Source organism: Mustela erminea, chromosome 19 (genome assembly GCF_009829155.1).
Source record: "Mustela erminea isolate mMusErm1 chromosome 19, mMusErm1.Pri, whole genome shotgun sequence".
In the NCBI taxonomy this organism is placed as follows: domain Eukaryota; kingdom Metazoa; phylum Chordata; class Mammalia; order Carnivora; family Mustelidae; genus Mustela; species Mustela erminea.
In genome coordinates this window covers 18,441,198-18,579,801 of record NC_045632.1, presented here as the reverse complement: position 1 = coordinate 18,579,801, position 138,604 = coordinate 18,441,198, and the positions used below count along the sequence as shown (strand labels likewise).

General features: G+C 49.9%; 7 protein-coding genes across 27 annotated transcripts; 3 read left to right on the top strand and 4 right to left on the bottom strand.

The window, feature by feature from the left end:
• Positions 1 to 25,542: 25,542 nt before the first annotated feature.
• FFAR2 (free fatty acid receptor 2) lies at positions 25,543 to 29,026 on the top strand. Of its 5 annotated transcripts, none has more exons than XM_032323719.1 (2): positions 25,543 to 25,641; positions 27,289 to 29,026. In XM_032323719.1, the coding sequence occupies exon 2, from the start codon at positions 27,296 to 27,298 to the stop codon at positions 28,283 to 28,285; it is 990 nt and encodes a 329-aa protein (XP_032179610.1). In that variant the 5' UTR covers positions 25,543 to 25,641; positions 27,289 to 27,295; the 3' UTR covers positions 28,286 to 29,026. The 5 variants fall into 5 exon arrangements, with proteins under 5 accessions (XP_032179610.1, XP_032179607.1, XP_032179606.1 ...); XM_032323716.1 differs by lacking the exon at positions 25,543 to 25,641 and adding an exon at positions 26,186 to 26,319; XM_032323715.1 differs by lacking the exon at positions 25,543 to 25,641 and adding an exon at positions 26,187 to 26,324.
• A 29,005-nt stretch (positions 29,027 to 58,031) lies between these two features.
• On the bottom strand, positions 58,032 to 61,107 carry KRTDAP (keratinocyte differentiation associated protein). The gene is made up of 6 exons (XM_032323782.1): positions 60,991 to 61,107; positions 59,512 to 59,550; positions 59,378 to 59,419; positions 59,160 to 59,204; positions 58,465 to 58,512; positions 58,032 to 58,197 (listed from the first exon to the last, which is right to left on the bottom strand). The coding sequence occupies exons 1-6, from the start codon at positions 61,075 to 61,077 to the stop codon at positions 58,159 to 58,161; spliced, it is 300 nt and encodes a 99-aa protein (XP_032179673.1). The 5' UTR covers positions 61,078 to 61,107; the 3' UTR covers positions 58,032 to 58,158.
• An 8,864-nt stretch (positions 61,108 to 69,971) lies between these two features.
• DMKN (dermokine) lies at positions 69,972 to 84,168 on the bottom strand. 4 transcript variants are annotated; one of them, XM_032323659.1, is made up of 21 exons: positions 83,540 to 84,166; positions 83,062 to 83,277; positions 82,890 to 82,946; positions 82,549 to 82,599; positions 82,155 to 82,388; positions 81,509 to 81,562; positions 81,060 to 81,125; positions 80,757 to 80,807; positions 79,128 to 79,172; positions 78,456 to 78,509; positions 77,462 to 77,512; positions 77,267 to 77,314; positions 77,009 to 77,056; positions 74,764 to 74,820; positions 74,440 to 74,487; positions 72,775 to 72,819; positions 72,614 to 72,655; positions 72,228 to 72,296; positions 71,170 to 71,193; positions 70,773 to 70,820; positions 69,972 to 70,289 (listed from the first exon to the last, which is right to left on the bottom strand). In XM_032323659.1, exons 1-20 carry the CDS (start codon positions 83,915 to 83,917, stop codon positions 70,773 to 70,775), a joined length of 1,686 nt encoding a protein of 561 aa, XP_032179550.1. In that variant the 5' UTR covers positions 83,918 to 84,166; the 3' UTR covers positions 69,972 to 70,289. The 4 variants fall into 4 exon arrangements, with proteins under 4 accessions (XP_032179550.1, XP_032179551.1, XP_032179552.1 ...); XM_032323660.1 differs by lacking the exon at positions 77,462 to 77,512; XM_032323661.1 differs by lacking the exons at positions 77,462 to 77,512; positions 78,456 to 78,509 and having other exon boundaries at positions 83,540 to 84,168.
• A 5,864-nt stretch (positions 84,169 to 90,032) lies between these two features.
• On the bottom strand, positions 90,033 to 94,662 carry SBSN (suprabasin). Of its 14 annotated transcripts, none has more exons than XM_032323633.1 (5): positions 93,704 to 94,662; positions 92,756 to 93,649; positions 91,195 to 91,260; positions 91,047 to 91,091; positions 90,033 to 90,226 (listed from the first exon to the last, which is right to left on the bottom strand). In XM_032323633.1, exons 1-5 carry the CDS (start codon positions 94,616 to 94,618, stop codon positions 90,203 to 90,205), a joined length of 1,944 nt encoding a protein of 647 aa, XP_032179524.1. In that variant the 5' UTR covers positions 94,619 to 94,662; the 3' UTR covers positions 90,033 to 90,202. The 14 variants fall into 14 exon arrangements, with proteins under 14 accessions (XP_032179524.1, XP_032179525.1, XP_032179526.1 ...); XM_032323634.1 differs by having other exon boundaries at positions 92,756 to 93,745; positions 93,800 to 94,662; XM_032323635.1 differs by having other exon boundaries at positions 92,756 to 93,703; positions 93,812 to 94,662.
• Positions 94,663 to 98,622: 3,960 nt separating this feature from the next.
• GAPDHS (glyceraldehyde-3-phosphate dehydrogenase, spermatogenic) lies at positions 98,623 to 108,357 on the top strand. Its single transcript, XM_032323700.1, has 11 exons — positions 98,623 to 98,779; positions 101,183 to 101,381; positions 102,090 to 102,186; positions 102,360 to 102,466; positions 105,191 to 105,281; positions 105,377 to 105,495; positions 105,833 to 105,914; positions 106,442 to 106,593; positions 106,754 to 106,916; positions 107,952 to 108,049; positions 108,133 to 108,357. Exons 1-11 carry the CDS (start codon positions 98,713 to 98,715, stop codon positions 108,203 to 108,205), a joined length of 1,248 nt encoding a protein of 415 aa, XP_032179591.1. The 5' UTR covers positions 98,623 to 98,712; the 3' UTR covers positions 108,206 to 108,357.
• A 158-nt stretch (positions 108,358 to 108,515) lies between these two features.
• On the top strand, positions 108,516 to 110,300 carry TMEM147 (transmembrane protein 147). Its single transcript, XM_032323767.1, has 7 exons — positions 108,516 to 108,716; positions 108,785 to 108,854; positions 109,299 to 109,358; positions 109,444 to 109,580; positions 109,727 to 109,811; positions 109,899 to 110,020; positions 110,101 to 110,300. Exons 1-7 carry the CDS (start codon positions 108,640 to 108,642, stop codon positions 110,222 to 110,224), a joined length of 675 nt encoding a protein of 224 aa, XP_032179658.1. The 5' UTR covers positions 108,516 to 108,639; the 3' UTR covers positions 110,225 to 110,300.
• Positions 110,301 to 112,362: 2,062 nt separating this feature from the next.
• On the bottom strand, positions 112,363 to 124,929 carry ATP4A (ATPase H+/K+ transporting subunit alpha). Its single transcript, XM_032323605.1, has 22 exons — positions 124,906 to 124,929; positions 124,674 to 124,811; positions 124,529 to 124,588; positions 123,914 to 124,117; positions 122,525 to 122,638; positions 122,033 to 122,285; positions 121,578 to 121,846; positions 120,757 to 120,955; positions 120,296 to 120,405; positions 120,082 to 120,216; positions 119,435 to 119,627; positions 118,500 to 118,675; positions 117,252 to 117,388; positions 117,021 to 117,171; positions 116,767 to 116,935; positions 116,503 to 116,657; positions 115,323 to 115,446; positions 114,810 to 114,955; positions 113,421 to 113,554; positions 113,068 to 113,169; positions 112,885 to 112,976; positions 112,363 to 112,713 (listed from the first exon to the last, which is right to left on the bottom strand). The coding sequence occupies exons 1-22, from the start codon at positions 124,915 to 124,917 to the stop codon at positions 112,685 to 112,687; spliced, it is 3,102 nt and encodes a 1,033-aa protein (XP_032179496.1). The 5' UTR covers positions 124,918 to 124,929; the 3' UTR covers positions 112,363 to 112,684.
• Positions 124,930 to 138,604: the final 13,675 nt, after the last annotated feature.

The window sequence follows — 138,604 nt, the reverse complement described above, 5'->3', positions numbered from 1 at the left end:
TCCTTTTTGTTTCACAGAGGAGGATTCCTTCATCTACATCTGTGTGGTGGTGTGTTGATCCCAAATATAGGTAGGACTTGGGATCTACGAAGTTGTATGAACCAGAAGCCTCAATGCTAATTATATTTACCCTATGGCATCCTTGGTGGGGGGGACAGCACATTTGATTCTCGTCCGCAAAGAGAAAAGAAAACTAGTCAGGACAAAAGTTATGAGCATGCTTAGTGTGCTTTATTTTGGAATGAGGGGAGGCTTCACAAAGCCCTAGTAAAAGCCCCAGTTTTGTGGCTAGAGTACTTGATCACCTCTAGTTCATATATTCTAGCTCAACACAACTCCTGTTGCCCCTCCTGGGAAATATATGGTTCCTGGAGCACAGTGTTAAGAAGGGAGACGAAAGGTCTGAAGATACCATTAGCAAAGTCTCCTCAGCCCTCTCTGGTTTTCAGGTTCATGGTGGTGAAGGTGAGCTTCCACTGGAAAGGGACTCGATGTGAAGTCAGGTCCCTTGGTTTATGTAAACTTCAGTGAGAGTGTTCTCTTTAAGCTGGGCTCAAGAAACTGCACCCCCAGTGAGCACTTCACAAATCTTTGAAGATATGACTTTTTGATAATAACAATAAATTGCTCATTATAGTTTATGTTACATCAGAGAAGTTATTATTTGGCAGAGAGAAAATTCTATCAAACATGCCCTGTCAGGGGTACCTGGGTGGCTCAGTGGGTTAAGCTCTGCCTTCAGCTCAGGTCATGATCTCAGGGTCCTGGGATCAAGCCCCACATCCGGCTCTCTGCTCAGTAGGGAGCCTGCTTCCCCGCCCCCTCTCTGCCTGCCTCTCTGCCTACTTGTGATCTTTCTCTCTGTGTCAAATAAATAAATAAAATCTTTAAGAAAAAAAAAACATGCACTTTCAATCCTTCTACTCCATCCTGCCTACAAAACACCTGAGATGCGACCGCTCTCTTGGCAGAGGCTAGGCCCCCACCCCGACTTGGGTGGGGAGTTTATGGCTTACTGGAAGTCTACCGAGAGTCTCACTCTGCCATTTACAGCATCACTTCCATGAGGAAGCCCCACTAACGGGGCAGGGTGCAGGGTGGTGAGAGGCGGGCAGGGGAAAGCAAATCGCTTGGTGGACTTAAAGACTACAGTTTTCTCACAACGTGCTTCGCGATGCCTTTTTGAAACTGACCCAGCGATCTGAGGCAGGCACTTGTTGCTTTGGCCTCTTCGGCAGTCCCCCTTCACTGGTGAGAGCACCTCACTGCCCCCCTTCAACTGTGACGTCCAGCAGAGCTAACATCACTCTTGACTTCATGTTGTGGGGCAGAGGTATGACCCAGGATGAGAGCCATCAGCCTAGCTCCCCTCTGGCGGCAGTGATGCTTCACATCTGAGCACGTGACTCAACCTAGACCAAGCGAAGCCAGCCCAGTCCTTCTCTTTTAACCATTTAGGAGAAAGAATCCCTCTTCTAACTGGACTGACTCTGGACGTGAGTTTAAATTCTGGGGACCACTTTGAGGAGAGACACTGAAGTCAACTTGAAGGCAGGCAGAACATCAAGAAACCAAGTCCATGTCTCCGAAATCCCAAAGCAAACATACTCTGGAGCCAAAATATTCTCCCTTTTTAGCTTAAGCCAGTTGGAATTGGGCTTTCAGTCACTTGCAACCGTAAGATGTATTATTTCTCAAGTGCTCACAGTGACAGCCAGTCTCTGCAATTATTTTAAAATTTTTAGTCAAAAGTTTAAGTATAGAGAATTAAAACCCAACAAATATGCATACACCCCTCTTGCAGAGGGACTGCTCGTCAATGGTCATATTTCTTTGGATGTTTTTAACTTTTATTTTTAAGTGATCTCTATACCCAACTTGGGGCTCAAACCCACAACCCCAATCTCAAGAGTCACGTGCTCCACTGACTGAGCCAATTAGGTGCTCCAATATTTGTATAGGTTTTTTAAGTTGATGTCCCCATTAATAATGTTTCTCCCTCACTGAATTTCCTCGCTTCTTCGCCAGAAGCAACATTATTTTGGAAATTCAGTGTACCTTTCTGGTCCATGAAATGTACTTTGTAGCTGAATCTACAAGCATGGTTTAGTATTCTCTTGGTTTAGTTTTTTTTTTTTTTAAGATTTTATTTATTTATTTGACACAGAGAGATCACAAGTAGGCAGAGAGAGAGAGAGAGAGAGAGAGGAGAAAGCAGGCTCCCTGCCGAGCAGAGAGCCCGATGCGGTACTTGATCCCAGGACTCTGGGATCATGACCTGAGCTGAGGGCAGAGGCTTAACCCACTGAGCCACCCAGGCACCCAGTTTTGTTTTGTTTTGTTTTGTTAATGCCCATAAACACCACATAGTACAAGTCATCCTGGAACTCGCTGTTTTCCATCCAAATCATGTCTTTGATATCCATGCCTTTGACATTCATCACTAAAGGTAATGGCTCTCATTCATTTCTTTTGTCTGATGAGTAATATGATGAGTAATAAAAGCTGTCTTATACTTTCCATCCTACTAGTTATAACCATTTAGATCATCTCCTATGTTTCAATGGCATAACAATGTGGCTTTGGACATCCTGCACATGTCTCTTTGTACACATGTGGGAAGATTCCTTGAAGGAGAGATCTACTAGGTGACATGGAAGGTGCCTTTTCCATTCCAGCAGAAGCTGCCAAGCTACTCTCCAAAGCGATAGTGTAAATTCAACTTTCCCCGAAAAACAGCTTGCAATATAGGAGCTCCTGAGTCTAGTCCTCCAGTGGACCCAGGGTGACAAATGGGAGGGAACAGGCCAGGCATGCACTACCTGCCAACAGGAAAAGGGGTTCAAATGATACCAGAGACCCAAAAACTAACCCAGTGGACATATGCATGGGCCATGTTGGGGTGCCAGGGGGCAGACAGCCTCTCCAAGGACTCTAGGGGTAAGGAGTGACCCATCTCCCCCATTCTTCACCTTTCTTAACCAAATCCAGGCTATCATGAGCATTCAACAAAAGTATGAAGGTAAAAATGATACAATGAAATGCAGCTGAGAAGGGTTTCTGCCCCCCACCATGTAGTTTGTATAGAAAGTGCATGTGGGCCAAGGAGAAATGGTGCCTAGAAGCTAGAAAACCTTGGACCCGGAAGTGAGCACCAATTGACAAAGGAATGAAAGGAAAATAAGATGCTGGGGTCCTAAGGATGACAATGTGGCCTCTGTTGGCCCTGGGCCATGTAACAGGGGCCAAGACCAGACACAGTTCCTGCAGAAAGGCAAAGCTTAATCTGTCATGTGTTCATGTGTCTGTGTCAAATGGCTTCCAAGGCAACTGGGACCACCTTGGATCTATATGGTTGAAGCAGAGAAGAGATAAGAAGGCAGAGGGTGTGCAGAGGCAGAGATACTGGAGCAGAGGAGCTGCCTGCAGACGTGATGGGCAGTATGAGGCCCCACTTTCTTCTGGATCTCCACTCGGGAAAACGGACCAAACAAGGTGCGTGGCCAGGGGCGGGGATGGGAGTATGTGGGACAACTGGCCATGGGCAAGCCTATCTGGACTAATCAGGGACAGACATAAAATGGGATTCCTGAATTATGAAAGCAGAACAAAATTGGAAAGAATGATCACAGCTTAATTAGGTTAATTAGATTTGTGTGAACAGAATTTGGGGGGAAAACAGAGAGGGCTGAGTGGCCTGACAGAGAGCTCCACTCTTGACCTTCCTCTTCCTGACCCACAGCAAGTTCAAGTTCAAATGCTCTTGGCTCCTTGGAGACCCCGAGAACGCAGAGGTACCTGCCTCTGCACCTTATCCCACAAATTGGTAAAAGTTCGTCTTCAGCTGATCTCCAAGAGCAGTCTGCGTGGGAATGGGGCTGAGGTTAGTTACCCATAATACTGAGCAAGTCCAGGGAGAGGGCACCCTGAAGTCTGACCCAGAAAAGGAAGGGCAGGACAAGCCTAAGTGACCACACAGTCATAGCTGGGCAACAAGATAAAGAGTTCATTTCCAGTGCAGGGGCAAACCCAGAATGGTAGGAGATCAAGAAAACTGAATGGAGACTCAAGAGGTAAAGCTGTGGAGGGATTATACACATTGGCATGGGAGGTACCAAGCAGAACTGGTCTCCCTCTTCAGACTAGCAAAATGCCCATATTCACCTGGCCTGGGATGTAAGAGACCTCACCTCACCTCTGTGCTGGCCCCATTTCTTGGGTGGCGACCCGGGGTCTTGCCTGCCAGCATCCATTCGTCCTCCTCCTGGTAACAACATCCCAATCCAATTCTCCACTAGTCAGCCACTCCTCCACCACTGTTAGTCCATGTGGCATCGTGTAAGGGGCAAAAGGTTAGCCCCAACCCAGCTGCAGGGGTGGACATGTTATCCAGACTTAGCTCCAGGTCCAAATCAGTCCATCCAGAGTCACCATTTCTAGACTCTTCTAGAATGATTTGGAGAGAAGCATACTCTTTCCATGGGATGGTTAGGCTGGTAAAATGTAATCCTGGAGCTTGTGGGAGCCATTTTTGCTACCACTTGGAGAGGGCCTGCCTAAGAAGGAAGCTGGCATAAGAAAACAGAGCTGAGACATAGAGATAAAAGGACCGACAGCTTCATTGAAGCACCTGATCTGACCACTCCCAAAGCCACTTTACCCTTTAACTACAAGACTCTTTAATTGCATAACAAATAAGTTCCCTTCTTTGCTTAATCAGCTGGGACAACTTTCTATCACCTAGAATCAAGATATTAGTATAAACAGTTGTTAAATAATTTGTCATTCCTAATAAACAATCAATGTTTCTGAATTCTTTTACAAATATTTTAAAAAAATAGAAAAGATTTGAGTGACCTGTATAATAATTTCACCAATTCATCTGCACTGACATGCAAGGGTCAGAGTCATTGCCCCTGGGCTGGGAATGGCACGCTCTGGGCATGCCAGGGACCGCCTTTCCTGCTCTCATAAATCAGATGCCTAGTTAATGATAATAACTTCTATCAAAGAAGGCTGTTCTGCAGTTGTAACAGTATTTCCACACATATCATCACACTTGAATCATAAAACAATCCTAGGACGTTGGTTTCTTATCCTTCTTCAGAAGGAGGGACTCTAAGAGAGCCCAGAGAGGCTAAATGCCTTCCTCAGATACACAGCCAGGAAGCGGCCATACCTCGACCAGAATCTAGGTTGGTCTTCTGGGGCCAGTGCTCCTTCTCTTCCACCAACTTCCTCAAAATTCAGTGTCCAGTGTGTGGGACTCAGAGACAGTGGTTCCGAAGGAAGTCCAGGCTCACTGGGTGAGGCACTCACAAGGGATTTGAGGAAAACAGAGAACAGAATAGCACGGCTGAGGCTGGAAAGACTCTGGCTGCCTGGGAGATTCCAAGAGCTACAGCATATCCTTTCAAAGGAAAACTCCTGGGGCACCTGGGTGGCTCAGTTGTTTAAGCATCTGCCTTTAGCTCAGGTCATGATTTCAGGGTCTTGGACTCCCTGCTCAGAAGGGAGCCTGTTTCTCCTTCTGCCCTTTCCCCATGCTTGTGTTTTCTCTCTCTCTAATAAATAAAATCTTTTTTAAAAAATTCCTTTCTGGGGGCGCCTGGGTGGCTCAGTGGGTTAAAGCCTCTGCCTTCAGCTCGGGTCATGATCCCAGGGGTCTTGGGATCAAGCCCCGCATCAGGCTCTCTGCTCTGCAGGGAGCCTGCTTCCTCCTCTCTCTTTCTCTGCCTGCCTCTCTGCCTACTTGTGGTCTCTGTCTGTCAAATAAATAAATAAAATCTTTAAAAAAAAAATTCCTTTCTGTTTAAACTAGAGAGAGAGGTCCACTGTCTGCCCCAAGAAGGCTGACCGTTCTCTTCATCTATATCTTATCCATGCCATGTGTCCCTCTGGCACTGTCCTGGCCGTAGGTGACCTCACGGGAAGACTGGAGCCCTGTCCTGCTCCACGCATGACTTCCTGCAGTGGCAACCGCCACTACCCAAAACAGTCAGGCTGTGGCCAGTGGTCTGCGCCATTGATGGTTCTGGCTTCTCCTGTGGTGCATGGCTACTGCCTTGGAATCTGACGCAGGAACGGGGCTTTCCCCGAGGGAGAGGAGATGCTCCGCTCACCCACATCTTGCCCCTACCACCAGGCAGCACTGTGGTCCTAGATCCTCGACAAATGGATCCGACAGCCCCCGTTTCTCTGTGAGAATTGTGTCCAACAGCAGCTGGGTGTGGTGCAGGGAACACTGCAGGACTAATGGCCAGGATCCTGGGAGGAGAGCTGAATCTGTGGGTGCATCTACCTGTGTCCCTTGGGAACAGGAAGCATTACAGAGTACTTCCTGCTCTAAATGTTTCCTACGTTCTAACCCACTACTCTAACTCTCCCAAAAGGCTCTCACTGCAGGCCTTCCAGTAGTCTTGCCAGTGACACAGACACGTGCCCGCACCCTTTGTCGTTCATTCCTTCATTCAACTTATGCTTGTGAGGTAGCTGCTCCATGTCAGGCCTTGCTCAAGCGGTGGAAAATGCGGTGCTGAGCAAGACAGAGGCACTCCCAGCTCTCACGAAGGGCAGCTTCCGGAAGGCACTCAGGTTGAGGGCCTAGTATTCAGGCTCCCCAGAAACAAGACGGTACTTTCAATGATTACTTGTGACCCAGCTAATAAAAGACCTGAGACAGTTACCAATATTGTTTTGATGAGCTAAGTGGGGCTTCCTCCTCCCTGTTTCTGGGCCAAGCTGTGGTAAGAGGTAGCCCAAAAAAAAAAAAAATAATATATATATATATATACACACACACACACGTATATGTGTATATATATAATTAATAAAAAATTTTAAAAATAACTGTTTGTTTTTAAAAATAACTGTTTGAAAGTCTGCCTAATTATCAGGCACAACAAGAAGTTTTTACTGGAACAATGTAAAATCAAGCCTGTGACCTGAGTGGCACCTCCCGGTCACCAAGAACTGGTGATAAACAAAAGGTAAATAAACATTTTCCAGTTTTGGTAAAGTATAGCTACAGCGAAGGCAACAGAACAGCACTGTGATGAGGAGGAGAGGGGCCTTCTGTAGGCGGGGTTGCCAAGGTAGGACTCTCGGGGGCAGAAAGACATGTTTGGCCACCGACTTTCTGCTGATGACATGGCCCATCTTGGTGAAAGCGGACGGAGGAGCAGAACCAGACAAGGCAGGGGCAGCTCTGGTCCTGCCTCTTCATTAAGGAGCCCGAAGACTTCCTTTTGGAGGCTGCCAGTCCCTTGCCCGATAAATAATCAGAATAAGGCAAGGTCCCCAGGTGGCTGCACGTGCTCTGGGAAAAGATGTTGGTGGCATGGAGCAGAAGCAATCAGGGCAGTACCACACTGTTAGGGGACAAGACAAGCACTTCACTTCCAGGGGACAGACAGAAGTAGGGAAGGGAAAGCTCACAGAGAGAGAGAGACAGCAGGGGTGGAGAGACAGCAATGTAGAGACTGTGCCACACTGAACTGGGCTAGAGTGGGGGTGGAGGGGACAGAGCAGATCAGGTCATAGCCACAAGGCAGGGACACGTCTCTTCTGCCCACTAGAACTTCTGACTCAGATGCTGCTGACGTGAGAGAGAGAGAGTGAGTGCGCGAGAGTGAGAGCAGGAGAGAGGTGGGAGAAGTCATAGCTGGAATGCTTTGGGAGTCTGCTCAGCATGTTAGCAGAATCAGTCCCAGGCATGATCCCTGGAAGAAAGCAGAGAATTGCTCCTGTGGAGAGTTTAGTTGTCTGGTGACAACTGACAGCAGAGAGGTATCTGCAGTTTTGCAAAATGATTTCACCTAAGTTACCTCATTTATTCCCTAAGCCATCCTGCTCTATTCCCAGAAGGCTGCAACCTACAGTGAATCCCAGAGAGGTTACATGACCTCCCCAAACCACACAGCTGATCAGGACACCAAACTTGTGGGAATGCAGGCTGTCTTCTCAACTGCCCAGCCAACCTCCCTGAGCTCTGCCTTTGGGAGGTTTGGGAGGGAGCCAGGCCAGAAGACATCCAGAGTGGCCAGCTGTCTCCCCTTCTGCCACTGGCCCCTGTCTGCACAACTGAGCCTTAGAGTTTCATGTGAGCACCAGCTCTCCAGAACAGGACTGTGAAACTGAGCAACCCCCAAACAGCCACTGGACCCATTCTTCCTGTGGGATGGCAACCCTCAAACCCTGGCATGCACCAAAGCCTCCCGATGGACTGGTCAGAATGCAGATCACTGGGCCCCATCCCCAGAGCCTCTGATTCAGCAGGTCCAGGCAAGGCTGGCAAGCTCATGCGTTTCTAACAAGCTCCAAAGTGATGCTGATGTTGCCGGTCCAGGGCCACACTTTGAGGACCATGGAGCAGGAATGTGAAAGGCATCTTCCTCTCCTGGAGGGGAGAGGGGTTATGGGACTCTGGAGTCCGCATGGGGTGATTCTTCCTCAGGTGGAGAAGTAGAATGATGAGAGGGTCAGGTAGACGATTCAACAGAGATCTAGGGAGCTGGTCGGCCGTGAGGCACAGGATAGAAAACTCAGTGAATAGAGCAAATAACAAATTAGATCAGAGGAAGTCAGGAGGAGCCTGTAAGATACAGAGCAGAGGACAGAACGCCGGGGACCAGGTTAGCATTCACTGAAATTATCAAAGAGCTCTACAGCAACATCCACACTGGCCACAGACCACCTGTGGTAGGATTTACTGACGGGTTTTCTACAAATCAACATGGTTCTCACATATTTAGCCTTATCCTAAAAAAGGTAAAAAAATAATAGTAACAGCAGCCAACACACGTGCTTGCGAGGTACCAGATGTGCATGTACATACGTGCAGTATGTTTACACACAGATGCACACACGCACACATACTTAAGTGCATACATGCGCACAGTCCTTTCAATCCTCACGGCAAGACTCCGAGGTCAGCCCTGTATCATTAGCCCCGTTCTACAAGTAAAGAAACTGATGTCTGGGAAAGCAACCCTACCCAAGGTTACACACACAACAAGCACGTGGCTGGGTCCAGAGTCCATGCTCTTAGCCCCCGAAATTAGGGCTTTAGTGGCCTAACTGTGGGTTAGGTAGTTCACCAAAGAACACAGAGCTAGCAACAGGACGGGAACAAGATGTGAGTGTGAATACGACTAAACACCACAGTGTTAACCGCTGACACATCCCCACATGGGCTGTGGCTGGCGATGGTAATGAGGGGGTGCTGGGCTGGGCTGGCATCGTGGACCTTGGCTGGAATAAATCCTAGAGACGGCTCCCTCCTTTGAGTTGGGCTTGAGAGGCCCACCCGTTTCCTCAGTACCTCTCAACCTTTAGTAGAAATAACCCCAAAGCTGACTTTCACTCGTCTGTAGCATGAATCAACTTTTTCAATTTTGTTTTTCAAACCTGGAAGTATACGCGATATGTTTTTTCAAAGTACTTAATCCAGTACTTAATCCAGCCCAACCCACACTCTCTCTCCCCAAACACCCACCCCCAAAAACCTATGCTCTTCTAAGTCTAAGGGGGAAGTTCAGCCTCCCACACAGTGTCAGATGGACAGCTGGAACCGGCAGAAGGGAGACCAGCTGGGGGAAAGCAGGGCATACTCAGCTTTGCCCCATTTGGTTCCTTCCAGACCACAAACTCTCCCTCCTCTTCCGGCTTAACAAGACTTAACACCCCTCCCCATCCCCAACCCTGGGGCTGCAAGGAGGTCTCAGCAGGGGGGTCTGAGGCTCATGGGAATCGCTGTGGCTTGACGTTTGTTCCAGAATGGAGATTCCTCAGTGACACTCAGAGGCTGCTGCCTCTGCTGTGGGGGCCAGGGCGGGCAGGAATGAAGGTGAGACAAGACTCAGGAGAAAAAAGCGGGGCTCTCCCTTCCCAATGCTTCCGATGAGTTTGTGTCATTCACTCAAATCCAGAACATCATGAATATCTATGTAAAATGATGCAAAGGACGCTGGGCAAGAGACAACCGTAAGTGGTCTTGTCCCTTCTGCTTCTGCTAGTCTGGAAAGTGGGCTAGTATGGGAGAACAGCAAAGCCTGGACAGAGAGAATGGAGGGTTAAGAGGCAGATGCTAGGTCCCTGCAGAGACTCCTGAATCAAGAGACCTCCCTCACCTCCCCAAAAACCTGGGGAAGAAGGAAGCTCTGCCAGACAGAAACAAGACTCCCTTGTCCTCCAATAGGTAACCAGAGGGGTCCTCACATACCATAAATCAGATTTCACTTCTCTGTCCAAAGTGTCCTATTACTTTGAACATAAAATCTGAATCTGCCCTTTGGGCTGCAGAGCCCTACATCAGGAGCTTTCCCTACTCAGTCACCTCTCTGACCTCATTTCCCATTACTCTCCCTCACACTCATTCTACCCCAGCCACACTGGCCTCCTTTCAGTTCTCCCACCACACCATGCTCTGTGCAGCCCCTGGGCCTTTGCACAAACTGCCTTGCCTGCCCAAGTGCTCTTCCCCCAGCTCTTCACAGGGAGAGCTCCTTCAGGGCTCTGCTCCATGTCACCCCTCCAGGGAACCCTTCCCTGTCACTCAGAGTACCTCCCTCACACCCCAGGTGACTGTTACAGCATCCTATTTTGTTTCCTTAAAGGAATGTGCTATGACAATAAATTATCTTCTATATTCATGTAGATACTGTTCTATTCTCCTAGCATGTAAATTCCATGAAGGCAAAAGCCCTGTCTGTCTTTGATGCTCTGTCCCCATTCATTCTCAGAGAGATGAAATGCATGATCTGGTTGTCACTCTGCCCTCAGCTGCCTCATCCAAGAGACTTCCAGGAGTACCCGAGGAGCCTACAGCTGTCCTGGGCCTGGAGAGCTCAGAGAGAGGTCACTGGAGAGGAGAGAGGAGGTTGCAGAGAACTCGGGGAAGAGAGATGTGTGGGAGCAACAGTGGAGCCTGATTCCTCAAGCGGCCATGGACTTGTGAGGCCACGTGCCCTCAGACACACTTCCGGGCAACCTTGGGACCCCTGGAACTGAAAGCCAGGAGTGCCCCATTTCTACAAAATGTGCTCGCTGGCCAGGGAATGCCAAATGATGCAAAACCGGAGATGAATCTGCTTTGGCTGGACTCTGCCAGGAAGGGAACAGGAACTTGACACACTTGACATTGTCCAGGGTGGGGGTGGAGAGGAAGAAAATGAAGACAGACAAGAAAGAAAGAGTGAAAAGCAGCTAACAACCGAAAGAAGCCTCCAAAAGAGAAAGTGTGGGCTGTATGATTGTGATTGGAAAGAGAGGCCTGGGAGAGCAGTCAGAACTTGAATTTGGAGACAGATGAATTAGATTTGCAGGGACAGAGACATGGGGAGAAGCAGAGAGGACCTGACTGACTCAGCAGCATTCAGTGAGGGCACTTCCCCTCTTGGATGTGACTCCTTGGACAGGAGAACTCTGTGGCCCTAGGAGAGAACAGCCACGAAGGTGGCTTACAGGCCTGCGTCCTCTCCCCGAAGACCTGAAACCTTCTCGGGGAGCACCGTGGGAGCCATTCCCCCACCACTATTTGTGTCTGGGGAGGAGGGTGCTGGAGCACATGCCACAGGAGCCCTGGGACTGTTGGAGGGCTAAGCTGAGGGTGCCACTCTTGGAAACAATGTGATACTGTCAGGGGTGAAGAGGTCCGAAGGTGAACAAGGGCAGGTGTTTACCTGCACCGCTGCCCCGCCTTACTTCAGGAGCCCAGGTGTGCTGGTTCATCGCCAGCCAGGCCTGGAGCATCTCAGCTCATCTGGTTCTCTAACTCAACAGTTCTCCAAAGATGTGTTGAGACACACTGGTGTGTGGCAACCAGAGGCAAGAAATGCAGGTCAGTGGTTCATGGTAATACTGAAAGGACCAGAGTTTGTGAAGTTAAGTAAACAAAGAAATGATCAGATACAAGGGAAGCCCTTCAAATGTCGCTGTCAGTTGTGAGCGTTCCATCATCCTTTCTAGAGCGAACAGAAAAGGGGAACATCCCAGTGCAGACCAGAAATTGCTCTGGACATGGGCACAGCAGATCCTGACGCAGAACTGCTTCCCCGGGGGGCTTTGAGAATGTGCCTTTCCCCCCTCGCTTTCTGAGGTTCGAGCAGGGAGGACCTGAACCCTGGGACCTCTGGATGAGAGACGCTATCCATGCTGCCTGGTACCCTACGCGGGGCAGAATCATCTCACTGAGAAAGAGTCTCCAAGCTCCTCCCTTCCCTTAAGCCACGTCCGCCCTTCTCAGAAGAGTTCGAGGGGCCTCTGGGGGAGTGAGACAGAACAGGACACAGTTCGAAGGCGGTGATGCCTGTCACCTCTGCGTGTTCATGTGACAGGAGGGCACTTCTGAAACTTCAAACTCCTGTAAGAACACATCTTGTCCAGTGAGGGTAGAGGAGAAAAGTCTGAGGTGTCGAGGAGAGAAAGTGAAGAGTCAGCCCTTCCTGAGACACAGGATGGGGAATCTTTACCCATCCAGGACTCCCAGAACACTTCTATTAAGGGAGCGTGAATGGAGGCACCAACAGACGTTCCAAAAAAGCCAATGGCAGACAAATAAGCAAACAAAAAGCAGAAAGAGATGCATAAATACAGGGAACTAACAAACAAATGGCTGCCAGAGGGCAGGGGGAGGGGGAGGTACAGGTTTCCAGTTCTGGGACGAATGAGTCATGGGGATAAAAGGTACAGCCTGGGGAATCCGGTCAACAGTACTGTAACAGCGCTGTGTGGTGACAGAAGGGAGCCGCATTTGTGGGGAGCGGAGCATAACATACAGACTTGCCCAATCACTACACTGTATACCCAAAACTACTGTAACATTGTGTGTCAACCACCTTTCCATTATAAATAAATCGATAAGCACATGGTAGAAGCTCAGTCAGTTAAGCATGGGGAAAAGGAAAACAAAATCTGGAGGTGATGTATCCTAATTTTTCTTAACTCACTAAGAACATCCCAGACAGCCTCACCTGATTCCACACTTCTCTTCATCTGTGACAAGTCTAGCAACTTCCTTCCTGTCGCTGCCAGACAGCCGCTTCCACCCTTTCAAGGCAGCTGAGGCCATGGCCCCTGGCCCCTTTCAGCTGCCTCTGCACAAAGGAGAGCTTTGCCATCCGCTAGTCTCGCCTCTGCTTCCACAGCAGACTCTCTGGGACCCACAGCTCACAGCTGCTCAGGCACTGAGGGTTATGGCAGTACAGCTTTCCTGGCCAGCGGGTGCTCCCCCTCTGTCCTCCATGTGGGTGGCTGGGCTCCTGGCTCCTACCCCACAGCGCTGTGGCTGATTCTTTCACTGGGAGACAAATGGCGCTTGTGTCAAAGGAAACACAAATACAAGTAATCTAAAGCTGGCCCAGCAACAGCTGGCTGGGATGTTCATAGAATGCTCACGTCTGATTTTGTGTTCCTAACACAAAACTGACCTCCGCAACCAGGCTGAATTCTATTCATCCAACCCCAGGGCCCACAGAACCAGACAAGTATGGCTGATGGCAACACTCCCCATGGTACCTTCTCCCCCACGTGCTGAGGTTTTCCCTAAGATGTGCTCTTCCCTGGGCATATGCCAGGCCTTTGGGGACTGGAGGACAGAGGGCTCATCCATACAAATTGTACAAGTGCAATTTGGAAAAGACTACCAGTTTCTTCATTGAGTAAAAAAGTCTGTTTTTCGGGGCTCTTTAGAGAGACAGAGTGTGTGTGCGAGCAGGGAGGAGTAGAAGGGAGGAGGAAAGAGAGAATTTCGAGCAGGCTCCATGCCCAGCACGGAGCCTGACACAGGACCTAATCCAACAATCCTGAGATCAAGACCCGAGCCAAAACCAAGAGCCAGACACTCAACTGATTGAGCCACCTGGTAGTCCCTCCAAAGTCTGATTTTTAATAATACACTGAACCCAGCTAAAAGGCTGTTTCCCAGCCTTCTTTACAGTTAGGTGTGGTCCTTTGACTAAGTTCTTGCCAGTGAGTTATTAGAAGTGTTGTGTGGAACTTCTAAGAAGTCTATTAAATTGAGAAGGGGTGAGCACTTCTTTTTCCTTTACTCTTATTCTGCTGACAGGAACACAGATGTGATGGCTGGTGCTTCAGCTTTTATACTGGGCCACGAGGACAAGGGCTACTCTAGGATTGGTACTAGAAGAGGACGGGTCTCTTAAGTCTTTCTGCAGCTGACAAAGACAATCCTGGCTACCTTGGACTACAAACCTTCAGGCTGCTCTTAGGCGACAGAGAAAGAGAATTCTGTCCTATTTATACAACTACTACCTAGAGTTGTTCTATTACACACAGTAGAATCCAGTCCTGACTAACTGGAGTTTCAGCTTGTATCAACTTTATAGCAAACTAAAATTTCTATTTTCAGTTTTTGATGACATTTTAAGAGGAAGTTTTTCAAACTGTAATTAGAGTAATTTAAGAGGCAAAGGAGAACAGCAATATTACAAAAGCAACCATTAATTTGGCCTTCTTCTTCCCTTTTGTTCCTCTCTACCCATCATGTTCTCCTTCCAAGATTTATGATGGTCAATATCCCTCTTCTAGTGGTAGAAGTTGGAATAGTGGTTATCTCAGAGGTGAAAAGTTTGCTCTCTGAGCAGGGGCATAGACAGTTCTTGCAGGACATTGAAAATGGTCTATATCTTGACCCATATGGTGGTTACACAAATACACATGTTAATAGTCATTAAGTTGTACCTCTAAGATTAGTATTCTTTATTGTATGTAAGTTACACTTCAATAAAAACAATTTATAAAAAAAATACTTTCTAAAGTCCCACACCTTTTTTTGGAGTTTTTAAAAAATATTTATTTTTTATAAGTATTAACACAGTTGACAAACAGTGTCATATTAGTTTCAGGAGTATAACATAGTGATCTGACAATTCTATATATATTACTTAGTACTCACCACGGTAAGGATAGTCACCATCTGTCACCGTACAACATTATTACAATATTAACTATATTCCCTGTGCTGTACTTTTCATCTCTATGACTTGTTTATTTTATAACTGGAAGTTTGTACCTCTTAATCCATTTTACCTATTTTGCCCATTGGCCCCCACCCACCCACCTCCCCTCTGGCAACAATCAGTTTGTTCTCTGCATCTGAGTCTGTTTCTGTTTGCTTTTGTTTTTTAGATTCCACATATAAATGAAATCATATAATATTTTTCTCTGTCTGACTTATTTCACTTAGCATAATGCTTTCTAGGTTCATTCTTTTTAATGCCTGAGTAACATTTCATTGTACACATATACCACACCTTTATCCATTCATCTATCAGTGACACTTGGGTTGCCTCCATATCTTGACTAGGGTAAATAATGCCTCAGTAAACATCAGCGTGCATGTATCTTTTTCAATCAGTGTTTTCAATTTTGGGGGGTAAATACCCAGAAAGGGAAATGCTGGATCATATGGTATTTCTATTCTTCATTTTTTTGAGGAAACTCCGTACTGTTTTCCATAGTGGTGGCTCCAATTTACACTCCCACCGATAGTGCATAAGGGCTCCCTTTTCTCCATATCCTTGCAGTGCTTGTGCTTTTAATACCAGCCATTCTGACTGGTGTGAGGTGATATTTCATTGTGGTTTTGACTTGAATTTCTCTAATGATGAGTGATGTTGAGCATCTTTTCTTGTACCTCCTGGCCAGCTATATATCTTCTTTGGAAACCTGTCTGATCAGGTCTCTGCCCATTTTTTAATTGGATTCTTTGTTTTGTTTCTTTATGTATTTTGAAAATTAACCTTTTACCAAATATATCACTGCAAATATCTTCACCCATGCACTAAGTTGCCTTTTTTGTTTTGTTGATGGTTTCCTTTGTTGTACAAAAGTTTTTTATTTTGGTGTGGTCCCCACAGTTTATTTTTTTATTTTATTTATTTGACAGAGACAGAGATCACAAGTAGGCAGAGAGGCAGGCAGAGAGAGAGGGGGAAGAAGGCTCCCTGCCAAGCAGAAAGTGGCTTGATCCCAGGACCCTAAGATCATGACCTGAGCCAAAGGCAGAGGCTTAACCCACTGAGCCACCCAGGTGCCCCTCTAATAGTTAATTTTTTTTTCTCTCTTCCCTGGCCCGGAGGGACATATCCACAAATGCTGTGAAGCGTCATGTCTAAGAGATTACTGCCTATGTTTTATTTTAGGAGTTTTATGGTTTCAGGTCTCACAGTCAAGTCTTTCAACCCATTTTGAATTTATTTTTGTGTATGGTGTAAGAAAGTGGTCCAGTTTCATTCTTCTGCATGTAGCTATCTGTTTTCCCAGAACCATTTGTTGAAGAGACTGTCTTTTCCCCTTTGTATATTCTTGCCTCCTTTGTTCTAGGTTAACGAAGCATGTAAGTATGGATTTCTTTCTGGACTCTCCTGTTCCATTGATCCATTTGTCTTTTTTTGTGCCAGTGTCATACTATTCTGATTAGTACACCTTTGTAGCAGTCATGAAATATGGGATTGTGATACCTCCAACTTTTTCTTTTCTCAAGGTTACCTTAGTTATTCAGAGTCTTTTGCGGTTCCATACAAATTTTAGGATTATTTATTCTGTTCTGTGAAAAAATACTGTTGGTATTTTGATAGGGATTGCACTGAATCTGTAGATTGCTTTGTAAAATCTTACCCCTTTTTGTGGTCATCATAGATATTTTAGTTTTAGAATTACTTTTCCTCCATATGTGCTATTCAAGATTTCTATAATTTTGGCATTCTCCCCTCCCTCCTTACCCAATTTTGTCAGGTTGGGAAAATGCCTGGTTAATAATCACTTTCCCAGACAGCTTTGCAGCCAGAAGTTGTCATGAGATACAAGACTAGTCAATAAGAAATGAGAAGTCTGCTGAGTAGGGCTTCTAGAAAAGCTGTCATTATCTTGATTTATAAAGGGATAGATGTGGCTGATAATGATGTGTCAACTTCAGTTCATCGATAGTAACGAACGTATCATTCTGGATGATGCAGGAGGCTATGTGTGCATGGGGTGTAAGAGAAATCTCTGTGCCTTCTGTGTAATCTTGCTGTGAACCTAAACCTGCTCTAAAAGCCTCTCAAGGTTTAGATTCAGCTCACATGCCGCTTTGCTCTTTTCACTCTCCACCCCCTATTTTTCTGCTCAGAATGTAAATGCTTTGTAAGATCATGAAGCAGCAAGTCAAATCTAGGGATGGTGGAAAAGAAAGCTAAAAGCCAGGGCTGCTGAGAGCTCCTTCTGAGAAGCTGCCCCGGCTCTGTCTCCTTCATGTGACGGACGAAAAGAAACCCGTGTATGTTTAAGCCCCTGTGGTTTGGGATTCTAAGCTCAGGTGAGATACAAGGCTTTTAGTTTTATATATGACAAAGACTTCTTGAGACACAAGGGGAGGCTAAGGTGTTAATTCACTGTGGCTTCCTATCACAGCAGAGCAAGGGTCCAGGGGAGAAGAGGGAAACCCCGAAAACCAAGACCCCATCTGCATGCTCCCAACCCGTTCTCTTCCCAACAGCCTCACTGCTTACTGAGGGACCTGAATTCCTCTGGAGAGGAATGGAAGGAGCTTAGGGTGGGTAGAAGGAGGGTGCTCCACATGCAGAAGATCTCAGTTCAAATAAACTTCTCTGAGAGCTAATAGTAAAGGATTACATCAACTGCATCACTGTTTCTCAATCTATTTTTAACCAATTTCCTCTTTTGATAAACAGAAATTCCACTTTCTACAGTCTGCATTAACAAAACCAGGGCTTTCCCTTCTCCTGGGAAATTCCAACTATTAAACCACATGTACTACCGCTTTCCCCACCCAAGAGTTTCTGACACTTTCCCCCAAGCCTCTGGAGGATCAGTGGTGTAATCAGAGTTTTCCCGAGATTCTTCAAACTGGACGGAAACCCGGGCAGCTCCTGTGATGCCACATCTAGCGGGGGAAAGAGGAGTGGCCTATGTGACAGAGGCAGGCAAAGGGGAGGAAAGCAGAGGGAAGGCTGGGCTGGGAAAAGGAACATGGAGCATCAGTTTGGCCCCGAGTCAGCATAGCTTCTGCAAGATCAGCTACCACCAGATTGCAACCACATCCAGTTTTACAGAGGAAATCTGTACGACTTTCATTTCTGAAGACTCTCTGCTCTTCCTCCTTTGCTCAGGGCTAACACTGAAAGGCAGTCCGAGCCAGCTGCCTTCTGCTGTTTCGAAGGAGGCCTGTGCCCCTGAATGCTACCTGGTGTCTTGGCTAGAAGCTGTGTGGAGCCAAGGGGACAGAGGGTGGGGGGACTTTCAGTCCTGCTCTGGGTCTGAAGGTCAGTTTTGTAGGGACAGAGGATAGAGAAGGGGGCAGGGGGTCAGACCACCTCGTCAAGATTCCAGGAATAAAGGAACAGTCTCTTCCCAAGTTCTGAGTCCTATTTCACCATCAAATCCAGATCTTTATTAGTATTCATGCTCATAAGTGCTAGATGACACAGAAAATTAAGTAGAGAGCAACAGAAGATGCTCCCTCCCCTGTATTCTCCTGCGTTTCCAAAGTGGTTAAAGGCAGGGAAGGAGGAATGGATGAAAGACGACCACATCTGACAGGGGCGCCTGGGTGGCTCAGTTGCTTGAGCATCTGACTTGCGACTTCCGCTCAGGTATGATCTCAGGGTCCTGGGACAGAGCCCCACATCAGGTTCTGTGCTCAGCAGGGGAATCTGACCCTCTATCCTGCTTATGCTTTCTCTCTCTCAAATAAACAAATTAAAATCTTGGGGGAAAAAAAAGAGAGAGAGATGACAGCATCCAGGATCTGGGGTGAGAGCATGAACTAGATCATGTGACAGGTTGAGAGTTGCCAGTATCCTAGGAAACTGGTGTGGAAGGTCATTTCCTCATGGGTTCAGGCAAAGAGTGAAGGCCAAAAGCAAGAAGCCTGGAAACCATGCAGACATTCCTTGCGGGAAGCAGATGACATGATCTTACACCCTTGCCTATGTCCTTGTATCCTCCTGTGTGGGATCTATAGGACTTTCAGAGGTTGTTGGGGGAGCCAGTTCTCACCTGGAACTCCCTCCCCTGGCACAAGGCAGAGCAGAGTCCAGTGGTGAAGACGGTCTGGCTCCCAATTTCATATTTCAGCTCTTCCATTTACCAGCTGACTTTGGGCAAATTATTTAACTCCACCACACCTCAGTTTTCTCATCTACAGAATGGGGATGAGTGTGCCAAACTCACAGAATTCTCTTTATTACCTATATTCCCTATGCTGCACCCTTCATCCCCGTGACTTATTTATTTTATAACTGCATGCTCCTCCCCCTTAATCCCCTTCACCCATTTCATCCATCCCCACACATCCTCTCCCCTCCGGCAACCACTAGTTTGTTGTCTGTGTTCATGAGTCTGTTTCACAGAACGTCTTCAGGATTAAATGAGTTCATCTTTGTAAACCTCTTAGCACAGTACCTGATACACAGACTCACAGAATGAGCAGAAAATGTTGGCTGGTGTGCCCATTTCCTATGTCCATTATAACACTTTATCACCAATGCAGTGGCTCAGCACAACATAAACTGAGCCTCTCACCGTTCTGGAGGCCAGATGTCCAAAACCAGTATCACTGGTCTGAGGAAGACTCATTCCTTGCCTCGTCCAACTCCTGGTGGCTGCTGACATTCCTTGGCTTGTGGCCACCTCATTCCAGTCTCTGTCTGTTGATCATACCATCTTCTCCTCTGCTGTCCGAAATCCCCCTCTGCCTCCTTCTGGCAGAATATCTGTGATCACCTTTAAGGCCCCCACAGATTATCCAGGAAAACCTCCCCATCAAAAGCTTCTTCATCACACCCAACGGATCTTTTTCATCATAAAGAGTGACAGTCACAGGTTCCAGAGATTAGGATGTGGATATCTTCTGGGGGGGGGGACAATTACCCAGCCACCACAGCTGGTATTATTGACCAGAAGTGGGATCTGATGAACAGCAAATGGCTGGACAGAGTGAAAGAAGGAGAGGCCTCTGCAGAGGGAGGTTGGGGCACGTTACAAGCAGTGGGCCGCAAAACCCACGCTGCCCACTGAGAAGGCCAACAGGGATAGGCCTGAAGAACATTCCCAAGGAGCTAGGCCTGGGCTACTCCTCCTTGTTCCTCCTCCTCAGTGGTGCAACAGCGCTGGGGATGCAGGTGGCAAGGGTGTAGAACTGGAGGCCACTACTGTTAACTGGAACTGTGGGCAAGGCTGGGCCAGTGGCAACTAAAAGAGGACACACAAGGGGTTGGTGGTCATCAGCTGTCACCTCCACACCTTCATTAGGCCACTGAAGGAGCTCACAAAGGGTAACACACAAATGGAAGGACAGTGAACTCTGCTGGCCCCGGAGAGTAGAGACATCCGAGTCCACCTGGATGCAGACTACTGGTCTACAACCATCTCTCTCACTCCCCAGAAGAGTTCCCTGTCTCTCTGGCATCCTGTGCTCTTCATGCAGTGGCATTTATTTAAAGTTACAGATCCCAAATCCCAGCCGATCTTCTCTGCCTACATTGCCACATTCTCCTGAATCCATGCCATCATCAGTCCTCCCCTGGATGGTCGCAATGCATTTCTATTCTTTCTCTCTGCTTTCAACTTCTGGAGACCAGTCCTTCTGGAGACCACTCCCCACATCGTCCCAGTCTTCTCATATCATAAATCTCATCACGTCATTCTCCTCTTATGGCCCAGAAGGGGATTCCCATTGCTTACAGATGGAATCCCAAGTCCCTACTGAGACCCACCTAGTCTTCATGGTCACAGCCCTGGTTTACCACACTCCGGTCATACCTGCCTTTCTGTCCCCTTCCCCTCCCCCTCCAGAGGTGCTTTCTGCCTTCTTGCACACCTGCCAGCTCCACAGGCCAGATGACTCCTCTGCAGGAACTTCACAGTGGCCAGCCCCAGAATTCAGCCCAACCTCTCAGATGTCAGCTAACAGTAACCACCAAGATGACTTCTCCGATGCCTCTGGCCAAAGAAATCCCTGCCATGCGGTGACCACTCTCCCTGCCACTGCCTGGCTTCATTTCCTTCAATGTCTCTCTCTACAAAATGACTCCCATCTGCGTATTTGCTCGCTCTTGCCCATCTTTCTCCATCAGCATATGCTGGCGAGTGTGAGACCATGTTTGTCTTTGTGACCCTGATATCCTGGTGCTTGGCACAGATCCCACCACTTTCAAGGGAATAGACACATATTTGTTGAACGAATGAATGAAACAATAGCTCTTTATTTACCATTAGTGCCACTACTGCTGAAGTCCTGCATTCCCCTTCACTTACGAATATTTTTTTATCCACAATGCCCTTGTACCTGCCAAGCAGGATCTAGGTCATAAAGGTATATTATCCTGATTTATCAATACCGGCGATGAGGGAAGATCCTGGCAGCTTCCTGCAAAAGTAGGAGTGTCTTAATCTACGAAAGAGCTCTCAAGTGATTCCTGCCTGGGATTTCTTAGGACAGTCCCAAAAGACAATAAAATGAGGCAGCTGGAAACCAAGATCTCTGAGCTTTTGAAAATCGATTTCTCTCCATTACAATTCTTCCACTTATCCATCCACACATCATCCAGGAAATAATTATCAAGTGTCTAGTATGTGCCAGGCTCTCTGCCAGACCCTGGGAATACAATGGTGAGCAAAACAGCCATTTCCTCTGCCACCTTTGTGGAGAGCCTCCAAGGGAGATGCACATTAAGCAAATCCTCACACAATAAATGGATTATAACACTGCGATATGTGCTGTGAAGGGATTGTAAAAGATGCTACAATATAATAATTAGAAAACAAAATTTAAAAAAAAACTAAATCTGCAAGAGCACCAAAGATAAATTATTTAGGAATCAATGTAAGAAAAGATGTGTAAAAGCTCTCTCCTGCTGAGAGAAATTTAACACCTAAATCATGGAGCTATGTCATGTTCCCAGTCGGGAAGGCTCACTGTGATCCTGGCGTCAACAGTTCCAAATTGATCTATGGATACAACACAATCCCAATCAAAATCCTAGCAGGTTTCTCTATAGAAACTGCTTTCTATGGCAATTCAAATGACCTGGAAGAGCCAAAGCAATCTTAGAAAAGAACAAAGCTAGAGAACTTACACCTTCTGATTTTGAGACATAAAACTACAGCTGTCAAGATGTGTGGAAATGAGGAAAGGAAAGACAAAGGATTGCTAGAACAGAACAGAAATTCAAGAAACAGTCCCACTAAGGGCACCTGGATGGCTCAGTTGATTAAGCGTCTGTCTTTAAGAGTTTGGGTCATGATCCCAGGGTCCTGGGATCAAGTCCTGCATCAGGCTCCTTGCTTGGTGGGGAGCCTGCTTCTCCCTCTCCTTCTGCCTGCCTGCCTGCCACTCCTCCTGCTTGTGCTCTCTTTCTCTGTCTCTCTGTGAAAAATAAATAAATAAATAAAATCTCTTTAAAAAAAGAAAAGAAGAAGAAGAAACAGATCCACTCAGATAAAATCAATTCATTTGTAGTAAACATATGAAGGTAATTCAGAAAGGAAAATAAAGTCTGGAACTGGATAGGTAGGTAAAGATTTCTCAGGACATAAAAGCACAAAACATAAAAGGAAAACTAAATGAATTAGACTCTATCAAAGTTAGACTTCACCAAAATTCAAAATTTTTTTGTTCTTCAAGAAATAATTAAGAAAATGGAAACATAAGTCTTATAGTGAGAGAAAATAGAATACATATATCTAACAGATGAGCAGTACTCAGAACATAATAATGAACTTTCAGAGCTCAGTAATATGAAAATAATCTCATTTTTTTAAAATGGACAAAAGACTCAGTTCACAAAAGACACAGAGATGGCCAATAAGTACTTGAAAATACATTCAACATCAACAGTCATCAGGGAAATGCTAATGAAAACCACAATGAGGTACCATGCCACATAATAAGAATGCCAAAAACTCTAGACTAACAAATACCAAGCGTTGGCGACACTGTGGAGCAACTAGAAAGCTCATACACTGCCGGAGGAATAAAAATGGCACAGCCACCTTGGAAAACAGGCAGTTTCTTTAAAAAAATAAGCAAAAAGATGACCATAGAGCCCAGCTAATATAGGTATTTTCCCAAGAGAACTGAATACAGCTATCTTCACAAAGACCTAAACAACAATGTATGTAGCAGCTTTGTTCACACTAGACAAAAACTGAAAAACAAAAACAAAACCCAAAAACCAAATGTCTATTAACAGGTGAATGGATAAATAAACTATAAAATGGCTATGGAACAGAAAACTATTCAGCAACAGTGCTCTGAGAACTCCAAGAAGAGAATCTAAGTGAACCTAGGAGGTCAGGGACAGCTTTCTTAAGGAGAAGGTGGGTATCTGAAGGAAGGCTGGGGCCTGCCCAGGGAGGTGGAGTAGGTAATGAGAAATAAAGAGCACTGCAGGCAGCGGCTTGGTCAGGAGTCCCTGGCAGAGGGAAGGTGGCACATTCACGGAAGCGAGAGATGGTCTAGCTTAGAGAGCAAGGAGATAGAAGAGAGATAGGAGTTGAGGCATGGAAGGGCCATGCCAGGAAGCCCTTATAGGCCTTGTTAAGAGTTTTGATGTTTATCCACAAGGCTATAAGAAACATTGGAAAGGGTTCTAAACAAGAGGGTGATATAACTGGCTTGACATTTTTAAGCCCACTAGCTACAGAATGGAGAATTAGCTGTCAGGGTGTGAGTGGCTGGGAAGGAGACAGTCATGGCCCCTGACAACCTCCTGGTAACAGACTGTGGCTTATATTGGGATAGGTGAGCTAGGATGATGGAGATGGGCAGGAATGGATGCCTTCAATGGGCTCTGAGAACTATGTGGGACTGTACTGAGGGGATAAGGCAGAAGACAGTATTGGCACTGACTCCAAGGTTATGGCTCAGGGGATGGAACGGGAATAGTCCATGGCCCAACACACAGAATGCTAGAAGGAGACCTCATTTGATGGAGGTCTTAAGTCAGCTCTGGACGCGCTGAATTTCATGTGCCTGGCAGACATCCGAATGACAATGTCTACAAGGCATTTGGACACATGAATGTTCAAGTTCACAGGAGCCCAGAATAGATTCAAAACTGGGCTTTATGAAGATGGTAATTAACACAGCAGGAATGCATAAAACAGATTAGAGAGAACATAGGACCAGAATAAGAGACAACATGGAACCAAGACTTAAGGGACTCGAGCATTTAGAGGATGACCAGGGAAATGTGGGCTAGTGAAGGTCACTAAGAAGTGACCTGGGAAAAGGCTAGGAAACCAGAAGAACATAATATAGGAGAACTCATGGAAGAAGAGTGTTTTCAAGAAGGCCATGGAAACTGTGTTGAAGGCTAATAAGAGAGGAAGAAAATGTCCACTGGATTTAGGAGCATAGAGATCACTGCTAATCTTAGGAGGAAGAGATCCTATGGAAAAATAGGGATATAACCCAGATTAGAGTGGGCAGGGGACAAGAGCGTGAATAAGGAAGTAGAGAAAGTGATCATATATAATTTTAAATAATGGGCCCAACTTCCTATTTTAAAGCTGGGTTGTAATGATGAAAACAACTTGGACGAGATTGTGAAAGACATCGCCTTTGTGAAAGCTCAGCCCTTGAATACAGCCCGAGAGGTTGCGTTTCCTTTTCCTGTGACATAGGTGGGTGTTGTGAGTCATGAGTTCAAAGTTTCCTTTATTATGTTACCTTCATAACTAGCCCAAATGTGGAGGACGGGGTTCACTGGCCCCTTCAACACAGGTGACATGTCAGTGACAGGAGGAAGGCACAGAGCAGGGGAAGGACATACAGAAATAAAACAGAGGTCCTACTCCTCAGCACCTGTGTGCCAGAAGTTTCTGCTGGGCCATTAAATCCAGATCCTCAAGAATAGTTGCAGAAAATCATAAAAGCAAAATGACACAAATATTTTTGGTAGCAAGCAACAGAGAACGGTCTCTTCCTTAGTTCCCATTTATCTGGGAAGTGCACGTGTGTGCTGGGAGAAGGAGATAAATGCAAAGATCAAACTCCTTGGTTCTAGAGGAGGGTAGAGCTGAAGAGAAACAAAAGCTAAATATTAAGATCTCTGGACCCCAGGGTTCTAGGCTACAAAACTAATGACTGACTGAGGAAATGACTGAACAAACAACAGGGGGCAAGTATAAGTGCTGGGGAAAGAATTCTGAGAGCAGGGATCAAGCCACAGATGGCAAAACAGACAGCCATTCCCTAAATCAAGAGGAAAACGTGTTCTGACTTGGTTTCCTCAGATGTGTGTATTTGGACAGGAATCGAGGAGCTTCTAACCTGGATCTCCACAGAGGGGGGAAAGTAAGGAAGGAGCAAGGGTGGCTCAGAGGCTGGACCCAGCCTACAGGGAGAGGGAACACCTGGGGGAAAGACACGGGAGCCTGAGTCCAACTCCCCTGTAGAAAGCCACACAGGCACATCCCGCCTCCTGAATCCCTGACACTCCCCCAAGTCAGACAGCACATCAGTGCCCTCAACCTCTGGATATTTTAGCAAGTGGCTCATTCTCTCTAAGGCTGCCAGCAGGCTTCCAGTTACCGGCACCCACTAAGCACTCAGCGCTGGCCCATATGCTTCATACATGCTATCTCATCTATGCCTCACTGAAACCCTGGGAGGTAAGTATTCCCATCCTCACTTGACCGAAAAGGAAGCTAAAATTCAGAAAAGTCCTCTGCCCCAAGGCCCCAGGAAAGGGACTTGGATTTGAGCCCACACCTGCATGACTCTAAAACCCATGCTATTTCCACCAGAACAAGACTCAGGCTAGGTGAAACCCATCTGTCTCAATCAGGAGAGCAAAAGGAACCTGTTAGGGGCAGAGGATAAGAGACCACATAGAAAAGAAAAAAACTGAAGACTAAAAGGAAAAGAGGAAACTTCTTTTCTGAAAATGAGAAGAATTACAAAAGAAATTGCCTAGAAAAGAGAAGATAAGATCATCTGACTTGAGAAATGGGAAAAATGCCTGGGAATGAAAAAATAGTTCAGGACCCAGAGACAGAGAAGCTGGGTTTGGAAGTCAGAGCGAGGATCTCTAGGGGGAGACTGAAGATGCTGGCGGGTGCCCCATCCTTCAGGTTTGAGAGGAGACAGCGTTCAATTACTGACCTTCCTCTCTCTGGTCACATGACTTGTGCTAGTATAAAAGCTTTCTACCAGCAGGTTCCTTACAATTTTTTCCTGTGTGAAATGGGCAGTAGCAGTGGCTAGAGCGCTATTCCTCTTTCCCAGAAGATTTCAGACTTCCCTTCAGGACTAACCCCAAGAAGCCATCTCTCTGGACTGAAGACAAGGCAAGGCAGCTGGCTCAGTGCTTGTGCTCTGGGAAGTGATGCTAGGATCTGGAGTGGAGGGGGAGGTACTGGGGGGGCTGCTGGAAGCCTGTAAGAAACTGGATGTGAGGCTCATACCTAGAGACAGGAGCCAGTGTAGGTGGGGTTGAGGAAACAGACGGGGACCTCAAGCCCAGAGAGAGTATGGAGGGGCCGGGCTGTGTTTGGGCAGCAAGGGTTACAAGCCAAGTGGAACCTGAGTGACCCCGTTAAGAGTTCTTCTGTTAGGAGTCAAAACACTGGACTTTCATGAATATGCTCTAAAGTCTTTGAGGGGACAAGCCCCAAAAGATAACACAGGTTCACCCTTCCTTCCCTCTGCCCCTCCCTTACACCTCCTTAGCTTCCTCTTTTCAGTACTAGTCCCAGAGTCTGGCATTGGTCAGGGGAGAAAAAGGCGGAGGAGAATCTGTGTTCTGCAAAAGGAGAGGAAGAGGAGGTAGGGGGATGGGTTGGGGGGGGCAAGGCACCTGCTTCCTGGGCATGTGGCAGGATCCGGTGGAGAGCTGGCACTGGGTCTCACGGCCTGGATTCTCCCGAGAGGTAGCTCACGGCCCTCCCCTCGTGAGATGAGGCTTGCCTTTTCTCTCTGCAGATCTCTAGTAAAGAACTTAAGGAAAGGTGGAAGCTGATAACTGTAGCTTCCTGTATCTGTAAGGAGAGGAGAAAGCCAAGGGTTGGTCCCCCCCAGAGACACATGATGGCAAACGTAATAACTACTGCTTAATATCCCGCCCCAGGCAAAGTCAATAATTGCTCTGGGCAGTTCTGGCAGGTGGTGTGAGCAAGCGGTGGTGGCAGCAGAAAGCTTTGGTCTGGGAAGGGGAGAGCACCAGGGAGGATGTCTCCATCCTGAACCAGAGCTGGGAGAGGGGGACCACAGGCTGGGAGTGGGACCTCCTGACCCTGCCCTTTTCCAACCTCTTCCAGAGCCATCATGACCTCCTGGCGCAACCCCCTCATCCTCACGGCCTACATCGTCATCTTCCTCACCGGTCTCCCGGCCAACCTCCTGGCCCTGCGGGCCTTCATTGGACGCGTCCGCCAGCCCCACCCTGCCCCCATCCACATCCTCCTGCTCAGCCTGACACTGGCGGACCTCCTGCTGCTGCTGCTGCTGCCCTTCAAGATGACCGAGGCCGCGTATAACTTCCGCTGGTATCTGCCCGAGTTGCTCTGTGCCCTCACGGGCTTCGGCTTCTACAGCAGCATCTATTGCAGCACATGGCTCCTGGCGGGCATTAGCATCGAGCGCTACCTGGGAGTGGCTTTCCCTGTGCAGTACAAGCTGTCCCGCAAGCCTGTGTATGGAGTGATTGCTGCCCTGGTGGCCTGGATCATGTCCTTTGGTCACTGTACCATTGTGATCATCGGTCAGTACTGGAACTCAACCCGGAATAGCACGAATGAGGACGGCATCACTTGCTACGAGGACTTCAACAGCTCTCAGCTGAAACTGGTGCTCCCAGTGCGGCTGGAGCTGTGCCTCTTCCTCTTCTTCGTCCCCATGGTGATCACCATCTTCTGCTACTGGCGCTTCGTGTGGATCATGCTCACCCAGCCGCATGTGGGGGCCCAGAGGCGGCGCAGAGCTGTAGGGCTGGCTGTCGTTACGCTCCTCAATTTCCTGGTGTGCTTCGGGCCTTACAACATATCCCACCTGGTGGGGTTTTTCACGAAGAAGAGCCCCCTGTGGAGGGCTGAAGCTGTGGTGCTCAGTTCCCTCAATGCCAGTCTGGACCCGCTGCTTTTCTATTTCTCTTCGTCAGCTGTGCGCAGAGCCTTTGGAAAGGGGCTGCAGGTCCTGCGGCATCGGGGCTCTTCCCTGCTGGGACGCAGAGGCCAAGAGACAGCAGAGGGGACAAATGTGGACAGGGGTGTGAGTCAAGCAGAGGGAGCTCCGAGTTCTGACTTCACCACAGACTAAGGGTGCTCTAGACCTTTGGAGGCACTCTGGGTGACACAGGCATTGAACAGGCTAGGAGAGGGGGAAACAGCAGGGTTCCCGTCCCAGGGTCAGAAATCCACAGACCAAGCCACTGCTGGGGCTGTAAAAAAAATCTCTCTCTGAGGCTTGGTATCCTTTTCTGACTGAAGTTTTCTTCCCAAAGGAGCACAGCTCCAGGACAAGAGGAGAAATGGTTGGGCCTAGAAGCACTCTCAGATTGGGGTTTCGGAAGCAATGTAGCTAACACAAAGGCAGTCCTTGTGAGATAGCTGGGAACTGAGGATGATCAGGCTGAAGCAGAGTCCTAAAGGAATCTTGCTACACACCTTGAAACACCACCCAGACACTGGTCTAGCTGTGGATAGTAGAAAGGAGACAACAGGGACGAGATGGATGAGAACACCAAATGAGGTCAAGGAAGACTCAGGAAGACTATGAGTCAAGAGGACTAAGCGGGAGGACTGAGGACTGTGCCTTCTAACGATCTAGGTTTGCACTGTATTGCTTTGACCTGCCGCTTTGTAAGTATGCTCCAGTCATCATGTGTATATCTTGTCTCCCCGTATTAAACCTGCCTGAAGTCTGGGTCTCGTCTTCTCCCTCTGTGGCACCTCCACACAGGTCAGGACACAGCCTGGCCAGTCAGAGGTCAACACAGACTAGCACAGGAGTAGACAAGCTGGACTGGCAGATTGAAAATAAAGATGGTAAAACGCTGAAGCAAGTGTTCACAATTTCTGTGCTTTTCTACAGGTTTGGGGAGGGTGAACATGCAAGGAAGAAGCCAACTCAGCAGCACAGGGGGAGGGTGATGCATGTGAAACCACAGAAGTATTTTAAGGTCAGGGTGTAATGAGTGGAGTTGGGGGGGTTTAGAATCCTGTTTCCATTGGTGAATAGAGACGGGACTTAGAAAGAGAGTGGGGGGTGGTGGTGAATCCTAACTTAACATCATCAGGTGGACAGGGGCCTAACCACGTGATTCTCCCACTTAGAAACCTGCAATGTTTTCCTATTGTCCAAAGTTTTGGTCCCAGGAACCCTTATCCTATCATTCCATTGCCTACTTCTATCCTGTCTCCCTGCCCAATCCCATCTTCCATTTCTCCACAATAAGGACCCCTCGGCCACTCTCTTGTTAACTGCCCCTAGCCCCAGTCTAGTGGTCTGCAAGAGAGGTCATACAGCAGAATTGCATGCAGACCTACCAAAACAGTACACATGGCCCCCTACAATCTACTGGCTCTTTAAGGGTGGGACAGCAGATGAGCTTTGAAAAGCTTCCCAGTGAGTATGCTAGACAGCTCAGGAAAGGAATCGCTGGCCCAGCTCGGAGGCCCAATCTGTCCAAGAAAGCATCCTTCAGAGAGACCCTTCCTGCTTCTAAGTCCCTCCCAGTGCAACCCCATACTCCCTCAACTTCTGCTTACTTTTTCCACTTTCATAAAACCCCACTCAATAGTCATTTTCTCCAGAAGGATTTTCTTTATTATTCCCACCCAACAGAGAGCTCACTTTCGCTGTTTTCCTTCCTCAAACACCACTGGACTTGTGTAAGAGCCCTGACTTCACTGTTGGTCCTGCTTCCTAGCTGGATGGCCTTGAGCAAGTCCCGACCTCCAGCCTCTATTTCCAAACCATAATCACGAGGATGACGGACGCCTCTCAGGGTTACTCTGCAGTGCCAGTCAGACTGTGTATTTAAAATTGCTGAAAAACTTTATAGTAACACTTAGCTTTAAGATAGTGACCCAAGTGAAATACAGTTATACCCCTGCTTAGAAAAAATATAGTAAGTAGAAATTTATTTTTTTAAGATTTATTTATTTGACAGAAAGAGACTGATCACAAGTAGGCAGAGAGGCAGGCAGAGAGAGGGGGAAGCAGGCTCCCCGCTGAGCAAGAGAGCCTGATGTGGGGCTCGATCCCAGGACCCTGAGACCATGATCTGAGCCAAAGGCAGAGGCTTGAACTACTGAGCCACCCAGGCACCCCTATAGTAAGTAGAAACTAAAAATGATGGAAATCACATATTAGAAAGCCAACTATATAGGCTGCTTTAACTTAAAAATGTGTGAGAAAGAAATCTGGGATTTCCTGCTGACTGTACATCTGGGATGTATTACATCTTCCAAAAAAAGCTAATTTGATTTTGGATGCCATTAAAAGAAATAGAGTCTAAACAAGTTGAAGATAATCCCACTTCACTAAGGTCTTAAATCAGTAGCATGTTCAGCATCTGAGCAGCACATTTTTAAAGAAGATTTATTTATTTATTTTGGGGGGGCAAGTGGAGGTAGGGGCAAAGGGAGAGAATCTTTCAAGCAGACTCCTCACTGAGTGAGGAGTCCGAGGACCCCACATCCCATGAAATCACAACCTGGCTGAAACCAAGAGTCAGGCACCCAACCAACTGAGCCACTCAGGTGCCCCATGAGCAGCATATTTTTAAAAGACATTAACTCAGGGGTGCCTGGCCTGCTCAGTCAGTACAGCATGTGACTCTTGATCTCAGAGTTGTGAGTTTGAGCTCCATGTTGGGTACAGACATAACTTAAAAATAAAATCTTTAAAAAAGAAAAAAGGACATTAATGCAAGGAATCAAGCTCAGAAGAATTAACCAAAATGTTTCGGATTTAAAACCATATAATGACAATGACGATTGATGACAGTGACATGTAATAAAAGCCAGACACTGTTCCAGAGAAGTAGCCTGAGATGATTAATGGAGCTTCTCAAGGTCAGCAAGTGAGAAGAAGCATGAATCCAGGTCTGCCTTTCTCCAAAGTGCCTGCTATTTTCATTGACTCATGAGAAGCAAGTAAGAGAATTCTGGCTATGTGGCTGAACCAAGATGAGGTCCATCACACGGAAGACACGTTCTAAGTAGCTCCATCGGGAAGAACCACCACCACCGGCAAAAGAAGCATGGAGCTGCCTCTCAAACAGTCAGGGCTGTTTAAAGATTTTATTTATTTATTTGACAGAGAGAGAGAGAGATCACAAGTAGACAGACAGGCAGGCAGAGAGAGAGGGGGAAACAGGCTCCCCGCTGAGCAGAGAGCCCAATGCAGGGCTTGATCCCAGGACCCTGGGACCATGACCTGAGCCGAAGGCAAAGGCTTAACCCACTGAGCCACCCAGGTGCACCCCCCCTGCCCCGCCCTCCCCCCGTCAGGGCTGTTTAAATGGAACTGAGCTAACTCAACAAGGAAGTCATCCCCCAGGTCCAGCAATACTGAAATGGAAGATAGAAAACACCCATCTTGGGACATTGAGGAAACACACATCTGGTAAGAGTAGAACCAGTTAACTGCTAACCCCCTTCCAGCTCAGTGATTCCCAGGGTTTCAGAGACACAGCTGCTCTTCCCAATCATAAAAGTAAAAGAAAATTTCCTGACCTGGTTTGAGATTTTCTGGATAAAGTTTTTGCTACTCACTAACAAGTAGTTGGTCTGTATAAAAGTCACTTGATATACAGCCCATTTCTGGTAAATTAATAATTCATTTGTTCGACAAATATATATTGGTACCTACTATGAGCCAGATACTCTTCCAAGGGCTAGGGATACAGTACATAACAGACAAGGGACCTGTCCTCTTGGGGCTTCCATTCCAGTATGAAAAAATTGTTAATAAGCAAGTAAAAAATAAGGTAATTTCAGAATATGCCAAATGGTATTTACAACTGGACTAAAATAGGAACATGGGAGAAAGTCTAATGAGAGGTTAAGGGAGTTTAGCAGATTCTCCTGAGTCAGTGATGTTCAGCAGAGAGCTGAATGATGAGAAGTTGCCATACAAAGGCCCACGGAAAGAGCAGTCCAGAAACAGGAACTGCTGATGCAAAGGGAAGGAGGAGGGAGAAAACCTTAGCTTCCTAAAGGCTGATAGAAGGCTAGTGTGGGGCTCAAGCCATGGTCTACAAACTTGGGCATATATGAGAATCATGTGGAGAGTTCACATCCCCACAGTTTCAGAATGAGTAGGTCTGGGAAGGGACCCAAGAGACTATAGTTCCAACCATCCTAGGTGATACTGATGCTGGTGGCCATGACCACACTTAGAGAACCAGTGCGCTGGAACACAGTGACTTAGGCAGAGAGCTATGGAAGATGAGGTCAAGGAGGTCAGCATGGACCAGACCATGCAAACCTTTTAGGCCATATATAGAAGTCTGAATTTATTCTAAGAGCTTTGGAAGCCATTTAAAAGTTTTTAAGCAAGAAAGCAGAATGATCTAATTTCTGTCTTAAGTCAGTCACTCTGGTATCTGTGCCCACCACTGAATGGAGATGTTTATTAGGATCAAGGAGAGAATGCGCATGCCAGAGCTAAGAACCATACCACACCACAGCAAGCATGCAGGCTTTGCATCAGAGTGGTAGCTCCCTGACAGTAGGGACTGTTTCTTCCTTCACTAGAATTGGCTGTCCAAGGACGAAACGGCCAAGAGGAGGCCCTTCTAAGTTATTATAAATCTATTTGATAAACAGATGTCCCTAGCGTGTGCTAGAAAATGTTTAACAACTAGGTTTCAGGATTGGTGGGGAGGGGTTTGGTAGAATGGGTAACAGCAGGGTGGGGGGTGGTGAAGCCCTGATTTGTAGCACTTGCCAGTTTCCGTGGTCTATACACTCCCCTGAGGGCTGGTTTCTACCAACATCGAGATGCTGAATGTGGGTCTGGCAAGTGAGGTTTATTATCAGTTCTTGCAAGCCAGCATCACTGGACGTACCTCCCGGCACGTATGCTCAAGTGGCAGACGGAACACATCCTGTTTGAGAACATTTTCTCTCTCCCTGGCTACCTATAGTACAAGGCTCTGGCATAGGACTTTTGAGATAATAAACACTGGCTAAATGTGGCTCGCTGGGCCTGATCCAAGAGGATCTGGGTGGCTGTGTGATTGTGAGACTTCTCTGAATCCGCTGTAGGATGACAGATGGGTAAACAGAAATATTAGTGCCTGGTTAATGAATAACACAGACGGCAGCCTAGAGCCGCTACCAGGAAACAGGAGTGTAGGGAGCTGGCTCAGCCTGACTTGGGGGCCTGACCAGCAGGAAAGGGGAACCTGGCATTGACTATTTCACTTCCTCTTTCTGGAAAAGATGCTGTTGTGCCCCTTCCTCAGAAAGTCTCATCTGACCACACAGCCAGAGCTCTCCTATAGTAGTGTTGTGTGTGGCAGTCGCTGTGGTACAAGAAGGTGGGGGTGGGCAGGCTGGAGAGTGTCTGAAGGAAAACATACAGCCAAGATTCTAATCACTCCCTTAGACTTCCCTGCCCTTTACCTCCAGGTTTTTGTCAGTTCTCCCTCCCCTTTTTCTTTTTTCAGCTTTCTCTACCTTCTGCGGTTAAATACTTTGGCCCCATTTTTTTTTTTCATTTTTTTTCTCTAGTCACAGGAAATGAGGACATTTCTCATCTACAAATTGCACATTCGACCAGGAAATTGGGCCAAAGATCTCTAAGTCCTCAGTACTGGCAGTCCAGTAACCTACTTGGCAAAGGTTTCAATGTCTAGTAAAGATGAAGATGGGAGGTCAGAGAGGGAAGGGGGTGTGGCATGGGCAGCTGTCCACCAGCAGCTAACCCAAGGAGGGGCTGCCCCAAGCTCCAGTAAAATCTCAGGCTCCCTCTCCCCAGAAGTTGTCCCTTGTCATCTGGGAGGCCGCACTAGGATCAGCCTCAAGGAGACAGTGTTAGGAAAGTTAATATACTGCTCTCGAACCTAGATTTAAAAAAAAAAAAAAAATATATATATATATATATATATATTTATTTATTTATTTATTTATTTATTTGACAGAGATCACAAGTAGGCAGAGAGGCAGGCAGGGGCGGGGTGGCAGGGGGTGGGGGGAGTAGACTCTCTGTTGAGCAGAGAGCCTGATGCAGGGCTGGATCCCAGGACCCTGAGATCATGACCTGAGCCGAAGGCAGAGGCTTAACCCACTGAGCCACCCAGGCGCCCCTCAAATCTAGATGTTTTAAATAAAAAGCCAGTAAGCACGTACTATAGTCTAGAGTCTTTAGTGTCACAGCAGACATTACATTGTTACATTACATTGTTCAACCTTCCACAGGTGTAAGCATTTGTTAACCCACAAAAGTTTGCTGAGGCCTACTATGTGTCAGGCCCTGCTCCGTGTGCTAAAAACAGCAGTGAAGAAGAAGATTCCTGCTCTCATGCAGCTCACACTCCAGTGGGAAAGTGGAACAGGAAGACTAATACAAAGACACTCTGAGGCAGGGCTAAGAGCTGTGAAGACACTAAGACAGATTCAGGGATCGAGAATAACCTCAGGAAAGGGAAGAGGTGGCTACTTTTGAATGAACGGCTTGGAAAGTCCTCTCCAAAGTGACCATCTGAGTTGCAACCAGAATGCCAATGATCATGTATGCCAAGCACTGGCGTGGGAAGGTTGGGGAGGGGGGATGACGAATGCTCCAAAGTGTTCAACACGGTGCAAGGCTTGAATAAGCTGAACGTGCACAAAGAACACAAAGGCCAGGGTGACTGGGGCTTAGTGACTGCTAGAAGAGCCAGCAAGGGTCAGATCACAGGGATTCACAAAGGTTTTTGATAAGCAGCGCCGCAGGGGACCACGTGGGTGGCTCCGTCAGTTAAGCATCTGCTTTCGGCTCAGGTCATAATCTCGGGGTCCTGGGATGGAGCCCCGCATCGGGCTCCCTGCTCAGTGGGGAGCCTGCTTCTCCCTCTCCCTCTGCTGGTGCACTTTCTCTCTGTCAAATAAATAAAATCTTTAAGCAGCAGCAGCACAGCAGATGCCTTCTCCCTACTTCACAACAAGAAATGCTGAGGGCCAGAGGGGCTAAGTGTCATGTGTCAACCCCCATCGAGATGGGTGTTCTGACCCCAGCTCTAGGACCCCAGAAATGAGAAGCACACACTCTCTTTCATTCTCTCAATCTGTTACCCCACTGCGGAAGAGAAAGGTGGGCAGGACACACGATCCATGCCGTGGGCTTTTTGCGGGGAATAGAAAGTTGTGGAGGGAGGGAAAGACGGATTGGCAAGATTCTGAGGAAAGATAGGAAGCGGAGGCAGAACAGACACCTAAGTGTGAGAGCAGAGACCGGCATGGAGAGCCAGCTTCTGGGACGGAGCAGTGGCCAAGGAGAGGTGGGATCCCTGGGCTCTGAGGAAGAGATGGAGGTAAAGAGACATCCCATGCTGTCCTCATGTCTGCTGGCCTGGTACAGAAACAGCAGTGTGAGGACAGAATCGTGACACCTTGGGGAATCGTAGAAAGCCTCCAGTCCAGTGATTTTCAACCCAGGCTGCACACTGGAGCCACCTGAGGAACATCTAAAAATGCCAGTGCATTTGGGTGTTTTATTTAGTTAAAGGTCCCCAGGTGCTCAGGAAGCTCAGAGGGTCACGAATCACTGTATCTGGCCCTGATGTTCTGCTGGACAAGCCAGCCGGCTTTCCAGGAAGGCAGCAGGGCACGGTGACGGGGTCTGAATTCAGGCTTACACTGTGCACCTCAGCTTCTCCGGGCTGTAGTTGTCTAACTAAGAAGAGCGGGGCTCATAAGTTATCGCAATACCGCGAGGACTGAATGAGTTTAATGTTGTACATACAAAACAGTTTGAACAGCGTCTGACAGATGTTCCCACAGTAGATGTCCACACACGTTTATCTAAGGCCATCTTTTTAAAAGGTTAAGGCCATGTTTCTGCAGAGAAGGATGCTTCTGCCTCCAAATGCTTCTCCTGGCTCGAAGAATCAATCTCCAGCTCTCTCTACGGCCGGCAAGGCCCTGCAGGATGTGATACTCATCCATCTGCCCAAGCTCTTCTCCCTCTCCCATGCCCCCTCCCTCCCACTTCAGCTTTCTGGCTTCAGAGCCTTTGCAGGGATGTTCCCTTTTCCTGAGGTCCCCTTCCCCCAGTTCTCACAGTGGCAGAAACTTCATCTTTCAGGCTACCTGGGACTTACACTTCATTTACTCGCTGGATTTTTTTCCCCAACCCATTCCAAAGGTGCCTCCCTCTGATAGATACCCTCACTCACATTATCCCGAGTTCCTGATTTTACTGCCTTTACCACAATCTAAGATCATCTATTTTTGTCCTACCCGCTATTTTCATGAAAGACACATGTACACTTACTTTAATGAGTCAAATGGTTTGCTATGAAAAACAGTATCCCTCACCCTCTTGCCTCTCCCAGGGCATCTACCCCTTCCTGGAGGCAAGGGCTTTCACCTCTTTTCAGCTAATGTCCTATCCTTTGTGGCTCTAAGAAAAACTTGCTTATGTTACTATACTTCTTCATTTTTTTCGTATCAGGTTTTATCTGTGAACTTCCCCTGATGGCAGATAAGGATTAGCACCTTTTAGCACATGCACATTTCTACTCGGTATCTCAGTTATGCCGTAACTGTGTTAGAACAGGGCACCTGGGTGGCTCAGTCGGCTAAGTGTCCACCTCCTGATTTTGGCTAGGTCACGATCTCAGGGTCATGAGATTGAGCTCTGCATCAGGCTCCAGGCAAAGTCTGCTTGTTCCTTTCCCTCTGTCCCTTCCCCCCACCCCCACACTTGCTCTTTCTCAAATAAATAAATAAATTCTTTAAAAATAAACAACAACAAAGTAACTGCGTTAGAATATTCAATGCTTCTATTATTGTGACTACATAAATAGTGGAGCTCTACAAGACACCGGGATTACTCTTCTACCCCACACAACTTTTTCCCAACCCCTATAATTAATAATTACCTCATTTTTCATTTGCTTCCTTTTCTACATGCATATCACTAATTCTAACCAAATTCTTTGCCAATACCTTCAGAGGTATTAGCAAGATATGGATTTCATTTTCCTGAAGAAATCTTTTCCAGAACTTTCTGACCTGCTCCTATGCGGACTGGCGGCTGTTTATGTCAGGTATACAGCTGGTCCCTGGATGCTCTTGGAGAGGCTTTTTGCTTTACTGCTCTTCTTTCTCTTCCTTGGTTTATGCCCTCTAACAGCTTCTTTAAATAGTAAATGTTTTAGGGCTCTGCATGTCAGAAATTATTCTACCTTCATGCTTAATTGGTAAGGGCTACGTAAGGAATTCTAGATTGGAAATATTTTTGTTCAGAATTTTCAAGGCATCACGATACTGCCTTCTAGCTTCCGGTCCTGTGGATAATTCCCAAAACACTTTTGATTCCTTGTTTCTGTCCTTTTTCTCATTGGAAGCCTGTAGGTGCCTTATGTTTCTGACAACTATTTGAAAATTTCATCTTTTTGTGCTAGGCATTCAATGGGCTCTTTCCATCTGTAAAATAATACCCCTCAGCTTGAGGAATTTCTCTTAAAACATGTTGTCGTTTTTTCCTTTCTTTCATTTTCTTTCTTCTTTCTTTCTGGAAGACCCATTATTTGGGGCATATTGGACCTCCTAGGCTGGCCTGCTAATTTTCCCTTCTCTCCTATTTTCCACCTCTCCACTTTTTTCTAGAGAGAGAGTGAGTGTGTGTGAGAGGGCTGCAGATGGATAAAGAGAGACTCTTTCTCGGGCAGACTCCCTGTTGAGTGTGGAGCCCACTATAGGACTTGATCTCATGACCCCGAGATCATGACCTGAGCCAAAATGAAAAGTCGGACACTTAACCAGTGGAGCCACCCAGGCACCCCAATCTCTCCACTTCTTTGCCCCACTTTCCGTGGGGGATGTCAAGTCTATCTTCCAAGCCGTTCTATATAATTTTTTCCTCTTTGCTACCCCTTTTCATTTCCAAGCACTCTCTTTTATTCTTGACCTTGTTTCATGGTTGTAATATCCACTCTGATCTTCCTGAGGAATTTTCATCTCCCTGCTCCAAGCTGCTTCTTTGGCATGGGTCTCTATTCCTTTATGTTAGAAGTTTTCATCAGGTATCTGGTAATTCTTGTTTGTCTATTCATCTTAAAGGGAAAGAAATCTTTTTTTAAGATTATTTATTTATTTGACAGAGAGAGAGAGATCACAAGGAGGCAGAGAGGCAGGCAGAGAGAGAGGGGGAAGCAGGCTCCCCACTGAGCAGAGAGCCTGATACGGGGCTGGATCCCAGGACCCTGGGATCATGACCTGAGCGGAAGACAGAGGCTTAACCCACTGAGCCACCCAGGTGTCCCTAGGGAACTAATTTCTTTGAGGTATATAAAAAGCATAAAAAGGTAATAGGACATGATTCCATGGTTTACTTTAAAAGCAGAGAAAAAGAGAAGGAAAGAAAGGAAGTGAAGAAGCCAATATAGTAAAATCTCAATGACTCCTGAATCCAGGTGATGGATAAATTAGGTTCTATAGTATTATTCCCTGTACTTTCGATCATCTTTGAAAATATTCAAAGTAACAAATGTGATTGTTGACAGGATTCAGTTCCTTGAAGGCTATTAAACTGAGGGCCTTAGTTCCTTACTGGCTGTGGCCTGGAGGCCTCCCTCAGTTCCATACCACGTGGGCCTCTCCACAGAGCTGACTTCCACCATAGCAAATAAGCAAGAGTGGACAAGACAGAAAGCAGCCTTCTTATAAACCTAATTGTCAGCGTGCTCTTCCACCATTTTTTCTCAGCCCTTTCTGAAAGGGAGAAAGAATTACACAAGAGTGTGAATACTAGAAGGTGAGATCACTGGGGCCATCTTGGAGGCTGCCTTCCATAGATACAAAAAAATGAATGAAAGCTATGAGCACATGAATTAGGCTTCACCATAGGGTGATTCTACCGGGTCATCTAGGTGGGGAACCTCCAACATCAACACTAAGGGTTTTTCCTCTTGGGCTGATCAAATTTCCCAGAAAAACAAAAAAATTAACAAATGAGTCTTGTAATCTCCGGCCTGGAGGATGAAAGTTGCACTACCAGTCAGTTAGAAGCCAAATGGAGAAGAGGGCTGGGGGTGTCAACATCCAGCATTCCTTTAATTTCCTTTTTACATGCTGATCCCTCTTGCTTTTTTTTTTTTTTTTTCTGATCCCTCTTTCAATTGTCTGGTGTCCCATGTTCCAAAGACGCTCTGTGTTATCCTCTCCAGAGAATAAAATGTAGGTCTTTTCCTGGGTGAGGAGAACTGAGGAAGAAATCTGGGGATTTTTTAAAAATAAATTTTCAACGAATCTTTATGTTAGTTTTCAAGGTTTTGTTGCCATCCATTCATGAGCTTTATGTGGACCGTGTGGTAAAAATTTGGTTGAGTCCTGGCTTTTCCTGCCATTGGCTTAGGATTCCACTTCCATGGGTCTACTAAATCAGTTTCCACTTACCACTCATTCATCAGCTTTCCAGCTTCCAAAATTTTGTTGGCATTGCATCCTATATTATTCTCCCTGTCCTTGTGGCTCTAGGGCCTTTCTTTTTTTTTTTTTAATTTTTTAATTAGCATATAATGTATTATTTGCCCCAGGGGTACAGGTCTGTGAGTCATCAGGCTTACACATTTTATGGCACTCACCATAGCACATACCCTCGCCAATGTCCATCACCCAACCACCTTCCCCATACCCCCTCCCCCTGGCAACCCTCAGTTTGTTTTGTGAGATTAAGAGTCTTTTATGGTTTGTCTCCCTCCTCATCCCATCTTGTTTCATTTTTTTCCTTCCCTACCCCCCAAACCCCTACTCTGCCTCTCAGATTCCTCATATCAGGGAGATCATGTGATAATTGTCTTTCTCTGATTGACTTATTTCACTCAGCATAATACTCTCTAGTTCCATCCACATCATTGCAAATGGCAAGATTTCATTTCTTTTGATGGCTGCATAGTTTTCCAGTGTGTGTGTGTGTGTGTGTGTGTGTGTGTGTCCCACATCTTCTTTATCCGTTCATCTGTTGATGGACATCTAGGTTCTTTCCATAGTTTGGCTATTGTGGACATTGCTGCTATAAACATTCGGGTGCACGTGCCCCTTCAGATCACTCCATTTGTATCTTTAGGGTGAATACCCAGTACTGCAGTTGCTGGGTCATAGGGTAGCTCTATTTTCAACTTTTTGAGGAACCTCCATGCTGTTTTCCAGAATGGCTGCACCAGCTTGCACTCCCACCAACGTAGGAAGGCTCCCCTTTCTTCGCATCCTTGCCAGCATCTGCCGTTTCCTGACTTGTTAATTTTAGCCATTCTGACTGGTGTGAGGTGGTATCTCATTGTGGTTTTGATTTGTATTCTCTAGGGCCTTTCTAAAAAATATCTTTACTGTCATTGTAGTGTGATTTCAGGAGAGAGCCAAAGGACATGGATATGTTCAATCCACCATCATTAGCCTCAAGTATTTCTTCTTTATTATTATTTATCCACTTGTTTGTTGTCTGTCTCCCCTCTTGAATGTAAGTTCCAGGATACCTTATCTATTTCATTCACCTCTGCATCCCAAGAACCATTCATAACACAGGTAGATGTTCAACAAATGACTGAGCCAATTTGCCGAAGACAGAATCCTGCTACTCTCTATCAAAAAGCTGGCAGCAGACCCATGGCTCCTGCCTTCTGTCCAGTGCATTTCCTGACACAGCATGTGTGGGATGTAGGTAATTTTGCTAACTAATGATACCTAACAGGTTATAAAGTGCTTTACATGTTACAAAGTGGTTTCAGAATGTTATCTCACTTGTTCCGGACAATAGCCCAAGAGCCAGATAGGAAAAGGATTATTACTGGCCCTAATATAGTTATAATCCTTGCCAAGAACTACCCTATGTCAAAGAAATCACCAACCTTGTTCCTGACTTTTCACCTCAGGCTTGTTGCCATTTGGCTTGGTCTCTCCCATAACTACCTCTGCAAATGGAAACTTTAAGGCCTGTCATCTCTCAAGGAAATAGTCCTCAAGGACCAGAACCAGCTCTCTCATAAAGAAGGAAACAGGTGCACACATGGGTAAATAATCCAAGGGCCTTGGGCAAAAAAGATGTCTGAGTTTTGTGACATGATTGGAGCAGGGAAAAAAAGGAAAGTGGGACTCTCTCCATTTTAGTAGAGCATAGAGAAGAGGTTGGTCCTCCTTAGGTCCTGAAAGGAATAGGAATAAGTCCCAGAATTAATGAGCAGTATATGTACAGTGGGGAGAGAAGGGGAAGGAAATAACCATCTACCATAACCAGAGGACTCCCTTTTTTAAAAAAAAGTAATGACAGGGGCGCCTGGGTGGCTCAGTGGGTTGGGCCTCTGCTTTCGGCTCAGATCACGATCCCAGGGTCCTGGGATGGAGCCCCGCATAGGACTTTCTGCTCAGCGGGGAGCCTGCTCTCTCTCTCTCTCTCTGCCTTCTTGTGATCTCTGTCTGTCAAATAAATAAATAAATAATCTTAAAAAAAAAAAAAAAAGGCAATGACAAACTATAATATAACATAAAGCCATCAAAAAACACTCAAGACAGCAGGTTTTATAAAACGATGACATGAAGATCTTGGGTTCTAAGACTAGCTTGGACTCTGGGGAATCTGAACTCTGTCTAAGGACCCCCAGGGAAAAGTAAAAGCAGGGTACAGGGACCCTTGATGGAAACAAGACACAACCTCAGAAGTCACACTAAATCCCAAGGAAGGGCACAGGTCTCAAACCCCACACCTTCCCTGTTGTCCTCTCTTGGAATCTGCCTGCCACCTCCTGGGTAGATAACGTTATTACCTGCCTCCAGAGCCTGGTAGGCCCAGGCAGAACAGAGGGCGTGACCCCTGTTACTCACGTGCAGCCCGGAATCTCTCAGAAGGGATGAGGAATTGGAAGTCTGTACCAAATCAAGTCTTGAGTGGAAAGAGATTCAAGACATCTTATTAAGCTACAAGAGCAGCTGCAGAAGGGTGTAAAGAAAACAGTGTTATCTATAATATTAAAATAAATACAGAGGTATACCTCAGAGATGTTTTGGCCTTCGTTCCAGACCACTGCAATAAAGGAAGTCAATTGAATTTTTTGGCTTCCCAGCACAGATAGAAAGAATACTGTAGTTTATTAAGTGTGCAATAGCATTATGTTTAAAAAAGAAAAGCAGCAGCAATGTACATATCTTCGTTAAAAAATACTGCATTGTTAACAAATGCTAATCATCATCTGAGCTTCCAGTGAGTAATAATCACTAATAACAGATTGCCATAACAAATATAATTATAAAAAGTTAACGAACCATGAGAAACTATGGATCCCAGGAAACAAACTGAGGGTTTCAGAGCGGAGGGGCGTTGGGGGATGGGGTTAATGGGGTGATGGGTACTAAGGACGGCCCATGTTTTAATGAGCACTGGATGTTATACACAACTCATGAATCATTGAACACTACATCAAAAACTAATGATGTACTAACACAATGGCTAACCGAACATAATAAAAAAAAAAGAAAAAGTTACAAATATTATAAGAATGACCAAAATGTGACACAGAGACACAAAGTGAGCAAATGCTGTTGGAAAAATGGCGCTGAGAGATCTGCTTGACACAAGGTAGCTATAAACCTTCAATGTGTAAAAATAAATGCAGTTTATCTCCATGGCACAATAAAAAAGCAAAGAACAGATGAAGTATATGCCTGTATAGAGTAACAGCACCTACGTGTTCAGAGACCTTCGTCCATGCGGACAGTGCTTCCACACACACCATTCAGCTACTCCTTACCAAAGCATAACACTGGTACTGCCTGACTTTTCCAATTACAGAAAGGGAAATTGAGACTTAAGAGTGAACATTAAATCACTTGCCCAATATCTCACAGCAACTAAGTGGCATGGGTAAGACTAGAACCTGGGCCTGTGTGACTCGGGAATCTGAACTCTCAGCCATTATCTTACACCACCTCCTCAAACAGAGCGTGACCATACACACACATATGCGTGTGTATGTGGAATTCTGAAAGGTTCTGCAACAGTCAACAGTGGTTACTTAAAGAGTTAGGGGAAGGAGAAGTAGGTCAACTTGCATCCGCTACTTAACATAATTCTGCACTGTTTATATTTTTTCAGGGGACAGGCATTATTTTGTGATTAAAAATACAAAGACTTATTTTAAGTGATATTTCTTCTCCCCAAAAACACACAGAGAAGAAAATTCAAATTAGTCTAGCATTTAGGCCCTGTTTACTGAGCAGTTATCATATCCTACACTGAGGGTTAAGGACTCCACATTTAAGACTTCACTGAATTCTCACAACTGTGTCTGCAAGGAGGTTATTATCGTTCACCCGCTTTACAGAAAAGGAACCTAAGGCTCAGGCATGTGAATTGACCTCACCAAGGTCACGTAACAACGCAGGGACTCAACTCAAGTCCGACTGGTTTTAGAGTCCATGCTTTCACCTACTAAGTATGCTAGTCTTGCAGGAATGATCACGATGAAAATAATAACACTTTAAGTGCTTACCATGGGCCAGACCCATGTTCTTCATGCATAATGTCATCAACCCTCCATGGTGGGGCACCTGGGTGGCACAGTTGGTTAGGCAGCTGAATCCTGGTTTCGGCTTAGGTCGTGATCTCAGAGTTATGAGCTCAAGTCCCGAGTTAGGCTCCTTGCTTAGATTGGAGTCTGCTTAGGGTTTTCTCTCCCTCTCCCTCTAACACCTGCCCCCCAATTCTCTCTCTCTCTCAAATAAATAAACCTTTAAAAAATCTCCATGGCAATCCCAATTTTATAGATGAGGAAACTGAGGCTCAACAGAGAAGAAGCCACCTATTTGCCCATGGCCACCCAACAGAATTGGGACCGGAATCCATATCACTGTACACATATCCACCAAGAAAAGAGAGAGTGCTAAAATAAAACAAATCACTTAGGGGTGCCTGGGTGGCTCAGTCAGTTAAGCACCTACCTCTTGATTTCCACTCAGACCATGATCTCAGGGTCATGAGACAGAGACCCACAGCAGGCTCTGCACTCACCAGAGAGTTTGTTTGGGATTCTCTCTCTCCCTCGCCCCTCTCCCACCTTGTAGGCATGCATGTGCACACTCTCTCTCTTTCTGAAACAAACAAAAAAACAAAAACAACAAAAAAGCACTTATTTGCAATTCAGGGAGCACAGATTTGGATAGCAACCAAAATTGTGTCCCTCTCCAGGGAACAAAAGTCAAGGGACTTTTAAAGACAAACTGGAATGCTTGTATATATTGTTTACAAAAAATTTTGATTGGTTTTCATGACAAAAAACTAGCTGCACTGAATATAATTGCTTGCTAAGGCTATCATTAAGCAAAGCCTCTTACTGTTGCAGGTGTTCAGGCTGTGTCCTTGCAATATTCACTGTTTGACCCAATTCAGAATTTCACGGGTTTCACCAGTGGGAGTGCATAAGGCCCATCCATTTAATGGCTTCCCAGCTCCATCTTAAAACCCCTTGACACAAGTGACGCCATGTCACTTCACCTTTCACACATGATGGGTGCCTGGGTGGCTCAGTGGGTTAAGCCGCTGCCTTCTGCTCAGGTCGTGGTCTCAGGGACCTTTCACACATGACACTGGTACCCACCCAGTTGCTCAGGCCCAAAACTCAGTAGTTATCCTTGACTCCTTCCTTTCCCTCCCCATGTCTAATCCTCTACCTCCAGTTGGTTCTAGATGCCAAGGTACAAGCTCACTTCTCACTATCCAGCTATTTCAGCCCCAGTGGAAGACACGACCAGCAATCATCTGGGCCACTGTGAAGACTCCCCACTGATCTCCATGCTTCCATTCCTTCCTCTCGGTCCCTATCCCATTTACCATCTATACTATGGTCAACGTGGTCTTTTTCAACTCTCTTGATAAATATCCTCTCACGCAGCCTTTCTCAGGGTCTTAGAAGGGAATTAAGCCCCCCAGAGAATGGTATGAGTGACTGTTTTCTCAATTTTCCTAAGGATGATACTAGCTAATAGCCTTTTCTCTCTAATACAATAGATGACCTACTTCATTGTGTGTAATGGATTCCTCAGAGTGTCAGGGCTTGATTCTCTGCAAGAACTGGGTGGAGAAGGCTGCAAAAGTTTCCTGTCACGTTTCAAATACCAATGGCTAGAGCCTACTGGGCCTTGATGACCTACCTACAGGACACCACATTCCCACCTCTGCAGGCTCATCCTACTACTTTTTTCCTGCGAATGAGAGCTGTTTTCCATTTCTCACTTACAGAAGCCTCATTCCTGCTTCAGGACTTTTGGAGATTCGGCTCCTTCTGGCTAGAGATCCTATGCCCCCGGTCTTCCAGGGTCAGCTCCTTCTGTTAGTCATTTAGGCCTCCGCTCAACTATTACCAGCTCAGAGAAGCCCTCCCTGACACCTTAAAGAGACACTGTCAGTCCTGGCTATTCCACTGCCCTTGTTTTCTTTCTTTTACAGCACTTAATTAATCATGATCAGAAAGTGCCTTCTTTCTGTAATCACTTACCTATTGTGTGTCTCCCCAGTTAGAGCTGAGTGCCACAGGGCAGTTCTGTCTTCCTCAGGGCTGCATCCTCAATGACCACCAGAAAGCTTTTTCACAGGGGAGCAATCTGCAAAAAAAAAAAAAAAAAAAAAAAAATGCTCAGAGAATTTGTCAGACTTTCATTATGTGCCAGTCCCTGGTCTAGGCGCTTTGCAATGTGTCCTATCAACCCAGCACTATCCAATGAAAATATAACGTAAGCTATTTTTAATTTTCTAGTAGCCACCTTAAAAGAGAAAAGAAACAGAATTAATAATAACATATTTAATTTAATCTAACATGTTCAAAGTACAACCTGTAACAGACTTTACAAGAGAGAAAACATTTTTGGTACTCCTCCATTCCTCCTCTCTGCCTTTGGGATCATGAGGACTTCTGCGCTGTCTCAAAGTATGGGGACTCATAGGCTCCCTCTTCAGGACCGAACCCCCAGAGGCCCACAGCCAAAAAACGGGGGCTCAGCTTTCCCTCCATTTTTGTACTTTTCCGTGTGCACTCACCCTTCAGGGCCTATATCCCGAGAAAGAGGGAAGGCAGTCCTCAAGTGAAGCCTGAAGACGCCTTCCCATGGCAGATGCTAAACCCAGACCGGTACGAAACCCGGCCAGTGGAGAGCTCTGGGCCAGCAGCCCTCTTAACCGAAAGTGGTCCTGAAGGACCAGGAGCAGGGACTCCAGAGCCAGGGAGCATGCGCAGGATAGCTCCAACCGGAAGCGCACCAGGAAAGAAGGGAAGCGTCTAGTGAGATGACTGAAAGCTGTGGTGTTCCTCCCGACAAGAAGCGGATGGGCCCGGATGGCAAAGCTCAAGGCCCAGGCCAGCTAGCAGAGCGAGCGGAAGAGAAGGTAGTGGTGGTGTCCGAAGCCGAGTTGAAACGGGAAATTGACTTCTCCACAGGGGATAGAACTGTAAGTTTGGGTCTTAATGGGGGGGGGGGGGGATATTCCCGAGCAGGGTCTTTGCAGGGAGGGAGCTGGACCTCAGGGATTCTCCGAGGCCGGGAGAGACCGGGCGGGGGGTGGGGGGCATTTATATGGAGAAATGAAGCAATACCAAAGCAAAGTTTGTTAAAATATTGCGCCGTGTTTTAAAAGTTTACATGGAACGAATTACACAAAAGTGTATCTAGGGCAATACGATTGTGAAGTCGATTTTAGTTGTAAGAATTAACAAGGTGGCTTGGTGATGGGACATAGTTTTTATTTTTATTTTTTTTAAATAATTTTTTAAAAGATTTTATTTATTTATTTGAGAGAGACAGTGAGAGAGAGCATGAGCGAGGAGAAGGTCAGACAGAGAGAGAAGCCGACTCCCCGTGGAGCTGGGAGCCCGATGCGGGACTCGATTCCGGAACTCCGGGATCATGACCTGAGCTGAAGGCAGTTGTCCAACCAACTGAGCCACCCAGGCATCCCGGGACATAGTTTTTAAGTAGTACAGTGAATGAGATCCCGATCTCTCAATCTGGTCAGCCTGCCTCTCAAAATAATCTCATCTGGAGATAATACAAGGCGTCAAAAGTTAGTGTTCCTGTCACTTGTTTGCTTCCAAAGAGGCGGGACCCCGGATGTTCTGTTAGGAGTTTGTGAGGAGGTCTGTCCTGAGAATAAAATGTAAAGGGGAATCTGTGGCTGGTTGGAGCCCCTGAAGGGTCTTCTCCTCAGCTCGCCAGGGCTGGACGGACATTGATCCCTGATGTTACGTTAGGAATGAGTGATGAGCGCTGTATGTGGAAGTGAGGTGTGACATGGTGAGAGAGGGTCTCCAAGACTGTCACAGTGACTCCGTGACCACATATCCTATCAGGAATTTGGGACATCAGTGCGGAGAGACACTCTGGAATTTTAAGGTAGAGATCCTTGCCTATTGGAGAGGGAGTGAGAGAATCATATGAAGGGAGGTTCTTGCTGTGGGAGATGTTTGAGCCCTTATTGTAGGGGCCAGGGTTGTGTGGTACCTTGGAGAGGGGCTCTCGGCACGAACAGGTGAAGGGAAGTTACTGTTTGGCAGTCTCTGACAGAGGCTGGATTGCGCATGCCCAGATGTGGGCATAGGCTTGGACAATAGAGCCAGTCCATTCAATCCACAAGTGTTTTTGAGTACCTGCTCTCTGCCAGGCACTGTGTGCTGGGCATACAATGGGAAAGGAAAGAGTTCCCATGAACTTCATGGGACTGATCTTCTTCTAGGCCAGCTCTACTAGAAATGTAATGTGTGCCACATCAGTAATCTAAAATTTTCCTATAGCCAAATTTTGGAAAAGTAAGAAGAAACAGGTGAAATTAATTTGAAGTTTAATATATTTTATTAAACCTAATAGATCCAAAATATTATTTCAGTATATAATGCAAAAAATATTAGTGAGATACTTACATTCTTTCTTCTTTTTGTAATGTCTAGAATTTGGTGTGTGCATTTTATACTCACCATATCTCAGTTATGGTTAGTCACATTTCAGGTGCTTAGTAGCCACATGTGGCTTATTGCTACTGCATTTGACAGTGAAACTCTAGAGTAATATAAAGATAAGAAACTGTAGATGTTGTTAGTAATGATAAATGTGCTGAAGGGGTAGCATGAGGAGTGCTCTGTCAGCCACAGAATCCCCTCATGGCTGAAATGGCTTTGGGCAGGTTGAAATTAAAGTGTCTTTACTGTCATTGCTTTAAAATATTTGATTATGAGATACTTCATACATACGTAAAAATATGATAAACTGTACTGACAAAGCCTGGTGTACACATTACCTTTATCCATCTTAACATTTTGCATAACCTATTTGCTTCAGATTGTTTTAAGAATTCAAACATTGCAGGGGTTCCTATCTGGCTCAGTGGGTAGGGCATCTGACTCTTGATCTTGGGGTTGTGAGTTTGAGCCCTGAGTTGGGCATAGAGATTACTTAAAAAATAAAATAAAATAAAATTTTTAAGATTTTACTTATTTATTTAACTGGCAGTGAGAAAGAGGGAACACAAACAGGGGAAGTGGGAGAGGGAGAAGCAGGCTTCCCACGGAGCAGGCAGCCCAATGCGGGGCTCCATCCCAGAACCCTGGGATCATGACCTGAGCCTAAGGCAGACACTTAATGACTGAGCCACCCAGGCACCCCTAAAATAAAATTTTTCCCAAAGATTTATTTATTTGTATTGGGGAGAGAGAATATGCATGGAAGAGAGAAGCAGAGGAAGAGGGAGAATCCCAAGCAGACTCTCCCTGCTGAGTACAAAGCCAGACACGGGCCTCCATCCCATGACCCTGAGATCATGACCTAAGCCAAAATCAAGAGTCAGATGCCCAACTGACTGAACTATCCAGGTGCCCCAACTGTATCTCATTTTTACCTCTGAATACCTACCATCCCACTGGATGGATGTACCATATTTTAGTTTTCCATTCTCTTCTTGATGAACATTTAGGTGGTTTCCAACTTTAAGCTCCTATAAGCATTGCTACTGTGAGAATCATTATACCTACTTCTTTGTGTATACATGCAAGAGTTTCTAGCATATCACTAGGAGGATACTGGGGGCACATATCCACAACTTTGTACCTCAGTCTTGGTTTCCTCATTCAGGACTCTGATGAGAAACTTCAGTGACAGCAAGGTGAACTCAGCCATGCTTTGCCCTTTGTTTTACTTTCCTTTGTGTAAAATGAACAAGATAATAATACTTACTTCATAAAGTTGTAAGAATTAAATAAGAGCAAGAGGTAAAGTCCCTAACACAGTAGCTTACACTTGGTGGGCCCTCAATACCTGGGAACTATTTATGTCTTATGGAGACAGGGGGTTAAAATGGTTAAAGGTCTGTGGCTTTGGAGTCTAACAACCTGGGTATAAAACTTGGCTCTGCTATGTCCTCCCAGGCTGTCCTGGGAAAGGCACTTCATTTTTCTGAGCTTCCTTTTCTTTATCTGTTGGAAGAAAGCAAATGAATGTAGACGTGAATATCAGTTCTGCAAGTATGAATCTGTCTGGGTCCTGATCTGACTGGAGATGTATAGCATAATAAGAACAGCTGCCAGGGCGCCTGAGTGGCTCAGTGGGTTAAAGCCTCTGCCTTCGGCTCAGGTCATGATCCCAGGGTCCTGGGATCAAGCCCCGCTTCTCCCTTCCGTTCTCTCTGCCTGCCTCTGCCTACTTGTGATCTCTGTCTGTCAAATAAATAAATAAAATCTTTGAAAAAAAAAAAAAAAGAACAGCTGCCATTCGCTAATATGAATAAAGTTGGGCTCATCTTTATTGAGTGTTTCTTAACTCCTATAAAGTATTATTCCTACATTACAAATGAAGAAACTGAGGGCCTTGACAGCATGGCCACACGGAAGTCACATAGCTAATAAAGTGGTAGGAATGGAATTTGAACCAGGTCTGACTGATTTTTTAAAAAGCAAACAAAATAAAAACAAAACAACAACAACAACGAAAAAAACCCAAACCCTGTAATTTAATCACTAGACAGTATTGCCTTAATGTTTTCAGCAGCTGCCTATCATTCATAGCGGCGATTTCCAGATCTTTTTTTAGGGAATGGAAGCATTTTGTCCAATAAATCTTATATGGAACCCTAGTAGGTAGAGCAAACGAAATTAGAGCTAGTGCAGTTAAAGTAGGGGTGATATTCTAGGCATGGGCAGGTTTGATCCTGACTCTGCCAGGTACTGCTGTGTGAGCCTAAGCAAATCACTTTATCTCTCTGAGATTCAGTTTCTTCATTTGTAAAATGGGGAAGTGATGCCAACCTACCAGCGTTGTTATGTGGATCAACTGAGATAATATATGCAAAACACTGGCATACAGTGCGGCTCATGATAACAGCCAAATAAGGGTGGCTGTTGCAGTTGTGCCTGTGGCTATGACCACCTTCACTGACCACAGGATGGAGTGGAAATTTCTCAGCCTTGCATTCATGCCCTCCATCATCTGACCCAACCTGCATTTCTAGCCTTCAACACCTACACCATAGCCAAGGTGAATTACAACATCCCAGGCCAGGATCCTGTACTACCAGTTCTGTGTGTATAGCTTTGCCCATGAAGGGGGACCATCTTTTGTCTTTTGTCCTCTCCCTTGCTCCTAAAGTATGAAGATATGCTTTTTGTTTTAAATTTTTTTAAACTTTTATTAGGGAAATTTTCAAAATATTCAAAAGTTAGAAAAGCTAGTATAATGAATCCCCATGTATCCATCACTTAGCTTTAGTAGTTACCAACTTTATTTCCTGTATGTACCCCAGCCTACTCATCCCACCCAGATTAAATCCCAGTTTATCACTGTATCTGTAAATTCATCATTATGTTTCTCTAAGGTAAAGATTCTTTTTTAAAAATATAACTACAATACCATTTCACATCAGAGAATGATGAGTAATTTCTCAGTATCAACCCTATCAATGTTCAGTTTATCATTTCATAAATTTTTTTGTAGTTGATTTGTTTAAATCAGGATACAAAATCTATACATTGCATTTACATGATTTCTCCTTAAATTTGTTTTTATTTTTAAGGTCCTTCCCCCTTTTCTCTTTTTTACCTACAATGTTTTTTTGTTTTTGTTTTTTTTTCAAGATTTTATTTATTTGCTAGAGATAGAGAGAGAGAGAGAGAGTACACACAGGCAGGCAGAGAGGCAGGCAGAGGCAGTGAGAGAAGCACGCTCCCTGCTGAGCAAGGAGCCCGATGAGGGACTTGATCCCAGGACCTTGGGATCATGACCTGAGCTGAAGGCAGTGGCTTAACCAACTGAGCCACCCAGGTGTCCCTACCTACAGTGTTTTTGTTAAGGAAACAGAGTAGGTAGGCCTCTAGAATTTCCCTTAGGAAATGCAGGCCTTGGGAGAGGAGAGTGTTTGCTAATTTCTCCCCAGAACCCTTTACCAGGTTCCTCTGTACCCTTTTTCCCCCTGCAAACCGGTGGTTAGATCTAGATTCCAGAGGTTTAATCAGTTTTGGGGTTGACTTGTGGCCAGAATACTTCACAATGGTAATCCATCCCCGCTCTTGTATCAGATCTGTAGAGACAGGTCTCCTAAGTCTTAGTGTTGGGTGGCTCCATGGGTTCACAGGGGGTCAGCCTGACCCACCACTCTAAACGTCCCTGTCAGCCTTGTCAGCCTTGCCTCAGTCCATTATTTTATTAAGTCTTGCAGAAAATGATAGTATTATAATTCTGTTATTCCATCAGCATTTATTAGCTACAAATCCTTGTATAAAGAAAACTTGTTAGTTTGCCCTGAGGCACATTTACATAAGAAAGAGAATAAATGCTTGAGCCATTCCCTTTATTTATCAGTTCTCAAAATCATGAATTGGTTCCTGGCAACCTCTGAAGTTAACCAAAGAGGTTGTTGTTATCATTTTTTTAAGTTTTTGTTAAATTCCAGTTTGTCAACATACAGGGTAGTATTAGTTGCAGGTGTACAATTAAGTGATTCAACACTTCCATGCAACACCTTTGCTCATCACAAGTGCCCTCCTTAATCCCTATCACGCATCCCACCTACCTCTATTCTCACTACCATCAGTGTGTTCACTATAGCTAAGTCTGTTTCTTGGTTTGATTCTCTCTTTTTTTCCCCTATGATCATTTGTTTTGTTTCTTAAATTCCACAGATCATGAAATCATTGTTTTTTAGTCCTATCTTGAATACCTGGCTCAAAAGTTACTTCCCCTGGTGCTCTTACCTTGACTCAAGAGGGATTTCTCCCTTCTGCTGAAATTAAACACATCTTTTCTAGTGGCATCCACCACTCTCCATCTGTGTACTTCCTTTATCTTCAGCTGGATCATAAGCTCTTAGAAAGCATTTCTACACAGCACTTAACATAATGCCTCAGGCAGTGCTTCTCAAACTTCTCTGTGCATCTGAACCAAGGGAGGGGGCAAGTCTTGTTAAAATGTGCATTCTGATTCCTTAGCTCTGGTGTGGGCTGAATTTCTCCCTTGCCAGGTAATGTTAATACTACTGGTCTAAGGACTGCACTTAAAAAAAAAAAAAAAAAAGTAGGGTGCCTGGGTGGCTCAGTGGGTTAAAGCCTCTGCCTTCAGCTCAGGTCCTAATCCCAGGGTCCTGGGATCGAGTCTCACATTGCGCTCTCTGTTCAGCAGGGAGCCTGCTTCCCTCTCTCTTTGCCTGCTTCTCTGCCTACTTGTGAACTCTGTCTGTCAAATGAATAAATAAAATCTTAAAAAAAAAATCATTTGGTTACTATACAGTGTAATATCAGTTTCAGAGGTAGAATTTAGTGATTCATCGTTTGCATGTAACACCCGGGCTCATTACATCAAGTGCCCTCCTTAATGCCCATCACCCAAGTTTCCCCATCCTCCCACTCTCCTCCCCTCCAGAAACCCTCAGTTTGTTTCCTGGAATTTAGTATCTCTTATGGTTTGTCTCCCTCTCTGAATTCATCTTGTTTTATATTTCCTTCCCTTCCCTTACGTTCATCTGTTTTGTTTCTTAAATCCCACATATGAATGGAATCATATGATGTTTGTCTTTCTCTGACTGTTATTTCACTAAGCATAATGCCCTCTAGTTCCATCCACATCATTGCAAATGGCAAGATTGCATTTTTTTTCATGGCTGAGTAATATTCCACTGCCTATATATGTACATGTACACACCCCACATCTTCTTTATCTGTTCATTTGTCAATGGACATCTGGGTTCTTTCCATTGTTTGGCTACCGTGGACATTGCTGCTATAAATATTGGGGTGCAGGTACCCCTTCGGATCACTACATTTATATCTTTGGGGAAGATACCTAGTAGTGCAATTGCTGGATCATAGGGCAGCTCTATTTTCAACTTTTTGAGGAACCTCCATACTGTTTCCACAGTGGCTGCACCAGTTTGGATTCCTACCAGTAGTGTAAGAGGGTTTCCTTTTCTTCACATCCTCACCACCATCTGTTGTTTCCTGAGTTTTTAATTTTAGACACTCTGACTGGTGTGAGGTGGTATCTCATTGTGGTGTAGACTCCACCAATAAGGACCACACTTTAAGTAGCAAAGAGGGGGGTGCCTTGGTGGCTCAGTTGGTTAAGCATCTGCCTTCGGCTTGAGTCATGATCACAGGGTCCTGGGATTGAGCCCTGTGTCAGTCTACCTCCTCAACCAGGAGCATGTTTCTCCCTTTACCTGTCACTCCTGCTGTTTGTGCACATGCTCGCGCTCTCTCTATGTCAAATAAATAAATAAAATCTTTTTTAAAAAAGTAGCAAAGAAGTATAGTGAATATATGGGAAATTGATTTCATTCATTCAGTAAGAAGTACCCAATCTGGGGTGCCTGGGTGACCCAGTTGGTTAAGCATCTGCCTTCAGCTCAGGTCATGATCTCAGGCTCCTGGGGTCAAGTCCCGCATTCGGCTTCCTGCTCAGTGAAGAGCCGGCTTCTCCCTTTCCTTCTGTCCCCCCACTCATGCTCTCTCGTTCTCTCTCACTCTCTATTTCAAATAAATAAATCCTTAATAAAAAAAAAAAAGTGCACAGTCTCAGCTAGTTCATGGGCTCTGTCCTATTACCTTAAAATGCAAAGTGTTGTTTTACGTTTGTTTGTCTTATTAGAGAGTTTTAGTTTTTTAACAAATTCTTTTGAATATGTAAGAGTGCACAGAATGAAAAAAATTTTTTCATAAAATCCAGAAAGACTCACAATGAAAGTGCATCAGTCCCTAGAGGTGAAAGCTGTTACTCCTTGAGTTTTATTCTAGAGTTGTTCTATGCGTGTCAGAACATCTATTTGTATCATCTCTCTTTTTCTTTTTTTTCAACATATTGTTCACACTGCTCCGCTGCTTTTTTCATTTTACTATATCTTAGAGACTTTTTGTACCATCTCTTTTTTTTTTTCAACATATTGTTCACACTGCTCTGCTGCTTTCTTTTTTCATTTTACTATATCTTAGAGACTTTGTTCCATATCTCAACATATATCTCTACATCCCATTTAATGGGTGGCATAGTATCTGCCCAAGATGCATTTGTGGCTTGTGTGAAGTATCCAGTGAAGTGTGACTCCGTCCTGACTTCTTCCTCATCCAACACATTTCACAGGGAATAGGGAGTCTTGTCTTCCATTCTTTGAATTCTCTGAATTACCTGGCCCATGTTGGTATGTTTCTGTCAGTTTCATTTGATCTTAAGTATATCCATCACTCACTTACACAAACATATCTACACTTCTTTTTTCCCACAGTATTCCCGTCTTCATAAACTCAAATAATTACTTTTCTCTGTAATTCCCTTATTACTCACAAGTTACTCAAAGATATTCTCTTGTTTTAGTAATATCTTATTGTGAAATGTTACATACATAAGTGTGTATAAAACATATTGACAGAGTTCAGGACATGCTACCCCGTAATATGGTGCCTAGGCATACTCAATATTTCAAGCTGAAGGAATTTGAGAAAACAGGTACAGGAGGGACTCTTTGACCTTCTCCTGAATTTGAGAAAACAGGTACAGGAGGGACTCTTTGACCTTCATGTGAGAAGTGCCATCCCTATACACTGCGGAAAGGATCATTTTTATCTCCAGGAGGGAGGACACCCCCTCCCAAGAGGAATTTGAATGAACAGGTCTTGCTGAATTTCCCCGTTTACCACACTGAGTTTTTACCCGCCTTGTCCTATCACATTTCTCCATGACTTTCCACTCTTCGTCAAACCCAGCACAAAAACACACAGTTTTAACTATTTCTTCAGGTCTTCATTTCCTTATGAAGGCTCCCGTGTCATATAAAATTTATATTAAATAAATTTGTATACCTTTCTCTTGTTAATCTGTCTTTTGTTACATAGACCTATCCAAAACCTAGGATAGAAGAAGACATTTTTTCCTACACTATGATATATTTAAGGAAAAAATTAAAACATAAACACTAGAAGCCTTCTGTTACCACTCCCTTCCAGGGGCCCTTCCCCTATCACATGATGGTCTCTCCCCCAAGAGGTAACTGTGGTCCCAAATTTTACAGTAATCATTAGCTGGCTTTCCTTTTGTCAGTGGTTCTGAAGCTTTAGTGCATCCGAATCATCTAGAGAGCCTGTTAAAATACAGATTGCTGTGCCCACCCCCAGCTTCTGATTTAATAGATGTGGGCTGGTGCCCAAGGATTTGTGCTTCTTACAAATTCCCATGTAATGCTGATGCTGCTGACCTCAGTTCTACACTTCAAGAACAATTGCTTTGAGATCAAAGATGCTCCTGACTTGTGTATGCTGACTCTTGGCTTCCCCTATTATGAGCATTCAATCTTTGCTAAATATTTTAATTGATTGTGGTACATGAGCACCCTCCATTTTTTTCTTTTCTGTCAGTGATCCCATTTATAAGTTGCTTCTCATTTGTGTTGTGTGTCTATGGTTTTTAGTTACCAAAAGAAAGGGATATAAGCAGCATGTACATGTCTTATTTGTCTAGTCTGGAAGCTCTTTGGAAGCAGAAGCCAAGTGAAGGTTCCGAGCATGCCACCCCAAAATGCACTCCTTTTTGCATATTCATTATTTTAAGTTGAAGGCAGTTGAGAAATAGAAGATGCAGGAAGGATTCTGTGACATTGCCCTTTCTACCTAAAAAAAAGTCATAGAATTTTCCTTGAGAAAGGTGCCCTCTCTGTACCAGGAAGAGAAGACCGTTCTTATCAGCAGAGCCTGGGAGTCAACTCCAGTCTGTACAAACAAGCATACTAAAACAACCCTTATCTCCCATTAGTTTCCCCCATGTATGTCCTAATCACTCCCACAGCTTCTTGTCCCCAGTCCAAGCCCTTTTGTCTTGTCAGATCTCTACAATCTGTCATTCGTTGCATAAAAAGGTGTATTAGCTTTGGGGCTTAATAGCCTTTGAGTCTTCCTTTTCCCTCTGAAGACTCCTGTGTATGTGTGAAAATATATTAAATAACTTTGTATGTTTTTCTCCTATTAATCTGTCTTATTATGTCAGTTTAATTCTTAGGCCAGCCACAGAATTTCAGAGGGTAGAAGGAAGTTTTTGCTTCCCTACACAAGTTTAATTTCCCTTTGTAGTCCACTTCCTCAAGTAAGCTACGGGCCACAGTTTGCACACTCAGCCACTGATAGAGGCCACAAGGCAGTGTAAATAAGTGAAACTTGCCGAGGGAAATTTTACTGATCTGGAGACCACATCCTGTAAAAAGGGCAGCTGTTGCTTGGATTTAAGCCAATCTCAAGTTCATTGCTCTCCAATTTTCCCAGTTTCCCAGTTGAGAAACCAGAAATAATCTCAACTAAGTCAACATTTTAAGTACCCAGAATAAACACAGAGATTCCGTACAGAACACACGTATAGAACCAAGATGGAATCCATTCCATGTTTCAAGACCTTTGCAGTGGGTGGACGGATGGATGGATGGATGGATGGATGGATGGATGGATGGATGGATGGATTGGTGATGATGTGGGATGGATTAATACCCACATTAATGAATGTGGGTATTGGGGCAGCTCTCTGGGGGAATGAAGGGAACATATCATTGCTGAGCATACCTACTGTATGCCCAGCCCTGTGCAAGGGGCTTTACCTACCTTATCTTATTTGACTTTCATAACAACACCACAGGGTAATAACAGGGTAGTTATTATCATTCTTGTTTATTTCCACTCTCCACACACAGATAAAGAATCGGAGGTTGAGAAAGGCCCAGGATTACATCACTAGTTTTCTTTATTTATAACCTACCTAATTCTTTTTTTTTAAAGATTTTATTTATTTATCAGATAGAGATCACAAGTACGCAGAGAGGCAGACAGAGAGAAGGGGGGAAGCAGGCTCCCTACTAAGTAAGCAGAGAGCCTGATGCAGGGCTCTCTCCCAGGACCCTGAGATCATGACCAGAGCCGCAGAGCCGAAGGCAGAGGCTTTAACCCACTGAGCCACCCAGGTGCCCCTAACCTACCTAATTCTTAAAAAAGGATTTTAGATGAGCTCATATGATTTCAGGTGGCTTGTGAGCCTTGAATTCCAGATAGCTCTCTTATACCAAATTGCCCCCACCAAGGGAATCAGGTTCTCAGAAGGCAGGTGGGGAAGGCACCAGTAGTTCAGGGAAGAGGTCTGATTCCTTGAAGATCTTAGTAAACAACTCACAGCATTGTGCCCTTCAAGTATGTCAGCCAGTACCGAGGAATTAAGACACACTGCCATCTTGATAAGCTCTCCCCACTTCCTCCTACGTCACTGCTTACTACCCTCTTAGAATTCAAGTTTTCTGCCTACCAGCCTTGGAACCTACTTCATCCTAATTCCCTTCTACAGCCCAGTGGGATAAGGACAGACACAGATACAGGAGCTGGTAGGTTGGAAGACATTTTATTGATGTTACTGAGCCCCAAGAGAGTGCTTATAGAATGGTGACCAGAGAGCACACTAGCCCCTCTTCCAGTGGGTGTCAGCAGTGCTTGGTCTTGAAGGGAACAGTCACTGGGCGTCAGGAGTTGCACTCCTCAAACCCTTCAGCTGGAGGGAGAGAGGATGTGGTCAGATGGGGGACCCTTGGGTGCAGGGAGCTGGAGTCTCCCATGAGTAAGCCCAGGACAGCATGGGGCAGAGATAGGAATCCCTGCCTTGCTCTGAGTTCTCATTCTCTAAATACAGTAGCTGATACTTCCCGTAGCTCTAGTGAGAGGACAGCTTATCCTCTGTTACCCATCCTCACCCTTCCTCCCACATCATTGGCTTCTTCCCTCCCCACCAACTTCTGTCCTACTGCCTGTCGTCTCTTACCTTAGGAAAGGCATCCCAGTTGAGGAAAGGAAGTTTCCTTTTGATAGACTAAAAGAGGAAAAAAGAACGAGAGTGATGTGATTCAGGGCAGGTGAGTGCAGATCAGTGAGTGAGCTCTCCGGAGTGGCAATGGTGTTATCATTTATAATTAGAGGAAAGACGAGTATTTCCTGAGCCTTTACTCTCTGTCTGCCTTATACTAACTGCTCCATAGGCATGCTTTCATTTGGTCTGCACAGCTACCTTTTGAGGTAGGTCCTGTCAAGCCCACATCAAAGACGAGGAAGCTGAGGCTCAGAGGCAGTTGTGTGAGGACACATAGCGAGCACGTGCTGAGTCATATGACACAGGCTCCAATGCCCATGCCCATGTCTGACTTCACCTTCTAAGTGTGACCAAGACACCCAACCTAGGACCTCAGTTTCTTCATAGATGATAAAAGGACTCAACTAAACTCCTGTCTGGTTAGCTTCTGTCTTTTCTGGAATTGTCTTTGTGGCTCTGCTCCCCCACTGCTGCATTAGGAAAATAGGTGTGGCCATGTCAGTGTTCGGAAGGAACTTTTCTTCTGTCAAGCAGGGCAGTTACTACCTCCTAGAACTTGGGAAAGAACCGAAAGGGCTAGAACTAGAAAATGTTGACCGTCCATTGGAGAGACCGCAGTCAAGGAGAAGAAGGGGTGCCCACACACTTACCTCAAAGAGGGCATGCCAGTTCAGGAATTCATCGGGCTTAAAAGCCTGTGGAGACAGGGAGACAAGAAGAGGGTCAGTGCCAGGGGAGGGCAGAGCTCATCCTCCAGGCCCTGGAAAAGGTGAGGGGTCCAGGCACTTTGCAAGCTGTCTACTAAGGCATTGGTCTCCTTTATGGTGTGGCTGTTGGGGTGGGGGCAGCCCTGGAGAATGGTACTTACAGAGCGCAACTTGTCGATGTTCAGGAAGTTCGCGTTAAAGGCCTAGGCAAAAAGACGGGGTGTTAAGAAAGTGGTGAAGGAGCACAGAAAGGAGCACAGACAGAGGCTGGAGTGTGGGAAAACAGGTTGTTTACCTCAGGGCCTGCTGCATAATTACCAATGGTGGTTTCTTCCTGGAAAGTGAAGGGGAAAAAAAAGATCACATAATGGCAAGTCCTTGTCCCAGACCCTCTCTGCCAGCCCTGCCTTCCTCCCCAGGCCAGTCCCCAAGATTGTAGCCCATTCTCCACTATAGGGCCTCAGATAGCCTGCTCTGTTCCAGTAAGACAGATGGTGGACAGCAAGGCGAAGAGGAGGGATGGCATGTGTGAGACAGAGAAGCTAAAAGTCCAGGCCTGCATCCTTGGTAGGCAGCAGGTACATGGGGTGGGGAAGAGAAGACTCCTCCCAAGAAAATCAGGCTAGTGTTGCTGCACAGTTGACTTGGGGTGTTCTCCAGACTCCTACGCTTAGCGCATAGAGCTGGGTGGGGGAGATTGGCATGCATGTAGGAGCCAGGCGCTGAGGTGCCCGGCCTGCCTTTAATTGATTGAGGTTGGCTTGCCTTGTGACTTTATTGCCACCAAAATCAGAGTCACCATTTCCCTCTCCTGTATAGTCACTGCCCTGGACCTCAGTGCCCTGGACCTCAGCGCCCTGGACCTCAGTGCACCCCATCTTGTCCCTCTCCCTGCTTTAGTTGCCCAGTTTCATTGTCCCTTATTTCTTCCGTTCCACAACAAAGTTCACAATAGGCTATCCTATAGGCTAGACCCAAGTTTTTAACTCTCAGTAGTTTGGCTTGTTTTTAAGTTTGAATGAAACATTTTTAATTAGTATTAAATTAATATTAGTATTTAAGTTAGAATTTATGTATTCTATAAATCAGATTTCTGGTTTCTCCCAAAAACTTAAAAAATTTAAAAATTAAAAAACTTAAAAATTCTGGCCACACTGGGTACATTTTCTGCTTAGCAGCGTCCGATGTACACAGATTGTCCCTTTTTAGATCAGGCAGGTTCGCTCCACCAGCCCTCCTGCTCGTTGACTTCATTTGTTTGGATCCCAAGCAATTGTGTATGTGACCCCATCTCAGACTTTTAAATCTAGCACGGATGCTCTCCCCCAACCTTGGGAGAAGATGGGGTCTCCAGCTTCCTCCTGACTGGAGACTGCCTCCTAAGGGTCCTTGCTATGGCCTAGGCTCCAGAGACAGTAGGGAGCTCCCAGTCACCTGGAAGCCATTTCCTGGGAGACAGATGAAACGCAGGTGAAGCTGAGCCCAGATGACGACCTCAGCCCCTCTTGTCTCCTCCCTGGATTCAGTTGTCTAGCCTCCACCTATACATTCATCAACCCCTCCAGAAATAAAGCATCTCCATCTACATGTCTTCCTGGGAATGATTTATTTCCTTCCTCCTTTCTTCCTTTCCTCAGAGCCCCTGCTTTTTTGTTCAGCCTCTGATAATCTCCAAAAATAGGAGCCATGCATCCAGTAATGCATTGAAGGTAAAGAAATGGAGGACTCAGCGAGGTAATAAGTAAGAGAAAGAGAATTTAGGTGATGTGCTCACCTCGGGACTACCCAGGGAAGCCCCCTGAGCAGAGTGGAGCGCCAGAAGAGAGAGAAGAACCACAGCAGGAAGAACTGGGATCTTCATGGTGTCAAGTTTGGGGTGCTCTGAGGCGGGGCCTCACCACTTGCCCTTTATATTCCCAAGGAGGTGGATGTGAGCAGAAGTGGGGTCCCCACCCCACTGACTCACCCCCAGATCCCATCGCCCACCCCCGGGGCTCTGGGAAGGGGAGGTGGAGACTGTTCCCCACTTACTTTGGATTTCTCAATTCACATTCTGCCCCAGGCACTAGGAAGGTGAGATGGCAATGGGGTGCTTCATGCCAATGGAGCTGGGATGGAGACAGGTCGAACCTGTCCCTCCAAAGGGTTGGCAGTGGCACCCAAGCAACCTCTCCTTTTCCCTTTGTCTCTTTCCCTTATATCCTTCAATCTGCTGTTATAATTTGGACTTTTTCCCCACCCTACCCAATTCTGTATAAACTTCTTAGACTGGCATCGAAGGCTTTCCATGCTCTGGCCTTGACCTGCCTTTCTGACTATTCTGACTATTTTACTCCTTTGCACGTGACACTGCATTCTAGCCAAACTGGACTCCCTACCAAATAAACCCTTCTTGGTCCTCCAAGCATCTTCCCGTGCCCTTGCTTATTCCTAAAATGCCCTTCTGTCATCTCCTGTTTTCAGAACCCAACATCCATCTTGGATGAATCTTCCCTGATTTTTCCCATCATCCCTCACCACCACCCCCACTCCCCATACTGTTCCCTTCTTGGAGTTGCCATGACAATTCATTTGTTTATCTCTGGAGTTGTACCTGGGATAACTTATGCTCTTATTTCTCTCTTAGAATAGTAAGTTCCTTGAAGCCGAGAACTCTCTCTCTTTTTTTTTTTTTAAAGATTTTATTTATTTATTTATTTGACAGAGAGAAATCACAAGTAGATGGAGAGGCAGGCAGAGAGAGAGAGAGGGAAGCAGGCTCCCTGCTGAGCAGAGAGCCTGATGCGGGACTCAATCCCAGGACACTGGGATCATGACCCGAGCCAAAGGCAGCGGCCTAACCCACTGAGCCACCCAGGCGCCCCCTAAGAACTCTCTCTTAATCACCTTTATATGCCCCTACACTTTGCCTTAGACAGAGTGCAGGTGGAGCGAGCATTTGTTTGATTGGGTAAGTTAGGGTTCAAACATCCTTCCACCAAGTTATACACTTTCCTCCTTTGGGGCTGGACCTCTCCCGTTTTCCAGCTGCCCGTCTTTTACTCTTGGGTCTTCAGAGAGATGGTTGTCTTGAACTACAAAGACAAGGAATAGAGCACATGAGGATGGAGGGGGAAACTACACAAAAAACGCAAAAAGCAGGTCTTAGAGATGCCCGGTTGGAGATAGGATCTAGGTCCTAAACTTTGAGTGTCTTCTCCATCCCACCCTCTGCCCCATCCCCCAACTCATGAGTTGGACCACCTCAAAGTGACAAAATATTCTAATCAAGTCACCTTCCCTACCATGAGGTTCAGGTGGCCCAGCCGGTTCCTGGTGTCATAGGGAGGGGCCGGACGTAGACTGGAGCAGCCAGGACAAAGCAAGACCTTACTTGAGAGCAGGCCTCTTTACCCCGACCTGATGCGGTGCACACAGGTGGCAGGAGTGGGGTGGAGGGGCTAGATGGCACTCATGAACGATCTTCGGGAACCCCAGAAGTTTGTGCTTCCATTCAGTTCCCCATGCTACCCTCACACCCTACATGTGGCCCCTCTGTTGGCTCAGGAAGCCTCCTCTGTCTTTGTAACAGCACCTCCCACTTGGCAGGGCTACCTGAGGAGACAGAGCTCGAGGAACACTCACTAGCACAAATGGCCAGGTGGCAGGGGCTATCGTGCAGTCATGCTGCTGGAGGGGATGAGCGACAAAATGCCCGAGGTATGTGGAGTGCCTCTCAAAAGGTTTTCTGGAGGAATGTTTTTATGTGTAATGGATTCTAACTGATTAATGAGCAGTGGCTGAAGGAGCTCATTAGCCACCATTCCGTCAGCATAGGGTCAGCTCTGGGAGCAGAAGGAGAGGAGAATGGACAAAGGAGAACGGATACTGTATAATCACTCCACTTAGGCATGCTAATGGGGGAGCACTTTGGCCTGGAGGATCCAAAGCACCAGATGAGCCAAACACCATCATCTGATTTGCTCTAGAGTTCTTTTGTAACAAATTGACTTCCCAGTGTTTTCCTCTCCACCAAATGCTAATGCTGCTGATAATGTTAGCCAATTTATTGATATGTTATTATGTGGCAGGCGTTGTGCTAAGTGCTCTACATGAACGATCTCATTGAAATAGCACAATGATTCTATGAGGTAGATATTATAATTATCCACATTCTGTAGGCAGGGGAACCGCAGCATGTAGAAAGGTTAAGTGACTCACCCAAGGTCACACAGCCTGTGCGTGGCAAGGCCAGCATGAGAACCCTGGGATTCTAGGGCCTGCACCTGGATTGCACCCGTGCTGTACTGTGGCGTCGTGTCCTCCAAAGGACCTCGCCAGCCCACGTAGCACATTGCATGAGTCAGACCCACGCCCTGAGAGTTGGGGGGCAGGCTGCACTTAGCCCCCATTCGTCCCGTGGCTCAGGTGTCCCTTCACAGCATGCCGCCTGCATAGCCAGAGGTGGCAGCTCCCTGCATACATGCATTAATTTCAGTAAGTTAACCTGTACATGTTGGGCAGAATGAACACAGAAAATTAAGAGATTAATGGCCCTCCACGAGCATATACCCCAGAATGAACCTGCAATTGTCTCGGACTCCAGGTGCTTCTTGGAGTAGGAGCACCTTGGTGCACTAAGTGTGTGTTTAAAGACCGCCGACCCATTCCAGTTCTGGCTTTACAGTTCGGGTGTTTAAAAATAAGTACTTCTGGGACGCCTGGGTGGCTCAGTTGGTTGGACGACTGCCTTCGGCTCGGGTCATGATCCCGGAGTCCCGGGATCGAGTCCCGCATCGGGCTCCCAGCTCCATGCGGAGTCTGCTTCTCCCTCTGACCTTCTCCTTGCTCATGCTCTCTCTCACTCTCTCTCTCTCAAATAAATAAATAAAATCTTTTAAAAAAAATAAATAAGTACTTCTGTATAATGCCTCTGAATACAATGTGCACATCTGAAGAAATCCATTCTCCCGCTGGAGAAGAGAACTGGCCGTGCTCGACAGCTTTGTTTCCACTTGGTACCTTCCTGATGGACCCTCAAGGGCAATCTTGGCTTTACAGGATTTATGCTTAAAGTGCTAACTTTAGAATGTAGCATCTCTGTGCTGCCTCAGTGGGTTGGTTTCCCGAGTGCCTGGTCCCGTGGTTGGGCAAGTAGGGGAAGAAAAGGAGAGGGGAGTCTCACCATCCCAGCAGTTTGGGTAACGGGTGGCAGGAGAATCACTGGATTTCAGCAATGCGTTGGATGCATCACATAGGGTTAATGGTGTCAGGCAGAGTCACACAGCCTGGCTCTGCATCAACCCATCTCCAAGCCCAGTTGATCTTCTAGTCCCTCCTCGGAGACTACCAGTAAACCCCTGTTTTCCCACAGGCCTGCCCCGACCCCACCCCATATTTGCCAGAACTTGAGTGTGGGTAGGAGACAAGGCCCAGCCCTGATTGCTACATTACAGACACACCTAGGGGCTAGGAGCCAGACTCCTGGGTTCAGAAAGGGAATGTGGGATTTGAAGGGATGCACACCAGGGCCTTGGGACCTTGGTGAAGACCTAGGTGAAAAGCCTAAAATCTTTGAAGAGAAAAGGTGCTGGGGTGTGGGGTATTGGGAGGCAGAATTCAGGACATCCTGTCCCTTCCTTTCCTGTGCCTCTCCCAATGTTGCTATCACACCCAAAAAAGCAGCCATGTTGTCCAGCAGGTCTGGTTTCTTCCTTTGCCACCCACTTTTTGTCCCTATGTACCCTTTGCTTATTGAACTTCTACCAGGAAGACTTCCTGGATCAATCCCACTGAATTCTGATCCCTCCTCCCATTCTCTCATTCACAAATATTGAGCAGCCACTTTGGCTCTTGGTGCTAGGCATTCAAGATTGATAAGGTACCTGTCCTGTGGAACTTGTGTTCCAGTGGAGAAGACAGATCATAGTCTAAATTAAAAAAAAATAATAGGGAACACTGTAACTTCAGAGAAGGGCAAGTTGTGGGGAGAAAATAAAACAGGTGCAATATGATTGCAATCAGGTAGGTATCCTTGGTTCCACTGGCTGTTGGGGGGGACATTTTAATGTAGACTGAAAGCAGTTAAAGCTCCTGTCTTCTGAAGACCTTGAGTTGCGGGGACAGGAAGCAGCAGCATTCCTTGAGAGCGTCTCCCAACAGGTCTGAGTTGACAGGAAGAGGGAGGCCAGAGCCATATCATCCCCAAGCCACAGTGAGGAGTTGGGACTTGATTCTAGGGCTACTAAAAAACTTATGGAGGATTCTGAGCATGGATCCTTCCTGGGTGGCATGGGAGAATGGATTTTAGGGAAAAATGAAAGTCAGAGGCTGCTTCAGAAGTCCGGGAAGGAGAAAGGGACATCCTACCCTTTTATTAAAGAGTCCTTTACACCAGAGGGTCTTTGCCTGCATCAAGTGGCACTTTGAACTTTAAAGGGCTGGTTCGAGCCCTTTGGACCAGGAATACCCTGGGAGTCTAGAACCATGTTGACCATCTCAGCTTCTCCCACCGTCCCTTAGGGACAGGCTGCAGGAGACCTGAGTTCCAGCTCTTTTTGATTCATCACCCACACTCTTGGCAACCGGCTGTCAGTCAGCCATAGAATTGACGGACTACCCTGGAAGAGCTTGGTTCTCCTCCCTGTGGCTTCCAGGAGGTACTGCAAGGCCCTCCCTACACAGCTGAAACCCAGGACAAGGATGAGCACACCTTGGAGATACGGCAGGCTGGGTTCCAGACCACCACAATAAAACAAGTCCAGTGAATTTTTTAGTTTATTTTTAAAATAATTTTTAAAGATTTACTTACTTGTTTTAAAGAGAGAAAGAGAAAGCACAAGCATGGGGAGGGGCAGAAGGAGAGGAAGAAAGAATCCTCCAGCAGACTCCCTGCTCAGGGTGGAGCCTGTCATGAGACTCAGTCCCTGAGATCATGACCTGAGCCAAAAACCAAGAGTCGGATGCTCAACCGGGCACTCCATTGAGGCAAATGAAGTTTTTGGTTTCCCAGTGCACATAAAAATTACGTTTACTACTATCCTGTTGTCTAGTAAGTGTGCAATAGCACTATGCCTTTAAAAAAAAAAAAAATGTACAACACTTTATTGGGTGTCAGGGTGGCTCAGTCGGTTAAGCATCTACCTTCGGCTCAGGTCAGGATCCTAGAGTCCTGGGATTGAGCCATATGACGGGCTTTCTGCTCAATGGGAAGCCTGCTTTTCCCCCCTCTCTGGTACTCCCCCTGCTTGTGCTCTGTCTCTGTCAACTAAATAAATAGAATATATTTTTAAAATATGTTTAAAAAACCACTTTATTGCTAAAGAATGCTCACCATCAAGTGAGCTTTCGGCAAAGTGTAATCTTTTTGCTGGTGGACGGTCTCACCTCGATGTCCATGGCTGCTCACTGATCAGGATGGTAGTTGCTGAAGGCTGGAGTGACTGTGGCAGTTTCTTAAGACAAGCTGAAGTTTGCCGCATCAGTTGACTCTTCCTTTCATGAACAGTTTCTCTGTAATATGTGATGCTGTCAGGTAGCATTTTACCCACAGTAGAACTTCCTTCAGAACTGGAGTCAGGCCTCTCAGATTCTGTTGCTGCTTTATCAACTCTAAGTCTATGTCATGGTCTAAATCTTTTGTTGTCATTTCAACAGTCTTCACAGCATCTTCACCAGGAGTAGATTCCATCCCAAGAAACCGCTTTCTTCGCTCATTCATGAGAAGCAGCCCCTTATCCCTTCAGTTCGATCATAAGGTCACAGCAATTCAGCCCAATGCTCAGGCTGCATTTCTAATTCGAGTTCTCTTGCTATTTCCCCCACATCTGCAGGAACTTCCTCCACTGAAGTCCTGAACCCCTCAAAGTTATCCTCGAGGGCTGGAATCACAGTCTTCCTAACTCCTGCACATGTTCATATTTTGACCTCCTCCCATGAATCACAAATATTCTTAATGGTATGTAGAGCAGCGCATCTCTTCAAAAAGTTTTCAACTTATTTTGCCCAGCTCCATCAGAGGAACCATTATCTATGGCAGCCATTGCCTTACAAAATGGATTTCTTAAATAATAAGCCTTGAAAGTCACAATGACTCCTTGATCCTTGGGCTGCAGAATGGGTGTTGTGTCAGCAGGCAGGAAACCCTAATCTCACTGTCCACCTCCATCAGAGATCTTGGGTGACCAGGAGCCTTGTACATGAGCAGTAATATTTTGAATCTTTTTTTTTTTTTTTTTCTGGGCAGCAGGTCTCAGCAGTGGTCTTAAAACATTCTGCAGACCGTGCTGTAAACAGATGTGCTGCCATCCAGGCTTTGTGATTCCACTCTGCACAAGCAGAGTAAATGGAGCACAATTCTTTTGAGCCCTAGGATTTTCAGAATGGTCAGTGAACAGTGGCTTCAACTCAGTTACCAGCTGCACTCGCCCCTAACAAGAGGGTCAGCCTGTGCTTTGAAGCTGAGAAGTCAGGCATTGACTTGTCGCCAGCTTTCCAAGTCCTAGATGGCATCCCCTTCTAATAGATGTTTCATCTGTACTGAAAATCTGTTGCTTAAGTCCTACAGGAACGGCCTTGGCTCGATCTTCTGGGTCACTGGCTACAGCTTCTATATTAGCACTTGCTACTTTACTTTATGATTTTGTTATGTCATGGAGATGGCTTCTCTCCTTAAACCTCATGAACCCCCACTCTGCTAGCAGCTTTTCTTCTGCACCTTCCTTACCTCTCTCAGCCTTCACAGAATTGGAGAGAGCCAGGGCCTAACTCTGGATCAGGCTTTGGCTGAAGAGAATGTTGCAGCTGGTTTGAACTTCCATCCAGACCACTGAAATGTTTTCCCTATCAGCATCAAGGCTATTTGCTTTCTGATCAATCGTGTGCTTACTAAAGTAGCACTTTTCATTTCCTTCATTTACTTTTCTTTTGCATTCTCAAATGGCCAGGGAGCAAGAGGCCTAGCTGTCGGCCTGTCTCAGCTTTCCACGTTTTCCTCACCAAGCTTAGTCATTTATAGCTCTTGATTTAGAGTGAGAGACACACAAATCTTCCTTTCACTTAAACACTTAGAGGGCCAGTGTAGGGTTATTAATTAGCCTAATGTCCTTTCTTTAAAAAAAAAAAAAAATTAGAGGTGGGAGGAGCAGAGGGAGAGGGAGAGAGAATCCTTAGCAGACTCCCTGCTGAGCATGGAAGCCGACAGGGGGCTCCATCTCCCGACGCTGAGATCGGGATCCAAGCCAAAATCAAGAGTCGATGTTTAAGCAGCTGCATCACCCAGACACCCCAATTTCAATTTGGCCTAATTTCAGTATTGTTGTCTCAGGGACTAGAGAGGCCCAAGGACAGGAGAAAGATGGGAAAACATCCAGTCAGTGGAATAGTCAACACACACAACATCTATGGATGTAGTTTGCTATCTTATATGGATGGCATATAAGGCCGTCCTTATATAGATATATAAGGTGGTGCCCCACAATAATTACAATAGTAACATCAAAGATCAGGGACCGCAGACCACCACAACAGATATAATAATAATAAAGTTTGAAATATTGAGACAATTACCAAAATGTAACACAGAGACACGAAGCGAGCAAATACTATTGGAAAACTGGTGCTAATAGACTTGCCTGTTGCAGGGTTGCCACAAACCTTCAGTTTGTAAAAGACGTTAATATCCACAAAATGCAATAGAGCAAAGCACAATAAAATGGAGGCATGTCCACGAAGTGGGAGCCCCAATTTAAGGACAAAACTGAGAGGGGAATGCAGGGCAAAGGAATGGTCTTCATCTTTCTCTCACCCAGATGGGTTTAATCAAGACAGTTACCCCAAGTCCATTTTGGACCAGGTTTTTTTCATTTATTCACCAACTATTTGAGGCCCACCCTTTGTCAGGTACTGTGGTCAGTGGTGAGGATGGAGCGATGATGACCAAGGCAGACAGGAGCTGTGCCCTCGGGGAAGACCTTGGCTGAAATGTTTTCCCTATCAGGGTGCTTCCTGCCCTCCTTTTTCTTCTTGGGTCCCTGCAGGGATGTCGGGGATGAGTGGTGGGGACTCCCTAATTTGGAGACATTTTATGGCCTTGACGGGATTTTGACTCGGAGACTCTCAGTGCGGACTCTCCAGGCCTGTCTGCAGAGTTGCTAGGCTTGGGATAAGCCTGGGCTCAGCCTGTGCCAAGAACCTCTGCCTGTTTCCTTGGCACATTCATAGAGTAGAAGTCTCCGCCACGCCCTCTGTATTCCAGAGACGCAGAGCCACTGCATACAACAAGGCACTGGGCTGGTTATGAGCCGCTTGCCCACATCTTCCTAAGCACACAGTCTCATCCACACCTCCATGTGTTTACAAGGCTGAGGCATGTGCTGTGCTAGCCCCTGGCCCCTGTTCTTGCACCTTCCTGACCCTCTGGGACTGGCCTCCTCGCTTGAAAACCCTCTTTACTTCCACCTCCTGATGTGGATGACTCCCCTCTTGCCTTTTCAGGCTAGCAGAACACCTTTGAGCGCCTCAACGGGGGGGGGGGGGGGGGGGAGCATGGCATTCAGATGTAGGCTGGGCCGAGATGATGTCTTACAATGAAGAAACTGAGGCACAGGGAGAGCAGCTAACTACTGCTTGTCAGGACCACCCAGGTCTTACCTCTCTCAATTCCCCCATTTGGTTTACCACTCTCAGCAGGAAGGCAAATTATCTGCCCCTAGATCACTTCCATCCTCCCTGATCAGGCCATCAGCCTAACATTAAAGAACACAGTGTGGGAAATTGTAAGGAAACAAGATTCATATTTTATTTCCACAAAGAAACTCAAAAGTAGGAAGCTTCTCCTGAAGAATTGTTACAGTGACTTGAGGTCACAAAACGGAGTAGGTGAACAAAGTGGCAGGTTTATCCGATGAGGTTGCTGGACAAGGAGACCTCACAGTTAGAAGAAATGAGGGACAGACAGACCAAGTCCCCAACCTAGAAAAAGCAGGTGTCAGCACCCAGGCCAGGTCTGACACAGGGAGAGAGTTGGGGGCAGGGCACAGATGGTCTCCTTGACAGCTGATGTTCAGGGCATCAGTCCTGATTGGAAGTAATTTTCTAGAAGAAAAGACAAGACCGAATGGTAGAATTCGGCTATTCCTGAACGTGTTGAAACAGGGTATCCTTTCATCCAGCCTCTGCTCTCCCAGTTTTTTGGTGTCCTGTCTGTTTCACCTGCGTGTCCCTTTACTCTTGCTTCTCCCTGAAACAGATTTTGTGGCTCTGCCAAGTTAATCTATTGCCCTTCCCCACTGGCTACTCACTTCCTCCTGCAGTTCTCCCAGAACCTTCTGTCCCGTCCCTCCCCTCCACCTTCCCTCTGGCTGTCCCTCTGGCGGGCCTTCCATCGGTACTCAGAGGGTGCTTTCCAAGTGTCCTCAGTGGTTTCCTGATGAGTCTTTCTCCACTGGGGTCTCCTTCTCCATGCCTTTAGAGCATCCACCCAAAGCAAAGCAAATGCCAAGACCCCAGCCCTGCCCCCCGGGGTGTCTGCTTCTCAGCTCCTGGATGGAGGCCTGCACCACTCGCTCTGACACTCACCTACCAGAACTTCACCCACTGCAGCAGGCCAGGGCGCACCCGGGAAGCCTGTGGGACATAGAGAACATTTGAGTGGTCATGGCCCTGACCCTGGCCCTGCACGCCCTCTGGACCCAGATCCCTTCTCTCAGGAGCCTGATTTTCTTTTTTTTCTTTCTTTCTTTTTTTTTTTTTTTTTTTTTAATATTTTATTTGTTTATCTGACAGACAGAGATCACAGTAGACAGAGAGGCAGGCAGAGAGAGAGAGAGGGAAGCAGGCTCCCTGCTGAGCAGAAAGCCCGATGCAGGACTCGATCCCCGGACCCTGAGATCACGACCTGAGCCGAAGGCAGCGGCTCAACCCACTGAGCCACCCAGGCGCCCAGGAGCCCGATTTTCTCGGCCTCACTACTCACCGAGGAAGAAGGCGTGGTTATCCCCTGGAAAGAGATCAGAGGAGGTGATGTGGGGCTACAGTGACCTCTGCCTTGTTCTTGGGGCCCAGGAGGGACCCGATGGCAGGGGCAGGCTCAGACCCAGTTTATCTTGGAGGCCCTTGGGTCTGACTGTGGACATTCAGCCCATGGACTTCTTTTCAAAGCAGATTTATCATCCTAAGTACATTTACCCAAGATGAGCACACACTGGCCAAGCGGAGTGAACAGAAGGTAGATAGGGGGATAGATGGATGGAAATTAGCGAGTGGATACCCACGGACAGCATTAACTACTGCTTCACCCGTTTCCAGTCAGGAGGTGACTCCTGATCTCTCAGTATAAGTCCCGTCCCTGAGGCCAGGGGCTTCCTTGTTCTCCTTGTTCTGAGAGATGGCGGGAAATAGCACCTGTTTTTTCTTCACCAGTCTAATTAGTATTTAGCGTGTTCATTTATTGAATATATAAGGTTGCTTTCTTTGCATCTGAATGAAACAAAATTCTCAGGGTTGGGTTTTTTTTTCCCCCCCGTTATTCCCTTTGTGGAACAAAACATTAATTTTCCCACCAACCACAAGTTTCTGGGCAAGCCTCCCCTAAGTGTTAGCGTGCCCTCCTCTTGCCTTCCACCCATCCCGTGAACAAATGTCAGCAGTTACAGAGGCAGAGGGAGCAGACTCTACTACATGGGAAGGCTACTTGTTTTGCTGTGTGTCATGTGAGGTTTTTTTTAGAGCTGTATATCCCTCTTTGAGAGGATGTTGGTTCCCAGTTTTCTCCAGGGCATGCGACACAGCTGCTGCCCCCTTGTAACCTTTTCTGAGTGGGTGGGAGTGAAGAACATTGAACCTCCCACCCTCCACTTCCAAATGGCTCTCAAGGAGCCTGAGTCTCCCTAAGCAGGGGCGGAGAGACATGACTGTCAAAATGAACAGGATTCTGCCTCGGCCTCAGCTCAGCCTGGCCATGAAAGCCCCTCAATGCCCCCCCCACCCCATGCAGAGACCCCAGTGGGGAAATAAGGCAGTTGGGAGTCTTACCTTAGAGGGGACCTTGGCTGAGTACTGCCCACCAGAAGAAGTAGGGTATGCCTGCTGGTTATAGGTATTCTGTGGAAGAAAGCAGGGGGGTAGAGAGAGAAGGGATGAGGGCATTTTGCTGTGGAATAAACACACCGGTTCCTGGCCTGGACCAGACCTGTTTCCAAACCCTGCCTTCCTTCCTTGTTTCATGCATTTTTTTTCTATAGAATCTCCTTCAGCCAGCCAGAGCCCATAGCCTCACCTCCCTTATAGTCTGAGTGGCCCTGCCTCCCCCTTCCCTGGTACCTCTCGCATCTCCTCAAGTATCACTTTGGGAAGTGAAGGCAGGAGACCAGGAAAATGAGCGTGGTTTGAATCAGGTGGTCAGGTGGCAGATGTCTTACCTTAGAAGTCACAGCGGCCACTTCTTGCCATCCTCCGCCAGACTGAGAAAACAACAGCATGGGGGTGTGGAGGAGAGAGAATTTCAGATTGGCCAGCCCCGAGAACCAGACTGAGAGGGACCTGGGACCGTCAACGTCAGTCTGAGGGCAGAGAGACTCACCTGACCGGCACCACCTGACCTCTTCTGGAGCGATGCATCGGCACCCTTGAAGGGAGAGAGTATCCATGAAGGGGTCTTTGTCCAAGGTCCCTGGAGCCCTGCCGGACTCGCAGGGCTCCAGCAGCCTGTCACTCAGGCCCTGTCCTCCCTCGCAAGCACCAACACCCACGCATCCCGCTGCACCCCTCTCCATGGTCCAGGATCAGCAGTGCTTCCAGAGAAGCCAGTGAGCCTGAGGACACTGATGACCCCAATAGATACAGGACAGATTTCTACACTCAGTGTGGGGGAGCGAGGCAATTGCCCCCACCTACGCACTTGGAGCTCTGGCAGGCCAGCCTCGGACAGAGCAGGAATGGCAAGTGAGCAGTGCCTACGTAGGCACCTTTGGGGCAGACACGGCCCCTCAGCCCCAACCCACCTTCTACCGACACCAAACCCTGCTCCCTCCTTAGCCCTGTAATTCCTATTCACAAACACTGTTCCCACAGGGCTCCTGGAAGAATGGGATGCTATCCTCAGCAAACAGAGGCAGAGTGAGGTGATTAGATTCACACTGAGCCAAAGGAGAGCGAAAGGGGAGAAATGCAAGAAAACCCATGAGGCCACGTGAGACACAGCGCAGGTGCATGGGCCCTTCCCCTCTGCAGTCGAGGCAAGAGGAAAATTCTCAGCAGCAGGAGAGAAGTTTAGCTTCTGTGATTACCACCTCTCCACTTGAAACCCCCACTCCCACCCTCCCCCTCCCCCACAGAGTTAGGGTGTTCCTCCTAACTCCAACTTAACTCCTACTGAATTGTAACCCCACTCTTAGCCCTAACACCGAGGTCTTGACCACAAACGGCTTGACCACAGGCCTCCAGGGATTTTTTGCGTGGTCTGCATTTTTAAATAGTTGTGAACACCTAAATTCAGATTTCCCTCAGACAACAAGGCACACTGGTCATTCATGAGTGCATGACAACACGCACCTGGAGGGCCCTGACCTCCCCCTTTGCATGGCTCCACCTGTCCAGCCTCGGGTACCTGGCCCACACAGATGAGTGAGTGGGCAACCTTAGCCTCTGTGCCCAAAGGCCACTGGCCAGGAAGAATCAAGATGCGGCCTTCTGCAGGACCCCTCCTTCCGAGAACCCAGATATTCAGACCTTCTGCACCTGCTCACACTTGACCACTGCCTGACCTGCTCCCCTCATGCCTCCTGTTTCCTTTCAGCTTTCCTCCTTAACACCCCTTTTCCAGTCCTGAGAGTTGGTCCCAGCTCCAGGCCCCTCTCTCTTCCCCACCTCACGTCCCCTCCCCTGCTCACCCTGCAGTACCCACCCAGCTGTGGCTCCCCCTGAGCCAGGCCACGCCCAGCAGGAACAGCAGCAGAGCAGAGAGGGCGGCGGGCTTCATGTTCCTGCGCCTGTGAAGGCCCCTGTCCTTGGCTTCAGTTTTTATCCCAAGGAGGACCGCCCACCCTACTCCTTCAGTAGTGACTCACTGGCTTCTCTCTCCTACCCCACCCCCACTTAGCAGAAAGGGTGGAGAGTGGGAAGAGAGGGAGGAGCTCCCTCAGCAGGGAAGGTAAGCTAAAGGGACTGAATGCAAGCCATTGCCAAGAGCCCAGGTCCCATGTCCCCAGAGCTGGGCTTCCAGAACGAGCAGTTCTGCCACCCTTACCTCAATAATGGCTTTCCAGTTCAGGAAAGGGGTGTTGTGTTTGAAATCCTAGAGGGAGGAGAAGAGGTGAGTGGGGCTCAGAGCGAGGAGTATGGCAGCTTGTTGGAAAGGTGCAAGAATGGGTTTTGGCACCTGGGTGTGGTTTGGGGTTAGATGAAGATAAGCATACAGGAGCTTGAGGGTGTTAGCACTTCTGATGGTATTTGCCCATCTCACAAGGAAAAAAGGGCGAATTTTGTGACAGGTGGGCTGGAGCTTGAGGGAGGTGGGGAAAGGGACAGATGACCAGATCCCCGGTTCTCTGAAAAGTGAGAGATCTCCTACCTCCCAGAGTCGGCTGAAGTAAAGCAGGGCGCGTGTGCTGGGGCGTGGGACTTGGCCCTGTGGAGGAAAGGTGGGGTAGGGGTGAGCAGGGAGCTTGGCCTCCTGCTCACCTATACCCCTATTCCTGCTACCACCATCACTCAGCCTTCAGAATTTCATCATGACTAAGGTTTGGAGGGAAGCTGGGGTGTCTTAGGAACACTAGTAAATTGCTTTTGGAAGCAGAGGGGGAAAGAGAGACTAAGATCTCGGGAGCCGCTAACCAGCCCCCCTCCCCCCTACACACACCACGCTCTTCACTCTCCCTGCTTCCCCGGCCTCTGACAGAACCTCACTGCAGCCAAACCTCAGGACAGGACCAGGACCCCCAGCCCATTTCCCGAAGCTGCAGGGCTGTGGATGACCCTTCCAACCCCCCTGGAATGACAATGGAGACGTAAGAAAGGAGCAGAGACCAGGAGTGTGGGGCAGCTACGGTTTATTTCAAGGATAAGGGTTGAGATTAGTAGTGGAGTAGTGGGGTTTTAAGAAGGGGTTGGGGGCTCCCATCCATCTGGTAGCTCCTTGTCTGGAAGTCACGGGGTGCGAAAGCTCTCGTCCTGGGCAAAGAAATAAGTTCTAAGAGGAAGCTCAAGGAGTAAGAATTCAGGACCTAATGGGCCAAGTCGGGTGGATCAGGCCTCTGCTCCTGAAAACGGCAAGGCTCTTTTTGCCCAGGGTGGCTGTCATCCAGCCAAATCCAGAAATTCCAGTTTGGGATGGAACAACTCATACTTGCCAAGAACTGTCACGTATTGTCTCCCTGTTGTCACTGCTCAGTCTGGCCCCAGCGCTCAGCTCCCTCCCTGTTAAGGAGATGGGCCTTCTGTTCTCCTCTCTGCCAATCTCTGTCCTGCTCCCCTTCTTAGATCTGCTTCTGGGGAAGCTGCCCCAAATGGATCCTGCCTAACTGTGAGCACTCCCTTTACTGCCCACCCGCCCCCCCCCACCGATGTTCACTGCCTTTCTGGCCCCTGGGGAAGTATCCTTCTGTGCCTCTGACCCTAAGTTCCTCATGTTTGGGGGCCTGGTCTCCCCGAGATCCACAGTAAGGAGTCTCGCCCCTCTCAGACACCATTTCCTTTAAAACAGAAAAGTCCATTTGGCTCTTTTAGTTCATCCAAACCTGCACTGCCCTGCACCTGGGAACTTCTGCCTCCCACATCTTCTCTCTCCCACCTTCTTCCCCAAGGCACAGACTTGACCTTGCCTGAGTTTGGGGCTTTCTCTTCACCTCCCTGCCTACCACCACCAGTATCCCCCACGAGTTTTAGAGGGCAGGGACCCTTGTCTTCCTTCTGCTGTAAGGGTCAGAAGCTCAGCTGCTGGGGTGACTGCTGGGCAGCAGGCATGTGGCTGCAGGAGAGAAACAGCCGCTATTCATTAGAGCGGCTGTCCATTAGAGCTCGAGGAAAGAGGGGCCCAGTGTTGCCTCATTTTCCAAGAGAAGTCAGAATTTCAAGTCATTTTGTAGAACCTCTCAATTTTTAAACTTTGGCAACTAATTCATAGTGTTTTTAAAATTAAAAAAAAAAAAACAAAAACAAAACAGTGGCTCAAACAAAGCACATCCGTTGGCTGTCACTTGCAACTTCTGCCTTTGGAGTTTGTTCGGATTATCGGCCTGCCTCTGCTCTGGAGGCATGTCTGCTATTTAGGCGTCAGATCAGCCTGGCCAAGGGATCCCTGAATGTGGAAGGGGTGGGCAGGGGGGAAGGAGAAGAGGGTTCTGGGCTCCAAGTGCCTCTTCAACCTATGCACACCCAGGGCCCAGAACACCTGGCACCCAGCAGGCACTGGGCATATAATCACTTTCCTTCCCTTCTTTCTCAGTGTCATTCCTCCTGGGGCCTCTGGCTCCTCCGGACTGTTAAGTCCTTCCCCTGCAAGGACTAGGCCTCCTCACTCTCCCCTTAACCTTCCAGGTCTCAAAGGAGAAACAGGTTGACACCTGTTCAGTTTGTGTGTTGAGACATAAGAGGCCCATTCCTTCCTCTTCCCGGACTCCTAGCTGTTTCCAAACTACCCTCTTCTTGCCTCTGCCTCCTTCCTCTTTGTTTTTGTCCTTTTTTTAAGCCCTGGACAGAACGCCCCTTCCACTGCCATCGTCACCTCCCCAGCTCCCCAGGTTAGGGGGTAGCTGTTAGCTTTCTTCTCTCTTTCCCTCTCCCACAAAGATCGAATGGCACGGCCTTCTAGCCCTTACCTTGTTTATGGCATCCCAGTTAATGAAACCCAGCTTGGATTTAAAATTCTGCAGAGATTTAAAAAAAAAAAAAAAAGAGGAAAATGGCAAATTGAGTTGTAATGTGATGTAATGTTGTCTCAGGACCTCAGGGCAAGAGGTCAAGGACCACCACTGGCAGTCGGTCTTTCTGGAAAGAGGGCTTCAAGCCCACAGGGCAGAGGGACAGAACTTCGATTTTCCATGAGAGAGTGGCTAGAGAGATCTTGTTGAACTCACCTTCCAGAAAGTGTCAAAATTGAAGATCCCAGGAGATGTCTGAGAGTTCTAAGGAACCAAAGAGAAAGGGGATAAGAGTAGGAACCCACCCTGTGAGCAAGAGGCAGGGGCGGGTACTCTGAGGGTCCGGAGGGGAGGCAAGGGATCGCTTGATGCCATGGTCCCGGCCAAAGGTGGGGTTATGCCTCCACTCACCAAGGTATTGATCCCACTGACAGCTTCACCTCTTCCGCTGGGCCCTTGCCACTGGGTAGGAAGGGGGGACTACTGTTCAAGGCCTGTGCCTCCTGTCACGCATGCCCGCTATTAGCCTGCTCCGGGCCCACCAGCTCTGCCTTTGCTCAGGCTCTGTGTACTCTGGGTAAAGTCACCTCCTCTCTTTTCTCACACAGCAATAGGAAGTCCCACCTTCTTGGAATGTTCTGCCACTTATTTCTAGAATAGCCCTGCCCATTCCTTTGAATCATATTCTTATTCTGCCTTCCCCCAAAGCCTGTCCCAAAAAGACTGCTGGGAGCTCATGTGTAGTCCCATCACGTGCCTAGCACAGTGCCTTATCATGCCATATTCCTGTGTGGAGACGTCTCCACTTAACAGAGGAGTGAAGCAAACTCAGAGCTGTCCAGCAGCGTGCCTCAGGTTCTGTTTCATTGTCGGACTCCAGTGTCCAGATCCTGAATCACTTTGCTCTGGTCACGATGCAGAAAGCTCTGCAGTAACTGTGGCGTGGAGCTAGTTAGGTTTTGCCATCCCCATTTTACCCGAGAGGAGGCCCAGGCTCAGAGAGGCTAACTGCCCTGCCTGAAGATGCACAGACAACAGACAGGTGGGACAGCTGTCCTCTGAACCCCCGTCTTCTAACTGAGAGGTCACTGCTTTCTAACTCAGAGGTTAATACTTCTAAAGTATGGTTTCCAAAAATAGCCCCTTGACCATTCTCCTGTTACTTTTGGCTGTGTTTCCCTCTCAGTGATAATACACAGTGATGATCGTAGTTTGTAGAAGGGAGAGGAATGGATGAACCAAGGAGACAGGGATCCCAGACCCCTGTCTAGTCTCCTGGTGGTCACTCAACACAGAGTCAGAGCAGCTTGCAAGAAGGTACTGATGTTTCTCTTTCTTTTCCCCATCCCTTAGTGTTCTGTCCCCACACTTTACCAGCCCTTCTCCTAAAACCATCTGTGCTCACCTGATAATTGTCTTGGGGACCCCCAACTAGATGACTGCCCTCTTTGCTTATTTCCTACAGAGAGAAAATGGAAGAGAGTCTGTGGAGGGCTCATGTAGGATGAGGGGGCAAGATAGCAGGATGTGGGCAAGGGACTCCTGAATCAGGGCACAAACCCAGCAGATTTCCCAGATCCCCAAGAGAGGCTCTTCTCCCTGGCAAATCTTGCTTCAACTTCCTGTGGATTGGGTTATTACTCAGTTGGTAACATAACCATCTCTTTATATTCACTTCCGCAACTGCCCAAAATCTAACGGGAAGGGCCTTTGCCACCAAAGTATCTGAACTTTCCCCTGGTTTTGAGGCAGAAGCCAGCCAGACTGTTGGACTAAACTGATGCAGACTGTAAGCCATGGTCTGGGCAGATGTGTCATATTGGTCAGAAAGGGGCCACTGGCTGGAGAGTCAGTGGGAGCCTAGTGGCACAGAAGTCCTCTAGTTCCTCTCCTCCTAAGTTAGAGGGAGGCACTTCTTCAGTCCCACTTTGCCAGTGCTGAGATGAATTCCCTGAGCTAAGATCAAGACCAGCTTGGGTGCAAGACTGTCAGCTCTGTTAGCATTGCTGTTGCAAAGGAGACTTCCATCCCATCTCCCGCCACCGGTCTCTACTCTCAGTGCCGGTCATCTCCTTACCCTGATGTCGCCATAGCCGCCGGAACCTCCCTGTCCTCCAAAGCCCTGAGGGATAAGACAGTGCAACAGAGATCATTGTTTTAGATCTTAGGTCCCTCCCTGCACCTTTCTGTATTGATTTAGTACAGTTCCTCTAATAGTCCTCATGGAGTTCTCTTTTGGAATTGGCCAAAATAATCTTGGAATTCATCTGGAAGAATAAATGTTTAAGAATAGGTGAGGGTGCCTGGGTGGCTCAATGGGTTAAGCCTCTGCCTCGGGCTCAGGTCATGATCTCAGGGTCCTGGGATCAAGCCCCACATCGGGCTCACTGCTCAGCAGGGAGCTTGCTTCCCCCTCTATCTGCCTGCCTCTCTGCCTACTTGTGATCTCTCTCTCTCTTTGTGTGTCAAATAAATAAATAAAATGTTTTTTAAATGTAAAAAATAATAATAATAATAATAGGTGAAAAAACACTGGAAAAGATAGGCAACAAAGGATGACCTGTACTGGCGGATATTAATGTACCATAAAGAAAGCCTTGTCACGGAACAGATGGAGTCAGTTTGACCAGATAGAACCCAAAGTATGAAGGTATTTACAAGTGACATTTTACATCAATGGTGTAAATAATTCAATGTGTGTGGCTGGCAACACCAGGTAAATATTTGGAGGGTTCAAGGGGCACAAGTTATACCTAGCTGGTACCCCCCCTTCTGTTTTTATCTGGTTTTCCCTTCATAAGAGAGCACGCAGCTCTGATCCAAAATGTGGGGCAAGTCTAGCCGAACTGAGGAATGGGACTAGGTTGTATATAGCAAAGTAAAGCCCTGGTAGATTAAAGAGTTAAATATAAAAAATGAAAGTATAGATGTATTAGTAGTTCTAGAAGAAAATCGAGGCCTTTTTCTTTTCAAGAGCAGAAACCATAGAAGAGACTGGTATATTTGACTACATATTTAAGACTTTGGTATGCAAAGAACTAGAAACAGTTACAAGCTGGGAAGTTAGTTAGTTAGGAAATCGTTAGTTAAGAAACTAACACCTACCTACCCATGGAGGTTAGTATCCTTAATATCCGAGGAGCCTAATATTCAGGGAGCCTTCTCCCCATCAGCTGTGCTCACACCATTGCACATCGGCCTTGCCAGAACCTGGTAGAAACCAAAATCTCAGCCCCACCCCAGGCCTGCTGACTCAGAACCTGTGTTTTCACAAGACCTCTAGGCTCTTCGTGGGGACCTTAGCGCAACACTTCCTCTTGTCAGTGCTGTAGATGCTGACAGAAAGCCCAGATTTCCAGAATAACTAGGAGGAAAGTCTGTGCATTCCAAACCCAGTTTCCAGATGCTGTCGAAGAGGTCATGGCATTCTGTTCAGGCCTTCTGTTTACTGGCCGGGTGGGTGTAGATCACTTGAAGTGATTATGTTTCTAGAAGGACTGGTTTCTATGTGATTTTTCATAGCCTCCTCCATGGTATAAAGTGAGGCATATCATGTAAGGATTTGCAATTAATTATTACTTTGGAGATTTTTAATATTTGTCGGAGTATGCGTTTGGTTTCTTTCCCACAGACAGGGCTGGGATGAAGGTTAGCCTTAGGAGTGGCGCCAAGCAGGAGTGGGCACAGTCCCAAGTTTGGCTCTCACCTGACCCCCAGATCCTCCGGATATGCGGACTTCATTCCCTGGGCTGTCACACTGTGAGAGAGAGAGAGACAGCTTTCCCTCTGTTGCGGCCTAGACACCAGGGGCAGCCCCCACACTGCAGCACACATGAATCTGTTAACCCTGAGGCTAGCCAGCAGCCACCCCACCTCGGCCCCATTCTCAGCTCTGGCCAGCGCTCTCCCAGCTCTCCCATCATCCAAGGAGCCTCAGCACCTGTTATCTCCCCTCCCCCCCAGGAAGAGGAGGCAGATCTGTGCACGTGTGCACTCAGCAGACACTCACCCCAGGTTTATTTCCACTGCCACTTCCGCCACCACTGCTACCCCAGGAAGAGCCGGTATTGTATCCCTACAAGGGGAACATGAGTCCACACAGGGTCTTAAAAGGATTCAGTGGGAACCAGATCGTTGTCTGGAAATTATAATTTGTTTTACTCCCCTCTGCCAACCTCCATCTCTTCCCATCTGGAGCCAGCTGGCCAGTGAAGGAAGTTATTCAGAGCACAAAGGACAGGTATGACCAGGTGTATTCGGAAATGCAGGACAGTTTGGGGATTTTGAGCTGTCATCCTCTCCCCCTACCACATGCCAGAAGCCAAAAAGCCTTTGGAGCCTAACATCTTAAGAGCCTTGATCCTGGCACCTAAGGGCTTGTCCTGTCCTCCCCCTTCTTCTCCTTACCCCTCCCTCTCCTGGAACATAGGCAGAAGAAGGGACCCCAAGAGTCCTTACCTGTGAACCTGAGTAGCCGCTTTGAAAATTCCTAGAATTTTCTAAGGGACGGTCCTAGATTGGGAGGGAAAACAGATAGTATATGGAGCAGTAAGTTAAAGCAGCTTATGTGACCTGGCTTGTTCTCCTTACTTACCCCTTCTTGCCTCAGACCTTTCCCAGATACCCGGGGGAGCCAACTGTGCTCCCGCTTTTGCAGGACTCCTCTGGGAGAGTCACCCTAAGCCAGCTGCCAGGCTATAGTCCGCTCTTCCCCCAGTCCCCTCAGCCCTTTGGGAGGGGCCCTGTATTTATCACCCCAGCTCTGTACGTGTCCTTGTCTCTGTGTGTGCGACGGGCCTGCCACCGTTCTCTTGGGAGCTTCCCAAGCCCGTTTCCTGCATCCACCCCTCTTCTCCCCTCTGCCACCCCCAGCTCTAGACCTATCCACCAAGTGGGCGCGGCCGCAGGAGTGGGTTAGACAGGAGGCAGGGCATCCCCACCCGCGCTGGGCGGAAGGGAACCGAGTGAGCAGATGCAGCAGCGGGGGCACCTCTGCTGAGGCCCCAGAGAGCCGGCTGTGTAAGGAAGCCTGCCTGGGGGGCTGCAAAGGTGGGGAGCAGGAGCTGAGGAGCCCAGGGATGGTGAGCAGCAGAGTAGAACTCACCCAGCTGGGTCCATAACTGCTGCCGCCGCTGTTGCTGCCACCGCTGCTGCCGCCACCGCTGTTGCTGCCACTGCTGCCGCCGCTGTTGCTGCCATTGCTGCCGCCGCTGTTGCTGCCACCGCTGCTACCGCTGCCGCTGCTACCACTGCCACTGCTGCCACCATGGCCATTGCCTCCACCGCTGCCACCACTGCCGCTGCCACTGTCACTGCCACTGCTGCCACCACTGCCTCCCTAAGGGGCAGGAAGGGACCAGAGTGAGAATATCAGGAGTGTTTGCTTCCCTCCCTCCCCTCCCTCTCTGGCTCTAGCATATTCCCCACAGCACAGTCTGAGGGGAGCCGATGTTCTGTCTACTCCCTGCACAACATGCTCCGACGGCCCATCTCCTTACCCCGAAGTTGCTAGAGCTTCCGCCTGAGCCGGATGGTGGGGGGTTGGTGCACTGCAGAGGAAAGTTTCCAGGGACAGGTGAGTTTCCAGACTTCAGTGAAAGCCATGGCCACAGGCCGGGCTCTCCTGATTCCTGTGGCTTGGCCTTCTTTCCCCACCTGTTTCTGCCCCACACCCATCCCACTTCCCTCCCTCTCTTCCTGGCCCCCTCATCTAGCCCATCTCTTTCCTGTCCAATCTGCCTTGTACCTTGACCCCCCAGCCTTTCTTTCCTCTTCATCTCTCCTACTTTCTGGCACACGCACCTGGACACCCTCTTCCTCCCCATACTCTTTCCCTTACCTCTGAATGTGAGTTGCTGCCTCTCACTGACCCGTAACCAGGTTGGACCACAGTCCCCTGCAGAGAGGAGGAGGCCGAGTGTGGGTACCGACAGTAAGATGAGGGAGGCGTGGAGAGCGTGGGCTTGAAGGGCAGGAGGTGGAAAGCCTCAGGGCTCGGGTGGTTACTGTACCTGAGCGTTGGTGCCCGAGCTGAAAGACCCTCCGTTGCCTCCTTGGCCCCAGGAGCCTCCCTGAGAGTGGGTTCCAAAGCTGCCCTCTGGACCTCTGGGATACCCCTGGCCCCAGGGAGTCCCTGGACCTCCAGAATTGCCTTGGCTGTGGACTCCAGAGCCACCCTGGGAGCCAAAGATGCCATGGCCTCCAGATGGAGGCTGGCCGCCGGTTCCCTGCAAGAACAACACACACCTGCACTGAGTGTGTGTGCCCTTCCCCCTCCGTGATAGGGGAGGGCAGGCACAGCAGGACATAGGCAGAGGCAGGTAGAGGGAGACCCCAGCATGGTGGAAGAAGGAGGCATCATCCCATGGAGGGAAAACACCCCAGACAGCCACAAATAAGAGACCCAGTCATCCTTCCAACTGATTTCCAAGATTCTCAACCCAACTGCCCACAGCCTTCCATTTCCACACCCAGCTGCCCGCTACTCACCCAAGCACCGTTGCTGCCAGGCATCCCCTGCCAGGAGCTGTGGAGAGCATCTTCTCCACGTCGAATGATGTTCTCAGCCTGTCTGCCAGCCTCGCCCCCAGTATTTCCAAGGGCACGGGCTGCCTCCCCCGTGCCATGACCCATGACTTCTCTGGCTACAGAGCCAGCTGCCTCTCCAGCCCCTTGGCCAACAGCCTCTTCGACTCCATGGCTAATAGCATCTCCCACCCCTTGTCCAATGGCATGTCCTACCCCATGTCCCAAGGCATCCCCAGCACCTGCTCCAGCCCTCTCCCCTCCTCGCAGCAGTGGGCCAGCCTCCCCACTGCCCAGGCACAGGGCCAGCAGGAGGCAGGCCAGGGAGCCCTGTGACTTCATCTCTGCCTCGCTCCTTTCCCTCCTATTTTCTTCCGACCCGAGTTTTCTTCTCTTTGTCCTTCCTCTACCCCCGTGTCTGCGTGTGCCCTTCTCTGTGCTCTTCCTCCTGACTCACTCCCCGTTCCTCTAAGTCCGCAGCCTTCTCTCTCCTTTCCCAGACTCCCCTGCCTTCCCAGAGTCCTCCTCCCTGCCGCTACTCCTTATACTGTGGCCTGGGAGAAGGTGACGGGGCTAGGGAGCCCAGAGTCCCTCCCTCATGACTCAGGGCCAGCCACCGATAGGGTAATGAGCTGTAATTGTGAGTCTGAGAGTCTGTGTTGAAACAGAGAGGGAGCCCGAGCATCAGGGAGGAAGAAATGGGATGAGGCAGGTGCAAAGGTGTTCTGATTTCCCAACCCCAGGAATTTGGGGCGCAGGGTGGGGAAAGGGGCATCTGAGGAGATAGGTGGTTGATGTCTCCTAGAGGTGGTAGGTGGAGGGGACTCAAGAGAAAGGAACCACAGGCAGGACCCAACCAGGAGGCAAGCGTAGGGAACCCGATGGGGCGAGACGCACCCAAGGTGTAACCCAGCCTGGATCAGGGGCACTGGGATGAGAGGCAGCTGCTTTCTCGGCCTTGCTCTCTCAGTTTTGGTGGCCTTTTCCTCTTCCATCTCTCTTCCCTCCCATGCTGCCCCCTAAAGGTGACTGTCCTCACACTCTTTCATGCTTTCCACTCCACAGAGACTCTGGGAGTTGTGAGACTGCCCTCAGTGGGGACCCCAGGTATGGAGGTAGGAAGTAGCCAGAGTGGTCATCAGGGCGTCTCAGCACTCGGGCTGCTCTTGGCTGAGAAAGCTGGGTGCGGAGCAGGGAACTGGGCGGGCCAGCCACCCCCAGGGAATGAGTGGGAGGGAGCAGCTGACCCAGGCACCCATCCTGTTTACCTGGCCCACAGGGGCACGTGTGTGAGCTCAGAGCCTCCTGAGAGGACTGGGACTGCCGCTTGCCCCACCCCACCCCCAGTCTCCCCAGGACCTGGCGGCAGGGGAGGAGGAGACAGCACGAGCCCCCCACCCTGCCCCCTCCCAGGGCCCTCTGTCAGCAGCGTGGCCCTCTCCCTGTCCCAGCTCAGGACACAGAGCTCAGTCATCTAACCCATCTCACCCCTGTCCAGCACCTGTCCACTTCTCTGCTCCCAGGGCCTTGGGGCCTCCCACTTGTCGCCAGCCTTGTATCACTGGAACTCATCACCGACTTAGGAGGGGCTGGTTTCCATCCGCCTTTCTCAATGTCTTTCAGTCAGTCTCTCTCCACCCCAGCATCCGCACCCCAGCTTGTAATATCCAGCACCTCTCACCGCGTAAACACAATCCCTGTCTGTCCTGGGCGCCTCCCACCTCCCTGTTATTCCATCTCCCTTTAATGAGAGTGATAATGGTGGTAGTGGTAATCATCATCGTAATTTTCACCACGGCTCCAGTCTATCCATGGCTCTGGGTGCCCAGTGCCGGACTAAGCACTTTAAGGCTCACACAGCCCTGGGAGATAGTCTTAGAATTACCCCATTTAGAGACAGAGAATTTGGGGCTCAGAGGGGAATGGTGGTGTGTGGTAGAGCCAAAGCCAAGCCCAGGCCTGCCCCACTCCTAAACTCTGCTCCCAGCACATTCTGTCATCCTCCATCTCAGACCTCCCGCTGCTTGTCAAAATCTTCATTCTTCTCTGGATGGAATTGGTGGCGGTTTTGCCCTGAGGCCTAATGGAAGGCAGGGGACAGGGGGCAGGAGTAAATCTGAGGCCTCCGGATTGCTGATGGACACCTCAGCCCCTGAGCCAGCTGCTTCCACGTCCGAGGACAGGACCACGGGGCTGGGGGTAGAACACTCCCTGCCTCTGAGACTCCTTCCCACACTTCCCTCATGGGCCACCACCTTCACCGTGGTGTATATCTGCCTCCTGACCCATCTCTGTTATTAATATTTTTCTTTAAGCCAGCTTACTTTCTTAAGTATATTTTACGTTGCTACTGTAAACAGAAAGCCAGGATCACTTGTCCACAAATAGAAAGTAACAGAAAACATAGTGAGAAGTACACAGTGGTGTTACATGAGAGCTGGTCTTGGCTCCTGTGTTAAAAAAGGAGACTGGCAAGTCTGAGGGAGGTAGTCAAGGCACAGGAGCACAGAACTTGAGTTTTCCTCTCTAACATAAACAGAAAGCTTGAGGGGAAATTGAGAAAAGGGCAGGGCTCTCACTGAGTAATTCAGGCTTACGCAAAGCCATGTTCCTGAACCAGCTGGATTCTCCCCTGTGCTCCCATGTTCTGCCTTCTGGGGTAAACTGCCCTGAGACATCTCCGGACCCGAGAGGTCACCTCATGCGGTCTGCAGGCATATTTATGAAATGCCTGTTGTAAACCAAATAGAAGGCTAAGTGCTTCCATATGCATGATCTCATTTAATCCATACAACAACCTCGGGGCAGGGGGAGTAGACATTCCCATTTTGCAGGTGAGGTAACTGAGGCCCAGGGCTGGTCAATACACATATAAGAGGTATTTTGAAAATATGGTGGTAAAATGGTGATGTCCAAATATGACCCAGGTCTGTCTGACTCCAACCAGGTTTTCCTACCTCATTCCCATGACTCCTTTGTGCCTGTACCGAATGGCATCCACATATCTGACCTACACGACCTCACATCCAAGACCCTCTGATTTCAGCTTTCCTAAGTCACTAATTCATTCATTCTGCTAAGTATTTATTGAGTACCTTCTGTGTGTCAGACCTGTTCTAGGCACAGAGGATACAGCGTGGGAGATCATCTAAATCTCTCCCCTTAGGGAGCTCACATTCATTGTGAGGATGTTGGACAATTAACAGAGTAGGTGGTGAGCACTAATGAAAAATACAGTGAGTATTTTAAATCAGGAAATCAGGAAAGGCTTTTTGAGATGTGACCTATGAATTGACACCCAAAGGAAGTTAGAGAGTGAGCCATAAGGATGTCTGGGGATAGAGTATCCCAAGCAGAGGGACAGCAGTGCAAAGGCCCTGGAGCAGGAACCTACTTACTCTATTTGAGGACCACTGACAGGAGCAGGGGGGAAAATGGGAAGTGTTGAAGTCAAAGAGAAACGGGCCCAGACAGGGGGACTTGGGGCCATCGTGAGGACTTGGACCCTTACTCTGAATGAGGTAGAAAGAGTGGTGGGTTTTGATGGAGGAGGGCTGTTGTCTGACTCAATGTTAACAGGGTCCCTCTGAGGAACAGACTGGGGGGCAAGGGGCACGAGGTGGGTACAGAGACCAGGGAGGAGGGTTCAGTGGGGGGAGGACAGAGGCTGGACTCAAGCAGAGAAAGGAGATGAGGCTTCGGGTCTGGGTGCTGTCTCTGCTCCCCTCCATGGTGTCCTGAGCTTCCAGCTGGCATCTGCTGATCCACCTGTGCGCAGTACCTGTCCTGGAGCCCAGCTTCAGATCCTGATACCCCCCGTTACTAGCTGTGATCTTAACCTGTGCAGCAGTTTCCTTGACTGTCAGAGGCAGGAATGCGAGGGTGAAGGGAGGGAGTCCTGGCGGGGTGCTCAGAATGGTGTCTGGCACACTCCCGTGCACGCGCTCTGTATTCTTGCTAGTGGTGGGCATGTTGGGATTGTTGGAGTGGTTTTTTGGCAGTTTAACTGTGAGACACATACACAAGCATGCACGTACCTCCTGAAGGCAGAAACTTAATTTTATAGAGGACTTATTTTGAAGTAGCTCCTTCTCACTCCCCCAAGGGTCCCAGGGAGGCAGGCCCCCTCAGCAGCAGAGACCAGCAGCAGGGAAATGCTCGTGACTAGGAGGAGCCAGGTCCATCACCACTCACTAGCTGGGCGTCCTCAGTCTGGGAGGGGGACCGTCATGGTGCCTGCCTCACGGGGAGCTTGGGCGGGTAGAATGAATCATGTCTGAAAGTGCTCGGCACAGACGTAGTCAGCCCCAATAAAAGAGGGCTGTGAGGGTCCCGCCCCAACTCCCCTCCCTGTTCTTCCACTTCTGCACAAACTGGCCCCTCCTCTCCTCACCCCTAGCCTGCCTCTGCCTGTCTGTCTCAGATGCCTGCTTCCTGCTCCCACTTACTCCATGCCAATGGGAAAACCAAGTCCGCACAAGGCAGCAGACTCCCCCCTGTTAGCTGCCGGCCATCTGTGCCTGGCCTCAACCTGTCCTCTTGTACATGTTATTCTAGGGTGTAAATGGACGTCAAATGAGTAAATACCTAATTACACATCGTCATAAGTGCCGTGAAGGAAAAGATCAGTTTGCCAGGCCAGAGAGTAGCAAAGGCAGCCCTCTGTTCAGGTGGTGTGGTCAAGGTTAAGATCACAGCTAGTAAAGGGAGAAGTCAGGATTTGAAGCTCAGCTCCAGGACAGGTACTACCAACACCTGAAGGGTCAGGAGGTGACAGCGCAGGGCACAAGAGGGACATGGGGGAATATTCCTGGCAGAGGGAGGGACACACCAGACCTCAAGGCAGAAGTGATCCATGCCTCTTTCCACACTTGAAAACGGGCAAATAAACAGGTGATTGCCATTTACTTTGAAACACATCAAAAATGTATTGATGCATGGTTTGATGTATAGATATGTGACAGACGGATGTGTGATAAAGCAAGGAGAGTAAAATGTTAATGGGAGACTGTGAGTGGTGGCTACATAGGTATTCACTATGAAACTCATCTTTATGATGCATTTGCAACATTTTCAAATTAAAATATCATAAGGGAAGGAAAGGACCGCAGGTCATAAAATGATGATAGTCTACAAATCAGGAAAAAGGCAGTGACCATGAAGTGGCAGGGACGTCACCTTTATTGTACACACACAGCACACCCCCCGCCCCAGACCGTTCCTGGTGGCATCTAGTTCTTACTGATGCATTGCTTCGTATTTGTTTTCATATTCTGTTTATGTGCCTTGTATCCACAGGAAGCCTGTAAATTCCCCAAGGGCAATTTTTGGTCTTTTATTTTTGACCCCACAATTGATGGAATTTTGGTGCTGGAAGTCGTGTTTGTTGTCCCTTCTCTGCAGATGCAACCCCCCCCAATATATAAAAGGAAATTGTGGCCCCCAGAAGGGAAGGGAGCTGCCCACAGGTATATGGTCCTACTAGGAAGGCACGTCTCCCCACACCCAGGCCAGTACATGGCAAACCTTCTAGAGACTTTTTAGGCAACTGTGAAAGGTCAGGTTCTGGCAGTGGACAGCCAGGACCCTGACCCCTCTAAGCCTGTTTCCCCATCCATACAATGGGGATCACAAGAGGACTTCTGCCTTTGGGTTATGGGAGGCTTAAATGGTTTTAGCTCTTCACACAGTCCTGGAAGCTAGCTAGTGCATAGTGAACAGTCTCAGCTATCACACATCTGAAAACTAGGACTTCTGTGTCCCCATTCTTGTCGTTGTAAAGAGGCCCACCCTCCTGTCACCAGGGTGCCTTCCCCCTGAGCCTTCGGTGCTTCTCCCGCGCAAGGACCTCCCACACGCATCCCTTTCCTCTCCTCTCTGCACGGTTCCCCACTACTTGATACCAAACAGGAAAAGACTGTATTTTCAGAATATGCTTTGTAGCTCTTAAGTCGCTTTTCCTCCACTTCCTGACTATGTGACCTTGGTCATGTTTCTTAACCTGCGGGAACCTCCATGTGCTTCTCTGTAAAAGGGGCGATACTTAACCAGGGGGTTGGGAGGATTCAGTGATGTCATGCATGGAAAGCACCCAGCAGGGAGCCCAGCATTGCACAATAAATACAAGTTACCATTGTTATTCCTTTCATGCCACACACCCCCCCCAACGAGGATGCTACCCCCTTGGGCTCCACCTAGGTTCTGGCCATTCTCTTCACTAGTGCTTTGCCCCGACTGCTGGCCTGAGGTGGCCTTCTCTGCACAGTGCTGAGCACGCATGGATTTTGACTGCTAGCGAAGCCTGGCTTGTCCCCCTGAACGCCCTCTTACATCTGACCTGCCTGAAGTCTCCAGCTCAGCACCTCTGTGCATCAGCTCCCAGCTCCTTCTGCAAAATAGCAAGGAAAGAGTAGCCTCCCCCCACCCACCCCTCCTCGGGGAGCACAGGGGACCATGATGAGAGTATAATATGTCATATTTATTCACAAATCCCAGTACAGCCCACTTCCGGGACTTAGGAAATCTGCCCACCCACCCCACCCCACCCCCGCCCCCAGCTCCTCCGGGTCATTTCAGCTAGTATGATAACAGGAATGGCTGTCTGCTGAGTGAGGCCAGTGCGTCAGTTTAGGGAATGATGTTGGCGACGCTCTGGAAGAGAGGAGAGAGGGAATGAATGCAGGAAACACAGCCCTGAGGGGACCCAGACCTCTGCCCTCACGTCCGCGAGAGAAATGAGGGGGACATCGACATGAGCTTCTCAGACCTAGAAATTGCTTATGTTCTGCGGACTGTCTTAGGAGAGTGTCAAGGGCCTGTGGAGGAGCCAAGAAGCCTTGTCTGTTTTGCCTCCGAGGGTCCCCTGGCATGCCCACTGCCCAGGAATAAACAAGGCTGTGCCTTTGGGTTCAGGGCACAGTCCACGGGGCTGTTCCACACCCTCATCCTCTGCCATATGCTACATGCAAAGAGATAAATGCAAAACTAGGACTTTGCTTTGGGCCCAGAGTAGGGAACAGGGTTTCCCAGGAGGCTTTCTACTGCGGGCTCCTGTGAGCCAGGAGAAGCCCAGAGCCTCAGGTTCCTACCCCAGCGTACTGCTGTAAGGCAGCAGAGGGCCTCGTAGTGGGTTGAGGTAGGGAGAGACTCGGGGCGGGGGGGGGGGGGGGGGGTGATGAGACATGACGAGCACACAGAGGGATGGGTTCAGCAGCACCTCTCTCTCTGGCCCCTGGGGGTCTGTTCGCCAGCTTGCATTTGCCTCAGCAGGAACGGAAAGCAGGCAGAAGAGGAAAGCAGGGTGTCAGGGACAAAGAACAGGGAAGGCCAGAGCTGGGAAACAGGTTGGAGGGTTTCTGCAAGGCCGAGAGTCTGTCCCCAACGAAGTTGTCCATGAACACGCAGCGGGAAGGGAGTGTGAGACCATCTCCAGAGACAGGAAGCAGAAAGTTAAAACCTCCTGGGCACTCACCTTCCACAGAGCTGGAAAGTTGATGAAGGGCTTGTTGACCGAGGCCTGGAATTCAAGAACAAGAGGGTTGGTCACCAGCATCCATCCCCGCAATCCTAGGAGGGCTCCCCTCCCCCCACCGAGTCCTGGCTGCGCTCCGGAGACTTACTCCAGATGTTGCTGTTGTGGTTGCGCCCCCTCCGTGCTGGCCGGTGGAAACGCCTGGATGAGCGCCCTGTGGACAAAGCCCAGACTGTCATTATAACCGCCCCCCCCCCCGGCCCTTGAGGGTCTCTTTCCCCTCTTAAATCCCTCGAAAGTTCCTCTTCCCAGGTGACCTGCCATCCTCTAGGGTGGCTGGGGCCGGGGTGGAGGCAGAGGCTAACCCTCTACCCCCTCATTATGCAGAAAGAAACCCAAAGCCCATGTCGCTGTGGGAATTCTGTGAGATGGAAGGAAAATCCTGGAAGGAAGGATGTCTGCCCCTACTGACTAATCTTCCCCCAATTCCCTTTTATGTCGGTGAATGAAATGCCCTCAGTCGCTGAAAAGGGCCTGACTGGAAACTGGAAAGGGAACCCAGGGGACCCAAGCAAATCCTAGGACCATAGTTTAACCTCAGCCCCGACCTCAGCTCTACCCCTCCTGTACCCCCTCTGGCCTGGTCCCTAACATCCATCCGTTGATCCCTGTCCTCGTTTTACGCCCAGATACTCAGCCATGCCTCTGCTCCTGCTGTGGCCAGCTCTGAATCCCATAACAAACCTCCCCCTCCTGACCCCTTCCCAGTGAAGACTGTCCACTCCTCTACTGGGTACACTTTCTGTGGAGTCCCTGCCTCCGCACTCACCCATCCCTGGGTCCCTGCCTGCAGCCCATGTGGCTATCAGCTTCCAGGTCTGGGCTGGTCTTCAAGATGGTGTCCCAAAGACTCCTCATGGAGATTGGAGAGTGGGGACTGAGGCAGGCAGAGGTCAGCCTTTTCCTATTCCCCAAGCCCCCAGCCCGGTCCGCTGTGACCCTTGCTTCCCCCTGGCCTCCAGTATTTGTTCCCTTTAGAAAGATGTTTTCTCTACAGAAATCCTCCAGGAGACCTCCCCCGAAGGGGCAGTATAGGGTAAGAGAAAGAACCCTGACTTATGATTCGCCAGACCTGCGCACTAGCCACCTGACCTTGGCAAATCCCCTTAAAACCTCACTGAGCTTCTGTCTCCTTATCTGAGAATCAGGGAGTCAGCCTCCTCACCCTGACTACCTCAGAGGCTTGTTATGAAAATTAAACCAAACAGGGCTTATCTCCCAGAGCCATTCCTCATGCTTACTCTGATGCTCTGGATTTTCTTAACACTCACTCTGTTTGCACTGCGCAAGATCTTGACTCAGTAATCGTTTCCTGTTCCCCAAGAGAGGAACGTGAAGCCTCTCTTGGCTTCTCAGAGGCTTCACGTTCCTCTCTTTACACCTCCTCAACTAGGAGGGCAGCTCCCTGAAGTGTGAAGGTTCTTGCTGTCTGATCTAGGGCTTTGCGGACGAGATGGTTTGATCCATCTGACCGGCTGAGCACCAGCTCCTTTGTGAGGAGATGGAGAGGAAAAAAGAGAATGTGGTCATAGAGCTCCCCAAGCTTCTTTCACGAAATGAAGCCTACATGGACAACCCAAATGTCCCAGGGGCTTAACCTCTCCCTCCCCCAGCCCCTTCTCCCCATTTCCCCACCTCTGTTCACCTACATTCAGCAGCTGGTTGGCCTCCTTGCCGGCTTGGTTGACCCCATTATGAACATTCTGCTGCAACCTTTCCACCTCCTTCCCGGCCTGGCCAGCAGCATGGTGGACACCTTGGCCAAGTTTCTCCGCTTCCTTTCCAGCCTGGCCAGCAGCGTGGTTGACCCCTTGGCCAAACTTCTCTGCCTCCTTCCCGGCCTGGTTGACCCCATCGTGGACCCCTTGGACCACCTTGTCTGCCTCCTTTCCAGCCTGTTCAACGGCATGGTGAACTCCCTGGCCAAAGTGCTCCACCTCCTTCCCAGCCTGGTTGACCCCAGGATGGATCCCCTGGACTATTTTGTCTCCCTCTGCCCCAGCCTGCCCTGCAGCGTAATTAACATCATGGCCAAACTTCTCTGCCTCCTTCCCAGCCTGGTTAACCGCATGGTGGACTCCTTGGACTATTTTGTCTCCCTCCTTCCCAGTCTGCCCAGCAGCATGGTGGATCCCCTGGCCAAATTTCTCCACCTCTTTCCCAGCTTGGTTAACCCCATGATGGACCCCTTGGATTATTTTTTCTCCCTCTTTCCCAACCTGCCCACCAGCATGGTGGATCCCCTGACCAAACTTCTCTGCCTCCTTCCCAGCCTGGCTAACCCCATGATGGATCCCCTGACCAAATTTCTCTGCCTCCTTCCCAGCCTGCCCAGCAGCATGGTGGACCCCTTGGCCAAACCTCCCTGCCTCATTTCCCGCCTGGTTCACCCCATGATGGACCCCCTGACCAAACTTCTCTGCCTCCTTCCCAGCCTGGTTCACCCCATGATGGATCCCATGGCCAAACTTCTCTGCCTCCTTCCCAGCCTGGCTCACCCCATGATGGACCCCCTGACCAAACTTCTCTGCCTCATTCCCAGCCTGATTCACCCCATGATGGATCCCATGGCCAAACTTCTCTGCCTCGTTCCCAGCCTGGTTCACCCCATGATGGACACCCTGACCAAACTTCTCTGCCTCGTTCCCAGCCTGGTTCACCCCATGATGGACACCCTGACCAAACTTCTCTGCCTCCTTCCCAGCCTGGTTCACTCCATGATGGATCCCATGGCCAAACTTCTCTGCTTCCTTCCCAGCCTGGTTCACCCCATGATGGACCCCCTGACCAAACTTCTCTGCTTCCTTCCCAGCCTGGTTCACCCCATGATGGATCCCATGGCCAAACTTCTCTGCCTCGTTCCCAGCCTGGTTAACCCCATGGTGGATCCCATGGCCAAACTTCTCTGCCTCATTCCCAGCCTGGTTCACCCCATGATGGATCCCATGGCCAAACTTCTCTGCCTCGTTCCCAGCCTGGTTAACCCCATGATGTACCCCCTGACCAAACTTCTCTGCCCCATTCCCAGCCTGCCCAGCAGCATTGTGGACCCCTTGGCCAAACCTCCCTGCTTCACTTCCCGCCTGGTTCACCCCATGATGGACCCCCTGGATCACTTTGTCTGCCTCCTTCCCAACCTGTCCAGCAGCGTGGTTGACCCCATGGGCAAACTTCTCTGCCTCCTTTCCTGCTTGTCCGACGCCATTGTTGATCCCATGGGCTACCTTGTCCAAGCCGTTGTTGAGCCCCTGGACGCCTTTGTCCAGTTCCTTGCCGGCCTGGCTCCCCATGTGGCTAAGTCCATTAAAAACTTTCTCCACTTCCCTTCCAGCGTGAGTGATTCCATTATTGATGCCTTCCAGGGCCTTGCCCACCTCTCTCTCTGCATTGCTCAGCCCTCGGTTGATTCCTTCAATGACCTTCTCAATGGGGTCATCATTGGCTGCCCATCCAGGAAGGGCCCCCAATAGCAGTAGGAGGGAGCAGGAGCTGACCAAACTGGCAAGGTGCATGTTGTTGGCAGGGTGGGGAGGATGCAGAGAGGTGCAAGGGAAGCAAAGCTGCTATTTATACTCTACCTCCCTCCTATCTCCACCCCTCATGACTCAATTACCCCTGTGAGGCACTGACTTGGTCCCCAGTCAGGGAGGTATTTCCCAGGGAGCTTTGAGTTGAGCAACGAAGAGGAGGAGGAAGTGAAGGTGAGTCATGAATGGAGAACACTCACGTGGCATCTTTGCTCCTTGCCCAGCTCAGGCCCTCCACCCCAAAGCCCAGATGTCTGCTCTTCAATCACCTCCTCTTTTCATTCCTCACCCACTATCCAGGCCTCCTCTCTCCCAACCCCACCTTCAATAACCCCCATCTCCAGGACCCAGGCCTGCTTCTTCACTCCTCTCAGGGGATCGAAGGATCCAGTTTCCCCATCAGCAAGAGTCTTGGAAGATGGGGGTGCTCAGTCAGGGGAGGGAGGGCACTCCTGGGGAGTTGAGGGCATCATCAGACCTTCCTCTTTCTGTCCTCCTTGACTCCCCCCTATGCTTACCACATCCCAGCCCCACAGGTCTTCTTCTCCTTGGTTCTCAGACACACCAGGCTCATTCCTGCCTCATGGTCTTTGCACATGCTATGTACATGGAAGATAGAACTCACATCTTTACATTGTGGGTTCTTTCTTATTCTGTTCTTGGTTCAAATGTCACCTCAGAAAAACCCTTCCCTGGCCATCCCTCAGTTATACTGGGTGATATCATCCTTTTGTTTTTACAAGCACTTACCACAATCCGAAATTATCTTTTATACCATATGCCTCACCTATTGGATTGTAAACTTCCAGAGGACAGGACTTTTGTGTTGGTCACTGCTATATCCCCAATTTTTAGAACATAGCCTGGGGTTCAGTAAATATTTATATATTGAACAAATGGATGGATTTAAAAAAGCACTCCCAAAAGGTATGCGATGTAAGTGCACATAGTATGATTGCTAAGGGAAGCCCAGGGAAGACCAGTCAAGCCTCAGCCTGAGTCTCAGAGGTGCTGGAGAGAAGGGTGCCTGGGCCCCCAGAGAAGCCTGGGGCCCCTTGGGGAGGCTTATAGATTTTGGAGCTGGGACACATTCTCATAACAGAACCTTGGCCTCCCGCTTCCCAGCCCTTGGGCGAGGGCAGAGGACCAATTGCCATGAGCTGGGACAGGACGCAGTGTCTCCTGAAAAGCCGGTTGAGGCAGCCACGGGGAGGAGTCTAAGACCTGCTGCAGCAGGAGACTGTCAGCCAGAACCTGGGCTGGAGGCCAGGGGCTCATCCTTCCCTCCTCCCGCTGGGACCTCCTCAGTCCCAACCTAAAGCTCCAAGCATTGACATGGTGGCACGGGTTGGAGGGGAACAGCTGGGAGTCTAGCCTGGGCATGAAGAGGGTCATCAGAAGGAAGGGCAGGTGATAGCTGGGAGATCTGTGGCAGCATAGCAATCTGGGGCTAGCTTAGAGGCTGGCCAAGACCAGAAGGGCAAGAGCCAGTGGGTGGGTAAGTTGGGTGCAGGGGTGAAAGATATTTGGGTTTTGGTGCCAAGGGGAGAGATAGAGAGGGGGTGGAGGTGGGATTGCGGGCAGGCAGGCTGGTGGGAAGGAATGTGTAGGGTGTGAGCTGGTGGGGTGGCAGAGTTATGTGTGTGGGCGCCTGGGTGTGGTGAGAATCCGCACGTGGTTTCAGGCTTTGCTCAAATAAGGGTGACCAGGCCCACTCCCTTCGGAGGACCCATGCTTCCACCCTGGGTCCTGGACACCCAGGCCCAGAGACCCAGGAGCTTCTGCCATTTCTAGGCACTGCCTATAGAGGGTGACTAATCAGGCCGTCTCTCCAAGCTTGAGCTCATTAAATCTGTTTCCCAGTTTCACGCTCCAGGGACAAAGCCAGATCCCTGGGCAACCTCAGGCGTGGCTCTTCTGCCCTTGTCCAGTGCCTAAATGAGGGAGTTTCCCATGCCAGGAGATTGCAGGGTGGGGAAGGGTGGGCGGTGAGCCGCAGAATCCCAGTCCACCCTGAGATGGAGAGGTGGGGTTTCTCCTTTTGAAATGTATTCCCATCTTCTCTTTCCACCCCTCTCTCTGCCCATCCCACCATCTTCCATCAGCCCCAATCCCTCCTGGTCCCATTCCCATTTGCCACTAATTGATTCAGAACTTTGGCATCTGTCCCCGTAAGAGATTGGCCTGGAGTTGTCCCTTGTTTGCTGCCCTCGGCTGGTTTGGGGAATGTGAGCCTGCTGCTTTGCCAGAGCAAGTGGAGGAGATTTCCATGGCCCATCGTCACAGCCCTCCCGCAGAGCACTGCAGAGCGCTCCAGGGAAGAGTGCGGGCGGGTCTGTGTGGCCCTGGGGCCTGGGGGCCTCAGAGCGTGCGCCATGCCCAGAGCCTCACCTTGCAGAGCTGCCACCTGACTTCCCTACTCTGGTTGGGATCCGCACCAGTTCCCACTGGCTAGCAGACATTTGTTCCCAATGCTTTTTGGCAAATCCTGCCGATAAAGTCATCTGGATCTGGATCTGAATCAGCCTTGGGGAGAAGAGATCATAGCTCCAATTCTTCTCTTGTTATTTGCCTGCTGAGATTTGCCATTTCTGTTTGAAGCAGGGTTGAGCCTTTATATTTTATAAGAGAAATTTTAATTGCATCTAGCTTCTCATATCTATTATTGTAAAGTTGTACAAAATTGACCCCTTTTCAGTCCTGTTTTTATTTGTGTGAACTTCCACACCCTGCCTCCACCCAACCTCCATCACGTGTGTTAAATTTGTCCCCTTTGTTTAATTAATACCTGCATTTTGGCCTTGGGTCATTGAAATTCCCCATCTGTACACTGGATTTATTTTCAGTTCCACCTCCCTGGACCATCCAAGGAGGAGAGCCTTGCCCTTACCCTGTCCCACTGCAGGTGCTTGGTGAACTGAGTTCCTGTGAAGACTCAGGGAAGGAAGAGGTTATGTCATTCTGCCCCTTCTTGCTTCCACACCTCTATCTGGGATGATGACTCCTTCCTGGCCCAAACCCCCACACCCCCTAAATCTTGGTCACAGCTGTGTCAGCCAGCCCTGCAGGTGAAGGCGCCTATCTGTGAATCACAGGTGTGCAAATGAGTGCCCACCCCCAGGGCGTTAGAGGAAAGAGCCACCTGTCCTGTTCTTTCCCAGAAGCTGCTTTGTGCCAGGCAGAGTTCTAGGTGGTGGCAGAAGGCCCCATGGTGAACAACAGGACACAGTGAACAAGTAAATCAGTAACTAGATCATGACAAAGCTACGTGAAAAGCCCCGAGGAAAAGAACGGGGTGCAGTGAGGGGATCTGGCTTGGAGGTCACTTAAAGATTGGGAGTCAGAAGGAATGGGAGGCAGTGATATTTACATATGCATTCTGGCACCCACAGGTGCCAACCCTTCTAACCAATGGGATACAAAAGCGAAGGTAGACCAGCAGTCTGCCCTCCGAGAGTGTACAGTCCATTGGGCAGAAAACTGGCAAGAAAACGTATAAACAGGACGATTTTGAGAGAGAGACATATGCTATGAGGAAAACAAAAAATATAGAGAGGAGAAGCTTTGCACACTGGAGCATCTCTCCCATCAAGCAAAGTCAGAGGAGGCTTCTGGAAGATGAGCGGGTTGAGAGGGTGAGGGCTATGGTGACTGAGGGAGGAGAGAACTTTACATGGGGACTTAGAAGGGCCCCTCTTAAAGGGCTGCACCTGAGGGAAACCAGGAGCCCGGAGCAAGGACTGGGCAGGGCTTTCCAGGCAAGAGAAAACAGCTAGGGTAGATAAGTATCAAGAGGAGGGTAAAAGAGCAACAATGAGCCAGGGAGAAGGAAGGTAAGGGGGAGAGAAAAGGGCTTTGAAGCCCTGTGTAAAAAGCTGGATTCTATGCTGGAGGCCGGGGGTGGCCTGGGGACCGTGGGGCTCGACATGCGCTCATCACGTGCTTTGCCTCCGCCTCTGTGAAGTCATTGGGCACCGTGACGTCACAGCGAGAAGCTTCTGCCCCACTAGCCCGGGCGCCCCCGCACCGCAGTAACATCGCGGCGGTCCCCAGGCGCCTAGGTCATGAAACCTTAGACCATGTCGAAACGCGACATCGTCCTCACCAATGTCACCGTTGTCCAGCTGCTGCGACAGCCATGCCGGGGTGAGGGAGGCAACGGGGCGGCCTCAGGGAAGGGAGACAGGGCAGTCGGGAGCCCCTGCGGCGCTCGTGTCCGCCTCGCTGTGTGCAGGAGGGAGCGGGCAGGAGGCCGGCTGCGGCGTCCCTTCCCTCCAGCTCTCCTGCCCCACCCTCCCTACCCCTGCCCTGCCGGTGGAGTGGTTTCTATAGCGATGGTGGCGGGCCAGGAAGAGGGTCCCCACCTGTCTTGGCGCCGCTAGCAAGCGGTGGAAGGGTGGAATCCGGGCCGGAGCCGCGCCTCCCTGTGCGCGTTTCTGGGGATGAACGCTCCGGTCGCCCAGCGCCAAAGGGCCGCTTGGGGTTTGGTGGGCTTTGTCCTCGTGGACGCTAGCAACCTGCCGGGGCCGCGCCAAGCACTTTGCACGCGTGCGCGCACTGAAGCCTCACAACCCCCCGGGGAGGCCAGTGTGTTTACTGTCGCCACTCACGGAGGGACCACAGAGGTAAGAGGGCGCAAGTCGCCTCCCTAGGGCTCTCAGCACCGGAATAGCAAAGTTGACACTCAGAGTCCCCTGCTCGCCCCCACTGGGCAGCCCTACCCATCCAGCCAGAGTTGCACACACACTCCAGCCAGATGAACCCCGTGGATCCGCAGGGCAACACGCATTCCCTCGCTGCCTCCGCACTGGCTGGCCGGGCCGGGGTGGGCGGGACGGACGTCAGGGTCAGGGCGGTGGGAGGGACCCCCCAAGAAGCAGCGCCCGCCGGGACAGGTTCTCTGCTGCCGGCTTCGGACCTCCTCCCTTGCTCAGCACTCGCTCTGTGACCTCGGGCCTCGGTTTCCCCTCCATAAGGTAGTTTATAGCGCACGCCTTACAGCGCTCAGTGAGCTGGTGCGCGCAAGGGCTCAGCACATTGCCTAGCCCGTGGCAGCGCCCAGGAAGTGCGAGCGTCATCCTAATTAGGAGAGCGCGCGCCCGTGTCCTTGTTTCACCTACCAGGTGACGCTTCATCACTGAAGCTCCTTCAGGCTCTTCCTTCCTAGTGCAGCAGCTTTCCTCCCACCCAGGCACCCCACCCCTGGAGAGGAGAGGAGGAGAGGAAGCCTGGGGGAAGATGGGAGAGGAGAAGCACCCGAATTTTCTTTTGAAAGGTCGAGAGGAGTGGGCTCGGATTCCCACTCAATCCCATGGACAGATCTTCCCCTTTAGTGATTGTGGAAGCAGAACCCCTAGGAATGCAAACACCCTAGGGGCACCAAAACCACAGGGTCATTGCTGCAAATAAACACTCATAATACCTTTAGGAACTGGTATTGCCATAGGAAACCACAGCGCAGGCTCAGACCACATGGTCTGCAGCAGCCCCTAGAGGTCAGGGGGCCCCACAGGCCAGCTGGCCCGTGGTTTCCAGCCCACCTTCTCCCAGTGCCTTTGACTCTGGTGCCAAGAACAAGGGCCACCTTCCTCCTCCAGTCCCACTCCAACCTCTTCTCACTTCCTTTCCTCACAAATACTCTTAGTAGCAATTTCCTCCCTCTGTTGACGCCAGCACCTACCGGGTGGTGAGATCTGAGTCCTCACAGTAGCCCCCAGGCAGAAGGTCAGATGTGGCCCCAGCAAACAGGCAAGAGAGGTCATTAACTTGCTCAAGACTACACAGCTGGCAGGCGGCTGGGCAGGGCATGAGAGTCAGGCCTGATTCCCAGCTGGAAACCTCTGCCGACCCGACTGCTGCCTCCACATCTGCCCACCTCTCCTCCTTCTCGGCAGCCAGGCTCACACACATCCGAGCACGGGGATTTTCAAATGCAGTATAGGAATGGGGGGGTGTGCATTTGCAGAGGTGGACGCTGCGTGTGTTTCCAGCCGTTTCACCTCTATTTCCTACTCTGAGGATAAGAATCATCTGGAGTGCTTTTAGAGCCAGGATTCCTGGACCTCTGAGTCAGATTTCCCTGGGAAGAGGCCTACCCTGGGGTTCTTATCATAACAGCTTGTGCTCTGCTGAATTGGAGCAATTATCAGATGAGTTTGGGAAACAATCTTTGAAATACTCATGTAAGTGGACTCTTTCCTAGACACTCTCATAAGCATTACATCACCTCCCTTCGTCATCAGAGTGACTCTCAGAAGTACCATCATCTTCCTTTTACAGAGGAGGAAACTGAGGCACAGACAATATCACCCCAAGTAATTGTTAAAAAGACATGTGCACTGAGTTAGACTCTCCGGGGAAGGGGCCCTGGCATTGGTATTTTAAAGCAAGCCTAGCCCCTGCTCATTGTTTGGATCAGGTATTTGGGGAAACAGCTAGATGGTTAGCTGCCAGGGGCCAGGAGCCAGCAATGGGTTCTGGTTGGTCAAAATGGTTCGTTCTCTCCCACCGTGATGGCGCAGCTCATTCCCCCCATCCAACCCCCAACAGTGACCAGAGCACCACCCCCGCCAGAGCCCAAGGTTGAAGCCGAGCCAGAGCCCCAGCCTGAGGCCGAGCCAGAGCCCCAACCTGAGGCTGAGCCAGAGCCCCAGCCTGAGCCAGAGCCTGAGCCAGTCAAGGAGGAACCCCCACCTCCTCAACCTAAGAAGCCTTCTGTGGTTCAGAAGCTGACAGTGGGCATCAATGGGTAAGTTGGCCCCGGCCCGAGCCATGCCTGAAGTCTTAGGGCCCAGTCTTTCCTCTGGTTGCTGCCTGGGACATTTCCCCATTTCTCACCGTCAGTGCCTTCCTTCTGCCCACCCTTAGGAAACACAGGGAAAAGGGCTCCACCCTCAGAGAGTTCACATTCCAGAGGAAAGACAGCAATGAAAGAAGGAACACGACAGTTCAGTGACGCATGTTGTGAACAGTGTGGAAGTCGGTTACATTGAGACTGGGGAGTGCAGCGACAGCCAGATCAGGGCTCAGTGCGCTAAGAAGTCGGTGTGTGGAGCAAGCAAGGGAGGAAGGGGAAGGGAGGTGGGAAGGTGGCAGGGGCCTGGCAGCCACGGTAAGCAGTCCGGATCTGGTTTTACTGATTGAGAGCCATAGAGGTGTTCAGGCCAAGTGATACACCCTGACCTGAAGTTCTAGAGGATCCATCCAGCTACAAGGTCAGGAATGCGAGGGAGCGATGGATGGCTAGAGGAAGCAGGAAAAGCAGTTAAGAGCCTGGAGAGGACATCTGGGCAAGAGAGGACAGTGCCCACACTTTGCCGTCTTTCCCCAGACTGAGGCGTCCCACCCAGCCCCCTAGAGCGCACCACCTCTATCATCCCTTTCTCTCCCATCCCCTCCTCTGCCTGCTGGTGGTTAGGATTCTGAGCACAACCCCACCAGCCTTGTCCCTGAACAGATTCGGACGCATCGGTCGCCTGGTGCTCCGCACCTGCATGGAGAAGGATGTGAGGGTGGTGGCGGTGAATGATCCGTTCATTGACCCGGAATATATGGTGAGCAGCGGGCAAGGCGGAGACCCGGGAAAGGTGGGACACGGGTGGGGAGGAGAGCTTCCTGGAAGGCTCCCAGATGCCATGTGGAACCTTCACCAAGGTAGGGACTCCCTTGGGATGCTCGCACCTCTACCCTTGCCACCCAAGACTGGGAACCATCCTGTCCCCCGCAGGTGTACATGTTTAAATATGACTCCACCCATGGCCAGTACAAGGGGAGTGTGGAGTACAGGAATGGAAAGCTGGTGGTAGACAAGCAGGAGATCAGCGTCTTCCAGTGGTAAGCACAGCTGGCTGGCGCCTACCTGCAGCATATTAATACCGGGGTTGTGGGGGGCCTGGAACAGGATTCCAACCTCTCAGTTGGGCTCCAAAACCCCCCAAAATGTGTGTGTGCATGCCTCTGGGTCCTGGGTCAGAGAGGGGTCTCAGAGAAGTCCCTGACCCCTAAGATGGTTAAAAAGCACTAATCTAGAAAGGTGTCCCACTCTACTCAAAATACTTTTTATTTAACACACATCTACATGTTTCCTCACAGGCGTGTCAGCTCAGTAAGTATAACACTCAACTTCTGATTCTCCTTCAACCCCCAAACCTAGTCACCTCCCTCCCCAGGAAATGGCACGGCCATCTAGCCAACCCTTTCCACTCGGTTCCTGCTCAGCAGCCACAGAGGTCTTTTATGAACGTCAAAGGACCCGGTAATTCCCGCACTCAAACCCTCCAATGGCTTCCCATCCCCCCACGAATAAAATTCCAGCTCCTACGGGAGGGCCCCAACACTATGCACTGCCCCACTGCCTTTTCTCATCATCCCAACTGCTCCAGCCGTCCACAGAACCATACGCTGTCTTTTTTTTTTTTAAGATTTTATTTGTTTATTTGATAGAGATTACAAGTAGTCAGAGACGCAGGCAGAGAGAGAGGAGGAAGCAGGTTCCCCGCTGAGCAGAGAGCACGATGCGGGGCTCCATGCCAGAACCCTGACACCATGACCTGAGCCAAAGGCAGAGCCTTTAACCCACTGAGCCACCCAGGTGCCCCCATACCCTGTCTGTCTACTGTGAATTAGCAGCCTCCGTGGGCCCCTCCACGGCATGAGATTTTCCCTTTGCTCTGGCTTCGTGCACCGGCCCTGGGGTGCAGCCTCTCCCAGCCTCGGGCTTGTACCTGTGGGTAGGAGAGCTTGTGCTGAGGTGCTCGGCCTCTGGGTGTGGGAGTAGGAGGGTGGGTGGAGGCGGGGACTGGAGACTTGGTGCCGATGAGAAGCTGCCTGACCCAACTTTGAAATCTTAACACCAAACACAGTTCCAGCAGAGGAGTCGCTGTCCAGCCATCCGGTGTCCTTTCCTTACTCGGCCCGGCACTGCTGCCACGCAGGGCACTCTCCCTGTCTTCCTGGTCCCCACACAGCTGTCCCCTCAACAGCACCAGGTGCTGCCCTCTCTGGTGACTCCAGCAGCGTTTCCCATCTGCCCCACTCCACCCCTAGGCCATGTTCTCTGGGCACTTGGCACAAGCCAGGTTGCTTGCATACTTTACTCCCACCTCACCCCTTCCTACTTGGGTGACTTTGGGCAAGAGATTGAACTTGCCCTAGCCTGTTTAATAGGGCATCTGATGGGCATGATGATCACAGCCCCCAGAGTGGGAGCAGGGAGCACAGTCGGAGGTAAAAGGTATGTGGGGACACCAGGAAGGGCATCTCCCTGCAAAGCCACAGCTTCATCATTGGAGGGCCCCCGCTTGCTTCACGTCTCCATCACAGACACAGGCCATGACTCTGGGTAGACTCTGTACTTCCTTAAGAATGAATGAACGCAATCTTCAAACCAGCCAGCCCTCTGGGCAGAAGGGCAGGGCCCAGGACAATCTAGACAAGGGGCCGGGGTCTTCTGGGGCACCAGCTTCTCCCCTTCTCCCTGCCCTGGGGCTGGCTGGCTCTGAGAAATGCCAGGATTGGTACTTACTCCCCAGGTCACCAGGGTTCACGGGGTCAATACAGGTAAGAGCACTTAAAACATGAGCACATGGCAGGTAATCAATGAACGTGTAGAATGGTTAACAAAACCCACATTGATTGAACCCTGCCAGGCTCAGTGGTGTAGAGTGGTCTAGAGGACAAGACAGATGTTAACAAATCATCACAGAAGAAAACACCACCATTGGGATAAGCCCTGTGAGGGGGAGAAACCAGTATACGGTTTCTTTATTCATCGCTTGTTGGCTAAAGCCAAGTAGAAAATGGCAACATCTAGTAGATGTTTAATGTTTCAAATATAAACATTTGATATCAAGTAGAAATGTGATCTTCTCAAACAGGAAACAAAATCTTTTCTTTTTTTTAAGATTTGAGAGAGAGAAAGAGAGCAGGAGGTAGGGAGAAAGAAATCCAAGTAGACTCTAGGCTGAGAGGGAGCCCGACACAGGGTTCCATCCATGATCCCGAGATCTGAGATCCCAACCAAGAATTGACCACCCAGGTGGCCCTCCTTTCCCTTTCTAATGTAAACCACTAGCCACTGCTGGCCCCGGGGCTGCCTCAGGCTTCAGTCCTCCCCGCCAACCCCGGAGCTGCTCTCTGGGATGCAGTGTGTCTTCAGAGACTGTCCAGCCTCTGGCAGCAGGAGCCATGTGGTAAGGAGGGGCCGTGGGGAGGTTGCCAGGGCCGGGTATCAGAAGCAGCCAGCCGGCCTCACCTTCCTGGGGTGCATTCTGGGCAGCACGGGAGGAATGGGCCTGAGCTAGCTGGGAGCAGTCGCATGGTTCCCCCTGAGGGGTCAAGAAAACTGGCCTGCAAGGTGGAGTCAGTGATGGAAGGGGAGCCCAGCAGGGTGGACCGCATCAGGACAGTGAGGATGTTGGGCTTGGGGGGAAGAGATGGTTGCAGGCCAGGCAGGAAGGCGTCTGGCACAGCGAAGGCCTCTGGCACAGTGAAGGCCACAACTGCAAAGGCCAGGGCATGCAGAAAGAGACTGACTTGGGCGCCGCCACCCCTCCACAGCATGCAGCCCCGAGACATTCCCTGGAAGTCCGTCGGGAACCCCTTTGTGGTGGAGTCCACAGGCGTGTACCTGTCCTTAGAGGAAGCTTCAGTAAGTGGGGGAGAGGTGCCTAGGGCTGGGCAGTGGGAGGGGGCGTGGAGGTGGTGCTCAAAGGGCCCCCCCTGACACCTGTGCTGCTCCTCTAGGACCACATCGAGGCAGGTGCCACACGTGTGGTCATCTCTGCACCCTCACCCAATGCGCCCATATTTGTCATGGGGGTAAATGAGAAGGACTATGATCCTGGCTCCATGAAAGTTGTCAGGTAACAGGCAGCCAACATTCTCAAGAGTGTGGTCGGCACCCAGAGGACATGCCAGCCTCACCCTCCTCACCCCCACCCGCAGTAGACCCCTGGGGCTGTCTTCACACCTCCCTTCCCAAAGCCTTAATGCCTGGCTGTTAGAACAGCAGGACTCCTGGAGAACATGCTTGGGGAGCTTCCCAAACCATACCTCTGGGGCACCCCCATTGACCCCTCTCATCTCTATCCTGACTTCCACAAAACCAGGCCCCTGTGCATCAGCCAGGAGGGAGGGGAAGGTGCAGGGCTGGCTCTGCGACTCCCCTCACGGTGCCCCCTCACACCCGCACCCTTTCAGCAATGCCTCCTGCACCACCAACTGCCTGGCCCCCCTTGCCAAGGTCATCCATGAGCAATTCGGGATCGTGGAAGGGCTGATGGTGAGTTGGGGAGAGGGCCTGAGGCAGGAGGGGTGGCAGAAAAACTCTTACCTCTTCTTCCCAGTATTGCTTAGTGTGTGGGGTGAACAGGGAGAGATAGTTTTGGTTGGAAGTGGTGAAGTCTCTTAAAACATGGGGCAACTTGGGACGCCTGGGTGGCTCAGTTGGTTAAGCAGCTGCCTTCAGCGCGGGTCATGATCCCAGGGTCCTGGGATCGAGTCCCACATCCGGCTCCTTGCTCGGCAGGGAGCCTGCTTCTCCCTCTGCCTCCGTCTGCCAGTGCTCACTCTCTCTCTCTCTCTCTCTCTCTCTCTCGGACAAATAAATAAATAAAATCTTAAAAAACAAAAACAAAAAACACCAGGTAACTTGCAGACAAGTCTGGACCCTGGCCTGCACATGGTCCTCTTGTGGTCTGTGGGGATGGTCCCACCAGCCTCCACACCTGGGTCACCACCTCAGGTCTGAGAAAAAGAGGCAGGGGAGCTTAGGAGGAAGGGCTCACCTTGGCTTTCTTCTTCCCCAAGACCACAGTTCATTCCTACACTGCCACCCAGAAGACAGTGGACGGGCCATCAAAGAAATCCTGGCGAGATGGACGGGGTGCCCATCAGAACATCATCCCAGCCTCCACAGGGGCTGCCAAGGCTGTTGGAAAAGTCATCCCAGACCTCAAAGGGTATGAGGGCAGAAAGCTGCAACCAGGGTTGGGGATACACCCCAGGAGGACTGGACTGGCTCCCAATCCCTGAAGTGTCTGTTGAGGGGAAAGTAGAGACGATGTGGGATGGATGGAAAGGTCCTGGGTTGACTCCCATCTCTAATGTGGGATTCTCCAGGAAGCTGACAGGAATGGCGTTCCGGGTGCCAACCCCAGATGTATCTGTTGTGGACCTGACTTGCCGCCTGGCCCAGCCTACCTCGTATGAGGCCATCAAAGACGCCATAAAAGCAGCAGCCAAGGGGCCTATGGTGGGCATCCTCGCCTACACTGAGGATGAGGTAGGGGCTGAGGAGAGGGACCCTGGGTGGAGCCCTCTGGGGAGAAAATGTGATTTTCCACTTGCCAAAGAGCTGTTACAATGTATCAAGACAGGGACTGTAGGGCTGGGAAGGTCTGCTCTTGCTGCCTCAGGGTCTTTGCACTTGCTGTTGCTTTGGACTGGGTAGCTTTTCTTCCAGGTGGCCACATAGTCTGCCCTCAGCTCTTCCAAATCTCTACTTCAATCCCTGTCCTCAGTAAGATAGTCTCTTTCTGACCCTTTCCCTTACCTGAAATTTCATTTTATAGTCACTGTTGGCCCTGCTAGCATGTGCACAAGAAAGCAGGGACTTTGGGACTCCATGGCTCTAGCCATCATCCCAGGGCCGGCCACCCCAGCAGGTGCTCAATGTGAGCTTAGTGAACAAGACAGTGGCTCCTCTTTTTCAACACTTGTTCAGGGCAGGCCATGGCCAGGGGCCTTCCCTGTGAAGAAAGGATGTCACCGTGCATTTGCTGGCAGCCGCGCCATCCCTGGACCTCCTACAGCTCCCCTCTCACACAGCCACCAGGATCTCTGGTTTTAAGGTTTTTAAGGAAAGCAGATCACATCCTCCCACTGCTGACAACTTTCCTCTGGGGCCTTACACTACATCACTAGGGCCAAACCCTCAGGGCCTCTGTGCTGTAGCTCCTTCCACCTCAGCCACTGCGGAGGGCCCGAGGTGACTAGATCCTCCTAGACATCCAGATCCAGCCTCCCCGTGTGCCCTCAGAGAGGGCCTCTATGCTGGCCCCCCATAATGGTGAAGGCCTGCATCACTGCCAGAAGTGATGTGTACTGGTGCAGCATCAAGGGGTCTGTGGTCTTCGTCCTCTGGCTGCAGACAAAGCCCCTGCGTGCCTTCCTCTCGCCGTCCCCAGAACCTGGGCACAACAGGGCTCCACCAGATTTTGTAGGTGAAGGGATGGCCCAGGTACCTAAGAGTCAGAGCCTGGGCTCCTAAAGGCCTTGCTCCACGACCCACACTTATCTTTGAAATTCGGACGCCCAGGTCGTCTCCACGGACTTTGTGGGCAACACCCACTCGTCCATCTTCGACGCTAAGGCTGGCATCGCGCTCAACGACAACTTCGTGAAGCTAATTTCCTGGTGAGGGGAAAGGAATCCCCGGGCGTGGGGGGCGGACCAGGAGCGGTCGGGAGGGATGACCAACCCGCCGCCTCCCTCCCCAGGTACGACAACGAATACGGGTACAGCCACCGGGTGGTGGATCTCCTCCGCTATATGTTCAGCCGCAACAAGTGAAGCAGGATGGCCCCTCCTCCGCTTCCCCGGGTTCCGGGTCCTGGAACCCTTACCTCCCGTTCCCGCTCTCGCCTCCCCGGGGAAAGGAGGGCGCCCCGCTGTAGAAATAAAAACACAGAGTGTCACAGCCGCACCCCTGTCTCTGCGCCGGTCACTACGGGGTCACGGCACGCCCGGCACTTAACCGCGCTCTACCTGCGCCCGCTAGCCACCGCTCCCCACCTCCGAGCCTAGCTCCGCGCGGGCGCACTGGGGCTCCTCAGGCTCCGGGGGCCGGCCGCGGGCCGTGACGTCAGTGCGCCGCGCCACCAGCCTCGGGTTCCCAGAAGGCCGCGCGGGTCGCGGCGGAGGCAGGTGGGCGGCGGGCCCGGGCTCGGGCGCCAGGCAGGCCGAGGCAGAGACCCGCGCTCCGGCGGGCCCGGGCGGCCGGCGCCATGACCCTGTTCCACTTCGGGAACTGCTTCGCCCTGGCGTACTTCCCCTACTTCATCACCTACAAATGCAGCGGCCTGTGAGTGCGGGGCGTCCGCGGGCGGGAGGGCGCGGGCCCGGGCTAAGCCTCACCGCCCGCTCCTGCAGGTCTGAGTACAACGCCTTCTGGAAGTGCGTGCAGGCCGGGGTCACCTACCTCTTCGTGCAGCTGTGCAAGGTGAGGACGCCTGGGTACCCCCCGAAAATACCCTGGAAGACGTGCTCCGGAAGGGGTGGAACTGGGGAGAGGTCCCCGAGCAACTTTTGTATAGCATCTTAGTAAAATGGAGAAAACTCAGTTGTGTGGTGGAGCGTTTTGTACTTTTAGGGAGTGCGAAGGAACCCCAGGGTCCACTCGGTGCTGCTAACACTGCTGGGGTAGCTAGCCCTGGCACCTGCGTGCCTTACCCGATGGCCTGGGATCACCACAGAACCCAAACTTGAGACCCCTATCCTCTGTCTCCCCTGATCCTATAATCTCGTCCCCCCCTTCTGGTGGTGTCTCTCCACAAGGGTCCCCTAAACCTCAGAGCCTTACCCTCCACATCCACACTGATTTCCTACATATTCCACTTGGTTTATTCTCTTCCCCTGCAGTGATCTCTCTGTTTCCTGTTCTCAGATGCTGTTCCTGGCCACTTTTTTCCCCACCTGGGAAGGCGGCATCTATGACTTCATTGGGGTGAGTGGGGCAAGGGAGGGGGAGGGAGTACAGGAGTGGGGCCCCCTGGCACCTGTGCTCACTCAAACCTCAACCTGACCCACAGGAGTTCATGAAGGCCAGCGTGGATGTGGCAGACCTGATAGGCCTAAACCTTGTCATGTCCCGGAATGCAGGCAAGGGGGAGTACAAGATCATGGTTGCTGCCCTGGGCTGGGCCACCGCCGAGCTCATTATGTCCCGGTGTGTGCAGCATCCTGGAGCCCAGAATCCTGAGAAAAGACACCTGGGTTCTAGGGAGGTGCTGGAGGGCGGGGGCTCAGATTCTGAGTGTGTTTGGATCTAAGGGTGTTTGGATGCTAGAGAATCCCTCCCTTTGCCTTCCTCAGCTGCATCCCCCTCTGGGTTGGAGCCCGGGGCATTGAGTTTGATTGGAAGTACATCCAGATGAGCATTGACTCCAACATCAGTCTGGTACGAAGTCTCGCTCTCCCACACACCTCCTTGCCAGTGGCTGTGCTCTCCCTCAAGGCCTGGCCCTGACTTCCTGCCTCCCTGCAGGTCCATTATATCGTCGCATCTGCCCAGGTCTGGATGATAACACGCTATGACCTCTACCACACTTTTCGGCCCGCGGTACTCCTACTGATGTTCCTTAGCGTCTACAAGGCCTTTGTCATGGAGTGAGCTGCATGGGGTTTGAGGTTGGGTGCCAGTGGGGGTGGATTATCTGTTCTCCTCTCATGATGATGTTTCCCCACAGGACCTTCGTCCACCTCTGTTCCCTGGGCAGCTGGACAGCACTGCTGGCCCGGGCAGTAGTGACAGGGCTGCTGGCCCTCAGCACCCTGGCCCTCTATGTCGCCGTTGTCAACGTGCACTCCTAGGCTTGGTGCCCCAGGCATTCACATACCCTTTCTCTGCCTCCAGGTTTCAGTGAAGTAAACAGTATTTGGAACATTGTTTCTGCCTTCATCTCTGTCTCTAGAACAATCTACCAGTACCACGCTCATTGGGTTCTAGAGGCCCTTGTTCTGGCTTTGAAGCCAGGTAGACAGGCTGGAAACTGGCCAACACTGGTTGGTTCTGTGTTCTGCAGTGGTTCCCCAGCTCCTTGTTTTCCCCGGATAGAAGGGCTTAGAGTATAGGGATCATCTTTGAGCTGCTGCAGAGACCAGGGCTCTGGGGCAACAGGTGATATAAGGGAGCCAGAATCCAGGACTATAGTTCTTGGAGGCTTTTCTTGTCAGCCTTAATGTGGCCCTTCCCTGGCTGCTCTCCTCTGGGGCTCTCAGTCCTGCTCTCTTCTGATCCACCCTTCATATGGCAGCCAAAGAGATCTGTCTGAAATCCCAGTTTTATTAGTGACCCTCCTTGTCTACAACCATCTGAGACATCCATTGCACACTGAACAGTCCAGCCACCTGCACACTCGGGTTCTCTTGAGAGGAGACATCCATGATTCCGAGCTCTTCCATGCTTTGGGTCTGTAGCCCTCCCATCCAGTCCTGGCTGGAGTCTCCTCAGGGTGGGGTACGGACACCACTGCGGCCGACTAGCACGGTAGCTGAGCCCACCAACTTGGATATTGTCCCAGATGTTGCCCTCCCTACCTCTTGTTTCACAAACTCTTTGGGAGCTTCTCAGGTGCAATCAGAAACTGCCCCCATTAGGCAGAGGGCAGAGAGGAGAAAGGCAGCCACTCCAGGTTGGTAGGTGGCGGGTTTAAGAAGCAAGGGAACTTTTCAAGGCTTTTCTTTGGGTTGCAAGACACCTAGATCTCTGCACCCACCTTCCAAATTTTAAAAGTTTAGATCGGGGCCTTAACTGGGTTCAGTCATACACACCATCTAATACTGCATCGCTATCTCAAGGCCACGTCCAGCATCTGGGAGGGGCAGGAGAATGCACATTCCCAGGACTAAGGGGGTGAGGAGCCTCCCAGCTCAGGTCAACCTGTCACGTTCACAGGCTCTCCAGCTCCAGTATCACCCCAGCCTTTCCCCAGTGGAGCCAGCTGCCTGCCCCATTCCCTCCCCCTCCCTGAGGGACATGGGTCAGAAGCAGGGCTTTGAATGTCATGTTTATGCCCACCCAGGAAGGAGCGCCCCAGCCCTGATGGATCTCCCAAGGCACCTGCAATAGGGCAAGTGCCCGCTCCCTCCGTCCCTCTGGCTGGCAGGTCCTGCCACACTGTTGCTTAATCCTGGGCTAGGAAGGCACGGAGCACAGCTGTGCTGTGAGTCTTGGTATGTTCAGAGAGCGAGTTTGCCCTCAGGTGGGACAGCCACCACTTAGCCCTGCACCCTTATTCTTGTGTCCCAGAGAAGCAGTCCACAGGAGTCCTGGGGGAGGGGTGGGGAGGCGAGCGATTGAATGGTCATGGAGAATACGGGCACTCCCCTAGTCCAGTGGGGTGGACCTGTGATAGGATTGCGCTCCCACATCTCCATCCCATCCCCTGCCTAGCCTCGGACCAGTATAGGGACAAGTGAAGGTTGCAGAAATGATTTCAACTCTTTGCTGAGCAGGGACTCTGATCCGGAGCCCCTGTTGTTGGCTAACTGTGTGCAATAATCCCAGCTTACGTGGGGAGACCAGAGCGGCCGGGGCTGAAGTGGGGGGAGCAAAGGCCATATCAGGGCTGGGCTGGGGGTAGGAGGAGTTCCCTGGAAAGGAGATGGGAGCTGAGACCTGATGAGCTTTGGGGGCAGGAGGAAAATCCTGGTAGCGAATCCTGTGTAAAGGCCTTGAGGTTAGAGAGCAGGCCTGGCTTTTCCGGTGAAACAAGAATTGGCTAGAATAAGATCGAGGTGGCTTGTGAGCTCACTGTGAACGCTGTCACCCCAGGCAAAGGAATGGGAATTCATTCCCCCAAGGAAGGTGCCAAGCGTCCCTACTCTGCACGTGGCTGTGTTTAGGAACTGAGCTGCAGCTCTGAGCAAACAGCTCCTGAGCTGGAGGACTGTGGGAGACGAAAGGGCATCAGGAAAGACACTTGGACAGGCGCTGGCACCAAATGAAAGCCTGGTTCGTGTGAGCAGGTTTATTACTACGACGCAGCACAAGTGTGTGTGTGTGAAGAGCCCCAGGCAGGGAGCTCCCACCCTCTGCCCACCCCCCAGAGCACCGGGCCCTGGACGGCTCTGCCAGGTGGTGCAGGGTGCTCTCTGTGGATGGGGAAAGGGAGTGGGACGGTCTCTCCAAGGTTGGGGTGCTGTGGGCCATGGGAGCAGACACAGGTGGTGCTGGGGCTCTTGATCGCTTAGATGTTTGGGTGGCTGCCCAGAGGGTCCCCCCACCTCTGCTGTCGGGGGTGCAAGGGTGGCTTGAACGCGGCAGTCCCTCTAATAGTACAGCTCCTGATCCCACCAGCCTGGGAGAGAGAGAGAGAGGACTCAGGGCTACGAGACGTGGGTCAGAGGCACCAAGGGCTCAGAGGTATGGATCAATGGAGAGTCAAGGGCTTGGAGGTCAAAGGTCAAGGGCAGCTGTTCTGAGGCTCTCCCAGCACCCCCAGCCCCAGGCCCTTGGTCTCCACGCTCACTTCCTGGGCAACAGCGAACTCCCAGTTTCCGAAGCTCATCATAGACGAAGATGAGGAGGCCAAAGGGCATGGGGACCAGCCACCACTGGTACCTGAAGGTCCAGGCGAGATGACAAGGTGAAGGCTACGCTCAAGTCTGTGTCCCTGTGCCCATCCCCCTACTCGCAGCTCCCAGCCCCTCACCGGATGGGCATGAAGTTGAAGATGTTGGGCATTCCAGGGCAGTAGCAGAGGAAGCAGCCGATGCAGACCTGGAACACGATGGCGATCACCAGGATCTTGTTCCTGTGGGCAGGTGGGGTGGGACAGGCTCAGACCGAGGGGTTCAGGACAAGGACAGGCCGCAAGGAGCGGGGACCACATGTCATCAGCAGCAGGGAAAGTAGGGAGATGCTTCAACAGTGGACTCGGGTCCTGTCCCATCTCCCCCTTGGTGAATAAAAACGGAGGGGCCGGGAGCTGCGGAGGCAGGTGGTGGGAGCTGGAGCAGGGCTGGGATAGGAGTGCCGGGGCGGGGGCGGGCCAGCTGGGGACACCTGAAGAAGCCCTGCTGGAAGGCGGAGAGACGGCGTGTCTTGCGGATGAGGACATCAGCTATCTGGCACATCTCAATGCTGATGAAGAACACGGTGTAACAGGTGTACTGCTGGTACAGGCGCTGCCCGAACGTCTGCAGCCAGAGGGGAGCAGAAGCAGCCTGAGCTGGGATGGAGACGGCCTGTGGCCGTGAAGCCCTCCCATCAGAGGCTGGTGTAGGGGAGAGGAGGGAGACGATGTCTCTCCCAGGTTTGCCGGACCCTGGAAGTTGGCGGGCGGAGGGGGGAGGGTGGCTGGAGATCGTGACCTTGCAGAGATTAGACATCACACCTGGGCACATGGGAGCTCAGGCCAGTCGCTCTCACAATGAAGAAGCACTGCAGCCTTTCCCGCACACGGGAAGGCACCTGGGAAAATAGAGTCAGACTCCTATGGCGGAATTTGCAAAGTCCAGTGACTCTGATGCCCAGGCAGATGGCCAAAATGAGTGATGTGGGCCAGAAGGGCCTTTGGGGAACAGGACGCACGCCCCATTTAAAAAGAGCAACCACTACTCCGACCATTTCTTCAATGTAACTGTTTAGAATACCAGCTAATTGTGAGGAACACACACTATGCTTCAGGCCCCACGTGTTACACATGGATTACCGCACTGAATCCCCCCTGCAAAATCCTACGAGGAAGATCCGGGGGTAGGGGGTGCCCAGACTACAGTTTCCTCAGCATTCTTGGAAGGGCTAGCTAAAACACAGCCATCCAGGCCCCATGCCCAGAGGTCTGCGGTGGGAGCTGAGGATTTGCCTTTCAAACAAGTTCCCAGGTGATGCTGTTGCTGCTGGTGTGAGGACCGCACTGCGAGGTCACGGAGGCAGAGAGCATCTCCACTTACAGATGGGAAAACCAAGACACAGAGAGGCAGAGCAACTTGCCCAGGGTCACACAGCTGGTGAAGAATGCTGGCAGGCCATGAATCCAGGCAGCCTGGCTGCCAAGGTCCGCATTCCCAACTGTGATCGTCAATGATTAAGGGGAACATCCTGAACTGTCACAGCACAGGGCAAACTAACAACCCCTGCTAGCCAGATCTCGACTCTCCGGGCTCCAAACCTTCATTAAAGGCGGCCACGCAGGCGAATACTCTGTAAGTGATGCCGCAGTCACAGTGACAGCATCAGGATGCTGTCCATCCCAGAGATGACAGGCCACTGCCAGGCGAGGGGCTGCTGTGACCATCAGCAGCAGGAGGGCGGAGCTCAAGACAGTGGTGGGAGAGGCCCCAGGAACACACACAGAGTCTGGGTACCTGGGATGCCCCAGCTGAGCTCCGTCACGAGTGGACAACTGGAAATGAGGGAGCCATGGGATGGGGGTGAGGGGCTGGGGCTCACCCACTCCTGGCCGTAGCTGTCCTGCAGATCTTGTAGGTGGTGGTTCTCCCAGTATGGTCGCAGCCCCACACACAGCAGTGGGAACCAGCCCTCCTGGGCCATGGCCGTGAAGTAGTCAGTGAAGCCAGCAAATGACTGGATGGCACCTGAGGGGCAGGAGAAGTGACATGGGGAGACAGAGATGGAGACCCAGACAGGGACATGGAAAGACAGGGACACAGATGCCACAGAGAGAGGGTCAAGGACACAGGATCACAGACAGACAGTGCCAGACACAGAGAGACACAGAGACAAGGATCCCAAGAGTGATCAACAGGGGATGGAAGAGACAAGGCAGAGAGAGACAGAGAAGGGACACGGGGATCACAGCAGACAGACTCAGGAAACAACAGGGAACCAGGATTGAATGCCAACCCCACGATCCAGAACAAGCCACAGCTCTGGTTAGAGACTCCAGGGCAGGTGAGAAGCCCTGTAGGAAACCCGGGGGTCCCTGGCCCCACGGACACTCACCAATCTGGAAGTAGGAGTAGGCAGCCAGGGGCTCGTTGACCAGCCGGTCACGCTTTGGGTTCCGGGGACGGAGATGCATGATGTCACTCTCTGCCTTCTCATATGCCAGGGACACGGATGGGAACTGGCCGGGAGCGGAAAGTGTTGGGATTATGGGTTTGCCCATCCCCTATGTGTCCAAGTGCCCTCCACCAGGGCAACCCCCCACCCCAGTGGAGAGAGACAGGACTGAGCTTGGGAAGCAGGTGGCCGTGCAGGCACACCTGCCCAGACAGCACAGACCAGCTGGCCCCCAACAAGTCCATGTTGCCATGTCCCTCCACAGCTGTGTCCACATCTGACCAGCTGTCCATCTCCATCAGAACATCTGCCACTACCCACCCCTTACTCCCCTACTGTCTTTTTGTCCTGGTCTCTTGTCTCTTTCTCTGTGACTGTCTCTGCTTTTGTATCCCTGTGTCCTGTCTCTCCCCGTCACTCTCTCTGCATCTCTTCCATCTCTGTGCTCCCCCACACTGTCCTCCCCACCCCCCACCCCATCTATCCATCACAGCAGAGTGGCCACAGTGTGGCCTGGTCAAGAGCAGAGGCCCTGGGGCCCCAGACTGCCTGGGCTCCAACCCCAGCGTGCAACTTATTTGCTGTGGGACCAGCCGCTCAACCTGTCTGTGCCTCATTTCGCTCGTTGGTAAAATGGTGATGACAAATAAATAAAGCTGCTCCATAGAGTGTTTCTGAGGACAAAATTAAGGAAATTAATGCCAGCCTGGCCCAGAGAAGACACTAGGCGAGTGCTTCTGAGTAAGAAAGTCAACATGGCCACGTCCCCGGCTGCATTCGTGCCTGTATCTATCGTTCTCTGTCTGTCTGTCTGTCTGCCCTGGGGCCTGACAGCATCTGTCCACGGCTGTTGAGGGATGTCTGCTGTGATCCAAGTGTCACCAGAGATACGTGTGTGTGTGTGTCTGAGGGTCCTTATCTGAGTCCATAGGTCTGTGCTGACCTGAGTGTCCACCTGCGCGTCCATGTGTGTAATTTTGTCTGGGACCACCCGCCGGCCTGCCTGCGTGTCCCCATCTGGCTGCCTTTGCACACTGCGTCCAAGGGCATCATCTATGACGTCTGTGGGCAGTCAGGGGTCCGTGGGCCCCAAGCAGGGTTGGGGGGTCGGGAGACTCACGATGTCGGTGCAGAGTTCTATGAAGAGGATGGTGATGCAGCCAAGGGGCAGGGGCACGCTGACGGTGATGTAGATGAGGTACGGGGTCAGCTCAGGGATGTTCTTGGTCAGTGTGTAGGCGATAGACTTTTTCAGGTTATCAAAGATCAGTCGGCCTGTGCGGGGGGTTGGGGGAAAGAGCGGGCACCTCAGCCTCCTCGTCACCCACCGCCTCCTGCGCCCACGTCACCTCCCCTTGGCCCCCATCTCCACCCTGGCACAGACCCTGCTCCACGCCTGTCACAATGGAGGCAAAGTTGTCATCCAGCAGGATCATGTCTGCTGCATTTTTGGCAGCATCCGACCCAGCAATGCCCATGGCCACGCCGATGTCAGCCTTCTTCAGGGCTGGGGAGTCATTCACACCATCCCCCGTCACAGCCACAATGGCACCCTGCGGGGCGGGGGCGGGGAGTCAGGGAGAGGCCCATGGAGGGCCAGCCTAGCCCACTGGGCTGCCTCCCTCTGCAGAGCCGTACCAGGCGCTGGCAGCTCTCCACGATCACCAGCTTCTGCTGGGGACTGGTACGAGCAAACACCATCTCGGGGTGAGTGCGCAGTGCCTCGACCAGCTCTGACGGGTCCATGTCCTTCAGCTGCATGCCATTGATGACGCAGGCACGGGCATCCCTGGGAAAGGGGGGTATCACCAGGGTCACCATCTACGCGGGCTATGGGAAGAACCACAGGGAGGGCAGCAGCGTCCTTACTTCCTATTAACTTGGTCCACAGGCACACGGAGGCGGGCAGCGATGTCCTCCACGGTCTCGCTGCCTTCCGAAATGATACCCACACTGGCCGCGATGGCCTTGGCTGTGATGGGGTGGTCACCCGTCACCATGATCACCTGTTGGGGAGGGGACCATCAGACCCCTGATGCCTTCAGTGCAGCCCACTCCCAGCCCTCCCTGGCGGACCTCTACTGATGACCCATTCGCTCATTCAACCACTGAAAGTCAGGGACAAAAGAGACGAAAATCTCTGTTCTTGTGGAGCTGACCCTCTTGTGCGGGAGACAGAAGAGACACAAATTACGAGGACAAATGATACAGCATGTTAGGAGAGGGGGGAAAGGAAGCTGAGTAAAGGAGATGGTAAATGTTGGGTGGAAAAAGTGGTGTCGATTTTCAGTATGTCCAGGGAAAGCCTCATTGAGAAGGTGACAACTGAGCGGAGGTGTGAAAGAGGTGAGAGAGTTGGCCACATGACAAATGGAGAGAAGAGTGTTCCTGGCAACAGGAACAGCCAAGGTGAAGGCCTGGGATGTGAACATGAGTGAACTGTTGGAGCAACAGCGGGGAGGCCAGCACACTGGAGAGCAATAAATGAGAGGTGGGGGGCTAAGGAATCAGCTTAGAAAGGTAACAGGACCCAACCCTTATAGGGCTTAGAGACCATGGGGAGGACGTGGGTGTTGTTTGCCCAATCTTGGCTCCCCAACTCTTGGTTTGTCTATCAGGGACCACCCCCTTCCCCCAGGGTTAAAGGTCGGTCTCTGGCCAAGAATGGGCAAGTAAGCCCAGAGCCGGTCAACTAAGGTATCCCCATCCCCCCAGCCACAGTGACTGGGTTCAGAAAGGAACCCGGGCACCAATCTGGGACAACAGCAGAAGAGGTGCTCTTTTCTGTGGAGTGGCTAAATAGGTGGGATATAGGTTGGAGCTTCTGGGGGGTGATTATCTTTCTCCACCCAAATAAAGGAACTACTTGAGAATAAAGCCACCAGAGAGAAAAGGAGAACCGAGACATGGAGAAAGGCAAGTTCCTAATGACACTCAACTCCTAGATCCAGCTATACCTGAAGCTTCAGTCCCCAGAACTTTTCAGTTTTGTGAATCAGTATATCCCTTTTTTGGTTCAAACGACTTTCAGGGAGTTCTCTGTCACAGGGTTCCTTGCCCCCAGATACTGTCATTATCTGTTCTCACCCCTGCCCCCTCCTTTCCCTGGTTGCATACCCGGATGCCTGCCGTGCGACACTTGAGCACGGCGTCAGGGACGGTGGCCCGGGGCGGATCTATCATGGATACAAGTCCCGCAAAGCACAGGCCACTACTTGGAAAGTTCATTGCCTCCACGTCGAAGGCATAGCCAGGCGGGTAGTCCTTCTCATTCAGGTACAGCTGGCAGAAGCCTGATCAGAAAACAGGGAAGTCAAAGAGAAGTCCTGGGCAGACACTTGCCTAACATGGCCAGGTGACGGGCAGAATCACCAGGCCCCTCACACCAAGCACCTACAGATACCTGACCCTGTCCTGAATCCTTCACATGATCAGTCTGTCCTCACCACCAGCCAGGGAGGCTATTAGCATGCTCATGTTGCAGATAGGGAAACTGAGGTCTAGAGAGGGAACAATCCTTGCCAGCGGTCCCACAGCAAGTAAGATGAAAGATCCAGAACTGAACCACAGGTTTGCACCTCTCAGGGTCGAGGCAGTGGTTAGGGAAGTTTAGCAGTCGGGACAAAACGTTCAGGGAGGTCAGAGGTCAGGACAAGGACTGGAGAGTCTTGAGTTGAGGCTGGGATTGGGGAGGGTCGAAGGGTCAAGAGGAGGACATTGAAAGGTGGAAGTAAAAGTGATGGCAGGTCAAAGCTAGGGCAAGAGCTGGGAAAAATCAAGGGATGTCAGGTCAGGATAAGGAAGATCCCAGGGAAAGGACAGGTGGGGAGGGCCTGGGTCAAGGTAGAAATTGAGGATGGGAAAGGGTCAGCCCTGAGACAGGGAAAGTCAAATGTGAGTGTGTGCACTTGGACAGGTTAGCTGTCAGCCAGGGACCTCAAAGGTCATGGTCAGGGCTGGGCCAGGAAGGTTGGGCAGGTTCTGTGCTAGCTCCTCCAAACCCACAGGTTTACCATCTACTGTGGGGGCTCACCGAGCCCCGGGGGTCTCACCAAGCACACGTTCACCCAGGCCTCCCAGGCTAAGGTAGGCAGTCTGGAAAGCCTCGCGCCATTGCTCGTCCAGCGGCAGCTCCTGTCCCTTGATGAGGATGGAGCTACAGCGTTCCAGCACGCGCTCGGGGGCGCCCTTCATCACCAGCACGTGCCGGGGGTCCCGCGGGTCCTCCAGTGTGTGGATGGACAGCTGCAGGCGAGGAAGGGACCGGTGGCTAGGAGGCGGGCCGGGGGCGGGGCTTGGTAGAGGGACGCTGACGGCTAGAAGGTGCCGAGGGTATAGAGGGTGCTGTGTGGCTGGGGCGAGGCGCTAGCGTGCTGAGCATGGCTTTGGTGGGGATTGAGGGTTAGGGGCGCAGTAAGAAGCCTGGGGGCTGGGATTGGGCAGAATTAGGGTCGGAGTTGGGCTGGGGCGGGATGTGGATTGCGAGCCACCCCACGGAAGGCCTAAGAGCCCCAGCTAAGGGACTGTGAGAGTCCCCTGAGCGCAAGTGGGCAGCGGCTGTGGGAAGAGCCGGAGATGTGGGTGCGTGGAGAGGGAGGAAACAGAAAGAAGACCCGCGATAGGTCAGCCCCGAGTGTGGGTGGGGCCTGAGGTGGGCGGGGCCGCCCCGTGGGCGGGGTGGGGCGCGGCGGGCGCACACCTGGAATTTGTTGGTGGAGTTGAAGGGGATCTCGCAGACTTTGGGGAAGCGCTCGCGGTACCCCATGGCATTGCCCAGCGTCAACTCCGAGAACTTCAGCAGCGCCGTCTCGGACGCGTCCCCGATCACGATGCGCTGGAAGCGGGGGCCGGTGTCAGGGGCGAGCCTGGCTGCACCATCTCCCAAGTTTCCCCGGAGTCCCCGGGGATCTCACCTTGGGCACCGGCACAGCGTCCTGGCCGGACTTGAAGGCAGCGCGGTTGCACAGGGTGAGCACGCGGCATAGCGCCCGCCAAGTCTCTGAAGACTGGTCAAATGTCTGCCCTGGAGGCCAGGCGTCCAGGCTGGGACCAAGCGGGGTGGGCCCCAAGCCCGGAGCAGCATTCTCCCATACCAGAAGAGAGCCTCTCCCCCTAGACTCATGAGAAGGTCCCCTCCCAGACCTGGTGGGACCCAAACCTCTTCTCGTACCCCGGGGCTCTTGTCTCCTGAGCCAGTATTGAATTTCCTAGGACCTCTGATACCATGCCGCTTTGCAGACCTGCAGCTTCATAGACCCTGTCCCTGATCGGGAAGGTGCCCCTCTCCATCCAGGCAGAGCCCTCCCCAGAGTTCCCTTCCCAGTCTGCCCTCTACCAGATGCTGGCCCAGCCTGGTCTCCACCCACCGCCACACCTGACTGGTCTTCCGTAGTGTCCGCAGTGTGAATGTGGTTGTCAAACCATAGATGGGACACGGTCATGCGGTTCTGAGTGAGGGTCCCTGTCTTGTCCGAGCAGATCACTGACGTGGAGCCCAGTGTCTCCACGGCTTCCAGGTTCTTGACGACACAGTTCTTGCTGGCCAGCCGCTTGGCTGTCAGGGACAAGCAGACCTGTCAGAAGGGGCGAGAAGCGGTTAGGGGGCGCAGTCCTTGCTTCTGGTCCTCCTTCCCTTCTCCCACAGTGCAGGGAGCCTTGACCCCAGCCACCATACTATGTACACAGCATCCCTCCGCAAAACCCATGCTTTTCTTGCCTCAGCCTTCGTCCAGCCTGTGCTTGCCACCTGGGATGCCTCCCCAGTGGGCCCAGCTCACTAGGCCCCTCACTAAGCTGCCGGAGCTGAGGTTCTCTAAGTTCTCTCATCAACACAACCACACTGAGAAAACAAACATCCTCCGAGCCTTCTCTGGGGCTGGTCTTGCCCAGGGTGCTGACTGTGGAGGGCTGCCCGTGCTGGGTCTCAGCCTCCTCTGGTCAAGGACAAGGCCTGTTCACCTGTGAGTCCTCAGCATTCAGTCTGGGGTGCGGCCCAGAGGGGCCTCGGTGAGTGATGGCTGAGTGGGCGGATAGGTGGAGAGCAGGGGACGGGGGAGGGGGGCTGAGGGAAGGCACAGGAGGGCAGGTGAGTGGGTGGGGACGGCCGGAGATGATGGAGGCAATCCTGGGAGAACGCACAGAAGGATGGATGAGCCTTTTGGCTCTCTGCGCCTCTCTTCTGTCTCCCCCACTCACCGTGACAGTGGCCAGCAGCCCCTCGGGCACATAGGCTACCACGATGGCCATGAAGAAGACCATGGCCCTCAGGAACGTGTAGCCAATGCACATGGCCACCACAAAAAATGTGGCGCCGAAGAGGATGGCCAGGCCCGCGATGATGTCCACAAAATGTTCGATTTCAATAGCGATGGGCGTCTTCTCATTTTCCACTCCCGATGCCAGGGACGCAATGCGCCCGATGATGGTGCGGTCACCCGTGTTCACCACCAGGCCTTGTGCTGTGCCTGCAGTGGAGCCGAGAGGGCGCCTCAGGGCCTGGCAGGTGGCAGCAGGGCTGTGTGCATCGTGGGAACTGAAGCCGGGTGGGGGGTGGGGGGGAGGCGGGGAGGCGGTGTGGCTCAGTATGGGGCAAAGAGGGGCAGGGCAGACAGCATGGTCAGCTGGGGGAGGTAGGCCGGGGCCTCACCGACCCTCAAGGCACATGGTGGAGAAGAAGGCGATGTTGCGGGTCTCCAGTGGGCTCTCGTGTGTACACTCGGGCGAGCGGGTCTGCGGCTCAGACTCTCCGGTCAGTGAGGAGTTGTCCACCTTGCAGCCCTGCGCCTGGAGGATCCTGATGTCTGCAGGCACTCGGTCCCCGCCTTTCATCTCCACTAGGTCGCCCACCACAAGCTGATCCGCGTTGATCTGGAACTTGTCCCCATCTCGGATCACAGTTGCTTGCTGTGGGGCAGGGGCACAGAGTTGAGCTGGGCAGGGGATGGGGGTGGAGGTTGCGGAGTGCAGGGGGAGGTGGGGAGGGGCAAAGGGGGAGCGTTGAGAACCCAAGGGGCAAGCCAGAGGCCACGGGTGCAGAGCAGCTTGGGCCTGGTGGGAGGGCCCACACAGATGCCAGGAGCCTCACTGTGCCTCCTCCCCCAAGTGCAGACCCAGAACTGACGTGACCGGGCTGCAGCACCCACCTGGGGCACCAGGTTCTTGAAGCTGGCGATGATGTTGGTGCTCTTAAACTCCTGGTAGTAGCCAAAGCAGCCGGTGACCACGACCACGGCAATGAGGGCCAGGGCCAGGTACAGCTGGGTAGAGGAGGGAAGGGGGCCGGGCGGATGAGAAGGGGCCCAAAGCTCCCCGCACAAGGGCCCCTGCCTGCTCCCTGTCCACTGGTGTTCTTGGGCTCACCTGGGGGTTTTCCCTGCTCTGCTAGAAAGTCACATGTGCTGTTCTTGGGGTCTCTTCATGTCCCTTTCTCAGCTTCCCTGTATTCTCAGTGTCCTATATCCTTGTCCCCTGTGTCCCATATTCTTTGCATCCTGGATCCTATCTCCCCTGTGTCCCCATATCCTGTGGCTTTGCGGTGGCACAATTCACCTTTTCCTGTGTCCTCCAAGTCTTGTGCTCCGCATGTCACTATCCTTTGTCTCGTGTTCTCATGCCCTGTAACCTGTGCTCCAGCTTTTGTACTCTGTGTGGTCATCATCTGCTCACTGTCCTCTGGGTGCCTTAGGCCGTGTCCCCATTTCCATGTTTGTGTGCTGTCCGTCTTATGGTGCATACCCTGTAGACTCCACGATCATGTTCCACATTCCAAGTCCCTATGTCCAGAGTCTCGCCACGTCTGTGTACCTCTAAGTCTCCATCCTGTGTCATATGTCCTGTCACTTTCTTTTTTTTTTTTTTTTAAGATTTTATTTATTTATTTGACAGACAGAGATCACAAATAGGCAGAGAGGCAGGCAGAGAGAGAGGAGGAAGCAGGCTCCTTGCTGAGCAGAGAACCCAATGCAGGGCTTGATCCCAGGACCCTGAGATCATGACCTGAGCCGAAGGCAGAGGATTTAACCCACTGAGCCACCCAGGCGCCCCTGCCCTGTCACTTTCAAATGCCTGTCCAATGCCACATGTCTTTAAGTCCCCATGTCCCTTATTCCGACCTCTTGTCCTGCGTCTCAATATTCTCTGTCTCTGTGCTTCCTTATCTGTGCTCTGTCTCTCCTGAGTCCAATGTCCCCATGCCCTTGTGTCCCATGTCTGAGTCCCATGTCCCCTGTGCCCTTGGTCTGTCACATGTCGTCTGTTTCCCAGTCTCCTATCTTAAGGATCACATTTCCATGTCTTTGTATCCCCACCTGTGTCCATCATATCTGAGACACATTCTCCAGGTCCCCTGTGACCTGGGTCATTGGGGCTGCCCCACACCTCAGTGTCCTTCAGCGCCCATGACCCATGTCTTGACTGAATTTCCACATCTCCATATCCCCATCCTGTGTCCCTTGCATCCTGAGTCCATGCCCAATGTCCCCTCTCCTCCAGGTCCCTGTGTCCCATATCAGCCCGCAGCATCTGCCACTCACATTGTCGTCGGTGGTGAGGTCACCCTCACTGGCCTGGATGCCAAAGGCGATGAGGCAGATGGCAGCAGCCACCCACATGAGGCACTGCAGACCACCTGCCAGCTGCCGCGCGAACTTGACGTACTCAGGGGTGCCCCGCGGCGGCCTCAGAGCGTTGGGCCCATCCCGCAACAGCAGCTCAGCGGCCAGGCCAGCAGACAGGCCCTGGGGATGGGGCAGGCGGTCATGGTGGCTGCTAAGGGCTTTCCTTTCACCGCACGCTCCTCCGTGAGGGGAGCTCTTCTGCCTCCTTTCCCCCCTGCTGCCCCCCCCCACCGTCTGTCTTGTTTCTCTTCTTCATTTCTGTGTCCATCCTCACCTCCGTCCTGCCCCTTCCCCCTGCCCTCTGCTGTGTCTTTCTTATCTTTCTCCCTGGCTCTCTCCTCCTGTTGTCTCCGCTCTGTTTCTCTCTTTTACCTGTCCCTGTCTCTCTGCCTCTTTTTATCTGCTTCTCCTACTCCATCTCTCTCTCTCTCTCTGTGGTCCTTTCCCTTTCTCTCTAATGCATTTCTCCCTTTTCTCCCTCTCCCTCTCTCCCCTTCTCTGTACGCCCCCCTCCCTCTGCACCCAGCTCACCTTGGTCGCACTGGTCTGATATTTCTGTTCCAACTCTGCCACTGACAGCTGGTGGTCGTTCTGTGGGGAGGGGCAGGACACTCACTGTCCAGCTCTCACCAGCCACGCTCCGGTCCCCCGCCCAGGCCCCCGGCCCCACGCTCACGATCTCCATCTCCTTCTTCATGTTCTCCAGCTTGTCCTTCTTGCCTCCTTCCTTGCCTGCCTTCTTCTTGCTCATCTTGGCGGCCATGTCCCCACCGGGGCCAGGACCCAGCTCTACCGAGTACATCTCGTAATTCTCCTGGGGATGGGAGGAGGGGGGAGGCATCAGATCCCACTGCAACTCCTGCCTCCAGCCTCCATCCCCCCGACCCCTGCCTCCGGGCCCCACTCACTGCCTTCCCCATGGTGCCCGGGGCAGCCACCCTCCTTTGCTCAGACAGAGCCTAGGGTCTGGACCAGCCCTGATATACCCAGAGAGGGAGGGGGTGGAGCAAGACAGGCCCGATTAGAACTGATTGCGGGGCTCCTTGAGGTGACCTCCAGGCCTAAGAAGCTCGGGCATTAACTACTAGGCTGCCCCAACCTGCCCAGACCCATCTCTACCTGCCACTGAGATCAGGGGATCTCTGAGTAGGTCCATGGTAACAACAACAAGAATATCAAGCATATGGTGCTCATTGTGTGCCAAGCACTGGGCTGGGGGCTTTCCTGTAGTAACTAATGGAACCTCCCAACAACCCTCTGAGGCGCGTACCATTCTTACCTCCCCCTACCATAGTGATGGGGAAACTGAGGCGCAGGGAAATTAAGTCACTCGCTGGTTGTCCCTAAGCTAGGATGGGAAAGAGTCAGGACTCAGAACCAGGTAGCGGGGCTGCAGTGTCCTCTTTCAGACCACACCGCCCATGTCCGACTCCTGGAGGGGGAAGGTGCTCACAACGGTGGCTGTAGCGGCTGTTCTTTAGGGAGGACTTCCCGTGTCGCGGGTCTGCCCAGGGATGTTTGTGCTTTCAGTTCAGGTCATGATCTCAGGGTCTTGGGGTCAAGTCCCGCATTGGCCTCCCTGCTCAGCGGGGAGTCTGCTTTTCTCCCTCTCCCTCTGCCCCTCCTCACCCCCGCTTACGCTCGCTCTCTCTCAAATAAATAAAATCTTTATTAAAATAATAAATAAATAGGGGCACCTGGGTGGCTCAGTGGGTTGAGCCTCTGCCTTCAGTGCGGGTCATGATCTCAGGATCCTGGGATCAGGCCCCGCATCGGCTCTCTGCTCGGCGGGGAGCCTGCTTCCCCTGCTCTCTCTGCCTGCCTCTCTATTTGTGATCTCTCTCTCTCTCTCTCTGTGAAATAAATAAATAAAATTTAAAAATAATAATAATAATAATAAATAAATAAAGTTGTGGTGACTAAGTGTCAGGAGACGGTTCTAGCCCAGGTCTGACCCCAGAGCCTAGTTCTCCCATGGGGCCACTGACGAGAGAGCCCAGACCTCACAGCAGTCACGGTGATTACGGACCAGGTGCTGCACACTGTGACCCCCAGCGTCCCCACAACTGTGTGGGTGGCACTATCACTCCCATTGTGCACAGAGGGTAACCGAGGCTTGGAGGGGCTCAGGGAGGGTCCCAGCGGTGCCCCACACTTCCAGCTGTAGCCATCACAGCTGGAAACTGTTTCCCCAGAAGGGAAACAAAGGTGCAAAGTAGGGGAAAAGAGGTGTACAAGGTTCCTGGGCTCGATCTTGGTATTGGTGCCAGGGTTGAGGTCCCCCATGCAGGGATCTCTGTGGGCCGCAGTGAGGGGCTGGACCGCTGGAATGGCAGGTTCTCTGTATCTCCCGTGTGGGCTGCACAGAGTGAATGTATCTGATAAGATAATTGCTAGGGCGATGTCCTTCTCTCCTGGGGCAGGTCACCTGGGAAAGGCTAAGCTGCTGAGCAGCCCAACCTCCTCCCCAGAGCCACCAAGCTGGTCACCCCAGCCCACTACCGGGGACCCCCAGAGAGGAAGCAGGTGGGGTGAAGTCACACCGACAATGAGTCTGCCTCTCTGAACTGTACATGTGAAACGCCGTGTGTCCCGTCACTCCCCTGCTTACAACCATCCAGAGGCATCCGTTCTCACACAGAATAAACTCCACAACCATTCCTGCAAGATCTAGCCCAGTCTCACCACCCCTGGCTCAGTCTCTATGACAATTTCCCTGGCACTGGCCTTCTTGCTGTGCTTCGTACAGGCCAAGGTCATTCCTGCCCCAGGGCCTTTGCATATGTGATCCCTTCTGCCTGATGCTCTCTTCGTTAGAAACCTGCATGGCTCTTTCTTGCTGTGAGGCCTCAGTTCAAATGTCATCTCTTCAGAGAGTCCTCACTTCTAATATGGGACCCCCCTTAGGCCTCCCCTTTACCCTGCTTTACCTATACCCCCTGTCCCAACCTAACACTGTATTTTATTTTCATTTGTTTGGTATCAACCTTGCCACACTAGAAGGAAGACTGAGACTTGGTTGTATTTGCTGTTGTGTGCACAGCACCCAGACCAGTTCCCTAGACACACTGTCGATGGTCAGTAGACACTGCTGGGTGCCAACTAGTCACTAAAAAACCTGGCGCTCTGGGCAGGCCCCCAGGAAGTCTCAGCCATTGGGAGTTCCTCCAGTGCCTCTGGCTCTCTCTAGCTCTTCCACCATGACCACCATCCCTGAAAGCATCCAGAGCCTGGGGCAACTATGGGACTGTGTCTGCACAGATTCAGGAGCAACCTAAGTCACAGTGGGGAGACCGGGGCACCGTCCCCAGCAGCAGGTGACTGACCCTCTACATGGGCAGACATCTGTCAAAATCGGACTATCCTTCTCTATTCTCTGCCCCATTTGTGGCCCACCCCCCCTTTTTTAAATTTCTTAGTTTTATTACGTTAATTTTCAATGGTTTACTTTAAATATTTCAGACCCCCAAGTGACAGGGATAGTAAAACCAAGACCTGCCTAACCTTCAGCTAAATTGAATAATTTTCCCATATTGTAGTTTCTACATAGACAAGAGATGAGGGAAAGAAGAGATTCTTTTTTTTTTTTTTTAAAGCTCAGGCTGGCCCACTTGAGAGTGAGTTTGAGACAGGATGCTTGTTTCCCCATGAACACGTCGGTGTGGGTCTCCCGTGAATAAGGACACTCTCTTACATAACCACAGTCCGGTGGTCAAATCCAGGACATTCACATTAAGAAGTAATCCGGAGAATATATTTGAACTTCACATTTTCCAAGTCGTGTCCTTTTCCTGGTCCAAGATCACACTTCGCACTTAGCTGTCATGCCTCCTTGGTCTCCTCCAATCTGTGACGTTTCTTTACTCTTTCCTTGTCTTTCATGACCTTGAAATTTTGGAAAAGCATCAGTCAGTTGTGTTGCAGAATTCCCCTCAGTTTGGCTCAGTTCAGGATCAGATTCAGGTCTTGTGCGCTGGGCAGGAAGGCGGCAGTGATGTGCGCCCTTCTCAGACCTTCTCGGCAGGATGGGCCCCATTTTTTAGTCTTCAGGCTGTCTGGAATGGGGAGCACATTTGGAGGCTTAAGGAATGACTAGAGGGCTATTCAGTGATCTCTTTATTTTCTATTTAAAACGCTGTCACAGGGGCACCTAGGTGGCTCAGTCAGTTAAGCATCTACCTTCTGCTCAGATCATGATCTCGGGGTCCTGGGATCGAACCCTCCCACCGGCTTCCTGCTCCATGGGGAGTCTGCTTCTCCCTCCCCCCAACTCATGCTCTCTCTTTCCCTCTCTCAAATGAATAAATAAAATCCTAAAAAGAAAAAATAAAAAGAAAAATAATGGTCAGAATTGAGTTTTTCTTTTTCCTGAGAAAGATAGGGCAGCGGACAGACTCTTCAATGGCTGGTGAATATTGAGTGGGTTTTGCGGGGGAATCAGAACAAGAGTGTCTTGGAATCATGGCCACACATAACTCAGCCCCCTACAAGGCCTGGCCATGCCTCCTTCTCCATGCCTTCCCCTTTCATGCTTTGGGATGAAGCCCTTGCAGTCCTTCTGTTTATCAAAACTATTATTTCAAGATCTTGGCCCGTGAAGCTTCCTCTGCCTAAAACACTCAACCTGCGCCCTCCCTACGTTCAGCTACTCCCCATCTTTTGCTTTATCCAGGGAACATCCCAGGACCACCCATGTACCAGCTGGGGCAGGTACCTCCCCTGGGTTCCCAGAGCCCCTAGGCTTCCCTATCCCAGCCCCGACCCCTCTGACCAGTAATTCCTCCATCACAGGCTCTGGGCGGTCACCATGTGATGATGTCTCATTGGCCCCCAGGACGCCTGTGGACGGGATCCAGGATGTCTCAGTCGCCCCCGCGTGCCCTGTATCACCCAGTCTGGGGAGTGTTTGCTGACTGAAAGAACTCATTGTGACCGTGACTTTTGGTTTGTGTTTGGATTCTCTGATAAGATAGTGCATTCAGCAATGCCCTTCGCCTCCTGGGCAGGTCACCCATCCCCCGCCATCTCCAGGCCCTGGGAAGACTGAAGAGAGGGGCAAAGCCGGAAGGAACCTTGCTTCTCCCTCCCTTTCAGGCTGGTATAGGAGCAAGCGGCAGGTCAACGAGTCCGGGACAAAGTCTGGCCCCAGCCTGGCTAAGCTGGCAGCCAGGTCTCCTGTGTTCTGTTCCTCTACCAGCTTTTTCAGATGTGGAAATGTCAATCACCCTCAAGAGATTTGCATGGCTGTCCTCATCTGGGATCTTAAAATCATATCCAGAACCCAACCATCTCTCCCTTCCCAGCTCCCATGCTGGTTCCACCTCTGTCCCTTTCTGCCTGCACATCAGAGCAGCCTCTGCCCCAGGCTCCCTGCTCCCGTCCCTGCCCCGCCTGCCCCCCACCCAGAGCCAGAGGTAGCCTGTGAACCCCTGGAGTTTGGGCTCTCCAGGCTGACCCTCCCTTAGCTCCACTGAACTCTCGAAAGGAAGTCTGCACGCTGGTGCCCAGAGCCAACGGTCTGGCCTTGGCCTCCCAGACCTGCCCCCTTCCTCTACAGCCACACTGGCTCCCTGCTCTGCCTCAGACACCGCAAACAGCCTCCTGCCTCTGCCTGTGCCCTTGCCCTCCTCTTGGAATGCTCTCCTCCCAACGCCTGCATGGCTCCCTCTCCCCCTCAAAGGTCTGCACAAATGATGCCGTCCCAGTGTGAGCTCCTTGACAGGCCGAATTCACATTGTGACTTGCAGTTCCCCTGCACCTCTGTCCCCTTTATCTTCTCGTGCACTGGGTCATTGCTCTCATCTGTCAGGTTCCTTGTGTGTTTTCTGAATCCCCCTGACAGAATATGAGCTCCACGAGGGCAGGGATTTTTGCCTGTTTTTTTGTTTTTTGTTTTTTGTTTTTCCGGACTGATGTCAAACGGCAAATAATAGGCACTCAAGAAACTTTTGTTGGAAGAAATAAATCTCAGGGTCCCCGAGACACTCCACAACATGCAGCAGCAATCCTAGCCACAAATACTGACATGGACACATGGTCCTGCCTTTGGGTGATGCTCTTGGCTCCCCAAAGACACACTGCCCCAACCTAAAGCAGAGGGACAGGCTCAAACAGCCACAATGACAGGAAGCCTGTGATAAGAATGACGCTCACTAAGAACTCACTGCTCTCGGGCCCGGGTGAGTGTGTCACTTGTGTGAGCCCATTTCATCCTCCCAACAACCTTATAAGGAGGGTACTGAAATTTTACTGTGAAGAAACTGAGGCCCAGAGAGGTTATCCTACTTGCCTAAGGTCACACAGCTAGTAAGGGGCAGAGGCAAGATTTGAACCCAAGCAGCCAGGCTAGAAAGTCTTTCACTGTGGGTACACAGAATCACGCCAGACACCATTTCATAAAGAGACCTCCAATTAAAACTGCACTCTGTTCCATGACTTACGGAATGTTGTTGGAGCATCTGCTATGCGCCAAGCTTTTTGTTGAGCCCCGGGATTTGCAGGGAACAAAACAGTCATGGTCCTGCTTACACTCCACTCTCCTGGAGTAATCAAACCAATGAATCTTCACTGGCAGATAAGAGCACTAAGGCAAATCACAGGGTCCTGGAGGAGAGAGGCAGAGGGGAGAAAGCTGATAGACTAGGGTATCAGGCAAGGGGCTCTGAGGAAGTAACACCTGAGCTGAGGCTTTGAGGATGAGGAGACAGTCGGGAATAAATGATATAGGGAAAGGAGCAGAGAGAACACAACCCAACCAGTTGGGAAAAGGGCTGGGAACAGGGTGACAGTAAGAGTCAGCCAGGAGCGGTGGTGGAAAGGCTGGGTGAGGTCCGTGAGGGGAGGGCGGCACAACGTGAGGGCGGGGGTCAGTTTATGTGCGACCTTGTGGACCAGGGGGAGGAGTTCGGATTTTAGTCTAGGAGCAGCAGAAGGCATTTGAGGTTTGATCAGAAGAGGGGCATGGTCAGGACTGAGTCTGAAAGATGTCCCCACTGCCTGCCATGTGGAGGACACTCAAGGGAGGCTGAGGTTAGAAGCTTCCTCCTGGGGAGGAGGCTGGGGGAGGGAGGCTCAGGAGATCTCCTATGTGGACATGGGCTGGGGCAGGAGGTGTCTGGCCTGGTGCGGAGAGGGGGGTGCTCCCCTGGGATGGGACCCAGGAGGAGGGGTAGGTTTGAAGAAGGGTTAAAGCCTACATAGGAAATGGGGGACCCGGAAGCTATGGGACAACTGGGTCTTGGAGCTTCTGGAAGAAGATGGAATTCATAACTGTGATGAGGGCCTTGTTAGTGTGGAAAGGGTAGACTGAGGTAGGGGAGGTGGGACAGCCTCTGGCAAGGGTGGGCAGAAGAGCTAGGAGGGGAGCCAGTGCTTATTAAAGAGATAAAAAGCACAATATGAAAGGTAGAGGAAGAACCAGGAAGGGGTGGGTGGTAGGGGGGGTCAGGAGGCAAAGGAAAAGGGAGCCTCAAGAAGGAGGATGGGTTCAGCTGTGGTTTAGCTCAGCATTCCTGAGTGACCCCCGTGCCCAGCACAGAGCCTAGCACACAGCAGCTGGTTCACTTTCTGCTGAATGAGGGCACACATGGGCGAGTTGAAGGCAAAACTCACTTAGATACAAACCCTGAGGCCTCCAGGGCCTCATTTTATGCCTAGGGCAGGCCATCTCCCCCACTCCCCACCTCTGTCAGGGTAGCTTGAGAAAAATGGAGTTAGAAAAGGTATCCTTGGGGGGCGCCTGGGTGGCTCAGTGGGTTAAAGCCTCTGCCTTCAGCTCAGGTCATGATCCCAGAGTCCTGGGATCGAGCCCCACATCGGGCTCTCTGCTCGGCAGAGAGCCTGCTTCCTCCTCTCTCTCTGCCTGCCTCTCTGCCTACTTGTGATCTCTGTCTGTCAAATAAATAAATAAACAAAATCTTTAAAAAAAAAAAGAAAGAAAGAAAAGAAAAGGTATCCTTGGATGGAGACGTATGCAAAAGCTCAGAACAGGGCTCAAAAACCAAGTATGAGGGTATGAAAGGTAATCAAGGGAAACTTCATTTAAAATGGTAGGCCTGGGCGCCTGGGTAGCTCAGTTGGTTGAGCAACTACCTTCAGCTCAGGTCATGATCCTGGAGTCCCAGGATCAGCTGGGAGTCTGCTTCTCCCTCTGACCCTCCCCCTTCTCATGTTCTCCCCCTCTCTCATTCTCCATAACATAACATAACATAACATAACATAACATAACATAACATAACATAATATAACATAACATAACATAACATGGTAGGCCAGAAGGGGGAGCTCTCCTGCTGTACAGCTCCAGGTTAATTACAGGAAGTCCTGTCAAGTTCAGACCCCAAGGAAAGACTTCTTAATAGGAAAGAATCATCAACTACAGGGGTCAAGGGGGAAAGAATGTAGGTTGCATCTCCTACTAGAAATCACCCCCCCTCCCCTGCAACTCAGTCAATGAGAAACCAACATCACCCTGGACTCATGCCTTTTTTCCAGTGGACTCTGGTTCAAAACAACCCCTCCAGGGGTTGAACCACTTGGGTGGCTCTGAAGCATGGGACTCTTGGTTTCTGCTCAGGTGTTGATCTCAAGATTGTGAGATCAAGCGCAGCTATGGGCTCTGGCTTGGGCAAGGAGCCTGCTTAAGATTTTCTCTCTTGGGGTACCTAGGTGGCTGCTTCCTCCTCTCTCTCTCTCTGCCTGCCTCTCTGCCTACTTGTGACCTCTGTCAAATAAATAAATAAAATCTTTTTTTAAAAAAGTATTTTCTCTCTCGTTCTTATTTTGCCCCTTCCCCCACCACAGGTGCCCAGTTTCTCTCCCAAAACAAAACAAAACAAAACAAAACACACAACCCCTCCCAGCTTCCTCCCTCTCTATAAAATAAGGTCCTTTCCTTTGATTGCCAGATTTGCCTATTTTTTCCCCAAATCATAATTCTCTGTTATTCCTGAATAACCCATTGGCTTTGGTAAAATAATATTTTATTTTTAAGCTTAACAAGGGGTATAGGCCTCTTGATGTGGTTGGTCATCTAATCTAGGAGCCAAAATTCACAGGTGAGGGGGTTGAGGGGTAATGGTACTTCTTCAGACAAAGTTTATTCCAACTTCCAGCCAATTACAAAGGCAGAATCAAGATTGGACCAACCCAATCAAGAAAGTAAGAAGGTCTCTATCTGCTGTCAGCCAGTTGGTAAAGAAGAAGGGACGGGGTTGGGCGGGGAAGCCAGCCTAATCAAGATGGTGGAACTAGCAGGACCCCTGGTCTCTGTCAGCCAATCACAAAAAGAGAACAAAATGAACGGGCTGAACCAGTGGCTTCCACCCAGGTCAAGTTCCTAGGCTAAAGGCCCTTGGTTTCCTTCCTCCCTTTCTCCTTCCCTTCCTCTCTTTCTTTCTCCCTTCCTTTCTATCCTTCCTTTCCTTCCCTCCCTTCCTTCTCTCTCTTTCTTTTTTAAAGATTTTATTTATTTGTTTATTTATTTGTCAGAGAGAGAGAGCACACAAGCTTGCGGAGAGGCAGGCAGAGGGAAAAGCAGTTCCCCCTGAGCAAGGAGCCTGACTGAATCCCGGGACCCTGGGATTATGATGAGCCAAAGGCAGATGCTTCACCCACTGAGCCACCCAGGCGCCCCAACTCCATTTAAAATGAAGTCTCCTGGGGCGCCTGAGTGCCTGGGTGGTTCAGTGGGTTAAAGCCCCTGCCTTCAGCTCAAGTCATGATCTCAGAGTCCTGGGATCGAGCCCCCCTCCCCCCATCCATCGGGCTCTCCCCTCAGCAGGGAGCCTGCTTCCTCCTCTCTCGCTGCCTGCCTCTCTACCTACTTGTGATCTCTGTCTGTCAAATAAATAAATAAAATCTTTAAATAAAATAAAATGAAGTCTCCTTTTATTAATTTTCACACCACTTAAGCAAGAAGGGTTCCTAAGTTCTGGAATGCAGTTCCTTTAGACTTATGTGCATCCACAGCTGTTTGCTATCTTTAAAAGATAAGAATTTTTGTTTCTCCTTTCCCCTCCTAGCTATTATGGTAGGAGACTGTGATATTATATTGTGATTTACAATAAGAAAAATCTTGGGGCACCTGGGTGACTCAGTTGTTAAGCATCTACCTTTGGCTCAGGTCATGATCCTGGGGTCCTGGTCGGGGCTCCCTGCTCAGCGGGAAGCCTGCTTCTCCCTCTCCCACTCCCCATGCTTGTGTTGCCCCACTGTGAACACTGTGTCTTTCTTGGTCAAATAAATAAAATCTTTTTAAAAAGAAAAGACAAGAAAAATCTTGGGTCTTCCACCCATTCCTGGCTCTGAGCTCCTAAAACCCAAAGAGTTTCCTATGATAAAAGCAATCAAGGTGTCTTTTGTTATGTTCATAACGTGACTTTTGGCAAGCTCTTAGGTGGCCTAAGGGTGGGGGTTGGTTGCAGGCGAAGCAACTCTGTGATTAGAGTTGGACCTTCAGTACCTCCCCTCAACCTCCAGGGAGGGGAGAGGCTGGAGGTTGAACCAATCACCAAAAGGCAACGTCAAATCACAGCTGTGTCATAAAGCCTCCATAAAACTCCAAAAGGCCAAGGTCAGAGAGCTTCTGGGTTGGTGAATACAGAGAGATTCCGGAAACGTCACATGCTCAGAGAGGGTATGGAAGATCCACCACCTTTCACCACACTTCCCCTATCCGCATCGGATAGAATGGCTGAAAGAACATTTCTCCCGGTGCTGAAAGTTCTGTTAGACAGCACTGACCTACAACTACCTTGTTGCTTTACATTTGACCTTTTTTCCTGTGTCCTCTTAATATACCATAAGTTTTATAGGCGCAAATATCTCATTTATCCATCAGCACTGAACCACTAAGGTCACACCCAACAGCAGTTGCTCTATAAATGTTCACTGAATATATGGATATGCCCCGTGGTACTCAGCAACTGTGGACACACAAAAGCATTCGAACACATGTGCGTTGAACAGAAAGCAGAAGCCACCTCATAAACTTTACTGCTCTTAACAAATGCTAAAGGAGGGGAGACTTCCTCCAGTAAAGGCAGGTTATTAATGTCCAGATTCAAAGGCTCCAGAAAGTGCAGTTTATGACTCTTTGAGGGAGGTGAGCTTTCAATACGATCTCATACTTTACGTTTCAGTGATGAAGTTCCAGAACCTAAGTCAGGTTCGGTGGGGTGAGGTTCGGAGCTGACGACTAAAGAAAGAATTCTTAAGACATCTTTGGTGCAAAATGGTGGTTTATTAAAGCACGGGGACAGGACCCGTGGGCAGACGGAGATGCTGCTGCCCCGGGTTGTGAGGAGTGGCTGGTTATATACACAGGAGTTGGGTAGGTGAGGACAAAGGGTTGTTCAGAAGGGCTATTGGGGTAAAGAAGACTGTCAGGATATTGAAGGCCTGGTTACTATCAAGCCAAGGCCACTTTCCCTCTAATGAGGCACTAACATAAAGACAATTGGGAGTCTCCTGGTGGAATGTTACATTCCTGCTATCAAACGTCCTTGTTAGTGAGATTTAGGTTTTAAAAGAAATTTAACTTTATTTACTTTTCCTTCTACCTCCGTCTCCTTCGGTTTTTTATGGAGGGGAGGGTGACGTTAGGGCTTGAGGAACTGAGTTATGTATCTTTGGAAATTGGGCTATTGATAAGGCAACTTCTTTGTTGTAAATCTCAAGGACATTTGTAAACCAAGAGAGACTCCTGCCTTGCAGGACTGTGATCTCTGCAAGATAACCATTTGCTCTTCTTTTAGGGCAGTCAGGGGTGCCTGTGAAATGTCACACATATTACCAAGGGGAGTGTGTGGAGAGGGGGTGCAAGGCGCCAGCCCCTGCTCCGTTCTCAGCCAGCCTCCTGCTCCCTCATCATTCCCCCCTGAACAATTTTGACCCTTAAATCTTTAAGGTGGTTGAAGGTGGAAGGTCTCATCTTCTGTAACTTCTTCCTGCTGAATAGGGGTGTAGAGCTGTCCCTACCTACTCGGGTCAACATTGATCAGTGGAGGAGTCACGAAAGGCGGAGGCAGCTGAATCCAGCGCTGACAGTGAAGGAGTGTCTTTGCGCGTGGTAAGGATCATCTGTCGTGGTGAAGTCATTGCAGCAATGGAGTCTCGGCACCAAGTAGAGAAACACTGAACAAAGCAACATATTAAGGTTAATAAGGCGATAAGAATGAGAAGCCCGAGAAGGAGATTTGGCCATAGTCCTCCTTCAAACCAGGAACTTAACCATTCACTGAGAGAGAGAGAAGGATCTTGTAGGGCCTTAATCTGGGTATTCATATCTTAGTTCTGTGAGTTATGTGGTAGTGTGGGATGAACACACAACATTCTGCTTTGATAATTGCGCATGTTGCACCCTGTGCTGCTATCAGGACATCTAAGGCCATCCTATTTTCTGGAGTGCCTTGGTATCTGTGAGACTTCGGTATTAAGTAGGGAGATTAGCTGGAGTGGTGATAAGTTTTAGTAATGCACCCATGAATCTAGGCAAATCCTCTATAGAGAAAGAAGTACAGTGGTCAGGTTCAGGCATACAGGTAACTAGGTTTAAAGTTTGACAAGTTTTAAGTATTATTTCTGGCATATCTGTTAGTGTAGCCCACTATTTAATAAGTCGGCCTCCATCATCCATTGGTGGCCTTTGGCTTCTAAGACAAATATGGACCTGATGTGACATCATTACAGTCATGGACTGTCCCATATTGAGCTTTGAGGCTCTTTTTATGAGGGCTGTTCTATGCTTAGCTAAAGCATCTGTTTGCAATCGCACCTCAACAGAGGTGGCCTCTAGGATAAATATGACTAAGGGATGAAACCAATAAGATGACCTTTGAGTGGTCCAGCCTTAACAATATCCTGATTACAGAGGATCATTGTCAAGTGGGAGAAAACTTGTCAAGAGATAAGGGGAGTCCCCCATGCATTATACAATCCACTCATAAAGAAAGTGGGGTCATCCATTGTCTCCACAAGTCCATAGTTAATCCTATGGAGTGCATAGGCTGGCTTTTAGGCAATTTCATTATCCCAGCCACACATAAGGTGTTAGTTAAGTTATACAATTGTAGGGGAAATCAATCCCATTTTCCAGTTGTTTAATCATGTGCCACGGGGTTCTGCTAATATCCCCACAAAATAGTAAGATCGACTAAAGAAGCTATTGTGCAACTTCTCTGAAGTTTACCTCAAATTGTTTAGCTTAGGTAAACAAGCATTTAAAGACAATCAAATCTAGAATTTAACAACCATAAAGGTGTGTTACTAAGACATAATTTTTCTCTCTAAAATAACCCTCATTTACAGAGATAGCCAAATCAGGACTAATTCACTTGTGAAACAAGTCCAGTTTTAACAAACTCGGCCCATTATTTACATAAGCTCAGCAAGAACAGTGAGTGTGATCAATAGATCTTTTAGAATCTGCTTTGCTGGAACTTTGTATAAGGAATCTCTAGGTTGAACTTTTAGTAGCCTCTCCGGGCCAGAAGCCAAGCCCTGTACTTGCCATGAGGCATGCCTGCAATACCTTTGGCCGAATTCCTCTTCCCGAGACTGCACCTACCAAGGAGTGACATTCTTTACTCACCTGGTGAGGCTGCTGGGAACTCTGTAAGCAAGGTATCAGGCCAACAGTCCCAAGGGGCTTTATGGCTCCAGGTTTCATAAAGTCAACCTTAGTTCCTTTAAACTGTCTGGTCATATCTGTGTCTTTTCAAATATGACATCCCAGTCAAAGCCTTGGTAAAATAACCAGTTTCCAATGGTGTCCTGTTACAAGGAGAACAGATTCTTATTGAACTTATGCAAATGACTGATTGCCATGGAAGAATGCTTACTGAGACCTTTGGTTTCAGAGGGTTCATATAGAGAGAAAATTTGAATGCCTTGAGCACTTTTACATCTCTGTAAGTTACAGATAACTTAAGAAAAAGTATCCCTAGTCTGGAAGAGCAAACATTAGAGAGAACCGGCAATGTTTAAAATAAGACAAAACATTAAGAGACACAACACTATAATCTTTTAGTTCATTTAGTCCCATGTTACTAAATCTGGTGAATGCGGCTTTAGTCAGTTTTGGAAATTCTTACCCATTTCAGTTTTAGGATTTTCAAGTACATCAAATATCTGTATTTGTCCTGAAAGTCCTTTATAGGAATCTCCTTGAAGATAAAACTCATTTTACAAGAAAATTAAAACAATTATAAATGACAAAAACTCAGAATGGATATGGTTAGAGCTAAAGAGACACGGGAGTTTACAATTTAGCTGCAAGAAAATCAGGTTACAATTTCTGTGACACATAACGTTCCCATAATTACAATTACAAGCGATGATCTCTCAAAACATTAAAACTTTAGGAAGTGCATAGAATCTCTAGAATAGTTATAGCATTTTCCCAAATGTAACCCAAGGTTTATCACTGGTTCAGTAGTACTTCACATATCAAGGAAAAGCCTGAGTTAAAGAGATTTACAATTTAAATCTTGTCAACATTTGCTAAAACCTTAGAAAGTTTAAAACACATGCCTAAATATAATTAGGGATGTTAAACACCTGATAAAACAAAACATAGAAACTGGTTTTTCTGGGCAGGCAAAGAGA

Excerpts from the sequence above, each read along its gene's own strand:
- FFAR2 (XM_032323719.1), top strand. The coding sequence starts at position 27,296 with ATGACCTCCTGGCGCAACCCCCTCATCCTCACGGCCTACATCGTCATC.
- DMKN (XM_032323659.1), bottom strand. The coding sequence starts at position 83,917 with ATGAAGTCACAGGGCTCCCTGGCCTGCCTCCTGCTGGCCCTGTGCCTG. Across the intron at positions 82,600-82,889 it reads GCAGCAACTCACATTCAGAG|TGCACCAACCCCCCACCATC; the intron begins GTAAGGGAAAGA and ends TTTCCTCTGCAG. Across the intron at positions 78,510-79,127 it reads GCGGCTATGGCGACATCAGG|GAAATAAGCAAAGAGGGCAG; the intron begins GTAAGGAGATGA and ends TTCTCTCTGTAG.
- SBSN (XM_032323632.1), bottom strand. The coding sequence starts at position 94,618 with ATGCACCTTGCCAGTTTGGTCAGCTCCTGCTCCCTCCTACTGCTATTG. Across the intron at positions 91,092-91,194 it reads CCACAACAGCAACATCTGGA|GCCTCGGTCAACAAGCCCTT; the intron begins GTAAGTCTCCGG and ends CTTGAATTCCAG. Across the intron at positions 90,227-91,046 it reads ACTTTCCAGCTCTGTGGAAG|AGCGTCGCCAACATCATTCC; the intron begins GTGAGTGCCCAG and ends CCTCTCTTCCAG.
- GAPDHS (XM_032323700.1), top strand. The coding sequence starts at position 98,713 with ATGTCGAAACGCGACATCGTCCTCACCAATGTCACCGTTGTCCAGCTG. Across the intron at positions 105,496-105,832 it reads GGCTCCATGAAAGTTGTCAG|CAATGCCTCCTGCACCACCA; the intron begins GTAACAGGCAGC and ends GCACCCTTTCAG. Across the intron at positions 108,050-108,132 it reads TTCGTGAAGCTAATTTCCTG|GTACGACAACGAATACGGGT; the intron begins GTGAGGGGAAAG and ends CTCCCTCCCCAG.
- TMEM147 (XM_032323767.1), top strand. The coding sequence starts at position 108,640 with ATGACCCTGTTCCACTTCGGGAACTGCTTCGCCCTGGCGTACTTCCCC. Across the intron at positions 109,359-109,443 it reads GCATCTATGACTTCATTGGG|GAGTTCATGAAGGCCAGCGT; the intron begins GTGAGTGGGGCA and ends CCTGACCCACAG. Across the intron at positions 109,581-109,726 it reads GCCGAGCTCATTATGTCCCG|CTGCATCCCCCTCTGGGTTG; the intron begins GTGTGTGCAGCA and ends TGCCTTCCTCAG.
- KRTDAP (XM_032323782.1), bottom strand. The coding sequence starts at position 61,077 with ATGAAGATCCCAGTTCTTCCTGCTGTGGTTCTTCTCTCTCTTCTGGCG. Across the intron at positions 59,420-59,511 it reads ATTATGCAGCAGGCCCTGAG|GCCTTTAACGCGAACTTCCT; the intron begins GTAAACAACCTG and ends CTTTTTGCCTAG. Across the intron at positions 59,205-59,377 it reads ACATCGACAAGTTGCGCTCT|GCTTTTAAGCCCGATGAATT; the intron begins GTAAGTACCATT and ends CTGTCTCCACAG.
- ATP4A (XM_032323605.1), bottom strand. Across the intron at positions 117,389-118,499 it reads GTCGCACGGCAGGCATCCGG|GTGATCATGGTGACGGGTGA; the intron begins GTATGCAACCAG and ends CCTCCCCAACAG. Across the intron at positions 117,172-117,251 it reads GTGGACCAAGTTAATAGGAA|GGATGCCCGTGCCTGCGTCA; the intron begins GTAAGGACGCTG and ends CCCCTTTCCCAG.